Genomic DNA, 117,291 nt, shown 5'->3' with positions numbered 1-117,291 from the left:
AAACATGTAATGCGTTCATAATTGAGCTGTCACACTGTTTCGGGCATTTCACTTTTTGCATGCCCTTTATTATCATTTATATGCAGACAACAAAAGTAAATTAATCCTTTGTGATTCAGAGTACTACTAATCTAAATGAGGTTGTCTACAATATAAATCTGTAGGCTCAATGGGTGAAAAACAGAACATACCTGTAATCCTTGGGATCTAATCTGATGGCTTCACTGAACAGTTCTATTGCTTTGGTGTTGTTTCCTCCTTCCACATTATGAATACTGAGTTCTAAAAAGAGAAAAACACAATAAATGGAAATTAAAGAACAGTCAGTGCTTCAACTGATGTACTTAGACAGCAGAAATACCTCACCCTATTTGCAAGAAGTCAAAATATTAAATAAATAAAAACAGGTGACAAATCTCCTCTTCTTCATGCGGCTAATCTTCAGAATACTACTAATTCCTCTTGATAAACAGACTCAAATATTTCAAACATACAAGGAATGTTTTTTAAATTAAAACATGCGAAGAGAAGAAGAAAGGAAGGAACCTTGTTTTAATAGTTTGATATTTTTAATTTGCCACCCCCGCTTGACGAAAATTGACAGTGATATTTGTATGAAATCTCAAAAGACCCGTTTATCACCTTCACTTGTTGGTTTATCACTTCTCAATAACTATATGAATTATCTTTAAGACTCGATTAATAATGAATTAAAACACCTTCACATCCATGTCAATCAATTAATGGCTATAATGAATTAAAGTGATTAATTATTAAGTGCAAGTGCTTTTCTTATTAAAAAATTAATTGATTTAAATAAATGACTCTACAATTAATTATTTCACTCCAATTGTAATCCACTCTATCCTAATTTCTTAAATTCCAAAATTAATTCTGTGCTCCACAACAATCAAGACGCCATTACTTTAATGTAAAATAATCTTATTAATAATTGGTTAAACCTAAGATGAACTTGCCAAAGTGCTAGTGCTTCCAGGTGTTAGTATTAATCCAACTCCATTTCTTATCCCATGAAATTCATAAATTAATAAAGTGACCCATGCCAATAAGTTAATATAATTGATTTAAAATTGAGTTCATATATTTGACCACGAAATTAGAAATAAATAGCAGGTAGAGTTGCTCCCATAGAACCTAATTCAATTTTTTCCTAGTCCGTGGGAGCACCACAAAGCGGGAGAAAGGCAGAAACTGGAGGGCTGCGGTCTTAAATTTTAAATCTTTCCTATTTTAGCGGCTAAAATATACTATAAAACCGCAAACCCCCCAGTCATTGGAATGGAAAATAGAATTAGAGAAAGTAGAAGAAAAGGTTGTGCGCTAAAAAATTGCTTTAGCAATATCCGATCACTCTCCAAGGAGTCAGGTTTGCCCTGACACGTGTTTCGCCAATAGGATTGCTTTTTGAGAAAGCTATTGGCGACTAATCTCCCCGATCTGCCTTCCGCCAGCTAAAATATAAATCACCTGGGGGCAGGTACACGGATCGCTTCATTTTACAAGGTCGCCCAAAATTTCCTTGTGAGGCAATTACGGACGACGTCGGAAAAGGAAAGGTTCAGTGTGCCTGCCCCCAGGCTGGCCCCCTGGGAGGGCTGTCAAAGTTCTTGTTTTTAGTGTCCTAGCCTCCCGGAAGGTTAAGTTAACCCTCCAGTGCCTGTGTCCCCCTGAGATGAGAGCGTAATCCTGTGTTGCAGTCGCTCCAACTGACGTCACTGAACTGTTTCGCGCATGCACATTGGATTTTCGCTGCTAATTGTCTGAAATCAGGGGAATGCTTAAGAGTGACGAGGGATGGTGTCCAAAATCTAGTAACTACCAGTAAAATGGGGGACGGGGTGTTGACAGCTCTGTCTTTGATGATGCTGCACAATTGGGCAGAACTATAAAGAACTCCTCTCTATGAATGCTGTGGGGACATAGCAGATATAGTGGTTCATTATATTTTTACAAAACATGCCATAACCTAATGTTTAAGTGAGTTCTAAAATGATTTTACTGTAGGGTATAATAATATGATGTTTATATCTGTACTGCTGGGATACTAGTGACTGTACAGTCTACCTCTGTATTGCTATGACTACACTCAGGACTAGGCTCAGCTTTTCCACTGCTGGGACATTCTGAGCTCCGAATACGTACAATTTAAATATTGTGTATTTTATAGTTATATTTCTGGTATATAATATTATGATTTTTTTTACATAGTATACTGGTAGAATACATTTGTGATATTTGAAGCAAACGTTGGTCAGTACAGGATCCATTATCCAGAAAGCTCTGAATAACAGAAAGGCGGTCTGACAATTCCTATCCACAGCAGTAAATAAAGGGAGAATTTCACTGCATACAGTCAGGTTCCTTTTAAAAACGGCACACTTTTTTTTAAATTAAAAGTATATTGGAGATAGGTTTCTTTTTCATTAAAGAAAGTAAAAATGGGCTTTTATTTTTTTGCATGCCCTTTAATGACTTAGGGAGGGCATTCAGAGAAATGTATCGTGTTTGGAAATAACACAAAACTAAGCAACCCGGTTAATTCAATCCAGAATGCGACATCCTTGCAGCAGGGTAAACTGGCAATCTTAGCAGCTAAATTGCAGATTAGATAAATGTAAGGTAAGGCATCTGGTATGTAAAAAATATGCTTAATTGTGCTGCATTAGGCAAATCAATAATGGAGAAGGACCTGGGTGTACCTATCAGACTTGACTGTAGAAAGCAATGCGAGTCAGCAGCTGCTAGGGCAGACAAGGTTTTGAGCAGTATTAAAAGGTTATAAATTCATGGAGGAGAGAGTTGTTCTTCCACTTTAGTACTTGTAAAGCTTGAATATGCTGTGAAGTTTTGGTCTCAAATGGGATTTTATTGAATTAAACAGTCTGAAGAAGGCCAACTAAGCCAGTACGGATTATGGAAAGTCTACTTTAAAAAGAAAGACTAGCCAAGTTGGGGTTGTTATACTTGAGAAGAGAGATATGATGGACCATATGAGCGAAGAGGGGCCGTCTAAGAGGGAACAGCAACCTGTAGATTCTCAGCTGTGGCAGGAGCAGCTCCCAGTGTTTCTATTTCTCTGTCGTCTCAGGGGGACACAGGGACTCTTGGGGTTAAGCTCCACCGTCTAGGAGGCAAGACACTTATAACTGATTTGGAAGGGGGCGTGTCCGTGACTCCAGCTTAACCCCACAGTACCATAATCCCTCAGTTTTGAAGTGTCCTGCTTACTAAGGAGGGACACACCTTGTGCCCCTGAGACAAGAAGATTGAAGACAGAAGATGGGGTACTCCAGGGCTAGGAATACCTGTACCCTTCAGAGTAAGGACCCCCTTCGAGGGACAATTCCTGCCCCCCGACCATAGGGGTGGCAGATGGTCCCACTGCTGCCAGAAGCATCATAGGCGCACTTGGGTGGGAAGGCAGGAGCTCCCTGAAGCGACTTAAACCCTCTGTGCATTCAATGGAACGCATCCTCTGGCACAAATCTAGAGGTTGCGCTCATGTCACAGGCGCCAATTTCCTTCACCACGCCGCAGTGGAACTCAGCACGGGGGAATTTCAGGCAGCACAGCCCTCTCTCGCTTCATTTCTCTGAGCTAGTGAAGAGATAATAAAGCCTTTCAGCCACAACCTGCTCCACGAATACAGGCATTGAGGGAACAGGCAACCTCATCTGCATTATACATCCGGGCCCACATAATCCCTCATCAGGTTCCTAAGACACTGCAGCAGGGTAGTAGCATGGCAGAAGGTAAAAGTTAGGGGGACTTTTCCCCAGAGCAGGGGGGAAGGAGCACCCGCAGCAGCAGTGCAAGTAACTTATTTTTCTTGCAAAGTTTGCCATTCTAAAATTCCAGGGGGCTAGGGAGAGCCTATCTGCAGATCTTGTTCTAAGGGGCAGGGGCTTACACCCTCTCCAGGGGCTACCCCTCCCATGACGCTTCCTTCGAGGAACTCCCCTCAAGACAGCACCGATCAGGATGCAGTAGCGGGCACCTCCACAGAACCACCAGCTCCCCTATGGGCAATCCAGCTCTCACAAGCACTAGCTTCACTACAGAGCCTCCCTTCCATTGCAGACAATTTAGGCCGAGCCTTAGCCAAGTTAGGCCAAAGGTCCAGCGGGAAGCGCAAGAGACCAGCCAGCCCCAAGGGTGACACCGACGGTCATAACCCCTCTGATGTCTCTTCAGTGGGAGGGGAAGAATCTCACTATGAGGGTGAACTTCCCCCATCAGACTATTCTTCAGGAGCACAAGAGGAACATGAAAATGATTCTAAGGTCAGAGATGTCCAACATGACATCGACAATATTATCAAGGGAGTGACGGGGGTACTAAAGATCATGCAAACTGCGGAGCAACAGTCTTCATCTACAAGCCTGTTCAAATGACAACACAAGTCCTCCGTATGCTTTCCCTCACATGAACAATGGCTCAACATCATACAAGCGGTGTGGAGTTACCCTGAACGAAAGTTTCAGGCCACGCAAAGATTTTCAAAGTCCTATCCTTTCCTCAAAGACTTAGTGAACAAATGGTCGAGACCTCCTACAATCGATGCTCCAGTGTCCAGACTGTCTAAATCCACAGCCCTGCGGGTCACAGATGCCGCAGCCTTCAAGGACCCAAGTGACTGACAACTTGATGGTTTTCTGAGAGCAACATACTCAATCTACTGGATCAACCCTTCGTCCAGCATTAGCCTCGGCCTGGGTAGCCAGATGGTCTGAATGCCTGATCAAGCATATATAAGAAGGAGTACCCAGAGCAGATCTCATGTCATCTGTCCATTGCGGAAGCATCAGCATACTTGTGTGATGCCACTCTAGACACTGCGCAGATCACTGCCCGCACGTCAGTCCTTTTGGTGGCAGCCCACAGAACACTATAGCTAAAGAACTGGACAGACAATCTCAGTTCCAAAAAATCCCTAACCTTACTACCCTTCAAGGTGCAATGTCTGTTTGGCGAGGAGCTAGAAAAGATAATCTTGCAAGCTACAGGGGGAAAGAGCACATTTCTTCCTCAAAACAAAAGTAGATCCACGACTTCGACAAGACGAGGAAAGTTTTTCGTCCCCAAGGTGGACGCTTTACAAGACAATATAATTCTCCCCAGCGTTCCCACTTTCGTTCAAAGACAAGTGACAAGGGTTGCCCATTGTGGAAAAGCAACAAGTCCCCAGGTGACAAACCAGCCTCCAGCTGACGGGGTATCCCCTCCGTATACTAGATTGGGGAACAACATGGAACAATCCATGGTCCCCCACGGAGTCCAAGTTATCAATAAACATACTAGAGCTTCGGGCGGTAAGACTAGCTCTCAACCACTGGTCTCGCCATCTTCAAGCCAAGTCGGTCCGAGTACAGAGCGACAATTCCACCACAGTCGCTTACATAACAGACAAGGAGGAACCCGCAGTAGGGCAGCTCTAGTGGAAGTACAGCAGATTCTAGGTTGGACGGAGCTCAGTTCAGTGAGATTATCAGACATCCACATACCAAGAGTATCCAACACAAAAGCAGATTTCCTCAGCCGAAACCTGGATCCAGGGGAATGGTATCTTCACCCGAAGGCATTTGCAGAGTTGGTGAGCGTATCGGGCCAACCCCAAATCAATCTAATGGCATCCAGAACGAACCGCAAGGTGACCAACTTCTTTGCTCGTTATCAGGATCCGATGGCAATGGGAGTAGATGCCATGACCCAATGTTGGCTAGTCAACCTAGCCTATGTCTTCCCTCAACTTCTTATGTTACCTCAGGTATTAAAGAAAGTCAGATGGTCACAACTCACAGTAATCGTGATAGCACCATATTGGCCCCGGAGAACCTGGTTTTCGGATCTTTTAGAGATGGCCATTGCTCAGCCAATTCGCCTCACACCCAGAAGAGATCTTCTGCAGCAGGGTCCCATAGTTCACCACAACCCGGGACTCTTTGCTTTGACGGGATGGTTGTTGAAGCAGCCATTTGGAGACGACAGGGCATAGCTAAAGAGGTCATTACTACAATGCTTAAGCCTCGTAAACCTACATGATCCAGAGCTTACCACAGAGTCTGGCGGAGCTATTGTAACTTGTGCAAGGACGCAGGCACAACGTTTCTGGAATGCAACATACCAAGAATTTTGTCCTTCCTTCAGAAAGGATTGCAGTTGGGCCTTAAGTTGAGTTCCCTGAAAGTACAAGTGTGAGCTCTTTCAGTTGAATTTCAATCACACCTGGCAATGGACAACTCCATCCGCACCTTCTTACAGGGAGTAGCACGCATTGTTCCACCCTTCCGAACTCCAATTCCTGGGTGAGATCTCAACCTTGTCCAATAATCCCTATTAGACCCCCCCCTTTGAGCCTCTGGGGGTAGCCTCTGAAACATGGCTCACCTGGAAGGTGGTATTCCTCATGGCAATTTCATCGGGCATAAGAGTATCAGAGCTCAGTGCCCTATCATGTGACCCCTCTTCTGGTCTTCCACAAGGACAAGGCAGTACTACGCACAATACCATCCTTCCATCCAAAGGTCGTATCATCATTCCACATTAACCAGAAGATTGTGGTACCATCCCTTTGTCCGGACCCCAAAACGAGAAGGAATGGCGACTACACAAGCTGGATGTGGTTAGGGCACTTAGCTGGTACCTAGAAAATCATTTTGACGGTCTCAAGCTCTATTTATGGTGCCTACTGGACCACGATGAGGCATGGCAGCATCTAAGACGTCCATTGCACAGTGGATCAAAGAGACAATCTGTCAAGCCTACCTATCCAAGGGAAAGTTGCCACCAGAGAAGGTTAGAGCACATTCCACAAGGTCCGTGGGATCATCCTGGGCATGGTGTAAATCTGTTTCTTTGGATCAGATCTGCAGAGCAGCCACCTGGCGCATACATTTACAAAATTCTACTGCCTCTACGTGTTTTTCTCTGCTGAGGCCTCTTTTGGCCGTAAGGTACTGCACTCTGTGATGCAGTAACGTGTCTGAATTCCAATTCGCTCCCGCCCTGCTGTTCTGGGACTGCTTTGTTAAGTCCCCATGAGTCCCTGTGTCCCCCTGAGACGACAGAGAAAACGGGATTTTTTGACACTCACCGTTAAATCTGTTTCTCTGTAGTCGATAGGGGAACACAGGGCTTCCCGACCCTGAGCGAAGTTGACAATTTTTTGGTCCATAGGAAAGGTTTTCCTGAATTATCAGTTCTGTAAATTTTTAAAGTTACATTAATCCCTTTTTTCAGCAGTCTCTTTGGTACAAACTAAGTGTCCTGCCTCCTAGAGGGTGGAGCTTAACCCCGTTAGACCCTGTGTCCCCCTATCGACTACAGAGAACAGATTTAAGGGTGAGTATCAAAAAATCCTGTTATACCGTGGTTAAAGGACTCTCACACTGATTACAGCTGTCAGTGAGGCCATGCTTAGTGCAGCAGCTGTAGAACGACTGCATCCATTTTTATTTTGTGAGGCAACCAGACAGGCTCTGAAGTCATTTAAATATATATAATCTACAGTCTGGTCATTTCCCTATGGGACCAGACTGTAAATTATATCCTTATAAACGGCGCGTTCTGACGTCGGAACGCGCCGATTATAGCTTAATGCGTCAGCAGCTATCAGTGCTGCACTCTCCCTACAGCTTTCCTCCTGCTTTGTCTGCCTCACTTCCGCTTCACGCTGCGTGCTCTCTCGCGCCTCCTATTAAGGTCGTGCTGCCTTTCCTACCTCTCCGTTCTCCATTTGTCTCCCACCCTCTGATGCTTGCTCCCTCTGTCTCTCTTCCTCTTCTGTTCCCATTACATCTTACTTCGTCTGCCTCGGGCTTCCTCTTCCGCTCCTCCTCCCTCTGCCCCTCCCACACCCTGTCACCGTTTGCTCCTGTTTCTTCAGCGCTCCAATCCAGGTAACTTCAATATTGCTCCGTCTGCCTCTCTCTACTGCTCCCCCTCCTTCTTCGTCGCTCTCTGCCCCTCCCACACCCTGTTACTCTATGTCTCGATCTGTTTGCTGCTCCCACCCCCCAGCTTCAAACTTTAGTCTCGCTGCGTCTGTCCCTCCCACTCACGTACCTCTTGTGCCATCAATCTCCTCTTTATGTCACTCAGTTCATCTCTGGAGTTGCCCACCCCCCTGCATTTTACACCCTTCGTGCCTTTCCCCTTCTGCCACTTTTTAACTTAAAGCCAAAGGACTGCAACTGCAACCATGTGGTCAGAATGCCACAGAACTTAGTTTAAAGGAGAAGAATCACACAGGGAGACAATAAAAAAAGTAAAAACACTGTAGATTATAATGGATAATGTACCCCCTACAGAAAATTATAAAGATATTAATAGTCACCTCGGAGTTATGTGACCTGTATAAAAGCACTCGGCCTGCGGCCTCGTGCTTTTATATGGTCACATAACTCCTCGGTAACATAATATCTTTATAAATTACAGTAGGGGGTACATTATCCACTATATAATCTACAGATTAGTCATTTCCCTATGGTTCCGAACTGTACATTTTATCCTTATAAACGGTACATTTCTGCGTCAGTACAAGCTGTTTCCTCTCACTCTCCCTCCCATCCACTGGCTCAAGTCTCACTCTCCCTTCTTCCTTTTCCCTCATTCACTGCATGTCACGCAGGGCAGGCTAGTTCAAAAGTAGCTGAAAAAAGTAGAATAAATATGAATTCAGGCATCTAGCCCCCAAAAAGTGATTCAGGGAAATGTATTATAATGAATAATGTACCACTTACTAGTGATGTGCGGGTCGAGAATTTCTCAACCCTAACCCGCCAGGCAGCCATCAGGGGGGAAAGTTGTAGGGGGCCCGAGAGTAAGGGGGGCCCGGCCACACCACACTTACTTGATTAGCCGGGCCCCCATCTTTGTGAGAGCTGCTGACTTCGGGAAGGCATGGATGTTTAAGGGGCCCTGGCCACCAATTTTCTTATAATGTGTGTGGGGGGGGACTAGCCACCAATATTTTTAATGGGGGGACCCCTGGCCACAAATGTTTTTTATGGGGGGCTCTGACCACCAATATCTTTTTATTAACATGTGGGAACCCTAGCCACCAATATTTTTTTTGTTTTTTACTGTGTGGTGGGGGGCGGACCTGTGGGTGGGGCTTGCGGTGGGTGCAGCCCAGGGGGCCCAGGAAATTTTGTCGTATGGGGCCCTGTGATTTCTGATGGCGGACCTGCCTACCCGCATCCGACCCGGGCCCGCTGCTACCCTTTAGTTATAGTCCCACGCCCCCTGCCCGCAGTGACGTCACAAAAGGGGCGGGGCAGGTGGAAGTCTATAAATTCAGGCGCCGGAAGCCGGCAATACTAGGTCGCATGCCTCGGGTTGGCCCGCACATCACTACCACCTACTTAAATTTATCGGACTTATGTGACTTGTATAAAAGCCATGGGGGCAGCCATTCAAGCTGGAAAAAGGAGAAAAGACACAGGTTACATAGCAGATAACAGATAAAACACCATTGTATTGGGCAAGGTTCATCAGTTATGTGTATCTAACGTGTGCCTTTTCTCTAGCTTTGAATGACTGCCCCATGGCTACACAGCAGCTTGTTTATATAAACTATAGTAGTTTTTCTGTAGCAAACATACAAATTTTCCCAGTGCATGCTAACAGTATATTATATGTTAGTTGCTTTACAAGACTTTCATTGTTTCCTTTAAATAAACCCAATAGGATTGTTTTGCATCCAATAAGGGTTAATTATATCTTAGTCGGGATCAAATACACGGTACTGTTTATTTAAATTGGAATTATTTGATCAATGCAGAACTTTCTGGATAATGGGTTACCAGATAAATGATCCTATACCTGTATAAAATGATTTCTTGTAAGTTCACAGTCTACACTTTTTTATTTAATATGTATGACCGCTTCTCTTAACTGAAGAAATCTTTTCTACCATTTTTTTAATATAAAGACATACAAAAAAATATACAAAACATAAAGACGAATGCCCTGATGGAAAGCTTTTCGTTTACAGTCAAGAGATGCTGCTTCTGATTTTTTTGCACTGATTGTTGGAACTACATATTCCAGAAAATAACGTCTGAAGAACTGCTTAAATATCTATGCCTATATGCACATACACATCATCACTTGTGTATAAAAATAGATAGTCTCAATGCAGTACTGGATCTGTGCTAGAAAATAATAAAGACAAGCTGAAGGTGAATGCATGTAATGTAATTTGTATTTTGTAATGTATAAAAGTTAGTTACAGGTGACTGAGATTTACTGAAATTATAAACTTGAGAGCTACTGAATAAAAAGCTAAATAACAAAAAATAAAACCCAACTGCAAATTGTCTCAACATACCAATCTCAAAATTTAAAAGGTGAACAACCCCTTTAATTGTTTCAAGAAGCTTCGCCCTACTACCCTGCTTAATACATCTGCAACTGCAGAATTCATACTGTGAACTATACATCTGTAAATATGCCACAGCAATTAAGGAGTTTAATGCCAGTTTAGCTCGTCATCCAGTTTAGGAACTCACCTGGAAAAATAGTACAATCCAGTGATGGCAGTCACGGAACTAATCCCCAGGCCCGGACTGGCAATCTGTGGGTTCTGGCAAATGCCAGATGGGCTGCTGTATGGTTCCATAGAAAGTTACCATATAGTGGGCTGGTAGGAGGCTGTTTTGGGCTGGTTGGGGCTGTTTGGGCCTCTGTGTACTTGGAATGGCAGGGCCTATTTTGACTCCCAGTCCAGGCCTGCTAATCCCCTGCATAAAATAAAAATATAATTATATATCAGTTACATTTGTATGCTTTGTACACCTTGCTAAATCCATGGCTAAAAGCTTAGGTACAAGGTGCTAAACATCATATACAAAAGAAGAAAATACAATTCAAAAAGTATGATAAGCAATTTAACCTGTGTTTGCAACTTTTAGCTCCCCATTTATCACAGTTTAATCAATGGTACAAATACAGACAAGATACAAAGGGGGTTATGTAATAAAAGACACTAAGTTTGCCCAGGAGCAACATAACTTATTATGTAGGGGGTAGGAATTGCTGGCAAGTGTATCCGCTGCTTGTTGCTTCTCTCTGCCTTGATTTCACAAATTGTGTGGTATGTATCTTCACTTGATGATATTGCTGTATATATTTTTGACAGAATTCTTATTTTGTAATGTATTAACTTTAAATATATATAAAGATATTTTTATACTTCATACCAATTTGTTGGAGCGTGCAAACCCAATATTCCTTATTCTGTGCATTTTGGTTACTCTGTGGGGAGTATTTTTGGGTTACTTGAACCTCATATGGTATATTATTGTAATTTCAAATATTGGAGTGCCATTCGTTAATCTGTATTCGGGTAAGAAATGCAAGCAAGGAAAGGACACATCCAGATGCAGAAAAAATACATTTAAATAAATAAAAAATAAAAAAAACCTGGACATCTGCAGAATTAACTAACCAGATTATTATTTATCTTTTAGGTGTGTTGGTATCTAGTACATCACATTCCCAAAACCTACGGCAGTCTACAGCAGCGGTATCTATGCCATTCTCATTACTACTGCTGCATGTTTAGCATTGTAGATTGCCATGTGCCAAATTAATCAACGAGGATACCTTTAAAAATATTGGGCACAAACACACTAGAAGACCACTGGTAGACAGATGGTGCCTGCGTGTAAAACTGAAGTATACTTACAAGGATTCTGTGATCAAATCGAACAGTTGAAGCATATTCAAAAAAGTTTTGAAAAGCTGGAGAGAATGTTAGTAGGTCGCCTGGGATCCATCGATCTCCCATCTTGGGAAAAGACTTGTAGACAAGACCAGCATTGAGTCTAGCCACAAAGGCACCTATGGATAAAGAATGTGGAAATAAATGTCAGTGGCTAAGTTCCAGTTCTCCCATTTATTGAACAAGAGAAAATGTGTTCACGCAATTAATATGCACAGTAAGCCAAGGAAACCATTACAATTAATATCAATTTGCAATTATTTAAAATTACAAATTTTTTCCAGTTACATCAGCCTTCTCTCAACCTCCTCTTCTTCCAATTATCAGTGATAGGCTGCAGTAACAGCTTACTTGAATAAAGGTAAGAAAATTTATATCCAAATAACCACAGAAATGGCTAAGCCTACAGTGCATTAGAGGGTCAATTGCAAGATAAATCATGCTGAATCCCACCTACTCCACTCTCTCAACATAAACATATGATACATTAATAGCAAATCCTCAGATCAAGTGCATCTTGTCTCTGTACACTCAGGGGGTTATTTACTAAAACCCAAATTTTTCTCATATTTTTAATAAAATAACCCGAATTAATCGCATTGCAGAAAAACTCGATAAAATTGTGCGAAAACCTGAACCAATTTTCCTGAATTGCTTGATTTTTTTCGAGTTTATGCCCAGTCATGAGGAAAATTCCTCCAAACAATACTTGTGCCGCACCCGCCCACCCCTTCCCTGTGCACCTTGTACTCCATTGCTGAGGTGATTGGGAGGGGAGGTCAGAGGGGAGCAGTTATTGGTCCACTGGCCAAGTCTGACACTGTGTACTAGTGATGTGCGGGTTCAGATTTTTAGGACCCGCACTTGACCCTAACCAACCCTCATCCAACCCACACCCGGCTCCTCCATTTAAGGACTCATGCCCGCCCTGCAGTGACATCAAGACAAAGGTGGGTCAGGCACAAATCTATAAATGGAGGAGCAGGAAACTGGCATCTAGGTCGAAGGTGGGGAGAGAGGATGGAACCGCACAACCTGAACCTACTCCCGACCTGAAGATTTGATGAGGCAGCCTGCCCAAACCCTTCTGACCCATGGGTTTCGGGCTGGTCCCTACAGAACTATTGTGTACACTCTGTGTATATTAGAAATTTTTTTGTGGGGTTGCATTATTAAAAACAGATGACTAAACTAAGAGGATTTATTGTGCTTTGCTGGAAAACTCTGTATCAGAATGAACTCCAAGGTCTGGGGATAACTATGAATACAAGAAGAGTTGGCCTGATGTCATGAATAGACTAGATCAATAGCATGAGACTTCCCACCTTGGCAAATAGGGGTTACAGCATCTATATCGAAATAAACTCTTTAAAGAACCATTAACATCAATCTAACTAACGGGTTGACATATGTTTTATTTGCCTTGCACTGTAAAAAAAAAACTGGTGCCGTGTTTCTGGTAACTATACATGGTGTAACTAAATTACTGTTTGTAACTAAATAATGTTTGTGATTATGAAATAATAAATTCATTTATCTTATGTCTGGGAAGCAGAAGAGATAAGCCTTAGCCAGTCCAAAGACTTGCACAGTAGAGAACAACTGCAGAACCCAAATGTGCAGCCAAGTGGTACTGACTAACACGAGGAATATCGTAGGATTCGGGTTTCTCTTCTAATCCACTTTTAACCATGTACCAACCCAGGAGCCCCTAAGTGAAAAAACAGAGTAAAAAATGTTTTCTTGTTCAGAAATACACTTTGCTGATAACACCTATATATCATTATAAAGCAAGTCTGTATTTCACCTATTTAAGTGTTCACACAAAGGCCAAGGACACCCTCCACCCTGACCTGTCCATAGATAACTTGCAGGAAATCTTTGTGATCCAAAATGGAGCACAGAAACCTGTATTCTCAGCAGCAGTGAATTCATTAGTGCTCTTATGCTTCCTTAATGACCCCTTAAATGACATGGCACTAAATACATTTTGGGTCAGCGTGTGCTGTATCTATAAACAATTACTTTGCATAATAAGCCAGAAGATTAAATGAGTAGGTGATTTATCCTGACACATCTAACTGTGCTACCACTTTGCCCACTTGTGCTGCCGTGTGACTATCCAGAAAGTACAGCACCAACATGTCCCCTGCACAGATGTGACAACTTATGATGAGTCATATTTTTCTGCAGTGCATATGTGATGTTTTTTTCAAAACACAAACCAGATGCACAAGTAACAATATATTTTCATATTAAGGAAGGAGACTGTTTTTTCAACATAAATGAGTATTTTGAAGTATTCTGAAGTTCTTTAATTCAAACCTGTTGCAGTATAAGGCACACTTTGCTACTGTTCTGTTGTGGGCCCATGAAAATCAATCCTTATGAATGTATCAGCTGTAACACACACATATATATTTATTATAGTGTTCACAGACTTCCCACCTTTGCATCTCTCTCAGAATCTCGCTATCTGCCTTTGGTTTTCTTCCATATCTGCACCCACTTGACCCAAGTCCATTGCCATTTTTTCAGTATAGGAGTAAAGGAATGATTATCTCAAAAATAAACTTTAAATCCATGTTTCTGAAACAAAATAAGTGAAAAAGTGATTTACTGGAATACAGTGTCTGTACTGTACAATGTATTTAATATACATAGTAACTCAGAATCAGCAGGGCTCATTGATGCAGATCACTGCCAGCCCCCAGGCAGGGGGGAATTTCTAGGCATATGTGCCAGGGGTCCTTTAGATTCTTTAGAAGGGGCACAGAGGTGGGTCAGTGTACATCCTGCACCCAGGCCTGCTGATTGCCAGTAACACCATCGTGGGCACTTCAAGGGTTCAAGAATATAATAAGACATAATGCAGAGTAGTAGGTTTTGGTCATGTGCTCCTTGAGGGCTTGTGGGTCAACCACAGACACACATGTGGGGGGGGGCTGGCAAGAAACAGCAGTGACCAGCGATGCCCACACTGTTCCCGGGAGCCAGACCAACATCTTTGTCTAACGTACAGCAGGACACACACAATACAGGGAGCTGCAGAATATAAAATAACACTGTGTATGTTGGATACTTCAATGCAGTGGAGCTTCCCCCCTACATGTCTGCAATGGTTCAATCCCCTTTGTAACGTGTGTAACAGACCCTGTACTGTATGCAAGTCATATGTGTACAATAGAGAGCAACAGCCCCCCAGCCAATGCTATAAGTCAGTGGTACCTAGGAGAGCACAGACATGTAACTTCCCTACCTGCCTCCTTACAACTCCCATCAAGTCCTCTGATCACTTCTCACAGAAAACACTTCCTGCATTGCGCATGTGACCTGTGAGCCATGTGACCAGCAGCATGTGACACAGGGCAGAAAAGAGGAAGCGAGGAATATGTGGTGAAAAATGGCCGGCTCTGTACAAAGTGACCCCAAAGACCTGGGTCTCAGAAGAAATTCTATTTCTATGTTACTATATGATTTGTTACTTCTAGACACTGTGTTCCATGTGCATAAAACAGTATTCTCCCCATATATATGATGCAGAGACAAGTGTAATAATAAATCAGTATTTAATATGTATATTATATGTAATAATATAGCAGTATCCTGGTAAATAAGCTGCATAATATTGGTGGCAAAACAATAAATTTTTTTAATTTTTAAAAGACGTGCATGAACATGCCCATTACAAAATATAATTCCTTGGGCCTGCACCTGATTCTTATCTACAGGTGCACTGGGTCTTATGTTACATTAGTATATGATCTCAGAAGGAAAAGATGGGTAGCAGTTCTGTGTGAAAGAAGTCAAATTAATGATTTGCTCATATCAGGCCAGAACTAGGGGTTTGCAGAAGAGGTATATATATATATATATATATATATATATATATATATATATATATACACACACACAACACATGTAGCATCTCCCATGTAAACAAATTACTCCACATGCACATAGAAAGCAATATGAATGGACTTTCATAATCCAATTTGTGCCCAGGTATCTATCTGGAGATATGTACCTGGCTCTACACTGCAATGGTAGTTTGCAGCCTGTGCCCAGGTAGAGATATGTACCTGGCTCTGTGCTACAATGGTATCTTCCAGCCTGGGCCCAGGTGATGATGTCACCAGCCATGACATCATCACCTGCCATGAGACCTCAACTGTTGGAAAGAGACAGTTGGTGAGGAGACATCAGAGAGTGAGAGGAGAGAAGAGAGATCAACGCAACTTTAGAGAGAAAATGAAGAGGAATCATCTAGATTGTTGCAATTCAGACCCCGGTCCATCACAGAAGAAAAGGAGAAGACCAGGAAGTGAGAAGAAAGAAGATGGAAAGACCAAGAAGAAGAGAGTGAGGAGTCTGGAAGAGCAGCGTGTACCAGATGAGAGCTGCAGGGAGGAGAAAAGGAGAAGGGAGGAAAATGATGAAGGTAAAGAAAAAATTAGCTTTTGGGGAAAAAGGAGTGGCCCACGTGATTGACAGCTGCCCATAATTTATTGGGACAATCACTTTTTAGAGCTTAAATACTAACATAGGTGTTGGGACAATCACTGTTTAGAGCTTAACTACTAACATATGTGCTAAACTGCACAAGTACAGATACCAATGGCAACTAATCATCAAGTATCTTGAAGCAATCTATTTCAACTTGAAATGACTAGAAAGATTTGACTGGTTGCTAGGAGCAATTGCACTGGTGCAATTAACACATCCCCATATGTAATAAAAGGCACTAAGTTTGCCATGGACACTAACAGATAGTTGGCAGTTGACCAGTAAATTCATCCTTCCTGTTACATTTAGAGAACCTGCCTGTGCACTATTTATATTGACTACATATTTCAATAAATTGCAAAAAACAGCAGCCCACATAACTGTTGATTCAATAATTTACCAGTGCAATTGCTGTTTAGGATTTGGTTGCTAATATAGATTCCAAATTGCACAAGGGCAGTCGCCTATAGTAACCAATCAGAATGTACCTGGGAAAAGTATACATTAACTTAAACCCCCAAATATAATACGTTTGCCCAGGTGAGGTAACTCAAACTAACTAATCAGTACATGCTGATACAGTGACTGTATGAGCATGTAATGATACCCTCAGCATAGGGATAGCCCCTAGCACTAATGTATAATAGTACCCCCACATCATTATCACTTTACCATTTTAGGTTTTTTTTTTTTATTCTCCTTCCCTCATATCAGTGGGGTGTCTGCTATAAATGCATAAATGCAATGCCATGCATGGGCCATAGTTTACCATGCGTTTTGACCTTGTGGTGCTTTCAAAATCATATTTTGGCTCATTTGGCGTTTGATCTTCACAAGTCAGAAATCTATACATGTTGTATCATTAGCCACTAGGAACACTAGAATGGTGTCACAGTATATAATGCGGTCAAGCAGATATAGAAATCTCATTTTGTTTTAAACATGATATATCATTTTCCTAGGTAAAAAAATGGGCCTATATTGAAAAATATGAAAATGTGCATGGTTTTGGTAAATCAGTCTGTGCTCAAAGAGTTAAGTAAAACAGACTGTTCTGTATTGCCATGACAATGCCTTCCATAAAGCTAAGGTTCTCCTATTCTATTAAGGTGTTTTAAGAGTATATTTGAAGTAATTCTATATAATGCAACAAACTGTGTCTAAAGAATTCTCCTATTGATATATTAAATATATGTTATAACGTGTTGTAAATAATCTCTTTTCTTCACTAGGAGATGCCAAAACCGTGACACCAGCTCAGTCTTCAAGGCTTGACCCGCTCAGTGTCTCCAGCTACGACATCTTCTCTATGCTGGGAACAGGAGGATTTGGCAAAGTGAGTGGCTAGTTTCCATTTAGCGCAGCTCAATTTTGTAGTTTCTAAATCCTAAATGCAGTGGTAAACAAACGGAATGAGTGTTCTGTAGACTATTTACAATAATGGGCTAGATGTACAAAACTACAGCTGTATATATCAATGTGTTTTCCATCTTGCTCTAATTTCAGTATAAATTGACTCTTTTCTTGCCTCTCTCAGGTGATGCTGGCCAAGTTAAAAGACAGGAAGACATACGTGGCTCTGAAGTACATCAGAAAAAAAGAGACCGACTACAACAGCATTGTCACTGAGGCACAGGTCCTAAAAATCTCAAGGGACTGTCAATTCCTTTGCCAAGGCTATGCCACTTTTCAAACCCAGGTACAGCACAGACTCAGTATTTCATTCAGTCCCACACATGCATGGTTGGGCAGGTCTGCCTGGTATTTCCTGGTTGGTGCCAGCCAATGGGTCCAGCCAGGGTATCCATCAACAACCCACAACATTAATGAACTGATGCAATATACTTTTACTTAGAAAACTCAGAGGAGATCATTTATCAATACTGGGCAAATTTGCCCATGGGCAGTAACCCATGGCAACGAATCAAATTGCTGCATTCATTGTTCTACTTGCAGCTGGCTTTAAAAAGCTAATCACTGATTAGTTGCTATAGGTAACTGCCCATGGGCAAATTTGCCCAGTGTTGATAAATGAGCCCCAGAGACTTCTATCCTCCAATCCTATTTGGTTTTGTTTTTCTGTGTACCAACTTATTTGTGTCTTTTGTCTATGTAATCAGCGGCATGCCTTCTATGTCATGGAATACCTGAGCGGGGGAAGCCTTGAAGACGAATTGGACAACGGATGGCTGGAAAGGGAGAGAGTCCAGTAAGTGGCAAATGTGGTAAATTGTACTCGTATAATATCACCAAGAAATATGTTTATACCAATTAAACCTATGGGGGGGGGAAGGAAATAGAAAAAAAATTGGCTAATAACCAATAAACATACATCATTTGTTAGTCAAGTCTTAGGAAACACATATCTTATAGAGTAATCTTTCTGGAGTTAAAGGACAAGGAAAGTCTAAAATAGAATAAGGCTAGAAATGCTGTATTTTGCATACTAAAAATAAACATGAATTTCCTGCACCAGAAGCCTAATCAAACAAATGATTTATGCTTTCAAAGTTGGCCACAGGGGGCTCTCATCCTGTAACTTTGTTAAACATCTTTGCCTGGCCCTGACCCTGCACATGCTCAGTGTGGTCTGGGCTGCTTAGGGATCATCATAAACCAGGGGTGTCCAAACTTTTGGCTCGCAGGGCCACATTGGAAAAAGAAAAATTGTCTGGGGCCACACATGAAATACACAAACATGTTTGGTTTGTAAAAGTAAAGGAAATGCACACAAAAGAACTACAATGCCAGTTGGATAACCAGATGGAGCTATACACTGAAATATGGGACACCTGGATATTAAATAGACTTATTATTATATTATTATTACTAACTGGGCAATGGGCAGAGTCCCCCCTCTTCCTATATCTTTTGCGACATAACGTTTCCTCGGGAACCAAGCTGGGCCGCATTCATATGCATCCTGGGCCGCATGTGGCCCTCGGGCCGCAGTTTGGACACCCCTGTCATAAACAAAGGTGCTTGAGTTCTGCATGGCTGGGAAGTAAGACAGGGGCTCCCCCTGCTGTTCATAATTATGATAAGTTTCCCTGCTCAGCAGTTAGGGACCATATGACAACTCCTATCCACAGCAGTAAACAAAGGGAGAATTTCACTGCATACAGTCAGGTTTCTTATAAAAATGGTACACATATATAGTATATTGGAAATAGGTTTCTTTTTCATTAAAGAAAGTAAAAATGGGATTTTATATTTTTGCCTTTCCTTGTCGTTTAACCATTTTTTCTTTGTTTAAAAGGTTCTATTCGGCAGAGATGATATGCGGCCTGCAGTTCCTGCACAGCAAGGGGATCATCCATCGGTCAGTATAGATTTCTTCATCTCTGTAACATTCTACAGCAGAGGCCACACTCAGGTTGCTCTGCAAATCATCCGCCCTTGCCTTCTTCTTGTGTGTAGTGTAACTCCTTTAATCTCTTTATTACAGAGACATCAAACCCCTCAACATCTTGTTGGACCACAAAGGCCATGCTAGGATCTCAGACTTCGGCCTGGCTGTACAAAATGTATTTAAAGATGATACCATCACTGGCGAGCACGGAACTCTTGCATACATGGCCCCGGAGGTAAGACATGGAATTACAGTATATTTACAGTAGAAACCAAGTAAAAATAACTAGTAAAGGAGAATATGGGAAGGACAAAAGAACTGTATCTAGCTCACATCTATCAAAGACAAATATACCAACATGTTATACAACTAAGCACTTGAACTTTATTTAGATTGATTTGTTTATTTCGATTGATTTGTTTTTGTATCTGTGAATATGCCTGCATGTTTGCCCTTAAGTAATAACTTTTCTTTCTGTTCAAGATCCTACAAGGAGTGCCATATAATGCACCGGTCGACTGGTGGTCTCTTGGGATCACCATCTGCGACTTGGCCAGTGGAGAGGCCCTGTTTTACAGCGACGACAGAGCAAGACTCATTGAAATGATCACCTTGGATGAGCTTATAATACCTCAATGGCTGGATGATGATCTAATAGATCTTCTGGAAAAGGTGGGTAGCAACAGTGGGATAGAGGTACAGTATTGTAACACAAATGTGTGTAATAAAAGCCTGTCCCCGACTTAATGGCTGTTTTCAGTTCAATTCCAGCTAACCTATCAGCAATGTGAATAACTATCCTGCAAACCTATGGATCATTTGTGGTAGGGATGCACTGAATCCACTGTTTTGGATTCGGCCGAATCACCGAATGCATCTCGGAAGATTCGGCCGAATACCGAACCCTAATTTGCATATGCAAATTAGGGGCAGAAAAGAAAAAGTGGAAAAAAATTGGTTTACTTCCTTGTTTTGTAATAAAAAGTCACGTGAAATCCCGCCCTCCCCACAATTTACATATGCAAATTAGGATTCTGTTCGGCCAGGCAAAAGGATTTGGCCGAATCCTGCTGAAAAAGGCCGAATCCTGAACAGAATCCTGGATTCGGTGCATCCCTGATTTGTAGTGGTTTTATCGGTGTGTTTTTCTAGTGAGTTTAAAATCCGTGGTATGAAAATAATTGCCTTTTCAAACTTTAGCTCCTTACAAAGAATCCGAGGCGACGGCTCGGTGCACGAGGGGACATCAGGTGCCACCAATTCTATGAGTCCATCGATTGGGTGGTGCTGGAAGAACAAGGAGCAGAGCCCCCTCTCCAGCCAAGTGAAGTAAGTACATGATGTCTGAAGTTTTATTTAAGCTATGAAAATCTATACACACAAGGAAGATGCAAACGTATCTCTATTGCACTTCCGTTTCTAAAGACAGGATATTTTCATTGTAATCTTTGTTTAGTGATATGAAATACAAGGCAAACTGAAACACTAACTGCTCTTTTTACAACCAAAGACTGCTAACAACATTTAAACACAAATACAGTTACTATTCTCTTGCTCATAATAGATATTTTGGATCATCTTAACTAAATTGTGTTTTTCCCTCCGTTCAGCCAGCAGCAAAGCTCTTCAAGCCGTATGAGGGAAAGCTGTCGTTCCTCGGGTCCCAGGAAGATAAAGCCACAGCAGGGGACAATAATATCATCTCTGGCTTTTCATTCCTACGTTCCTCCTGGCTGAAGTAAAGTGAGTATGCCAGTGTGTGTGATCCAGCCAGTCATAATAACATGCTGTTCCATCTAGCATAGGTACATAAGATCAGAGGACAGTGGGGATATCTGTGGATTCCAGATCAGCTCCACCTACTGCACAAAGGCCGCATCATCATCTGCATTTCCTGCCTTGGCAATATCAAGTGCAGTCACTCATCTGGTGCATGGTGGGTAAGTATAAGGGTAAGGTCACACTGGGAGATTTATCACCCGGCAACGAATCGCCTCTTCTATGGGGTGACTAATCTCCCCGAACTGCTTCCCCCTGACTTCTGCCTGCTAGAATGAAAAAATGTCTGCGGCATGGCGGTGCTTCATTTTCCAAAGTCGCCCTAAGTTTCCTTGTGAGGCAACTTTGGGCGTTTTCGGAAAACCAAGCGCCACGAGTGCCATGCTGCAGGCGTTCTTTTTATTCTAGCAGGTCGGACGGCAGGGGGAAGCAGTTCGGGGAGATTAGTCGCCCCAAAGAAGAGGCGATTAATTGCTGGGCAACTAAATCTCCCCGAATCTTCCAGTGACCTTACCCAAAGGTGGGTATATATATGTGAGCGAATGGTGCGTGAATGTGAGATATGAAAGGATAAGGGTGTAACGAGAAGGCAAGCAGATGGTAAGATCACAGACTGCTTCGTCTTCCTGCACATCATGTCTATAGATCCTATACCCTGTTAGTTTTATATATAGTTCTGATAGTTCTGTAGAAATCCAGGTCAAGGGTTTTTTCCCTGTCTGAAGTAAGATGGGGGTTTTTTTTACCTTGTCCTGGTTTAAGTTTAGTTTTAGCCAAATGAGCAAAGGGTGGGACGTCATAGACACGTGCAGTTTAAACCTCGTTTGTTGTCTTTGTTTGTCACGTTTGTCATGTCTTGTGTGAGGCGTTACACCCGGCGTGCCAGTAACAGGGTTGAAGCCTTGGCGTGGCGTTACTGCTCACATGTATAAACATGTGCTAATTCAACCAGTGGTGAGACTGGGAGTGAAGAAATGCATTGACAGAATTTGTGTTATTTAGGTCCAATTTGTCTACAACATAAAAATCTTACAGAAGGTTCTGCCTTCCAAAATACGCAATGGGCAGCACTGCCCTGCACAGAATCTCGTAGATAACGCCTCTGCCCACTTTCCTACCCCCTGCTATTTATGTCACAGGCAGTAACAGCAATTTGTCAATAATTTGCATGTAAAGGGGAGACAGAGCTGTCAGTGTGTGTTCGGCTCAGTTGCATTGGGTAACACATGCCTCACAGGTAGCAAAGCAACATAAAGAGATCAGCTCAAATCTAACCTTTAGTTCACTTTGCTGAAATCACACGTATTATTTATCAGTTTTAGAGCATTTCATAGTTAACTGTGAAAAATGCCTATGCGCTTAAGCCTTCGTGAGATGGAGTTATGCTCTTTACTCAGTACAAGTTGTGGAATTGTCATAACCCATTAGCGTGTTCTTTGTTTTACCAATTTACACCCCTTGTTCAATATGGTACAAAATATCAAGCATGTGAGCAGGATGGGAGCACAGAAATATACTACTCATTTTTAATAGTCTGGTTACACTCACAGTTATTTCAGCCAGAATAGAATAAATTATTATGGCATGGCCAAAAACAACATTCTTCTCCTTAAACTTGGATATATACACGTACGATATTAGCAGCTAGTATAGGTATGGGACCTGTTATCCAGAATTCTCGGGACCTTGGATAACGGATTCTTCTGTAATTTGGATCTTCATACCTTAAGTCTACTAGAAAATCATGTAAACATTAAATAAGTGTGTGTTCGGCTCAGTTGCATTGGGTAACACATGCCTCACAGGTAGCAAAGCAACATAAAGAGATCAGCTCAAATCTAACCTTTAGTTCACTTTGCTGAAATCACACGTATTATTTATCAGTTTTAGAGCATTTCATAGTTAACTGCGAAAAATGCCTATGCGCTTAAGCCTTCGCGAGATGGCGTTATGCTCTTTACTCAGTACAAGTTGTGGAATTGTCATAACCCATTAGCGTGTTCTTTGTTTTACCAATTTACACCCCTTGTTCAATATGGTACAAAATATCAAGCATGTGAGCAGGATGGGAGCACAGAAATATACTACTCATTTTTAATAGTCTGGTTACACTCACAGTTATTTCAGCCAGAATAGAATAAATTATTATGGCATGGCAAAAAACAACATTCTTCTCCTTAAACTTGGATATATACACGTACGATATTAGCAGCTAGTAAAGGTATGGGACCTGTCATCCAGAATTCTCGGGACCTTGGCTAACGGATTCTTCTGTAATTTGGATCTTCATACCTTAAGTCTACTAGAAAATCATGTAAACCTTAAATAAACCCAATAGGCTGGTTTTGCTTCCAGTAAGGGTTAATGATATCTTTGCTAGGATCAAATACAAGGTACTGTTTTACTCCAATAAAATAGAGTCTATGGAAGGAGGCCTTTTCGTAATTCGGTGCTTTCTGGAGTTGGATAACGGATCCCATACCTGTATCTTCTGGCCTGCTGTTCTAAAGCTATTAAACCAACTGGTTGCTAAAGGCTAGACTTTAAGCAAACTTTATAGCTGAGATTACATTACCCTCTTATCACCATATCAATATTGTGGCAATGTAATTATCGACCGACATTTGCTGCAGGTCAAGTAACCAGCAACAACCACGTTTTTCCAATTAAGGATTAAATACTAACTGAGCTGCCAAAGATACTAAACCTGAAGAAAGGAACCGCAGCTGTTACCCCGAATATACTGTGGTAAGAGGGCTTCCAAGTGCAACAATGATTCCAAATATGCAAAATTAGGCCTCTAATACAGGTGTCCCCAAACTTTTTTTTACCTGTGTAAAAAGAGTTGGGGAGCAACACAAGCATGAAACTATTTACAGGAGAACTCAATTAAGGGCTGTGATTGGCCATTCGATAGTCCCTATGTGCACTGGCAGCCTATAGGAGGCTCTTTTTGGAGGTACACCTGTTTCTTATACAACCAAAACTTGTGTCCAAGCCTGGAATTCAAAAATAAGCACCTGCTTTGAGGCCACTGGGAGCAACATCCAAGGGGTTGGTGAGCAACATGTTGCTCATGAGCCACTGTTTGGGGGGGGGTCACTGCTCTAATAGACCCCCAGGCTACCCCTCTCTTGTATACTGCAGTAAAGAAGGGAGCAATCAATGGCACAATCAACATAATGTTAGTGTAGAATAGTCTTTCCCCTTTTTATCACAACATAAATAACCCACCTCTCCAAAGGTCAATGTTGTTCCTGGAGTAAATCACTGTACTTAAGTACACTCTATTACTGTTTATTTTATTGAGGGTTGAATACATGGTCATTACTTCAATTAGGTAATAGACAAAAGTGCCCATTCTACAAGAACTAGAGACTAGATAAATTGTAACTAGAAGTTCATCTAGGGATCATCAGACTTTTGTCAGCCAGCTAAACAACCAGAAAACTAGAGGGGCAGATCACCCAATGACTACATACAACTGAGTTAGTAAAACCACATGTTCCTTGAAGATTATGTTTTGTGTTGTTGGCCTGAATAAAACCTTAGCAAGAAGTTAAACGTAAAATAAAGAATTGCCTGCATTTGTCACAAAATACCAACAAGGCTATGAGCTCAGGTCTTCATAGAAAGTGTCCATTCTTGTGGATGGCCAGAATACACATTATCCTGCAGATACCTGGCTGTGCCATATTTGGCCACCTATAATCCCAGATCTGTGCGGTGACTTTTTTTTTAAATTGAAAAAAGGCATATAAAACCAATGCTCAAGATCAGCCAAATATATTCAACATTTGAACCACCAGATCTTTCTCTCTCCTTACAACTTAAAATGCACCTTGATAAAAGTTTTTTTGCCCGAGAAACAGGGATGCACGTAACCATAATAATTTGGATTAAGCAGAACACAGATCTACACTGACAATATCCGTACAAGGTTTTTGCAAGGGTGTTTTTATTTTCCCTTTGTTAACGAGTGTGCAGGGACAAAGTCATCCATTTAAATTTCTGCCCTATTTATCCTTCATAGAGAAAAAACTCAACTGCCATGTTTACGTACCGAATACAAAATTGCATCAATGTAGACATTTAGGTATCCCCTTGTCACACAGCTCTGATAATAAAGATACTGATATAGCTATTAGGACCGTTGTTTTTCTCTCTGTTTTCTTGGGAGAAGAAACTTAGTGACCTACTTGTGCTACCGTGAAAGCAGAATTGATAAAGATAGAGAAAGGGGTATCTTACTCTGCAGCCTCGCGAAGCTCTTCCTTTTCTGAAATAGCCTTTAGGGCAATCTGGATAGTTGGATGGAAACTTCAGTGTCAATGAATGCCTTAGGATAAAACTTTAACAGCTATAAGCAGTATGAATGGTTGCCAAAATATCTGTCAAAGGGGAAAAAAAATCACAAAGTCAACATTAATACATTAAAATGCTGTTTTTCTTGGTCATAGCAAAAGCTCTAATGTGCTGGGGGTAGGAGGATGATTGCCTTCATAACGAGATCACTATCCAAAACAGACAGTGGATTCATGCTAGTCAGTACAGCATATCTAGGAGATGCTTTGAAAGCATAACTGCTGCAGCTCAGCCTACAGAGGGAATATTAACCAATAAATATATGCAGATCATTTACCTGCACATGACAATGTCAATGGGAACTGTTTATGTTCTATTTATTATGCCTTAAAGGGGTGGTCTTCTAGTTATATTATTATATTATAGAATGGCTAATTCTAAACACCTTTTCAATTGGCCTTTATTTTTCTTCTTTATGGGTTTTGAATTATTTGCCTTATTCTGACTCTTTTTAGCTTTCAAAAGGGGGTCACTGACACTATCTAAAAACAAATGCTGTTTAAGGCTACACATTTATTGTTACTGGTACTTTTTATTATTAATTAGGGTCTCTCCTATTCATATTCCAGTCTCTTATTCAAATTAGTGCATGGTTGCTAGGGTAATTTGGACCCTAGCAACTATACTGCAAACTAGAAAGTTGCTTAATAGAAAGCTAAATAACTCAAAAACTACAAATAATAAAAAATGAAAACCAATAGCAAATTGAATATAACTCTTTATATCATACTAAAAGTTAGGGATGCACCGAATCCTCTATTTTGGATTGGGCCGAACCCCTGAATCCTTCGCGAAAGATTCGGCCAAATACCGAACCAAATGCATATGCAAATTAGGGGTGGGAAGGGGAAACCATTTTTTACTTTCTTGTTTTATGACAAAAAGTCATGCAATTTCCCTCCCTGCCCCTAATTTGCATATGCAAATTCGGCCAGGCAGAAGGATTCTAATACAGGTATGGGATCCATTATCTGGAAACCCATTATCCAGAAAGCTCCAAATTAAGGGAAAGCATCACCCATAGACTCCATATTAATCAAATAATTCACACTTTCAAAACCAATGTCCTTTTTCTCTGAACTAATAAGATAGTACCTTGTACATTATCTCAAATAATATATAATTAATCCTAATTGGAAGCAAAACAATCCCATTGGGTTTATTGAGTTTTTAAATGATTTTTAGTAGGCTTAAAGTGTGGAAATCAAAACTAAGGAAAGATCCTATATTTGGAAAACCCCACGTCCCGAACATTCTGGATAACAGGTTCCATACCTGTATAGTATCTCAGGAAATGAATATTGCTTGAACATCCGTTTTCTCTTGTTGTGTTATCCACTACTGCTGGTTTCCCAGGGTGTATCAGTCCAATAATCACTCCTTCTACAGGACAAACTAGTGATGGTATAAAAACAGGTCTTGGTGGTGGGCTCTGGACTTTAGACAATACTCTATATTTCAAACAATGCAAATATCAAAGGGGGCAGTTTCACTAACTGTTTAAAAAAAAAAAAAAAAGCTCTGCCTAAACAAGCAGTAGGACAGTTGCACCTCAAAAGTACTAAGTGCATATATTTCTCTTTAAAGGGGTGGTTCTCCTTTAAAGGAGAAGGAAATTGGTGGTGATTGTATTCCCTTACCTAAAACCCCGGACGGTGCTCCTATCAGCTGAAAACTGCACCGGCCCGGTGTTCTTCCAGCGTGCACCACAAAGCAATCTTCTTACGGCTTATTCTTTTTTCTCGCGGCTGCGCAAGCGCAGTAGAGCAAAAAGCCGAACTTCAACTAAAAAGTAGCCTATTTCGTTCTACTGCGCATGCGCTTGCCCTGGGAAATTTGAAGAAGCCGGAAAAGAATTGATCCGTTGTGCTCGCTGGAAGAACCCCGGGCCGGTGCAGTTTTCTGCTGATAGAAGCACTGGCCAGGTGTTTCAGGTAAGTACATACAATCACTTGGGGTGCCTAACATTTGGCACCCCCAAGTGGAAGAAGACTTTCCTTCTCCTTTAAGGTAACTTTTATTATGTTATAGAACAGACGGTTCTAAGCAACTTTTCAATTGGTTTTCATTATTTTTTTTTCTTCTAGTTTTATAGTTATTTGCCTTTTTCTTCTGACTCTTTGCAGCTTTCAAGTGGGTGTCGCTGTTACTCCCTCTGTAAGGCTACAAATGTATTGTTATTGCTACTTTTTATTACTGATCCTTATATTCAGGCCTCTTCTATTCATATTCCAGTCTCTTATTCAAATCAATGCATGGTTGCTAGGGTAATTTGGACCATAGTTACCAGATTTCTTAAGGTGCAAATTAAAGAACTGTTGAATAAAAAGCTAAATAACTTAAAAACCTTCAATAATAAAGAAAATTAAAACAAACTGTCTCAGAATATCACTCTCTACATAATACTAAAAGTTATCTTAAAGGTGAACAACCCATTTAAGGGGTTGCTCACGTTAAAACAAACTTTTAATATGATGCAGAGACTGATATTCTGAGACAATGTGCAATTGGTTTTCATGTTTTATTATTTGTGGGTTTTTGGGTTAGTTGGCTTTTTATTCAGCATCTCTCCAGTTTGCAATATTAGCAATATGTTTGCTAGGGTCCAAATTACCCTAGCAACTTTGCACTGATATCCATAAGACTGGAATATGAATAGGAGAGGCTTGAATAGAAAGATGAGAATCAGTGACCTCCATTTGAAAGTTGTAAACAGTGAGAAGAAGGCAAATCATTTCAAAACAATAAAACAGAAATAATAGAAGCCAATTGAAAAGTTACTTAGAATTAGTCATTCTATAACATACTAAAAGTAAAGCATCCATTTAAAACATCATGCTAAACATGTAATGCGTTAATAACTGAACTGTCACACTGTTTCTGGCATTTTACTTTTTGCATGCCCTTCATTGTCATTTATATGCAGACAACAAAAGTAAATTAATCCTTTGTGATTCAGAGTACTACTCATCTAAATGAGGTTGTCTATAATATAAATCTGTAGGCTCAATGGGTGAAAAACAGAACATACCTGTAATCCTTGGGACACTGAACAGTTCTATTGCTTTGGTGTCGTTTCCTTCTTCCACATTATGAATACCGAGTTCTAAAAAGAGAAAAACACAATAAAGGGAGATTAAAAAACAGTCAATGCTACAACTGATGTACTTAGGCAGCAGAAATACCTCACCCTATTTGCAAGAAGTCAAAATATTAAATAAATAAAAAACAAAAACTCCCCTAAGGGTCTGGCCCAGGTGACAAATCTCCTCTTCTTCATGCGGCTAATCTTCAGAATACTACTAATTCCTCTTGATAAATAGACTCAAATATTTCAAACATACAAGGATTGTTTATTAAATTAAAACATGCGAAGAGAAGAAGAAAGGAAGGAACCTTGTTTTAATAGTTTGATATTTTTAATTTGCCACCCCCGCTTGACGAAAATTGACAGTGATATTTGTATGAAATCTCAAAAGACCCGTTTATCACCTTCACTTGTTGGTTTATCACTTCTCAATAACTATATGAATTATCTTTAAGACTCGATTAATAATGAATTAAAACACCTTCACATCCATGTCAATCAATTAATGGCTATAATGAATTAAAGTGATTAATTATAAAGTGCAGGTGCCTTTCTTATTAAAAAATGTATTCAAATAAATTACTCCATAATTAATTATTTCACTCCAATCGTAATCCACTCTATGCCAATTTCTTAAATTCCATAATTAATTCTGTGCTCCACAACAATCAAGACACCATTACTTTAATGTAAAATAATCTTATTAATAATTGGTTAAACCTAAAATGAACTTGTCAAAGTGCTAGTGCTTCCAAGTGTTAGTATTAATCCAACTCCATTTCTTATCCCTTGAAATTCATAAATTAATAAAGTGACACATGCCAATAAGTTAATATAATTGATTTAAAATTGAGTTCATATATTTGACCAACGAAATTAGAAATAAATAGCAGGTGGAGTTGCTCCCATAGAACCTAACTCAATTTTTTCCTAGTCCCTGGGAGCACCACAAAGCGGGATCAAGGCAGAAACTGGAGGGCTGCGGTCTCAAATTTTAAATCTTTCCTATCTTAGATGGAAGCGGCTATAATATACTATAAAACCGCAAACCCCCCAGTCATTGGAATGGAAAATAGAATTAGAGAAAGTAGAAGAAAAAGTTGTGCGCTAAAAAATTGCTTTAGCAATATCCGATCACTCTCCAAGGAGTGTATTTAAAAAAAGAGATAGAGTCAAATTTGCCCTGACACGTGTTTCGCCAATAGGATTGCCTTTTGAGAAAGCTATTGGCGACTAATCTCCCCGATCTGCCTTCCGCCGGCTAAACTGTAAATCACCTGGGGGCAGGTACACGGAGCGCTTCATTTTACAAAGTCGCCCGAAGTTTCCTTGTGAGGCAATTACGGACGACTTCAGAAAACGAATCGCTCCATGTGCCTTTCCCCTGGGAGGGCTGTCAAAGTTCTTGTCTTTAGTGTCCTAGCCTCCCGAAAGGTTAACTTAACCCTCCAGTGCCTGTGTCCCGCTGAGATGAGAGCGTAATCCCGTGTTGCAGTCGCTCCAGCTGACGTCACTGAACTGTTTTGCGCACGCACACATTGGATTTTCGCTGCTAATTGTCTGAAATCAGGGGAATGCTTAAGAGTGACGAGGGATGGTGTCCAAAATCTATTAACTACCAATAAAATGGGGGAGGGGGTGTTGACAGCTCTGTCTTTGATGATGCTGCACAATTGGGCAGAACTATAAAGAACTCCTCTCTATGAATGCTGTGGGGACTTAGCAGATATAGCAGTTCATTATATTTTTACAAAACATGCCATAACCCAATGTTTAAGTGGGTTCTAAAATGATTTTACTGTAGGGTATAATAATACTGTATTAATACAATGTTTATATCTGTACTGCTGGGATACTAGTGACTGTACAGTTGAGCCACTGTGGGCTCTATCTCTGTATTGCTATAACTACACTTCAGGCTCAGCATTTCCACTGCTGGGACATTCTGAGCTCCGAATACGTACTATTTAAATATTGTGTATTTTATAGTTACATTTCTGGGATATAATTTTATGATTTTTTTACATACTATACTGGTAGAATACATTTGTGATATATGAAGCAAACTTTTGTCAGTACAGGATCCATTATCCAGAAAGCTCTGAATAACAGAACGGCTGTCTCTGTTACACTCAAATAATTCTCTGTAGTAACAAACTGGTACCTTATAGTCAATGCCATAAAAGATTTAATAAATCCCAATTGAATGCAACTATCCCATTGGATTTCATGGTTTAAATGATTTTTATTATTCATTTTTGCTTTGATTTGTTGGGGGGAATCCCATTACAATGTTCCTTTTATTATTACAATTATTTTGTTGCAATGAGATCTGGTCTAAAGATTTGACCCTAACAAAGTAGAAAACAGGGTCAGGGTGTTTTCCAACACGTTTAAATGTCAGTATTCGTAACTAATGTGCTCACTGTACAGTTTATTTTATACACGTTCATATATTTGCCCAGGGGATTCACCCCACAGAGAATAAAGGCCTCAGAACTGCAGCACAAGTCAGTAGAGGATGCTCTTTGCCGTAAAGCAAGTGATGTGATTACTGAAAAAAGCGATCCCTCCGCTGTAATTCGCGGCTGTGTAAGACATACCAGCGGGCCATCACCTTATCAGATGTGGAATCCAAGAACGACCCGGAAAACGAACCCTACAGATCCAAGTACCGAGCTCAGGATTTGCTGCGAAAGGTGCGGGTGCTGCTGTGCCCGCAGGAAGACGAGAGCGAGGCAGAGGGGAAAGAGGAGCGCAGCGATGGGCCGGGGTGGGTAGGGGAGAGCGGGCAAGGCCTGCTGGAAGCCCCCTGGGCGGTCAATAGAGTTCCGGCTCAGGCCCTGGAAAATCACAGGCGGAAGACCGAGGCAGTCGTCCGCTGGGGAGGAACATTGGTTATAAAGCAGGCGATCATTAGAGGCGACATCAACTGTCAGAGGGAGGGCGTGTCTGTGTATTACTGCAGAGCTCAGGTGTTGGCCATGTATTTTCACTGGATGTTCATTGGGGTTTTTCGTTCCGTGTCACGATCCCTGTATCTACCCTCTGCCTGGCCATATTTCTATGTGTATATATTGTGCGTCTGTTATACTTCACTCTCCACAAGCCGCCTCTACTTTCACCACAAAACATTTAGATTCCTTGCCTATTCCTAACATCAAGCTTCCAAGTGCACCCCCAGACAGAAACTGTAGTTGTGTGAGGCAAGATACAGGTTTTTTTTTACTTGCATGCGCTTGATATATTGTCCTGCGTCCAGTGCCGGCCCCGCCCCCTGCGCACACGGGGACGCACGCGTGTGCTCGTGCATGCGGAAACTAGCGTGGACGGCCCTGCGTCAAGGGGTAGGCTGCTTGTGAGGTACGTGCCTGGCGCCCCAAGCTTTGCGTCCTAGTCACGTGCCTCTTCTCCCTACCCCTAGTTCTGGCCCTGTCTGCCTTTCTTTGGACACCACTCTGCAAGTTCCCTTTATCTTTCCAAATATTTGTCACTATACATGTTTTTATATACAAGTTATATTAATATTTTGTGTGTGTCTAGAAACTGGTGCACTGGTAGCAAAACCCAGAAAGGGAACCCTGGACTTAACTGCTCCTTAAAGGGTATCCTTTAAGATGAATGTTAGTATGCTACAGATTGACTAATTCTAAGCAACTTTTCAACTGGTCTTAATTATTTATTTTTTTAGAATTTTGGAATTATTTGCCAATTTCTTCTGACTATCCAGCTCTCAAACGGGGGTCACTGACCCTGTCTAAAAAACATGCTCTGAAAGGCTACAAATGTATTGTTGCTACTTTTTATTATTCACACTTTCTGTTCAGACGCTCTCCTATTCATATTCCAGTCTCTTATTCAAATCAATGCATGATTACTAGGGTAATTTGGGCCATAACAACCAGATGGAAACCGAGGAGCTGCTGAAAAAAAGCTAAATAAATCAAAATAATAACAAAAACGAAAATCAATTGCAGATTGAATATTGGAAAGAGGCAGAGGAGGAGGGCAAAACAAACTATTAAAATAAATGACCATTTGAAAACTTGCCAGTAATAGGCTGTTCTGTGGCACATCAAAAGCTTATTTAAAGATAAACTAACCATTTAAAGCTGTTATTGCTGCAGTGAGAGGATTGTATACTTGCATATACAGCAGTTTCTTTTCCCAGCATAAATCAATATCGCAGAAAAAAAAAAAATCATTTTTGAATTTCGGTGCTTTGGAATAAAAAATCTCACTGTGATTAACATTTCAGTTAAGAATTTGTTGTTAACTGTTAAATGTTTCTGCCGCTTTTAGTACTTATTTAAGCAACATAGTCAACACAATATTTGCTTACTTAATTGGAATATCTGCTATCCATGTAATATGTGAAATCAGCTGCAGATAAGGCGACAAGCCCTGGTTTTAGCATTATATTGTTTTCCAGACCAATCTGTGGGCTAAAGAGGGGTGAAAATAAGAGTGGCACAGAGATACTTGGAGTCTGCTGAATCCTTATAATTATCATTATAGGAGGTAATTAGGATAAGTGAAACATGCTGGAACCCTCTTCTTTATCAAGTAATGCTTTTCTTGCCACCAGATGTGGGGGGGGCAGGCTCTTCAGGTGATATTCATGACTGGGGGTACTTGAAAGTTCTGTTATGGTTTAGATTATGGTTGAACAGTTTTTTTTTCCCCCAACTCATGCAGACTATTCTTCTGTTTGCCACTGAGGAAGGAGGTATGGTTTTATTATGATTATTCTGCTGCCTCTTGTGAGTTTCAGGTAAGGATCTGAATCACTATCCCTAAATGTTGGACATTCATTAATACTTAATCTTAATAGAATCTATAAGGATACACTGAATGTGGCAACGTTATGTTCTTAAGTGATCAGGCATCACACCCTTCGCTAACAACACAGTGTTAGAGGCAGGATTTATCTTCAGACAGTCTCTGTTGGAAGCTTTGCGTATCAGTCAAGGGCTTGCTTATGTTATCAGAGACAGATCTGCACTTCTGCTCTTTTCTTTAGGTTCAGAGGAAAATGGAGAAACTGTTCTGATACTTTTTGCTTCAGGAAAGAGAATGAGAAGCCTCAGATGACCATGTCTTTCCTGGCAGATTAACATCTGACACTTCTTCTGAGCGTTCTCTGTCTGACTGTACGTTACAAGATGAACAGTAGGTGGTGCTGTTGCTGATCAGTGGACATATTTTAATAAGAAGCAATGATGTACCATTGCACTATATTCCTCTAAGTAAAATGTGCAACTAGACCTTCGCTGTGGCTCAGTGAATTACACTTCGCCTTGCAGCATGAGGTCCTGAGTTAATCCCAGCCAAGGAGTTAATTCTACCAGGAGTTTGCGATGTTCTTTTCTTGCGTTTTTCATTGGGTTTCCGTGGGTCTCAGTGCCTCACCGTGTCCTCTCTCGCAGGCAGGTTAATTGACTTCTAACTAAATTGACCCAGTGTGTGTGTGAATTATAGGGACCTTAGATTTGGTAAGCTCCTTAGGGACGGGACTGATGAGATGCTGTATATATGTAAAGCATGTGGAAATGGAATATATATAATACAGGAAATAATAAAATAAATAAATCTCTCCTAACTTCTGCTATACCAGGATTTTGGGATTTGCACTGTAGAATGACAAACTAATCAAAGCAAATAGACCATGCCTGTCCGGGGACTACAGCCCATGTTTGTGTGAATACAGGGCTTGTTATTGTTATCCACCTCCTGCTATGCTTGGCAGGGACAGATAGAACATCCCCCGTTTAATTGCAACAGAACAGGGAACAGAGAGAAATCTCTAATAGAAGCCCAGTAAGGGACCATCTTTAAATGAAATCATAATTTTTTAACACCAGATTCAACGCCCGCCCATGAACATTATTACATTGCCTACAACATAAAGGTAGCATATGTCCCATTTTAAGGGATATATGTGTGAAATACAATGAATGTGTCAGTATATTACACTCTTTTAAATATAGAACGAAAATTCGTGCATCAAAAAAGTTGTTTTCAGGTGAGCTTTAATTGCCATTTCCTGCAAAAATCCAACTTATCTTGCCATCTTTCCCTTCCTGCTGGCCTCCTTTCCAGATCTGTGCAGAGGAGCAAATGGCACTCATCTCATAGGAACCAATTCAGCAGCTCAGACCCCACAAGTTCCCGATAATCCCATCAGTTTATGAAAGATGATCCTGCTACTAAAGTGAGGGACATGCAGTCCTTTTTGTGCCAGTTCTCGGTGAGTGATCAAGGAAGATTGAAGACAGAAGATGGGGTACTCCAGGGGCTAGGAATTACTGTACCTTCAGATAAGGACCCCCTCGAGGGACAATTCCTGCCCCCCGACCAAGGAGGTGGCAAGATGGTCCCACTGCTAGCCCAGAGAGCACATCTGCATAGGCGGCACTAGGGTGGGAAGCAGGAGCTCCCTGAAGCGACTTACAACGCCTCTGTGCATCATCTGGAACCGACAACTCACTCTGGCAACAAATCCTAGAGGTTTGCGCATCATGTATCAACAGGCGCCAATTTCCTTTCCCACGCCGGAGTGGAACTCAGACACGGGGGGAATTTCAGGCAGCAACAGCCCTCTCTCGCTTGCTTTCTTTCTCTGAGCTAAGTGAAAGAGATAATAAGCCCTTCAGCACAACCTGCCTCCACGAATACAGGCATTGAGGGGAACGCCAACCACATACTGCCATTAATACATCCGGGCCCCGAATAATCCCTCATCCGTTCCTAAGACACTGCAGCACGGGGTAGTAGCATGGCCAGAAGGTAAAAGTTAGGGGGCTTTCTCCCAAGAGCTAGGGGGGAAAGGAGCACGCCGGCAGCAGCAGGTGCCAAAGTAACTACGTTACTTTTTCTTGGCAGAAGTTGCCAATTCTAGAAATTCCAGGGGGCTAGGGAGAGCCTATCTGCAGGATCTTGTTCTAGAGGGCAGGGGCTTAACACCCCTCCAGGGGCTACCGTCCTCCCATGACGCACTTATCCTTCGACGGAACTCCCTCAGAACAGCACCGGATCGAGGATTGCCAGTAGCGGGCACCCTCCACTAGACCCAGTCCCCTAATGGGCATATTCTCAGCTCTCACAAGACTAGCTTCACTGACAGGGAGCCTCCCTTCCATTTGCAGACATTTAGTGCGAGCCCTAGCCAAGTTAGGCGCAAAGGTCCAGCGGGAAGGCGCAGAGACCAGCCAGCCCAGGTGACACGCCGGACGGTCATGAAACCCCTCTGATGTCATCTTCAGTGGGAGGGAGATAGAATCTCGACTATGCAGGGTGAACTTCCCCCAATCAGGAACTATTCTCAGGAGCACCGAAAGGAGGAACAATGAGAACGTGATTCTAAGGTCAGAGATGTCCAACCATGACATGCGACAATATTATGCAAGGGAGTGACGGGGTGTGTACTAAAGATCATGCAGAGACGCGGAGCAACAGTCTTCTATTCTACAAAGCCTGTTCAAATGACAACAGCAAGTCCTCCGTATGCTTTCCCTCACATGAACAATGCTCAACATGCATTACCAAGCGTGTGAGTTACCCTGAACGAATTTCGGCCACGCAAAAGATTTTCAAAAGTCCATTCCTTTCCTCAAAGACTGTAGTGAACAAATGGTGCGAGACCTATTCCTACAAGTCGATGCTACCATGTCCAGACTAGTCTAAAATCCACAGCCTGCGGGTTCACAGATGCGAGTGCAGCCTTCAAGGACGCGCAAGTGACTGAAACCTTGATGGTTTTCTTTTGAGAGCAACATACTCAATCATACTGGACTCATATCCCTCTCGTCCAGCATAGCTCGGTGCCTGGGTAGCGCAGAGGTCTTGAATGCCTGATCAAGCACTATTATATGAAGGAGTACGCCAGAGCAGATCTCATGTCATCTGTCCATTGCGGAAGTCATCAGCATACTGTGTGATTGCCACTTGGCTAAGAACACTTAGCGCAGATCACGCCCGCACGTCAGTCCTTTTGGTGAAGCCCACAGAACACGATAGCTAAAGAACTGGATCAGTTACAATCTCAGTTCCAAAATCCCTAACGCTTACTACCCTTATCAATGTGGCAATGGTCTGTTTGGGCGAGGAGCCTAGAAAAAGATAATCTTGCAAGCTACAGGGGGAAATGAGCACATTTCTTCCTCAAAACAAAAGTAGATCCACGACTGTCGACAAGACGAGGAAAGTTTTTCGTCCCAAGTGTGGGACGCTTGTACTAGACCAATATAAGTTCTCCCCAGCGTTCCTATTTCGTTCAAAAAGACAAGTGACAAGGGTTGCCCATTGTGGAAAAGCAACAAGTCCCAGGTGACAAACGCAGCTCGCAGCTGACGGGTGTTATCCCCATCCGTATTACTAGATTGGGGAAACAACATGGAACACACATCCATGGGTCCCCGCACAGTCCAAGTTAATCAAATAACATATAGAGCTTCGGGCGGTAAAGACCACTCATCACCCACTGTCTCACCATTCTTCAAGCCAAAAGTCCGGTCCCGGAAGGTACAGAGCGAAGGCAGATTCCACCAAGTCGCTAATATGACAATGAGGCGCGGGCGTGTGGGAATGAGGATGAGGCGTGCGATGATTGGGGGCAGCTTCTGCGGGAAGTAGTACGATGTGATTCTGAGGTTGGAAGCGGGAGCTCAGTTCAGTGAGATTATCAGACATCCACATACCAAGAGTATCTCAAGCACAAAGCAGATTTCCTCAGGCCGAACCTTGGATACCAGGGGATGGTACTTCACCAGAAGGCATTTGCAGAAGTTGGTCGGCGTATCGGGCCAACCCCAAATCAAGTCTAATGGCAATCAAAGGAAACGAAACGCGCAAAGGTGACAATTCTTTGTGCTCGTTATCAGGATCCGATGGCAATGGGAGTAGATTGCCATAGACCCAAGTTGGCTAGTCAACACTAGCCTATGTCTTCCCTCATCAACTTCTTATGTTACCTCAGTTTAAAGAAAGATCAGATGGTCACATGCACTTAGACTCACAGTAATCGTGATGCACAATAGTTGGCCTCCGGAGAACCTGGTTTTTTCCGGATCTTTTTAGAGATGGCCATTTGCTCAGATTCGCTCAATTCGCCATCACACCCAGAAAGAGATCTTCTGCAGAGGGTCGCCAATAAGTTCACCAGAAACCCGGGGAACTCTTTGCATTGACGAGGAATGGGGTTGTTTGAAGCAGGCCATTTGGAAGACCGAACAGGGCATAGCTTAAAAGAGGTCATGTACTACAATGCTAAGCCTCGTAAACCTACATGATCGCAGAGCTTTACCACAGAGTCTGGCGGAGCTATTGTAACTTGTGCAAGGACGCAGTGCACACAACGTTTGCTGGATGCAACATATCCAAGAATTTTTGATCCTTCCTTCGAGAAAGGATTGCGTTGTGCTTAAAGTGTGAGTTCCCTGAAAGTACAAGTGTGAGCTCTTTCAGTTGAATTTCAATCACACCTGGCAATGGACAACTCCATCCGCACCTTCTTACAGGGAGTAGCACGCATTGTTCCACCCTTCCGAACTCCAATTCCTGGGTGAGATCTCAACCTTGCCAATAATCCCCTATTAGACCCCCCCCTTTGAGCCTCTGGGGTAGCCTCTGAAACATGGCTCACCTGGAAGTGGTTGTATTCCTCATGGCAATTTCATCGGGCATAAGAGTATCAGAGCTCAGTGCCCTATCATGTGACCCCTCTTCTGGTCTTCCACAAGGACAAGGCAGTACTACGCACCAATACCATCCTTCCATCCAAAGGTCGTATCATCATTCCACATTAACCAGAAGATTGTGGTACCATCCCTTTGTCCGGACCCCAAAACGAGAAGGAATGGCGACTACACAAGCTGGATGTGGTTAGGGCAGGCACTTAGCTGGTACCTAGAAAATCATTTTGACGGTCTCAAGCTCTATTTATGGTGGCCTACTGGACCACGATGAGGCATGGCAGCATCTAAGACGTCCATTGCACAGTGGATCAAAGAGACAATCTGTCAAGCCTACCTATCCAAGGGAAAGTTGCCACCAGAGAAGGTTAGAGCACATTCCACAAGGTCCGTGGGATCATCCTGGGCATGGTGTAAATCTGTTTCTTTGGATCAGATCTGCAGAGCAGCCACCTGGCGCATACATTTACAAAATTCTACTGCCTCTACGTGTTTTTCTCTGCTGAGGCCTCTTTTGGCCTGTAAGGTACTGCACTCTGTGATGCAGTAACGTGTCTGAATTCCAATTCGCTCCCGCCCTGCTGTTCTGGGACTGCTTTGTTAAGTCCCCATGAGTCCCTGTGTCCCCCTGAGACGACAGAGAAAACGGGATTTTTTGACACACTCACCGTTAAATCTGTTTCTCTGTAGTCGATAGGGGAAACACAGGGCTTCCCGACCCTGAGCGAAGTTGACAATTTTTTGGTCCATAGGAAAGGTTTTCCTGAATTATCAGTTCTGTAAATTTTTAAAGTTACATTAATCCCTTTTTTCAGCAGTCTCTTTGGTACAAACTAAGTGTCCTGCCTCCTAGAGGGTGGAGCTTAACCCCGTTAGACCCTGTGTCCCCCTATCGACTACAGAGAACAGATTTAAGGGTGAGTCATCAAAAAATCCTGTTATACCGTGGTTAAAGGACTCTCACACTGATTACAGCTGTCAGTGAGGCCATGCTTAGTGCAGCAGCTGTAGAACGACTGCATCCATTTTTATTTGTGAGGCAACCAGACAGGCTCTGAAGTCATTTAAATATATATAATCTACAGTCTGGTCATTTCCCTATGGGACCAGACTGTAAATTATATCCTTATAAACGGCGCGTTTCTGACGTCGGAACGCGCCGATTATAGCTTAATGCGTCAGCAGCTATCAGTGCTGCACTCTCCCTACAGCTTTCCTCCTGCTTTGTCTGCCTCACTTCCGCTTCACGCTGCGTGCTCTCTCGCGCCTCCTATTAAGGTCGTGCTGCCTTTCCTACCTCTCCGTTCTCCATTTGTCTCCCACCCTCTGATGCTTGCTCCCTCTGTCTCTCTTCCTCTTCTGTTCCCATTACATCTTACTTCGTCTGCCTCGGGCTTCCTCTTCCGCTCCTCCTCCCTCTGCCCCTCCCACACCCTGTCACCGTTTGCTCCTGTTTCTTCAGCGCTCCAATCCAGGTAACTTCAATATTGCTCCGTCTGCCTCTCTCTACTGCTCCCCCTCCTTCTTCGTCGCCTCTCTGCCCCTCCCACACCCTGTTACTCTATGTCTCGATCTGTTTGCTGCTCCCACCCCCCAGCTTCAAACTTTAGTCTCGCTGCGTCTGTCCCTCCCACTCACGTACCTCTTGTGCCATCAATCTCCTCTTTATGTCACTCAGTTCATCTCTGGAGTTGCCCACCCCCCTGCATTTTACACCCTTCGTGCCTTTCCCCTTCTGCCACTTTTTAACTTAAAGCCAAAGGACTGCAACTGCAACCATGTGGTCAGAATGCCACAGAACTTAGTTTAAAGGAGAAGAATCACACAGGGAGACAATAAAAAAAGTAAAAACACTGTAGATTATAATGGATAATGTACCCCCTACAGAAAATTATAAAGATATTAATAGTCACCTCGGAGTTATGTGACCTGTATAAAAGCACTCGGCCTGCGGCCTCGTGCTTTTATATGGTCACATAACTCCTCGGTAACATAATATCTTTATAAATTACAGTAGGGGGTACATTATCCACTATATAATCTACAGATTAGTCATTTCCCTATGGTTCCGAACTGTACATTTTATCCTTATAAACGGTACATTTCTGCGTCAGTACAAGCTGTTTCCTCTCACTCTCCCTCCCATCCACTGGCTCAAGTCTCACTCTCCCTTCTTCCTTTTCCCTCATTCACTGCATGTCACGCAGGGCAGGCTAGTTCAAAAGTAGCTGAAAAAAGTAGAATAAATATGAATTCAGGCATCTAGCCCCCAAAAAGTGATTCAGGGAAATGTATTATAATGAATAATGTACCACTTACTAGTGATGTGCGGGTCGAGAATTTCTCAACCCTACCCGCCAGGCAAGCCATCAGGGGGGAAAGTTGTAGGGGGCCCGAGAGTAAGGGGGGCCCGGCCACACCACACTTACTTGATTAGCCCGGGCCCCCATCTTTGTGAGAGCTGCTGACTTCGGGAAGGCATGGATGTTTAAGGGGCCCTGGCCACCAATTTTCTTATAATGTGTGTGGGGGGGGACTAGCCACCAATATTTTTAATGGGGGGACCCCCTGGCCACAATGTTTTTTATGGGGGGCTCTGACCACCAATATCTTTTTATTAACATGTGGGAACCCTAGCCACCAATATTTTTTTTGTTTTTACTGTGTGGTGGGGGGCGGACCTGTGGCGTGGGGCTTGCGGTGGGTGCAGCCCAGGGGGCCCAGGAAATTTTGTCGTATGGGGCCCCCTGCTGATTTCTGATGGCGCGACCTGCCTACCCGCATCCGACCCGGGCCCGCTGCTACCCTTTAGTTATAGTCCCACGCCCCTGCCCGCAGTGACGTCACAAAAGGGGCGGGGCAGGTGGAAGTCTATAAATTCAGGCGCCGGAAGCCGGCAATACTAGGTCGCATGCCTCGGGTTGGCCCGCACATCACTACCACCTACTTAAATTATATCGGACTTATGTGACTTGTATAAAAGCCATGGGGGCAGCCATTCAAGCTGGAAAAAGGAGAAAAGACACAGGTTACATAGCAGATAACAGATAAAACACCATTGTATTGGGCAAGGTTCATCAGTTATGTGTATCTAACGTGTGCCTTTTCTCTAGCTTTGAATGACTGCCCCATGGCTACACAGCAGCTTGTTTATATAAACCTATAGTATAGTTTTTCTGTAGCAACATACAAAATTTTCCCATGCATGCTAACAGTATATTATATGTTAGTTGCTTTACAAGACTTTCATTGTTCCTTTAAATAAACCCAATAGGATTGTTTTGCATCCAATAAGGGGTTAATTATATCTTAGTCGGGATCAAATACACGGTACTGTTTATTAAATTGGAATTATTTGATCAATGCAGAACTTTCTGGATAATGGGTTACCAGATAAATGATCCTATACCTGTATAAAATGATTTCTTGTAAGTTCACAGTCTACACTTTTTATTTAATATGTATGACCGCTTCTCTTAACTGAAGAAATCTTTTCTACCATTTTTTTTAATATAAAGACATACAAAAAATAGGTACAAAACATAAAGACGGAATGCCCTGATGGAAAGCTTTTCGTTTACAGTCAAGAGATGCTGCTTCTGATTTTTTTGCACTGATTGTTGGAACTACATATTCCAGAAAATAACGTCTGAAGAACTGCTTAAATATCTATGCCTATATGCACATACACATCATCACTTGTGTATAAAAATGATAGTCTCAATGCAAGTACTGGATCTGTGCTAGAAAATAATAAAGACAAGCTGAAGGTGAATGCATGTAATGTAATTGTATTTTGTAATGTATAAAAGTTAGTTACAGGTGACTGAGAATTACTGAAATATAATAAACTTGAGAGCTACTGAATAAAAAGCTAAATAACAAAAAATAAAACCCAACTGCAAATTGTCTCAACATACCAATCTCAAAATTTTAAAAGGTGAACAACCCCTTTAATTGTTTTCAAGAAGCTTCGCCCTACTACCCTGCTTAATACATCTGCAACTGCAGAATTCATACTGTGAACTATATACATCTGTAAATATGCCACAGCAATTAAGGAGTTAATGCCAGTTTAGCTCGTCATCCAGTTAGGGAACTCACCTGGAAAAATAGTACAATCCAGTGATGGCAGTCACGGAACTAATCCCTGCCATAAAATAAAAATATAATTATATATCAGTTACATTTGTATGCTTTGTACACCTTGCTAAATCCATGCTAAAAGCTTAGGTACAAGGTGCTAAAACATTCACTATACAAAGAAGAAAATACAATTCAAAAAGTATGATAAGCAATTTAACCTGTGTTTGCAACTTTAGCTCCCCCATTTATCACAGTTTAATCAATGGTACAAATACAGACAAGATACAAAGGGGGTATGTAATAAAAGACACACTAAGTTTGCCCAGGAGCAACATAAACTTATTATGTAGGGGGTAGGAATTGCTGGCAAGTGTATCCCGCTGCTTGTTGCTTCTCTCTTGCCTTGATTTCACAAATTGTGTGTATGTATCTTCACTTGATGATATTGCTGTATATATTTTTGACAGAATTCTTATTTTGTAATGTATTAACTTTAAATATATATAAAGATATTTTTTATACTTCATACCAATTTTGTTGGAGCGTGCAACCCAATATTCCTTATTCTGTGCATTTTGGTTACTCTGTGGGGAGTATTTTTGGGTTACTTGAACCTCATATGGTATATTATTGTAATTTTCAAATATTGGAGTGCCATTCGTTAATCTGTATTCGGGTAAGAAATGCAAGCAAGGAAAGGACACATCCAGATGCAGAAAAATACATTTAAATAAATAAAAAAATAAAAAAACCTGGACATCTGCAAGAATTAACTAACCAGAATTATTATTTATCTTTTAGGTGTGTTGGTATCTAGTACATCACATTCCCAAAACCTACGGCAGTCTACAGCAGCGGTATCTATGCCATTCTCATTATACTGCTGCATGTTTAGCATTGTAGATTGCCATGTGCCAAATTAATCAACGAGGATACCTTTAAAAATATTGGGCACAAACACACTAGAAGACCACTGGTAGACAGATGGTGCCTGCGTGTAAAACTGAAGTATACTTACAAGGATTCTGTGATCAAATCGAACAGTTGAAGCATATCAAAAAAGTTTTGAAAAGCTGGAGAGAATGTAGTAGGTCGCCTGGGATCCATCGATCTCCCATCTTGGGAAAAGACTTGTAGACAAGACCAGCATTGAGTCTAGCCACAAAGGCACCTATGGATAAAGAATGTGGAAATAAATGTCAGTGGCTAAGTTCCAGTTCTCCCATTTATTGAACAAGAGAAAATGTGTTCACGCAATTAATATGCACAGTAAGCCAAGGAAACCATTACAATTAATATCAATTTGCAATTATTTAAAATTACAAATTTTTTCCAGTTACATCAGCCTTCTCTCAACCTCCTCTTCTTCCAATTATCAGTGATAGGCTGCAGTAACAGCTTACTTGAATAAAGGTAAGAAAATTTATATCCAAATAACCACAGAAATGGCTAAGCCTACAGTGCATTAGAGGGTCAATTGCAAGATAAATCATGCTGAATCCCACCTACTCCACTCTCTCAACATAAACATATGATACATTAATAGCAAATCCTCAGATCAAGTGCATCTTGTCTCTGTACACTCAGGGGGTTATTTACTAAAACCCAAATTTTTCTCATATTTTTAATAAAATAACCCGAATTAATCGCATTGCAGAAAAACTCGATAAAATTGTGCGAAAACCTGAACCAATTTTCCTGAATTGCTTGATTTTTTCGAGTTTATGCCCAGTCATGAGGAAAATTCCTCCAAACAATACTTGTGCCGCACCCGCCCACCCCTTCCCTGTGCACCTTGTACTCCATTGCTGAGGTGATTGGGAGGGGGAGGTCAGAGGGGAGCAGTTATTGGTCCACTGGCCAAGTCTGACACTGTGTACTAGTGATGTGCGGGTTTCAGATTTTTAGGACCCGCACTTGACCCTAACCAAACCCTCATCCAACCCACACCGGCTCCTCCATTTAAGGACTCATGCCCGCCCTGCAGTGACATCAAGACAAAGGTGGGTCAGGCACAAATCTATAAATGGAGGAGCAGGAAACTGGCATCTAGGTCGAAGGTGGGGAGAGAGGATGGAACCGCACAACCTGAACCTACTCCCGACCTGAAGATTTGATGAGGCAGCCTGCCCAAACCCTTCTGACCCATGGGTTTCGGGCTGGTCCCTACAGAACTATTGTGTACACTCTGTGTATATTAGAAATTTTTTTGTTGGGGTTGCATTATTAAAAACAGATGACTAAACTAAGAGGATTTATTGTGCTTTGCTGGAAAACTCTGTATCAGAATGAACTCCAAGGTCTGGGGATAACTATGAATACAAGAAGAGTTGGCCTGATGTCATGAATAGACTAGATCAATAGCATGAGACTTCCCACCTTGGCAAATAGGGGTTACAGCATCTATATCGAAATAAACTCTTTAAAGAACCATTAACATCAATCTAACTAACGGGTTGACATATGTTTTATTTGCCTTGCACTGTAAAAAAAAAACTGGTGCCGTGTTTCTGGTAACTATACATGGTGTAACTAAATTACTGTTTGTAACTAAATAATGTTTGTGATTATGAAATAATAAATTCATTTATCTTATGTCTGGGAAGCAGAAGAGATAAGCCTTAGCCAGTCCAAAAGACTTGCCACAGTAGAGAACAACTGCAGAACCCAAATGTGCAGCCAAGTGGTACTGACTAACACGAGGAATATCGTAGGAATTCGGGTTTCTCTTCTAATCCACTTTAACCATGTACCAACCCAGGAGCCCCTAAGTGAAAAACAGAGTAAAAAATGTTTTCTTGTTCAGAAATACACTTTGCCTGATAACACCTATATATCATTATAAAGCAAGTCTGTATTTCACCTATTTAAGTGTTCACACAAAGGCCAAGGACACCCTCCACCCTGACCTGTCCATAGATAACTTGCAGGAAATCTTTGTGATCCAAATGGAGCACAGAAACCTGTATTCTCAGCAGCAGTGAATTCATTAGTGCTCTTATGCTTCCTTAATGACCCCTTAAATGACATGGCACTAAATACATTTTGGGTCAGCGTGTGCTGTATCTATTAAACAATTACTTTGCATAATAAGACAGAAGATTAAATGAGTAGGTGATTTATCCTGACACATCTAACTGTGCTACCACTTTGCCCACTTGTGCTGCCGTGTGAATATCCAGAAAGTACAGCACCAACATGTCCCCTGCACAGATGTGACAACTTATGATGAGTCATATTTTTCTGCAGTGCATATGTGATGTTTTTTTCAAAACACAAACCAGATGCACAAGTAACAAATATATTTTCATATTAAGGAAGGAGACTGTTTTTTCAACATAAATGAGTATTTTGAAGTATTCTGAAGTTCTTTAATTCAAACCTGTTGCAGTATAAGGCACACTTTGCTACTGTTCTGTTGTGGGCCCATGAAAATCAATCCTTATGAATGTATCAGCTGTAACACACACATATATATTTATTATAGTGTTCACAGACTTCCCACCTTTGCATCTCTCTCAGAATCCGCTATCTGCCTTTGGTTTTCTTCCATATCTGCACCCACTTGACCCAAGTCCATTGCCATTTTTTCAGTATAGGAGTAAAGGAATGATTATCTCAAAAATAAACTTTAAATCCATGTTTCTGAAACAAAATAAGTGAAAAAGTGATTTACTGGAATACAGTGTCTGTACTGTACAATGTATTTAATATACATAGTAACTCAGAATCAGCAGGGCTCATTGATGCAGATCACTGCCAGCCCCCAGGCAGGGGGGAATTTCTAGGCATATGTGCCAGGGGTCCTTTAGATTCTTTAGAAGGGGCACAGAGGTGGGTCAGTGTACATCCTGCACCCAGGCCTGCTGATTGCCAGTAACACTATTGTGGGCACTTCAAGGGTTCAAGAATATAATAAGACATAATGCAGAGTAGTAGGTTTTGGTCATGTGCTCCTTGAGGGCTTGTGGGTCAACCACAGACACACATGTGGGGGGGGGCTGGCAAGAAACAGCAGTGACCAGCGATGCCCACACTGTTCCCGGGGAGCCAGACCAACATCTTTGTCTAACGTACAGCAGGACACACACAATACAGGGAGCTGCAGAATATAAAATAACACTGTGTATGTTGGATACTTCAATGCAGTGGAGCTTCCCCCCTACATGTCTGCAATGGTTCAATCCCCTTTGTAACGTGTGTAACAGACCCTGTACTGTATGCAAGTCATATGTGTACAATAGAGAGCAACAGCCCCCCAGCCAATGCTATAAGTCAGTGGTACCTAGGAGAGCACAGACATGTAACTTCCCTACCTGCCTCCTTACAACTCCCATCAAGTCCTCTGATCACTTCTCACAGAAAACACTTCCTGCATTGCGCATGTGACCTGTGAGCCATGTGACCAGCAGCATGTGACACAGGGCAGAAAAGAGGAAGCGAGGAATATGTGGTGAAAAATGGCCGGCTCTGTACAAAGTGACCCCAAAGACCTGGGTCTCAGAAGAAATTCTATTTCTATGTTACTATATGATTTGTTACTTCTAGACACTGTGTTCCATGTGCATAAAACAGTATTTTCCCCATATATATGATGCAGAGACAAGTGTAATAATAAATCAGTATTTAATATGTATATTATATGTAATAATATAGCAGTATCCTGGTAAATAAGCTGCATAATATTGGTGGCAAAACAATAAATTTTTTTTAATTTTTAAAAGACGTGCATGAACATGCCCATTACAAAATATAATTCCTTGGGCCTGCACCTGATTCTTATCTACAGGTGCACTGGGTCTTATGTTACATTAGTATATGATCTCAGAAGGAAAAGATGGGTAGCAGTTCTGTGTGAAAGAAGTCAAATTAATGATTTGCTCATATCAGGCCAGAACTAGGGGTTTGCAGAAGAGGTATATATATTATATATATATATATATATATATATATATATATATATATATATATATATATATATATATATAATATATATATATATATATATATATACACACACACAACACATGTAGCATCTCCCATGTAAACAAATTACTCCACATGCACATAGAAAGCAATATGAATGGACTTTCATAATCCAATTTGTGCCCAGGTATCTATCTGGAGATATGTACCTGGCTCTACACTGCAATGGTAGTTTGCAGCCTGTGCCCAGGTAGAGATATGTACCTGGCTCTGTGCTACAATGGTATCTTCCAGCCTGGGCCCAGGTGATGATGTCACCAGCCATGACATCATCACCTGCCATGAGACCTCAACTGTTGGAAAGAGACAGTTGGTGAGGAGACATCAGAGAGTGAGAGGAGAGAAGAGAGATCAACGCAACTTTAGAGAGAAAATGAAGAGGAATCATCTAGATTGTTGCAATTCAGACCCCGGTCCATCACAGAAGAAAAGGAGAAGACCAGGAAGTGAGAAGAAAGAAGATGGAAAGACCAAGAAGAAGAGAGTGAGGAGTCTGAAGAGCAGCGTGTACCAGATGAGAGCTGCAGGGAGGAGAAAAGGAGAAGGGAGGAAAATGATGAAGGTAAAGAAAAAATTAGCTTTTGGGGAAAAAGGAGTGGCCCACGTGATTGACAGCTGCCCATAATTTATTGGGACAATCACTTTTTAGAGCTTAAATACTAACATAGTGTTGGGACAATCACTGTTTAGAGCTTAACTACTAACATATGTGCTAAACTGCACAAGTACAGATATCAATGGCAACTAATCATCAAGTATCTGAAGCAATCTATTTCAACTTGAAATGACTAGAAAGATTTGACTGGTTGCTAGGAGCAATTGCACTGGTGCAATTAACACATCCCCATATGTAATAAAAGGCCACTAAGTTTGCCATGGACACTAACAGATAGTTGGCAGTTGACCAGTAAATTCATCCTTCCTGTTACATTTAGAGAACCTGCCTGTGCACTATTTATATTGACTACAATTTCAATAAATTGCAAAAAACAGCAGCCCACATAACTGTTGATTCAATAATTTACCAGTGCAATTGCTGTTTAGGATTTGGTTGCTAATATAGATTCCAAATTGCACAAGGGCAGTCGCCTATAGTAACCAATCAGAATGTACCTGGGAAAAGTATACATTAACTTAAACCCCCAAATATAATACGTTTGCCCAGGTGAGGTAACTCAAACTAACTAATCAGTACATGCTGATACAGTGACTGTATGAGCATGTAATGATACCCTCAGCATAGGGATAGCCCCTAGCACTAATGTATAATAGTACCCCCACATCATTATCACTTTACCATTTTAGGTTTTTTTTTTTTATTCTCCTTCCCTCATATCAGTGGGGTGTCTGCTATAAATGCATAAATGCAATGCCATGCATGGGCCATAGTTTACCATGCGTTTTGACCTTGTGGTGCTTTCAAAATCATATTTTGGCTCATTTGGCGTTTGATCTTCACAAGTCAGAAATCTATACATGTTGTATCATTAGCCACTAGGAACACTAGAATGGTGTCACAGTATATAATGCGGTCAAGCAGATATAGAAATCTCATTTTGTTTTAAACATGATATATCATTTTCCTAGGTAAAAAAATGGGCCTATATTGAAAAATATGAAAATGTGCATGGTTTTGGTAAATCAGTCTGTGCTCAAAGAGTTAAGTAAAACAGACTGTTCTGTATTGCCATGACAATGCCTTCCATAAAGCTAAGGTTCTCCTATTCTATTAAGGTGTTTTAAGAGTATATTTGAAGTAATTCTATATAATGCAACAAACTGTGTCTAAAGAATTCTCCTATTGATATATTAAATATATGTTATAACGTGTTGTAAATAATCTCTTTTCTTCACTAGGAGATGCCAAAACCGTGACACCAGCTCAGTCTTCAAGGCTTGACCCGCTCAGTGTCTCCAGCTACGACATCTTCTCTATGCTGGGAACAGGAGGATTTGGCAAAGTGAGTGGCTAGTTTCCATTTAGCGGCAGCTCAATTTTGTAGTTTCTAAATCCTAAATGCAGTGGTAAACAAACGGAATGAGTGTTCTGTAGACTATTTACAATAATGGGCTAGATGTACAAAACTACAGCTGTATATATCAATGTGTTTTCCATCTTGCTCTAATTTCAGTATAAATTGACTCTTTTCTTGCCTCTCTCAGGTGATGCTGGCCAAGTTAAAAGACAGGAAGACATACGTGGCTCTGAAGTACATCAGAAAAAAAGAGACCGACTACAACAGCATTGTCACTGAGGCACAGGTCCTAAAAATCTCAAGTGACTGTCAATTCCTTTGCCAAGGCTATGCCACTTTTCAAACCCAGGTACAGCACAGACTCAGTATTTCATTCAGTCCCACACATGCATGGTTGGGCAGGTCTGCCAAAGTATTTCCTGGTTGGTGCCAGCCAATGGGTCCAGCCAGGGTATCCATCAACAACCCACAACATTAATGAACTGATGCAATATACTTTTACTTAGAAAACTCAGAGGAGATCATTTATCAATACTGGGCAAATTTGCCCATGGGCAGTAACCCATGGCAACGAATCAAATTGCTGCATTCATTGTTCTACTTGCAGCTGGCTTTAAAAAGCTAATCACTGATTAGTTGCTATAGGTAACTGCCCATGGGCAAATTTGCCCAGTGTTGATAAATGAGCCCCAGAGACTTCTATCCTCCAATCCTATTTGGTTTTGTTTTCTGTGTACCAACTTATTTGTGTCTTTTGTCTATGTAATCAGCGGCATGCCTTCTATGTCATGGAATACCTGAGCGGGGGAAGCCTTGAAGACGAATTGGACAACGGATGGCTGGAAAGGGAGAGAGTCCAGTAAGTGGCAAATGTGGTAAATTGTACTCGTATAATATCACCAAGAAATATGTTTATACCAATTAAACCTATGGGGGGGGGGAAGGAAATAGAAAAAAATTGGCTAATAACCAATAAACATACATCATTTGTTAGTCAAGTCTTAGGAAACACATATCTTATAGAGTAATCTTTCTGGAGTTAAAGGACAAGGAAAGTCTAAAATAGAATAAGGCTAGAAATGCTGTATTTTGCATACTAAAAATAAACATGAATTTCCTGCACCAGAAGCCTAATCAAACAAATGATTTATGCTTTCAAAGTTGGCCACAGGGGGCTCTCATCCTGTAACTTTGTTAAACATCTTTGCCTGGCCCTGACCCTGCACATGCTCAGTGTGGTCTGGGCTGCTTAGGGATCATCATAAACCAGGGGTGTCCAAACTTTTGGCTCGCAGGGCCACATTGGAAAAAGAAAAATTGTCTGGGCCACACATGAAATACACAAACATGTTTGGTTGGTAAAAGTAAAGGAAATGCACACAAAAGAACTACAATGCCAGTTGGATAACCAGATGGAGCTATACACTGAAATATGGGACACCTGGATATTAAATAGACTTATTATTATATTATTATTACTAACTGGGCAATGGGCAGAGTCCCCCCTCTTCCTATATCTTTTGCGACATAACGTTTCCTCGGGAACCAAGCTGGGCCGCATTCATATGCATCCTGGGCCGCATGTGGCCCTCGGGCCGCAGTTTGGACACCCCTGTCATAAACAAAGGTGCTTGAGTTCTGCATGGCTGGGAAGTAAGACAGGGGCTCCCCCTGCTGTTCATAATTATGATAAGTTTCCCTGCTCAGCAGTTAGGGACCATATGACAACTCCTATCCACAGCAGTAAACAAAGGGAGAATTTCACTGCATACAGTCAGGTTTCTTATAAAAATGGTACACATATATAGTATATTGGAAATAGGTTTCTTTTTCATTAAAGAAAGTAAAAATGGGATTTTATATTTTTGCCTTTCCTTGTCGTTTAACCATTTTTTCTTTGTTTAAAAGGTTCTATTCGGCAGAGATGATATGCGGCCTGCAGTTCCTGCACAGCAAGGGGATCATCCATCGGTCAGTATAGATTTCTTCATCTCTGTAACATTCTACAGCAGAGGCCACACTCAGGTTGCTCTGCAAATCATCCGCCCTTGCCTTCTTCTTGTGTGTAGTGTAACTCCTTTAATCTCTTTATTACAGAGACATCCAAACCCCTCAACATCTTGTTGGACCACAAAGGCCATGCTAGGATCTCAGACTTCGGCCTGGCTGTACAAAATGTATTTAAAGATGATACCATCACTGGCGAGCACGGAACTCTTGCATACATGGCCCCGGAGGTAAGACATGGAATTACAGTATATTTACAGTAGAAACCAAGTAAAATAACTAGTAAAGGAGAATATGGGAAGGACAAAAGAACTGTATCTAGCTCACATCTATCAAAGACAAATATACCAACATGTTATACAACTAAGCACTTGAACTTTATTTAGATTGATTTGTTTATTTCGATTGATTTGTTTTTGTATCTGTGAATATGCCTGCATGTTTGCCCTTAAGTAATAACTTTTCTTTCTGTTCAAGATCCTACAAGGAGTGCCATATAATGCACCGGTCGACTGGTGGTCTCTTGGGATCACCATCTGCGACTTGGCCAGTGGAGAGGCCCTGTTTTACAGCGACGACAGAGCAAGACTCATTGAAATGATCACCTTGGATGAGCTTATAATACCTCAATGGCTGGATGATGATCTAATAGATCTTCTGGAAAAGGTGGGTAGCAACAGTGGGATAGAGGTACAGTATTGTAACACAAATGTGTGTAATAAAAGCCTGTCCCCGACTTAATGGCTGTTTTCAGTTCAATTCCAGCTAACCTATCAGCAATGTGAATAACTATCCTGCAAACCTATGGATCATTTGTGGTAGGGATGCACTGAATCCACTGTTTTGGATTCGGCCGAATCACCGAATGCATCTCGGAAGATTCGGCCGAATACCGAACCCTAATTTGCATATGCAAATTAGGGCAGAAAAGAAAAAGTGGAAAAAATTGGTTTACTTCCTTGTTTTGTAATAAAAAGTCACGTGAAATCCCGCCCTCCCCACAATTTACATATGCAAATTAGGATTCTGTTCGGCCAGGCAAAAGGATTTGGCCGAATCCTGCTGAAAAAGGCCGAATCCTGAACAGAATCCTGGATTCGGTGCATCCCTGATTTGTAGTGGTTTTATCGGTGTGTTTTCTAGTGAGTTTAAAATCCGTGGTATGAAAATAATTGCCTTTTCAAACTTAGCTCCTTACAAAGAATCCGAGGCGACGGCTCGGTGCACGAGGGGACATCAGGTGCCACCAATTCTATGAGTCCATCGATTGGGTGGTGCTGGAAGAACAAGGAGCAGAGCCCCCTCTCCAGCCAAGTGAAGTAAGTACATGATGTCTGAAGTTTATTTAAGCTATGAAAATCTATACACACAAGGAAGATGCAAACGTATCTCTATTGCACTTCCGTTTCTAAAGACAGGATATTTTCATTGTAATCTTTGTTTAGTGATATGAAATACAAGGCAAACTGAAACACTAACTGCTCTTTTTACAACCAAAGACTGCTAACAACATTTAAACACAAATACAGTTACTATTCTCTTGCTCATAATAGATATTTTGGATCATCTTAACTAAATTGTGTTTTTCCCTCCGTTCAGCCAGCAGCAAAGCTCTTCAAGCCGTATGAGGGAAAGCTGTCGTTCCTCGGGTCCCAGGAAGATAAAGCCACAGCAGGGGACAATAATATCATCTCTGGCTTTTCATTCCTACGTTCCTCCTGGCTGAAGTAAAGTGAGTATGCCAGTGTGTGTGATCCAGCCAGTCATAATAACATGCTGTTCCATCTAGCATAGGTACATAAGATCAGAGGACAGTGGGGATATCTGTGGATTCCAGATCAGCTCCACCTACTGCACAAAGGCCGCATCATCATCTGCATTTCCTGCCTTGGCAATATCAAGTGCAGTCACTCATCTGGTGCATGGTGGGTAAGTATAAGGGTAAGGTCACACTGGGAGATTTATCACCCGGCAACGAATCGCCTCTTCTATGGGGTGACTAATCTCCCCGAACTGCTTCCCCCTGACTTCTGCCTGCTAGAATGAAAAAATGTCTGCGGCATGGCGGTGCTTCATTTTCCAAAGTCGCCCTAAGTTTCCTTGTGAGGCAACTTTGGGCGTTTTCGGAAAACCAAGCGCCACGAGTGCCATGCTGCAGGCGTTCTTTTTATTCTAGCAGGTCGGACGGCAGGGGAAGCAGTTCGGGGAGATTAGTCGCCCCAAAGAAGAGGCGATTAATTGCTGGGCAACTAAATCTCCCCGAATCTTCCAGTGACCTTACCCAAAGGTGGGTATATATATGTGAGCGAATGGTGCGTGAATGTGAGATATGAAAGGATAAGGGTGTAACGAGAAGGCAAGCAGATGGTAAGATCACAGACTGCTTCGTCTTCCTGCACATCATGTCTATAGATCCTATACCCTGTTAGTTTTATATATAGTTCTGATAGTTCTGTAGAAATCCAGGTCAAGGGTTTTTTCCCTGTCTGAAGTAAGATGGGGGTTTTTTTTACCTTGTCCTGGTTTAAGTTTAGTTTTAGCCAAATGAGCAAAGGGTGGGACGTCATAGACACGTGCAGTTTAAACCTCGTTTGTTGTCTTTGTTTGTCACGTTTGTCATGTCTTGTGTGAGGCGTTACACCCGGCGTGCCAGTAACAGGGTTGAAGCCTTGGCGTGGCGTTACTGCTCACATGTATAAACATGTGCTAATTCAACCAGTGGTGAGACTGTGAGTGAAGAAATGCATTGACAGAATTTGTGTTATTTAGGTCCAATTTGTCTACAACATAAAAATCTTACAGAAGGTTCTGCCTTCCAAAATACGCAATGGGCAGCACTGCCCTGCACAGAATCTCGTAGATAACGCCTCTGCCCACTTTCCTACCCCCTGCTATTTATGTCACAGGCAGTAACAGCAATTTGTCAATAATTTGCATGTAAAGGGGAGACAGAGCTGTCAGTGTGTGTTCGGCTCAGTTGCATTGGGTAACACATGCCTCACAGGTAGCAAAGCAACATAAAGAGATCAGCTCAAATCTAACCTTTAGTTCACTTTGCTGAAATCACACGTATTATTTATCAGTTTTAGAGCATTTCATAGTTAACTGTGAAAAATGCCTATGCGCTTAAGCCTTCGTGAGATGGAGTTATGCTCTTTACTCAGTACAAGTTGTGGAATTGTCATAACCCATTAGCGTGTTCTTTGTTTTACCAATTTACACCCCTTGTTCAATATGGTACAAAATATCAAGCATGTGAGCAGGATGGGAGCACAGAAATATACTACTCATTTTTAATAGTCTGGTTACACTCACAGTTATTTCAGCCAGAATAGAATAAATTATTATGGCATGGCCAAAAACAACATTCTTCTCCTTAAACTTGGATATATACACGTACGATATTAGCAGCTAGTATAGGTATGGGACCTGTTATCCAGAATTCTCGGGACCTTGGATAACGGATTCTTCTGTAATTTGGATCTTCATACCTTAAGTCTACTAGAAAATCATGTAAACATTAAATAAGTGTGTGTTCGGCTCAGTTGCATTGGGTAACACATGCCTCACAGGTAGCAAAGCAACATAAAGAGATCAGCTCAAATCTAACCTTTAGTTCACTTTGCTGAAATCACACGTATTATTTATCAGTTTTAGAGCATTTCATAGTTAACTGCGAAAAATGCCTATGCGCTTAAGCCTTCGCGAGATGGCGTTATGCTCTTTACTCAGTACAAGTTGTGGAATTGTCATAACCCATTAGCGTGTTCTTTGTTTTACCAATTTACACCCCTTGTTCAATATGGTACAAAATATCAAGCATGTGAGCAGGATGGGAGCACAGAAATATACTACTCATTTTTAATAGTCTGGTTACACTCACAGTTATTTCAGCCAGAATAGAATAAATTATTATGGCATGGCAAAAAACAACATTCTTCTCCTTAAACTTGGATATATACACGTACGATATTAGCAGCTAGTAAAGGTATTGGACCTGTCATCCAGAATTCTCGGACCTTGGCTAACGGATTCTTCTGTAATTTGGATCTTCATACCTTAAGTCTACTAGAAAATCATGTAAACCTTAAATAAACCCAATAGGCTGGTTTTGCTTCCAGTAAGGGTTAATGATATCTTTGCTAGGATCAAATACAAGGTACTGTTTTACTCCAATAAAATAGAGTCTATGGAAGGAGGCCTTTTCGTAATTCGGTGCTTTCTGGAGTTGGATAACGGATCCCATACCTGTATCTTCTGGCCTGCTGTTCTAAAGCTATTAAACCAACTGGTTGCTAAAGGCTAGACTTTAAGCAAACTTTATAGCTGAGATTACATTACCCTCTTATCACCATATCAATATTGTGGCAATGTAATTATCGACCGACATTTGCTGCAGGTCAAGTAACCAGCAACAACCACGTTTTTCCAATTAAGGATTAAATACTAACTGAGCTGCCAAAGATACTAAACCTGAAGAAAGGAACCGCAGCTGTTACCCCGAATATACTGTGGTAAGAGGGCTTCCAAGTGCAACAATGATTCCAAATATGCAAAATTAGGCCTCTAATACAGGTGTCCCCAAACTTTTTTTTACCTGTGTAAAAAGAGTTGGGGAGCAACACAAGCATGAAACTATTTACAGGAGAACTCAATTAAGGGCTGTGATTGGCCATTCGATAGTCCCTATGTGCACTGGCAGCCTATAGGAGGCTCTTTTTGGAGGTACACCTGTTTCTTATACAACCAAAACTTGTGTCCAAGCCTGGAATTCAAAAATAAGCACCTGCTTTGAGGCCACTGGGAGCAACATCCAAGGGGTTGGTGAGCAACATGTTGCTCATGAGCCACTGTTTGGGGGGGGGTCACTGCTCTAATAGACCCCCAGGCTACCCCTCTCTTGTATACTGCAGTAAAGAAGGGAGCAATCAATGGCACAATCAACATAATGTTAGTGTAGAATAGTCTTTCCCCTTTTTATCACAACATAAATAACCCACCTCTCCAAAGGTCAATGTTGTTCCTGGAGTAAATCACTGTACTTAAGTACACTCTATTACTGTTTATTTTATTGAGGGTTGAATACATGGTCATTACTTCAATTAGGTAATAGACAAAAGTGCCCATTCTACAAGAACTAGAGACTAGATAAATTGTAACTAGAAGTTCATCTAGGGATCATCAGACTTTTGTCAGCCAGCTAAACAACCAGAAAACTAGAGGGGCAGATCACCCAATGACTACATACAACTGAGTTAGTAAAACCACATGTTCCTTGAAGATTATGTTTTGTGTTGTTGGCCTGAATAAAACCTTAGCAAGAAGTTAAACGTAAAATAAAGAATTGCCTGCATTTGTCACAAAATACCAACAAGGCTATGAGCTCAGGTCTTCATAGAAAGTGTCCATTCTTGTGGATGGCCAGAATACACATTATCCTGCAGATACCTGGCTGTGCCATATTTGGCCACCTATAATCCCAGATCTGTGCGGTGACTTTTTTTTAAATTGAAAAAAGGCATATAAAACCAATGCTCAAGATCAGCCAAATATATTCAACATTTGAACCACCAGATCTTTCTCTCTCCTTACAACTTAAAATGCACCTTGAGAAAAGTTTTTTTGCCCGAGAAACAGGGATGCACGTAACCATAATAATTTGGATTAAGCAGAACACAGATCTACACTGACAATATCCGTACAAGGTTTTTGCAAGGGTGTTTTTATTTTCCCTTTGTTAACGAGTGTGCAGGGACAAAGTCATCCATTTAAATTTCTGCCCTATTTATCCTTCATAGAGAAAAAACTCAACTGCCATGTTTACGTACCGAATACAAAATTGCATCAATGTAGACATTTAGGTATCCCCTTGTCACACAGCTCTGATAATAAAGATACTGATATAGCTATTAGGACCGTTGTTTTTCTCTCTGTTTTCTTGGGAGAAGAAACTTAGTGACCTACTTGTGCTACCGTGAAAGCAGAATTGATAAAGATAGAGAAAGGGGTATCTTACTCTGCAGCCTCGCGAAGCTCTTCCTTTTCTGAAATAGCCTTTAGGGCAATCTGGATAGTTGGATGGAAACTTCAGTGTCAATGAATGCCTTAGGATAAAACTTTAACAGCTCTAAGCAGTATGAATGGTTGCCAAAATATCTGTCAAAGGGGAAAAAAAATCACAAAGTCAACATTAATACATTAAAATGCTGTTTTTCTTGGTCATAGCAAAAGCTCTAATGTGCTGGGGGTAGGAGGATGATTGCCTTCATAACGAGATCACTATCCAAAACAGACAGTGGATTCATGCTAGTCAGTACAGCATATCTAGGAGATGCTTTGAAAGCATAACTGCTGCAGCTCAGCCTACAGAGGGAATATTAACCAATAAATATATGCAGATCATTTACCTGCACATGACAATGTCAATGGGAACTGTTTATGTTCTATTTATTATGCCTTAAAGGGGTGGTCTTCTAGTTATATTATTATATTATAGAATGGCTAATTCTAAACACCTTTTCAATTGGCCTTTATTTTTTCTTCTTTATGGGTTTTGAATTATTTGCCTTATTCTGACTCTTTTTAGCTTTCAAAAGGGGGTCACTGACACTATCTAAAAACAAATGCTGTTTAAGGCTACACATTTATTGTTACTGGTACTTTTTATTATTAATTAGGGTCTCTCCTATTCATATTCCAGTCTCTTATTCAAATTAGTGCATGGTTGCTAGGGTAATTTGGACCCTAGCAACTATACTGCAAACTAGAAAGTTGCTTAATAGAAAGCTAAATAACTCAAAAACTACAAATAATAAAAAATGAAAACCAATAGCAAATTGAATATAACTCTTTATATCATACTAAAAGTTAGGGATGCACCGAATCCTCTATTTTGGATTGGGCCGAACCCCTGAATCCTTCGCGAAAGATTCGGCCAAATACCGAACCAAATGCATATGCAAATTAGGGGTGGGAAGGGGAAACCATTTTTTACTTTCTTGTTTTATGACAAAAAGTCATGCAATTTCCCTCCCTGCCCCTAATTTGCATATGCAAATTCGGCCAGGCAGAAGGATTCTAATACAGGTATGGGATCCATTATCTGGAAACCCATTATCCAGAAAGCTCCAAATTAAGGGAAAGCATCACCCATAGACTCCATATTAATCAAATAATTCACACTTTCAAAACCAATGTCCTTTTTCTCTGAACTAATAAGATAGTACCTTGTACATTATCTCAAATAATATATAATTAATCCTAATTGGAAGCAAAACAATCCCATTGGGTTTATTGAGTTTTTAAATGATTTTTAGTAGGCTTAAAGTGTGGAAATCAAAACTAAGGAAAGATCCTATATTTGGAAAACCCCACGTCCCGAACATTCTGGATAACAGGTTCCATACCTGTATAGTATCTCAGGAAATGAATATTGCTTGAACATCCGTTTTCTCTTGTTGTGTTATCCACTACTGCTGGTTTCCCAGGGTGTATCAGTCCAATAATCACTCCTTCTACAGGACAAACTAGTGATGGTATAAAAACAGGTCTTGGTGGTGGGCTCTGGACTTTAGACAATACTCTATATTTCAAACAATGCAAATATCAAAGGGGGCAGTTTCACTAACTGTTTAAAAAAAAAAAAAAAAGCTCTGCCTAAACAAGCAGTAGGACAGTTGCACCTCAAAAGTACTAAGTGCATATATTTCTCTTTAAAGGGGTGGTTCTCCTTTAAAGGAGAAGGAAATTGGTGGTGATTGTATTCCCTTACCTAAAACCCCGGACGGTGCTCCTATCAGCTGAAAACTGCACCGGCCCGGTGTTCTTCCAGCGTGCACCACAAAGCAATCTTCTTACGGCTTATTCTTTTTTCTCGCGGCTGCGCAAGCGCAGTAGAGCAAAAAGCCGAACTTCAACTAAAAAGTAGCCTATTTCGTTCTACTGCGCATGCGCTTGCCCTGGGAAATTTGAAGAAGCCGGAAAAGAATTGATCCGTTGTGCTCGCTGGAAGAACCCCGGGCCGGTGCAGTTTTCTGCTGATAGAAGCACTGGCCAGGTGTTTCAGGTAAGTACATACAATCACTTGGGGTGCCTAACATTTGGCACCCCCAAGTGGAAGAAGACTTTCCTTCTCCTTTAAGGTAACTTTTATTATGTTATAGAACAGACGGTTCTAAGCAACTTTTCAATTGGTTTTCATTATTTTTTTTTTTTCTAGTTTTATAGTTATTTGCCTTTTTCTTCTGACTCTTTGCAGCTTTCAAGTGGGTGTCGCTGTTACTCCCTCTGTACAGCTACAAATGTATTGTTATTGCTACTTTTTATTACTGATCCTTATATTCAGCCTCTTCTATTCATATTCCAGTCTCTTATTCAAATCAATGCATGGTTGCTAGGGTAATTTGGACCATAGTTACCAGATTTCTTAAGGTGCAAATTAAAGAACTGTTGAATAAAAAGCTAAATAACTTAAAAACCTTCAATAATAAAGAAAATTAAAACAAACTGTCTCAGAATATCACTCTCTACATAATACTAAAAGTTATCTTAAAGGTGAACAACCCATTTAAGGGGTTGCTCACGTTAAAACAAACTTTTAATATGATGCAGAGACTGATATTCTGAGACAATGTGCAATTGGTTTTCATGTTTTATTATTTGTGGGTTTTTGGGTTAGTTGGCTTTTTATTCAGCATCTCTCCAGTTTGCAATATTAGCAATATGTTTGCTAGGGTCCAAATTACCCTAGCAACTTTGCACTGATATCCATAAGACTGGAATATGAATAGGAGAGGCTTGAATAGAAAGATGAGAATCAGTGACCTCCATTTGAAAGTTGTAAACAGTGAGAAGAAGGCAAATCATTTCAAAACAATAAAACAGAAATAATAGAAGCCAATTGAAAAGTTACTTAGAATTAGTCATTCTATAACATACTAAAAGTAAAGCATCCATTTAAAACATCATGCTAAACATGTAATGCGTTAATAACTGAACTGTCACACTGTTTCTGGCATTTTACTTTTTGCATGCCCTTCATTGTCATTTATATGCAGACAACAAAAGTAAATTAATCCTTTGTGATTCAGAGTACTACTCATCTAAATGAGGTTGTCTATAATATAAATCTGTAGGCTCAATGGGTGAAAAACAGAACATACCTGTAATCCTTGGGACACTGAACAGTTCTATTGCTTTGGTGTCGTTTCCTTCTTCCACATTATGAATACCGAGTTCTAAAAAGAGAAAAAACACAATAAAGGGAGATTAAAAACAGTCAATGCTACAACTGATGTACTTAGGCAGCAGAAATACCTCACCCTATTTGCAAGAAGTCAAAATATTAAATAAATAAAAAACAAAAACTCCCCTAAGGGTCTGGCCCAGGTGACAAATCTCCTCTTCTTCATGCGGCTAATCTTCAGAATACTACTAATTCCTCTTGATAAATAGACTCAAATATTTCAAACATACAAGGATTGTTTATTAAATTAAAACATGCGAAGAGAAGAAGAAAGGAAGGAACCTTGTTTTAATAGTTTGATATTTTTAATTTGCCACCCCCGCTTGACGAAAATTGACAGTGATATTTGTATGAAATCTCAAAAGACCCGTTTATCACCTTCACTTGTTGGTTTATCACTTCTCAATAACTATATGAATTATCTTTAAGACTCGATTAATAATGAATTAAAACACCTTCACATCCATGTCAATCAATTAATGGCTATAATGAATTAAAGTGATTAATTATAAAGTGCAGGTGCCTTTCTTATTAAAAAATGTATTCAAATAAATTACTCCATAATTAATTATTTCACTCCAATCGTAATCCACTCTATGCCAATTTCTTAAATTCCATAATTAATTCTGTGTTCCACAACAATCAAGACACCATTACTTTAATGTAAAATAATCTTATTAATAATTGGTTAAACCTAAAATGAACTTGTCAAAGTGCTAGCGCTTCCAAGTGTTAGTATTAATCCAACTCCATTTCTTATCCCTTGAAATTCATAAATTAATAAAGTGACACATGCCAATAAGTTAATATAATTGATTTAAAATTGAGTTCATATATTTGACCAACGAAATTAGAAATAAATAGCAGGTGGAGTTGCTCCCATAGAACCTAACTCAATTTTTTCCTAGTCCCTGGGAGCACCACAAAGCGGGATCAAGGCAGAAACTGGAGGGCTGCGGTCTCAAATTTTAAATCTTTCCTATCTTAGATGGAAGCGGCTATAATATACTATAAAACCGCAAACCCCCCAGTCATTGGAATGGAAAATAGAATTAGAGAAAGTAGAAGAAAAAGTTGTGCGCTAAAAAATTGCTTTAGCAATATCCGATCACTCTCCAAGGAGTGTATTTAAAAAAAGAGATAGAGTCAAATTTGCCCTGACACGTGTTTCGCCAATAGGATTGCCTTTTGAGAAAGCTATTGGCGACTAATCTCCCCGATCTGCCTTCCGCCGGCTAAACTGTAAATCACCTGGGGGCAGGTACACGGAGCGCTTCATTTTACAAAGTCGCCCGAAGTTTCCTTGTGAGGCAATTACGGACGACTTCAGAAAACGAATCGCTCCATGTGCCTTTCCCCTGGGAGGGCTGTCAAAGTTCTTGTCTTTAGTGTCCTAGCCTCCCGAAAGGTTAACTTAACCCTCCAGTGCCTGTGTCCCGCTGAGATGAGAGCGTAATCCCGTGTTGCAGTCGCTCCAGCTGACGTCACTGAACTGTTTTGCGCACGCACACATTGGATTTTCGCTGCTAATTGTCTGAAATCAGGGGAATGCTTAAGAGTGACGAGGGATGGTGTCCAAAATCTATTAACTACCAATAAAATGGGGGACGGGGTGTTGACAGCTCTGTCTTTGATGATGCTGCACAATTGGGCAGAACTATAAAGAACTCCTCTCTATGAATGCTGTGGGGACTTAGCAGATATAGCAGTTCATTATATTTTTACAAAACATGCCATAACCCAATGTTTAAGTGGGTTCTAAAATGATTTTACTGTAGGGTATAATAATACTGTATTAATACAATGTTTATATCTGTACTGCTGGGATACTAGTGACTGTACAGTTGAGCCACTGTGGGCTCTATCTCTGTATTGCTATAACTACACTTCAGGCTCAGCATTTCCACTGCTGGGACATTCTGAGCTCCGAATACGTACTATTTAAATATTGTGTATTTTATAGTTACATTTCTGGGATATAATTTTATGATTTTTTTACATACTATACTGGTAGAATACATTTGTGATATATGAAGCAAACTTTTGTCAGTACAGGATCCATTATCCAGAAAGCTCTGAATAACAGAACGGCTGTCTCTGTTACACTCAAATAATTCTCTGTAGTAACAAACTGGTACCTTATAGTCAATCCCATCAAAGATTTAATAAATCCCAATTGAATGCAACTATCCCATTGGATTTCATGGTTTAAATGATTTTTATTATTCATTTTTGCTTTGATTTGTTGGGGGGAATCCCATTACAATGTTCCTTTTATTATTACAATTATTTTGTTGCAATGAGATCTGGTCTAAAGATTTGACTCTAACAAAGTAGAAAACAGGGCCAGGGTATTTTCCAACACGTTTAAATGTCAGTATTCGTAACTAATGTGCTCACTGTACAGTTTATTTTATACACGTTCATATATTTGCCCAGGGGATTCACCCCACAGAGAATAAAGGCCTCAGAACTGCAGCACAAGTCAGTAGAGGATGCTCTTTGCCGTAAAGCGAGTGATGCGATTACTGCAAAAAGCGATCCCTCCGCTGTAATTCGCGGCTGTGTGAGACATACCAGCGGGCCATCACCCTATCCGATGTGGAATCCAAGAACGACCCGGAAAACGAACCCTACAGATCCAAGTACCGAGCTCAGGATTTGCTGCGAAAGGTGCGGGTGTTGCTGTGCCCGCAGGAAGACGAGAGCGAGGCAGAGGGGAAAGAGGAGCGCAGCGATGGGCCGGGGTGGGATAGGGGAGAGCGGCAGCGCCTGCTGGAAGCCCACCTGGCGGTCATAGAGTTCCGTCTCGGCCTGAATCACACGGAGACCGAGGAGTCGTCCGCTGGGGAGGAACATCTGGTTAAAAGCGGGCGGATCATAGAGCGACACCAACTGTCAGAGGAGGGCGTGTCTGTGTATACTCAGGCTCAGGTGTGTGGCCATGTATTTCACTGGATGTCATGGGGTTTTCTTCGGTGTCACATCCCTGTATCTACCCTCTGCCTGGCCATATTCCTATGTGTATATATTGTGCGTCTGTTATACTTCACTCTCCCACAGCCGCCTCTACTTTCACCACAAAACATTTAGATTCCTTGCCTATTCCTAACATCAAGCTTCCAAGTGCACCCCCAGACAGAAACTGTAGTTGTGTGAGGCAAGATACAGGTTTTTTTTTTACTTGCATGCGCTTGATATATTGTCCTGCGTCCAGTGCCGGCCCCGCCCCCTGCGCACACGGGGACGCACGCGTGTGCTCGTGCATGCGGAAACTAGCGTGGACGGCCCTGCGTCAAGGGGTAGGCTGCTTGTGAGGTACGTGCCTGGCGCCCCCAAGCTTTGCGTCCTAGTCACGTGCCTCTTCTCCCTACCCCTAGTTCTGGCCCTGTCTGCCTTTCTTTGGACACCACTCTGCAAGTTCCCTTTATCTTTCCAAATATTTGTCACTATACATGTTTTATATACAAGTTATATTAATATTTTGTGTGTGTCTAGAAACTGGTGCACTGGTAGCAAAACCCAGAAAGGGAACCCTGGACTTAACTGCTCCTTAAAGGGTATCCTTTAAGATGAATGTTAGTATGCTACAGATTGACTAATTCTAAGCAACTTTTCAACTGGTCTTAATTATTTATTTTTTTAGAATTTTGGAATTATTTGCCAATTTCTTCTGACTATCCAGCTCTCAAACGGGGGTCACTGACCCTGTCTAAAAAACATGCTCTGAAAGGCTACAAATGTATTGTTGCTACTTTTTATTATTCACCTTTCTGTTCAGACGCTCTCCTATTCATATTCCAGTCTCTTATTCAAATCAATGCATGATTACTAGGGTAATTTGGGCCATAACAACCAGATGGAAACCGAGGAGCTGCTGAAAAAAAGCTAAATAAATCAAAATAATAACAAAAACGAAAATCAATTGCAGATTGAATATTGGAAAGAGGCAGAGGAGGAGGGCAAACAAACTATTAAAATAAATGACCATTTGAAAACTTGCCAGTAATAGGCTGTTCTGTGGCACATCAAAAGCTTATTTAAAGATAAACTAACCATTTAAAGCTGTTATTGCTGCAGTGAGAGGATTGTATACTTGCATATACAGCAGTTTCTTTTCCCCAGCATAAATCAATATCGCAGAAAAAAAAAAAATCATTTTGAATTTCGGTGCTTTGGAATAAAAATCTCACTGTGATTAACATTTCAGTTAAGAATTTGTTGTTAAGTTAAATGTTTCTGCGCTTTTAGTACTTATTTAACAACATAGTGCAAACAATATTTGCTTACTATTGGAATATCTTGTATCCATGTATATGTGAAATCAGCTGCAGATAAGGCGACAAAAGCCCTGGTTTTAGCATTATATTTTGTTTTCCAGAACAATCTGTGGGCTAACAGGGGTGAAATAAGAGTGGCACAGAGATACTTGGAGTCTGCTGAATCCTTATACTATCAATATATGAAGGAGGTAATTAGGATAAGTGTAAAACATGGCTGGAACCTCTTCTTTATCACAGTAATGCTTTTCTTGCCACCAGATGTGGGGGGGGGGCAGAGCTCTTCAGGTGATATTCATAGACTGGGGGTAGCTTGAAAGTTCTTTATGGTTAATTATGGGTTTGGAACAGTTTTTTTTCCCCAACTCATGCAGACATTTTCTGTTTGCCACTGAGGAAGGAGGGTATGGTTTTATTTTTATTCTGCTGCGTCTTGTGAGTTTCAGGTAAGATCTGAATCACTATCCTTAAACTGGCTGGAAATTCATTAATACTTAATCCTTAATGAATCTATAAGGATAACTGAAATGTGGACAACGTTATGTTCTTAAGTGGAAGGCATTTACCCCTTTCGCTAACAAACACATTGGTTAGAGGTAGGGATTTCTCTTCAGACAGTCTCTGTTGGAAGCTTTGCGTATCAGTCAGGGCTGGCTTATGTTCATAGAGACAGATCTGCACTCTGCTCTTTTCTTTAGGTTCATAAGGAAAATGGAGAACTGTTCTGATGTTACTTTGCTCAGGAAAGAGATGAGAAGCCTCAGATGACCATGTCTTTCCTGAGCAGATTAACATCTGAAACCTTTTCTTTCTGAGCGTCTCTGTCTGACTGTACATATTTTATAAGAAACAAAAATGTACCATTGCACTATATTCCTGTAGGGACCCCTACTGGGTAATCTGCCCTGCAGCTTTAAGGCCCCCACCTTTTTCTTAGAGTGATCTGCCAGAGAGAATGACACTCCCCTGCTACACTGCTATATAGTGAGTGTAGGGAGTGGCCACTTCCTCTTTGGCCTGTGGATGCTGATCCAGCTGGGTGAGCTCAGGGGAGCCTGGGCACAGCTAGGCCCAGAAAGGCCCATGTGCTTTGGAGAAGAAGTCGGGGACCAGGTAACCCCGTGAATGAGGAATAGTTACACTAGGGCAGACTTGTCATAGTCTCTCTAGGAGAGAAAGGCAGAGAGGTGAGAGAGAAAGAGCAGCTGAAGCTCCAACAAGGATTTGCAGTAAGGGAGTAGCTTCCCAGAGGCTTTATGTGTTGCCTCCAGTCAGGGACCTCAGTGAAGAGGGACTGTAGGGTACAAGCTGCTTGTCTGACAACTTCCAGGAGGGAATGTGTGTGAATACTGCAAATGCCTAATGGAGATCTTTCCTCTGTGAGAAATACCTAATGCCTGCAGCTCTGTGTGAGAAATGTGCTATTGCCTCAGCTCCTGTGTGACTACTAAACCTGTGGTCACTTGCCTTGTGCATAGTTAAATAAACCGTTTCTGTTTTACTGCAAGAACCTCCTGGCGCCCATCTTTTGTTGTATGCACCGTAGCCTGGGGGATGTAGTTGCACTACACCATAGAGGGAACACTTCCACATGGCGAAGGCCCTGATCCTGTTGTGTGAGTCGCAGTGTAACCCATGCTTCTACTGCTAGTTGGACAGTTTAACTATTTGTGTGCTATGCAGCCCAAATAGGTGTTACATTCCTCTAAATATAAATGTGCAACTAGACCTTCGCTGTGGCTCAGTGAATTACACATTATAGTGTGTGTGTGAATGTGATAGGGACCTTAGATTGTAAGCTCCTTAGGGACAGGGACTGATGAGAATGCTGTATCGATGTAAAGCAATGTGGAAATGGCACTATATAAATAACAGAAAATAAATAAATCTCTCCTACTTCCTGCTACCGGATTTTGGGACTTTGCACTGTAGAATGACAACTAATCAGCAAAAAGACATGCCTGTCAGGGAACTACAGCCTATGTTTGTTTGTGTGAAAACAGGGCTGTTATTGGTTACCCACCTCCTGCTATGCTTCTGGCAGGGACAGATAGAACACTCCCACCACTCGTTTAATGCACAGAACAGGGAACAGAGAGAATCTATAGGAAGCTCCAGTAAAGGGACCATTTTTAAAACGAATCATCATTTTTAACCCAGATTCAAGCCCGTCCCATAAATTATTTATCATTGCCTACAACATAAAGGTACGCCATATGTCCCCTTTTAAGGGGATATATTGTGTGAAAAACAAGAATGTGTCAAAAAAGTTGTTTCAGGTTGAGTTATTGCCATTTCCTGCAAAAATCCAACTTATCTTGCCCATCTGTTCCACTTCCTGCTGGCTCCTTTCCCAGACTGTGCAGAGGAGCCCATGACACTCATCTCATAGGAACCAATCAGCAGCTCAGCTGACCTGAACGGGACCTGAAACTGCAGGGCTGCAATTGGCTATCCCCTTCTACTGTTCTTCTGGCAGGGACCTTTAGAAGTGCCAACTCCTCATTTGAAACACAGACAGAGACCATAACAGATCTATAGGGAGCTTCAATAAAGGGGCCATTTGTAAACATAACATTAATAATTTAGACCAAAATGAAACCAGCATCATATATTAGTCATTATTGCCTACAAGATCAGAGGTTTTTTTATAGTTATTCTATCTGTCGTCTAATGGAGGAGAAATGGGTGCCCAAAATTGTATACCATAATCAATAAGTAGTATAACCAATGATTTATACATAGACAGAAATTCACTTGCGTCACTTAAATGAATTGCCTTTTTATGCATGCTGTTAGTGCTTGCCTCTAGCATTAGGCATTAGTATATCCTAAACATGGTTACAGGTTACACTATATATGATATGTTTATTGAAACCTCATTGCTTAGTCCACAGATGGTTAACAAATTGCTCCTTTGTGTTTGTTGTAGATTGGTAAACCGGCAATTGATCCTGATGAACATTTCTTCTCTGAAGAACAGACACTTACTGAGCAGGAAAGAACCAAACGGTAGGTAATAAACATTTGAGGTAATCATATTGATAAATATATATCTCCAGCTGTATGAGAATGTTATCTGGCAGTTGATGATATTTTTTTTACAGAAGAGTAATGCTTCACTTATATCCAACTCTGCCTTCTGGCTCAGGGATGCTGTTTCTTTGGCCAAGTCCCTGAATCTTTCTGATAAAAATGTTTTAAAGATCTTAAGCTCTACTTAACAGCCTTATACAGCGCTCTTAACAATAACAAGTGCAGTAAAAAGTATTATATAATGTAATATTGATATTACTGCAGTGTTCAGACCTTAAATGCAATCTAAAACTAGATCTCGATAATACAGGAGGAGATCATTCAAATACACTCAGACAACCTTCAAGATAAGAGACAATAATATACATTGGTTGGAACTTCATATAATATAGCTGTGCCGACTAAAGCTGGACATTGTGGCCGTCCTGCCAGTTATATCGTTGGCTTAATGATTATTTTAATGAACGATTTACCCATTCATGGTAAACGATATGTGAGGAGACTTTGCAGAGGCTACAAGATCTAACATATATTGCCTGATGGCTATTTGTTCCTTTTACTTTCACAAACAGCCTGCGCAGTGAATGATCAGTTAACAATGATTTTCTCATTGTCCCATCCGCTAACCGATTTTCATCATCAATTCGCAAACAAAAAATTTTCAACCTGTCTGACTGTTGGGACGATTTGTTGGAACTATATGATTTTTTGCAACCCATTAGTGTAAGGATAAGAAGACAGTTTTATCGGATTGTGCTTAAATTAGTTGTTTCACATGACGAACTTGGCCTGTGTATGGTTAGTGTAGGTTAAATGAACAATTCAAAACATGAAAAAAGGAGCTGTACAACACACCTTCTCAAAAATAAAACCTCTGTTTATTGAATCATTAAAACCCAAATGCCTGCTGTGGAGAAAAGCCTGATGTGTTTCGGGAACACTCCTTAATCAATCAACAGGATCATAGGATCAATTATTAATTGCGTAATTAAATGCGTCAGGCTTTTCTCCACAGCAGCCACTTGGGTTTTAATGATTCAAAAAAACACTGGTTTTATTTTTGAGAAGGTGTGTTGTACGTGTGTTCTACGTTTCCTTTTTTTTTCATTCTTTGACTGGTGTTGCAGTTTGGGAAAGGAATTCCAACGGCACACGACTGTAGGAAATCTTCAAAATTTATTTCAAAGCGGAGTGCAATGCAACGTTTCGGGGAGTAAAACCCCTTTGTCAAGCATGCTTGTTACAAAGGTAATCTGCAATCTATTTTATATAATCTATCTATTGCTATAGTAGGTTGTTTAATGAGGAAACATGCAGTTAAAGCACAAGGAAATCCAAATCTCCAACAGGGGAGCTTCTCTGCCAGCTTAAATATGCCAGTGGAGAGAATTTCCTGCCATCAGCCATGTTTGATAACATGATTTAATAGGCGTTAAAGGGAGATAACTGGAATTTAAGTGTATTAGGCATGTACAAATTCTCTTTAGCTTTTCATTTGAGCCAAATTATATGTCTTAAATGGATGAAAGAAAGAAAACAAAACCGCATTGTTTCCAGACCATAAATAGTTCTTGTATTCCCTATCAGCAATGTTACATGGAGTCCAGACACTGCCTTGCTGCTGCTAATGTTATATTTAGCAAAGCTGAACAGATACCCTCTGCCGAGGCTGCACAAGAGAGTGAGTATGTAGTTTGTTATTCAGTTGTATTTTCTCCAAACATATGAAACAATATAAACTGGAGAAAATGCCATAAATCTAATCAATTTATAATCCTAAATATGGTAACACTTTTCATGACTGTGTTAATGAATAATATAGTATATTTAATATCTAATTTCCCTAATTATTCAGAGATACATTTACTCATGTATACTGGGAGACAGCCAAGTTATAAACCAGCGATGGACAATCTGTGTCCCTCCAGATAATGACATAAATCCCATCCCTCTGACAAACTTTATCTGGGAAGTAAAGTTTAACATATCTGGAGCACTTTGTTCAACAACTGCTGACTTGTATACTGGCTTTGGTCTTGTTTGCACTTAAAAATGTAGACATTTTATTTATACTGTCACAGATGAGGCTGAACAAGAACGGCTTGATTTTCTCCGCCAAAAAAAAGCAGAGATTGCACGATGTTGGGTAAAATACTGTCTAAATTTATTACAGGATGCACGGAAAAAGCTGGAGGTAAGTAGCAAATTGCAGCTGCTCAACATTCAGTAAATAACTTTTTGTTACACAAAGGCTTATTTCCTGTGTGCACTGTTATTTTTAAATATATTTGGTTATATTTTATGAATAAAATATAGGATGAGAAAAACTTGCTTCAGGAAATTAACCAGTGTAGGTGCCATCACAATAAAACTGTCAGATGTTTCCTCTCCTTGATACTTGCCACTCACTGCTTAGATGCAGAATAGGTAAAGCAATTGCAGGCTGCAGGTTTGCAAACTTCAGCGGTCCACAAATGGATAACTCCTCCACGTTTGGCCCATGAGAAGTTTCATTGGGTCGGCTGGTATTCATGTCTGTATGGGTGGCGAGTCTAATTTGTCTACAAAAGCTCCATATGTAACCAAGGTTTTTTTTTTGTCTTTTGACATAGGATAATATCGGAGAACTTGACGTAGACATTCAAGAAGAGCTGAAAGCACAGAGAAAAAAGGAAGAAGATGAAAAAGAAAAGGGCAGAAAGAAGGCTATTCTGTTTGGATGAAGTGATATATATGATTCAGTTCAAGCAGCAGAGGAAAAAGTTGAGTCTTCATCTCCATTAGATTTTAAAGAAGCGAGGGAAGTGTTCCTTGTTGGCCAGAATTACATAAATGAAGCAAAAGATTACTTCCAGCTAGATGGGCATATCAGTGACCATATAGAGATAATGCAGGACCATCGTTCTTTGTTTAAGCTTCTCGCCTTTTTTGAGGAGGATTATGAAAGGCGATGCAAGATGCACAAGCGTAGAATAGACATGCTAGAACCTTTGTGCAAAGAGTTAAACCCACAATACTATCTTCTGATCTGCAGACAGCTTCAGTTTGAGCTGGCAGACGCTTCTTATGAGATGATGGATTTAAAGGTAGCAATAGGTAATAAACTAGATGAAATGGAAACTCACACTATCAAAAAAATCAATAGTCTAGCGCAGACCGCAATCAAATACTATGAAAAGTTTTTGGACTCATTAAGGAGCCCAGACCAGAAATTTCCTGAGAAACGCGAAGAAGATGTTCTCCGTCCTGCCATGGTGGCTATGTTCCACATCGCATGTCTCTATGGAAAGATAATTTCCACTGATGGAAAACAACAGATGGAAAACATACAGAAATCCTTAAATAACTACAAATATATTGTAGATTATTGTAAAACGAATGAAGAAGCCATAAAATGTGTTGAGACAGAGCTAAAACTTAGTAAGGAGATGGCAGCTCTTCTTCCTGCCCGTATGGAAAGACTAAGGATTCAGCTAGCATCATTTTCCTGAATGGTGAGCTGTTTGTTGTAAACATCGGGTGAAGACTAAAATTTATAGTCTGTATTTATTGTCAATTGCTCTATCTAATGCTGTCACTATTAGCTACTTGCTAATATCTTATGCTGGCAAAGGTGACTAATTGGAGTGTACAGTGTAATAAGCCAGAAAGAGAGATGTTCAGAGTGTGGCTGTAAGCTCATTAACAAACATTGACAGTTTAAATATAATTGTATTTACACTTGGTCCCTGGCATAGATGAAAGTTTAAGGCTATGGCCACACAGGCTGATGGCTCTGGCTGTTTTCTGCTCAGTGCCCCCTGCTCCATTGATTTCAATCCGATCAGCCTGTGTGTGCGCACACAAGGTGGATCGGAAGTTGAGGTCAACCCAGAGGCTTCAGCTCCACTGTGTGTGAGCACACACAGGCTGATCGGATTCAAAACAATGGAGCAGGGGCACTAAGGAGTTCTGCTTCTCTCTGCCTGCAAAAATACGCAGCCTGACAACAGCCATAGCCAACAGCCTTTGTGCCCATAGGATTAATTTATTTTGATACATTTGAGCTACTTGTTAGCTCTTGCACTATACAGATTTGGGGAGAATATCTCAGGGAAGCTGCAGATACATATTAAGAAAATGAAAGGCAATGTAAACCCTCAAAACAAATTAATGTTATTGAAATGACTACATTAAAGGGATACTGTCATGGGAAAATTTACTTTTCATAATTAATAGTACTGCTTCAGCAGACTTCTGCACTGAAATCCATTTCTCAAAAGAGCAAATAGATTTTTTTATATTTCATTTTGAAATCTGACATGGGGCTAGACATATTGTCAGTTTCCCAGCTGCCCCCAGTCATGTGGCATGTGCTGTGCTAAACTTCAGTCACTCTTTACTGCTGTACAGCAAGTTGGAGTGATATCACTTCCCTCCCCCCCAGCAGCCAAACAAAAGAACAATGGGAAGGTAACCAGATAACAGCTGCCTGGTAGATCTAAGACAGGAGTGCCCATACTTTAATAAGGTGTGGTCTACTTTTAGTGATGTTGTCCCATTATGATCTACATTCATAAATTTATTGTTAGCATTCTGTTCCATGGAAAATATTACTTAAATATTGATTTATGGAAAGATGTATATTGCTATATTTAATAAACAACTATTTCTTATGTAAATTTAACATAGTAAATATCTGAATTAAAGTCATAAAACAAGAGGGTGATTTAGACAAGTTGTTTGTTGACAGTGTGAGATCTACTGATCACCAGCTAAAGGTGTACTGCAGGTCCGGACTGAGAATTAAAATAGGCCCTGGCATTTCAGGTACACACATTGCCCAATCAGCCCACAAAGAGGCCCAAACAGCTCCAACCAGCCCACAAAATACTGACTTTCTATGGGACCTTATAGCAGCCCCTCTGGCATTTGCCAGAACCCACACATTGCCAGTCCGGGCCTGGTGTACTGGTAGATTCCGATCTACCTTTTGGGCACCCCTGATTTAAGAACTGCACTCAATAGAAAAATCCAGGTCCCACTGCGACACATTCAGTTACATTGAGCAGGAGACGTAGAAAGATCACCAGCACACAGGAGTTTGTTCAGCAGGGCAAGCCCTTGCAATTTTAATAATGCAGTGCAACGTTTGCTTGACAAAGGGGCGTGCCCCGAAACGTTGCACTGCATTATTAAAATTGCAAGGGCTTGCCCTGCTGAACAAACTCCTGTGTGCCGGTGATCTTTCTACGTACCTTGGCTGGGTGGTTGCCTATTCCCCTACCACCGAGCACCAGGAAGCTCTGCTAAGATTTGTGAGGTGCGCGGTTTCTCCAAATTGGCTTGACATTGAGCAGGAGAAACAAAAGCCTGCCAGAAAGTAGTTCCATCCTAAAGTGCTGGCTCTTTGTGAAAGCACATGTCCAGGCAAAATGACCTGAGATGGCGCCTACATACCAATATTACAACTAAAAAAATACACCTGCTGGTCCAGGAATGAAATTTTATATTGTAGAGTGAATTATTTTGCAGTGTAAACAGTGTAATTTAGAAATAAAAACTACATCAAATAAAAATCATGACAGAATCCCTTTACCTACAGCCTGTTGATTGAAATATCCAGCAGGTGGTGCTATTCCAAATTCCTTATAATGTATTCACCATTTAAAAACTTCATGTCTTTAACTAGTATCAAATTATGTAAATCGCACAAGTGCCTAGAAGAGCACTTTGAGCTATTTTATATTGATTTGTTTTGAGGATTTACATGTTCCTTTAATTAATAACTTTGTGTAGTTATTTAGATGAAGTAATTCATTTATGCCACCCCTACATCATTTGTTACAGAGAAAGTGCATACAAAACCCACCAAATACATATTACTTCATTTATGTAACATATATATAACATTTCTTTATTGCAAAAGCTGAATTTTCACTTACCAGTACAGGGCTTGAGTCAACTGTGATTGCATGTGAGCCTATCTGTTGGCTGTGATCTCTTTAGGTTTGAAAACTTTACCATGTGAATTGTTTCCTTTAATATATTCAGATAGTGTCATGGCTAATGTAACCCCTCATCTTGTCTTATTAAAACAAATAAAATTAAATAAATATCTGAGTTTTTATTGTGTTGCAGTAATAGGGCAAACTCCACCAGTGTATATATAAATGCAGTTATATATTCTCTATCTAAGTTGTTGGGCTGTGCCTTATGACTACCGCACAGAATTTATTTGTTTATGGACACATTTAAAGCGAACCTGTCACCTACACATAAAAAGCGACATAATGAGAGTCCTTTGCAAATTAAACATAGAACACATACTTTTTTTTATTTAAGTATCCATACCTGTTATAAAGGTGTTTAAATATATAAGCTGTCAATCAAATAATATCTGCCCTGCCTCTATGGCTATATATCCCCCTTTTTTTATTATGCGCAAAATAGAATTTATTTTTAGACTACATCCTGATTATGCTTTTAATTAAATGCATATTTCCTAGTTATTTTATGATAAAGCAATGACTGTCTCAGCCCTCCTGCTCTGCTTGTTTAGCTAAAGAGCAATATGAAGCAGGATTATTAACACCACATTATCATTTGCTTAGCCAACCTTTAATGTCCTAATATAAACACTTTTTGATATGGCCTTTTTTTGTAATGTCCATCCCCATGCACTGGCTACACAATGAAATGGTTGAGAAAACTGGGGGAATGTGGGGAGAGCAGTGACATCTAGGAAGTGCTGAATGGAAAGTGAAAGTAATTGCTTGCCCCACCTCTATGCCTAAGGCATAGAGGAGGGGCAGACAATATTTGATTGACAGCTGAGATTTTTAAACGAGTTTACAACAGCTATAAACACTTTAATAAAAAAAAGAATTTGGATTTCATGTTTAATTTGAAAAGCTCTTTAATTATACAGCTTTTTATGTCTGGGTGACAGGTCCACTTTAAGCTCTAACCTGAATCAAAATAATCTGCAGAATTGGATGTATGACTTGAATTTAACAAGGGATGTTTATCCCCGCCAACATAACATTTTCTCATAATGAAAGAGAAAAGCATTTTTATCAGAGCTGAAGCTTTATAAATAGGCAGAGCTGGAACAATTGTGATATTGAGAGCGTGTCAAAAACAGCAGATTAGATGTGATGATAAAATAAGCAACAATAGAAAAGGGGAACTGGAAGCTGAAGGAAAGAATGATGTGGTCAGTGTCACTGAAACATGGTGAGGGGTGCAACTGATAGAAGTTATTTAGACTTTGCTGAAACTGTACACTTTTTTGGGAGCTGACACATGAAGAATGAGTTTGCATTGGTTACTTTTCCCCTTGGAATGCCTTGCAAACTACACAGTATGCTACCTAATATTAACCATACTACACCATAAAATAATTAATTCCCTTACGTTTATATAGGGCAAAAAAAGAAGCATAACATTATCTCGGTGAATATATATTATAGATCTAAAAAGATGCTCTGGAAAGCTCATGACCGGACTGTAAAGTCCTATCCTGCATCTCAAGGAGTATCTAAGCAAGCAGGACCAAACCCAGTTGCCATCAACAAACAAAGGTGCTCTTTTGCAAATTGGTGTCTGTTTATCATCCCATGGAAACCATTGGTAAGTTCACTGAAAACTGTCAGGAGTTTGGAGTACAAAAGAAAAAGAGATGGATAGAACAAATGATTAAGACTGCATTAGGGCAGTGGTTGGCCCAGGGCAAAGATCACAATGGTAGGGCCCAGCCCAACGTGTAACATATTTATGGTAGTACAGGTACAGGATCTATTTTCCAGAATGCTTGGGACTTTGGAAATTCCAGATAAGGGACATTTCTATAATTTATATATCTGTACCTTAAGTCTGCTAAAACCTTTAAATAAACCCAATAGGACTGTTTTGCCACCAATATGGATTCATGCAGCTTAGTTATATTACTAAAGAAAAAAAGAAAACCACCTTAAAAACAAAAGTGATTCTGAATAATGCATCCAGATAAGGGATCCCATACCTGTACCTTTTTTTTTAAATTGTGATACAGCAGAAGCTAGATTTTAAGCTTGAAATAAAATCTATGGAGCTTTCTGGGAAACGGGTTTCTATATCCTATACATGTACTGCCCTCAGTGCCGGATTTACAAAGTGGGCGCCCCTAGGCCCACTGCCGTTTGTCACCCCTGTCCCCTCCCCTTTATTCGTGCAAATTTTCATAATCTGGACCGGAGCAATGGGGATTGGTGCATGGGAAATTTAAAAAAAATTATTGTTTTTGAACCAATGTGGGTGTGGTTGAGCAGCTTGCCGCCCCCCTAAAATCCTGCCACCCTAGGCCCGGGCCTAGGTGGCCTTTCCACAAATCCGGGCCTGACTGTCCTAACCTGATTTACCGGTAATGCGGAGACAATTATTGATGTTTTATAAAGAAAATAAATCCAACATAAAACAAGTTAATGTTGTATAGCTTCTTAGATTAAAATAAGGGGGTCTGCCAAGTCACGATTTTATCGTAAGATCGTACGATTTTCCTTCGAAACCCAAAAACTTAGAAATATGCTCTGGCAGGTCCCCATAGGCTAACATAGCACTTCGGCAGGTTTAAGTTGGCAAAGTATTGAAGTTTTTTTAAAGAGACAGTACTTTGATTATCGAATGGTTGAATAGTCAAACTATTTTTACTTTGAATGGAAGTCGTAATATCCTATTCAATGGTCGAAGTATCCAAAAAATTACTTTGAATTCCGAATTTTTTTACTTAGAAAATTCCTTCTAATTCACTTTGACCCTTGATAAATCTGCCCCTAACTGTTATTAGATAAAACGATACTCCCGCGTGCTAGGTGCTGATCCAGGACACCATGTGAGGATACAAGCGTTTGTGTGGAAATATCGGCTTTATTGGAACAAACACAAAGGGGGAATTTTGCAGTGGGTATGCTGGGCTGATTTACGCATTTTTTTGCCGGATCTCCCGGCACTTCCTTACTGTTATTATAATGTAGAGAGTGATATTTGGAGGCAAACTTGGAGGGTCCAAATTACCCTAGCAACCATGCATTGATTTGAAAAGGAGACTGGAATATGAATAGGGCAGGGCCTGAATAGAAACAGTAATAAAAAGTAGCAATACATATGTAGCCTTACAGAGCATTTGTTTTTTAAATGGGACCAGGGGCCCCCATTTGAAAGCTGAAAATAGTCAGAAGAAGGCAAATCATTTTTTGAAAAACTTAAAAAAATAAATAAATAATGAAGACCAATTGAAAAGTTGCTTAGAAATGGACATTCTACAACCGAAAGGTGAACCAAGCCTTAACATCTGTTCAAAATAAAAGAGAAATGCATGCGCAACTCACAAAAACGCTCCCTAGCTTCCATCTAAACAGAATATAGGAGTTTTAATGCATTGACTATACATATTCAAACATCCTTGTATACGACGTGCACTTTATGGCAACCTGGATACAGCAAACAAACCGGTGACAAGGTGGGGTTTTAATGGGACAATTATAAGCAACTACTATACTACTGCTGTTCAGAATGAAGAAGCAGCCCAGGAAGCAGGTGAAGTAGCAAGAGAAGGAGAAATGTCGTTATAGGTCAGACTGGATGCATGCACACAAATATATTCGATACATATTGTTTAGGGAACCTTGTTTATTGTACACTTTCTTCTATATAAGTGTATTTATTACAGTAATACTAATTACATGAAGTGAATGGGATTGTCATTTGATATGAAACCCGGCATTTTGGGGAACTCTCACCGCTGCTCACTTCTCTTCTTGTCCCCAGCAGCATATGCATATACTTATGCACAGGCATTAATATACACACACAACAAGGGCTGTCCTAGACTGAGACCATCACAAGTCATGGGCATTTGCATGGAATTAAATAGCTAGTGACATATAACGAAGGCTTGATGCTATGGATGCAAGTCTGGGATTTAGGGGAACATTTTCCATGAAGCTGTTATGTACTTTGTCATCCAACCTAATGTTTAGGGGAGATTTTGCAGATTTAACTGATCAACCCCATAAATCCAGCATTCTAGAGACATTTAACATAAGCTAAACAAGCTCAGTGTTCCAGATTTCCAAACAGAATGCAAGAACGTATTATAGGAATGATTTATTCGGATACTGAGAATCACAGTTGCAGTAGGTCTAGTGAAGATGTAAGAGCTGTCATGGTGAGATATATCAGTAAGTGCAGATATGAGAATGAATCAGTTGCATGTACTGTTATATTGTTCTATAGCATTCGTGCAGCAATCTATAAATAGGGAATCTTGAATTAATTTCTCCATATTACGTTTTAGTAGGACACGTAGAACATGTGCTATTTGTGCTATGAATCGTCTTACCTACAGCTTCAGCTTCCCTCTTAAAGGGGTAGTTTGACTTTAAATTAACATTTAGTATGTTATGGAATATCCTTTTCTAAGCAAGTTTTCGATTGGTCTTATTTTTTCTATAGTTTATAAACGAATTGCCTCCTTCGTCGGCCATTTTTAAAGATTTCAAATAGGGGTCACTTAACCCAGCAGCCACAAACCTGTAGCTCTTTAAAGGGGCTCTTTAAAAGGGTTTTCTTCAGACTCTTTCCAGCTTTCAAATGGGGGTCACTGGCATATAAAGGTACATAAATAATCTCTACAAATACACCTTAGGGTTATTAAAGGGGACCTGTCACACTAAGAAATAATTTCAAATTCTTTTCTATCATGTTAGTTGAGCAAAATAAACTTTACACTGTATTTATTATTTAAATTTTGTTTCCTTCTGCCTTGGAATTATACAATCACGGCAAGCAGGCGGCTGCCATTTTGTGTACACGGTTACTAAGGGAAATTGTGTATCACCCAAAAATCTTGTGTATGCACCAGAATGGGAGACCTTATGTCCATGTGCAGTGCCCTACACAATTAGACCCTGAGGAGGGAAGGGGGGAATGTGAGAAGAGCAGTGACATGTAGGAAGTGCTGAATGGAAAGTGAAAGTAATTGACTGCCCCTCCTCTATGCCACGGGCATTGAGGCGGGGCAGGTAATATATGATTGACAGTTTAGATATTTAAACACCTTTATAATATGTATGGATGTTTTAATGAAAATAAATTTTGGGGTTCCATATCTAATTTGCAAAGGACTTTCATTATGCAGCTTTTTATGTATAGGTGACAGGTCCACTTTAATAGAGAAATGCTATGAGGCCACCCCTTGTAGCTAATGGAAAATTTCTTGTGATTGTCATGTAAAAAAATTAAGTCTGATAACTATCTTAAATAGGTCAGGAATATTATATAGAAATCTAGTGACAATCAGTGCAAACAGCAGACAAATTGCTGACAGCATATTATGTAGAGTCACATTTTCCTGCCCAAACTATTGTGGTGCACTTGTCACATGAACTGACAGAACTGGCATTGAAGATAATGAATAATTCTCATTTATATAATATAATATATATATATTTTAAATGAAATACCTGAGCCTCCTCTCCCAGCAAAATAAATAAAGGTGTATATAGTTTTTTTGTTTCTGCTGGGGGGGTAGAATATGAATATATTAATGGAAATGTACGTGTATATTGGGGCACTGATACATGCGAATAGCAGAGGATGTGGTAAACAAAGGAAATGTAGATTGTGTGTATGTTGTAAAATGCATTTAGAAACGACTGAAACACCTTGGTAAATAAAAGATATATCCTAATATACTAAATATTTCCTGGGTGGGTGATAAGTAAGAGTAATACATTTTATCTCTATATACCTTAGTGAAAGGGCGAAAGCTATTTATCTGACCTGTTCATTCAACGGACAAGTTATATTTAGAAGTGATCTTATTTTAACAGATCTGAACAAAACAACACCAATTTACAGAAAACAACAGCAGTGCAGAAGGATGTTTTTCAGTGTAATATACATAAATGGAAAATGCATTATATTTATTAGTACGGTGTGGGTTGTAAGCTTGTAGTCTGCCTGAAAATCAGCTATGACTGGGTAAACGTAACTTTTCAACTGGCCTTCATTTTTTCTTTTTTATTGTTTTATAATTATTTGCCTTCTTCTTTCCAGCTTTAAAATGGAAACAAATACTCTGTAAGGCTACAAATGTACTGTTATTGCTACTTTTTATTACTCATCTTTTTATCCAGGCCTCTCCTAATTATATTCCTGTTTCTTATTCAAATCAGTGCATAGTTGCTGGGGTGATTTGGGCCCTTCAACCAGATAAAACTGCAAACTGGAGAGTTGCTAATAATGCAAATAATAAAAAAATGAAAGCCAATTGCAAATTGTCTCAGAATATTTATCTCTACATCATACTAAAAGTTAATCAGGACAACCTCTGGATTTTTTGAGGGCCCTAAAATTAATTTGCTGTGGGGCCCTGTAACATCTAGTTTTTGCCACTGATGTTGTCTGTATTTTTTCTGTGCAATGGCATGATGTAATGAAGATTGAAAGCAGTTCATATGGATTATGTAATTGATTATTACATAAATGTGAAGCTCTAGGTTTAGATCCTAGCAGGGAATGGCAGTCTAAATCTAAGGGGGTTATTTAATAAAATTAAATTTATCTCATAATTTAACTAAAAAAAGCTTGACCGAACTCCCATCTCCGATTTTGCCTTATTTATCAATAAAATAACTCAAATAAATCGTAACGGGAAAAAACCCAATAAAATCAGGCAAAAAACTGAATTGTGCGTTTTTTTCCCGATTTTTTATCGAAATCGCTAGATTTTTCCAGGTTTTTGCCTGAAAACCCCAAACTTATTGGATTATCGGGCTAAACCCAGTGCAGACCACAGTATCTTCCAACTGGTATATGGACATCTCCCATTGACTTATACATGATCTCGACAGGTCTGAGATTTTCTGATTTTTTTTTTTGGAGTTTTTGCCCCAAAAAGCCCAACCAGATACATTTGAGGTTTAGTAAATAACCCCCTAAGTCTTGTCTTAGTAATGGCATGGATCTTCTTACTTTGGGGGGAATTCAGGAAGACGTTGTGGTTAATAACTAGCCCCTGCATAGTATTTATTAGATCATGCTATGCAGAAGTGTGTTCCACAAATGTGTGTAATGATTTGCTGATCATACTGTTTACTGTATTTCTATGGGTGACTTCAATTATCCAGACATTGACTTGGGTAATGGGGTTGCTAAGACAGAAAAAGCTAGTAGGTTTATAAATATGCTGATTGACAGCTTTTTATTCCAGCTCGTTTAATAACCTACTAAGAATTACTCTCTTTTGGACCCTGTAATAACTAATAATACTGAACTCATCTCTAAAATTTGTGTGGGTGAGCATTTAGGGAATAGTGATCATAACATGGTCTCCTTTGAGATTCTGTTGCAGAGGCAATTCTATAAGGGAGTAACTAAAGCACTAAATTTCAGACGTGCAAACTTTGACAGTATAAGGGCATCTCTGCAACATATTAAATGGGAAATGCTTTTCACAGGTTTAAACACAGAACAAAAATGGGAAGTCTTTAAAATGCTGCTTAATAAATATAAATGTCAGTATATTCCCCTTGTAAGCAAGGAATGCCGTTTCAAAGCAAAACCTTTTTGGTTCAATAGAAGTGATGGTATTGAGGTGGGTAAGAAAAGACATGCATTTAAGGCTTTCAGGTTAGCTGGGACAGCCGAATCATTTATAAGCTACAAGTAGGCCAATAAATCATACAAAAAAGCTATCAGGCAAGCTAAAATCAATATGGAAAGGATATTGCAGCAAGCAGTAAAAATAATTCAAAATTATTTTTTAAATATGTTAATAGTAAAAAAATTAAGCAGGAAGGGGTGGGACCCTTAACATCAGAGGGGGTCAGCTGGTTCATGAGAACAAAAAAAAAGCTGTGATTCTGAACTATTTTTTGTCTGTCTACACAAATGAGGAACCAGTCAATGAAGGTTTCCTTCTTAATAGTTCCAATTCTAGTAATACAACTAATGATGCATGGTTCACACATGAGGAAATTCAAAAGAGACTAGAACATGTTAAGATAAACAAAGGTCTGGGGTCAGATGGTATGCATCCCAGGGTACTTAGAGAGCTTAGCTCTGTGCCAAATCTCTTTAATTCATTTTCAGGATTCATTGAGGTCTGGCATGGTGCCAAGAGACGAATGGCGAATTGCTAATGTGGTAACGCTATTCAAAAATGGATCCCAATCTCAGCCTCAAAACTAGGCCAGTTAGTCTGACGTCAGTGGTAGGAAAGCTTTTCGAAGGTTTAATAAAGGTTAAGTCTTCATAGCAAATCATAATACTATGGGTTTGTGCCAGCATGGTTTTATGCGTAATAGATCTTTCCAGACTAACTTAATTTATTTTTATGAGAAGGTGAGCAGGGACCTCGATTCTGGGATGGCAGTGGATGTGATTTACTAAGACTTTGCTAAAGCATTTGATACAGTGCCACACAGAAGGTTACTGTTTAAATTAAGGAATGTTGGCCTGGAACATAGTATTTGTACCTTGATAGAGAACTGGCTAAAAGATAGACTACACAGACTGGTGGTAAATTGAACATTTTCTAATTGGACCAGTGTTGTTAGTGGAATAACAAAGGGCTCTGTACAAGGTCCCTTGCTTTTCAACTTGTTTATTAATGACCTGGGGGTGGGCATTGAAAGTACTGTTTCTATTTTTGCAGATGATACTAAATTGTGCAGAACTTTAGGTTCCATGCAGGATGCTGCCATGTTCAATATTGATAAATGCAAGGTTATGCACTTTTGCAAAAATATTATTAAAACAAGTTATACACTAAATGGCAGTGTGTTGGGAGTTTTCTTAAATGAGAAGGATCTAGGGTTTTTTGTAGATAACAAGTTGTCTAATTCTGGGCAGTGTCATTCTACTAAAGCAAATAAAGTTGTGTCTTGCTTAAAAAAGGGCATTAACTCAAGGGATGAAAACATAATTGTACCTCTTTATAGGTCGCTGGTAAGGCCTCATCTGGAGTATGCAGTGCAGTTTTGGACTCCAGTCCTTAAGAGGCATATGCTGTAAGTAAGAGTGCAGAGACTAAGTGCAACTAAATTGGTTAAAGGGATGGAAGACTTAAATTATGAGGGGAGACTGTCAAGGTTGGAGTTGTTTTCTCTGGAAAAAAAGGCACTTGTGAGGGGACATGATTACACTTTACAAGTACATTAGAGGACATTATAGACAAATAGCAGGGGACCTTTTTATCCATAAAGAGAATCACCGTACCAAAGGCCTCCCCTTCAGACTAGAAGAAAAGAACTTTCATTTGAAGCAACGTAGGGGGTTCTTCACAGTCAGGACAATGAGGTTGTGGAATGCACTGCCGGGTGATGTTGTGATGCTGATTCAGTTAATGCCTTTAAGAGTGGCTTGGATGATTTCTTGGACAGACATAATATCAAAGGTTATTGTGATATTAAACTCTATAGTTAATATATATAATTTATGTGAAAGTAGGTAGGGGTGTGTGTCTGGATGCTGGGTTTCACTTGGAGGGGTTGAACTTGATGGAATTTGTCTTTTTGTAACCCAATTTAACTATGTAACTGTGTATTTGTTGATGGATTTCTTGACTGAACTCATGTCCTCGACCTCTCCAGTTTTGACATGGTTCTTTATCAAAACTGCATGTCTGTGTTACAATCCTGAGAACTGGATAAAATCCTGCAAGTAATGTGAGAATCCCCACCTGATCTGTCATCACCCGTATCCTTATAGCACAGCCCTACCCCTAAATGTCATCACTGTCCTACCCTTTACTGCCACTGTCTGTTCCCACAGCAAGCAAAAGGTGGCCACTTCCTGGCATGGGGTTTAATGCTGGGTCTGATTCATAATAATATGATCAGATTTCAAAGTACATATACTAGATTGAAACTTATTGTTATGATACTGTATGATATGCTAATAGATGCTCATTATAATGATTATGTTCCCCCTCCCTACTCTCTCCCTTGTTACTTTCTTTACCCCTCCACAATTTTAAAATCATAATAAAAAATATAGAAACATGATCACTTGCCATTTCTACTAAACTTTATGGATGATTTTTCCATTGAGAAAACTTGTTTAGTTCCATGATGGTGCTGTTGAACATACTAGGGGACATTTCCTCTAGAAACGAAGTGCCGCTTGTGCCATGCTGTAGGCGATTTTTCATTATAGCCGGCGGAAGACAGGGGGAAGCCGTTCGGGCAGATTAGTCGCCCCAAAGAATCTCCCTGAATCGCCAGGTGTGCCCTTACCCTTATAATGTGCCAGGGTTGCTATCTTGCACTGTATGGTATGTTAATGTGCAATTTTTAATTTACATCTAACTTTATCAGATGTCTGTTAACCATCTAATCAAAATGACATCTGTTCAATGATGTGTTATCGTTTTCACAAGATTTTATTAGATAATAGAATTTCAGTTGCTTGTAAGTGTTTCATCAACCTGTATCTGCACCCATACAGCACTGTCCAAAGTGTAATGTAATGTAATATATTAGATAAGCTATTCTGTACTCCTTACAAGAGCAAATACTTCTGCTTTTGGGGTCAGAAGCAAAACAAGGCAACAAGGGGACCAGTGCAAGAATACTTTGGGGATCATTATTCATAGGAATTTGAATGTCCTCCCTGTGTTTGTGTGGAGTTACTCTGCAGGCACTCTTTTTTATATAAAAAAATGTGTAGGTTTAAATTACTTTGCATGCAATTAACCTGGCTCAGGGAAAAAAGTTAGCAACACATTTGCACCTTAAGGTGGCCATAGACTCAAAGATCCACTCGTTTGGCAACATCGCCAAACGAGCAGATCTTTCCCAGATATGCCATTAACGAGCATGGCTATATCGGGGGTAATCGGATTGTTCGGGCGTATGGCCGAACGATCCGATTACGATGCGCAATGGGCTCCGGCAGGATCGGTCAGGTCAAAATCAACCCTGACCGATCGACCAAACGACCGATCTCCGCTGGACGAAAGATGTCGGCACACGCCACACACTATCCAAAAATCGTACGAATCCTCGATTCATACAACAGGATCTGTGTGTCTATGGCCACCTTTACAGTGTCTTAGTCTTTCCTTTCTAATGCTTCATGGTTTCTTGTTTTAGCAGTTACTGTATATAGAAAATTACCCAGACACACAGTACATTCAAAAGCCATTGGAGGAACATATGTTAATTAAAGAAACAGTAAAATCAAATAATATTACATTTAAAGTAATACAAATATAATGCAGTGTTGCCCTGCACTGGTAAAACTGCAGTGTTTGCTTCAGAAACACTACTATTGTTTTTATATATAATATCCATTTCCACCATTCTACACAGCAGCTTGTGTATAGGAACTATAGCAGTGTTTCTGAAGCAAACAGATCAGTTTTACTTTAAAACACTTTAATTTTTTGGTGTTACTGTTCCTTTAAAATTAAAACATTTTATTTATCAATGCTTTATACACCTATGTTGAGTGTGAGTCTCATAAATAAAGCATGTACCTAATGGGGTATACACTAATTTATGTTACAGAATATACTATTTGGTTCAGTTGGTGGTGCTGTGCTGCCATACTACTCACCTTTCTTCGGCATCAAAAGGAAAGATACAGGGGTCATTTATCAACACTGGGCAAATTTGCCCATGGGCAGTAACCCATGGCAACCAATCAAATTGCTGCATTCATTGTTCTACTTGCAGCTGGCTTTAAAAAGCTAATCACTGATTGGTTGCTATAGGTAACTGCCCATGGGCAAATTTGCCCAGTGTTGATAAATTAGCCCCTGTGACAGACTCATACCTATATGAGATGTATGCGCAGTAGCTAGTGACGTAACCAGGTCCGGATCTGTGGCAAGGCCTGGGCTTAGGGTGGCAAGATTTTAGGAGTGGCATTCCGCATTCCAATTTTGTTGGAAGCACTGGGGACGAGCTGCTGTTTAAACTGCCTGCACACCTAATCCCCAGTACTCCAGAGAGAGCTTGCGCATGAACGTGTGAAAGGTGGGGGAGGGTGCGCTCGCAACAGAAGGGGGCCGTGTGGGTGACCCTCTGGCCTAGGGGCGACCCAAACAAAATTCGGACCTGGGCGTAACAGCATGCCACTGGGCCACCTAGTAAAGAAATTTTAAAGAGGGGCCTGGTGTGCATAGCCACTCCTGACCTGACCCTGCTCTCAATTAGGAAAGCAGCTGCAGAAGGGAAATACACGTAACGTTAGAGGAAGCAGACCTCGTAGTATGGGCCTATCTGTTCCCTGGACCCCCTGCCACCACAGGGTCTGCTTCCTCTATAGTTACTCCACTGGCAGTAGAGTAAAAGCATCTCCAGCTGTATCTAATGCATCTGCCAGTGCAACAGCCTTTGGGAGAGAGTTCCATAGGGTAACTATCGCGAAAGTTAAAATTTAATATAAGCTTCAGCAAAATATAATTTAATATAAACTTTCTAAATACAAACAATTAAATATTCTGCATAATTTCTGAAATAATCAAGTTTATCTTCACTATCCCTCTCTCAGCATCTGTTTCTCTTCATTCTGTCTTCTTGCAGCAGTTGGGAGTCAGATAGTCATTGGCAGTTAGATCCAATATATCTTATAGGGGGGCTCCTTTTTCCTAGAAGATGTATTTGAGCTCATTCAAATAACTGATTACAGTACAAACAAATTCTAACAAAATAACTGCTTTTTGCACAAATTCTGCATGTAGAGAGACAGGATTTCTGGTGATTATAATAGAGTGAGCTCTATTTTATACATCTTCTAGGCAAAAGGAGCCCCCCTAAAAGTTATGTTGGATCTAACTGTCAATGATTATCTTAAAACCCAACTGCTGCATAAAGAGAGAATGAAGAGAAACAGATACTGAGAGAGGGATAGTGAAGATGAACTTGATTATTTTAGAAACAGTACAGAATTTTTAATTAATTGTATTTATAAAAGTTTCTTATTTCTGTATGCTGAAGTTTATATTAAAGTTTCATTTTCGCGATAGTTCCCCGTTAATATTTCTCACTGTATACAACCCTTTCCTCGTCTTAACATGAAACCCCTTTCTTTGTCCTTTAAGTATTTAAAACGTGGGAATGTAAATTAAATAACATTTTCCATTTAATTGAATCAGAAAGCATTTAATCACATGCACTTATTATCGCTTCAGTCCTTGCACAGGCCTTAAATGGTCAAGATTAGACTGAAACAAATTCTGTGCTCTCATCTGTAAATTCTCGATTTCTCTCTGTGTGACAGTTTGACTTATCTGCTGCTGATAAAAGTTGCAGTTGCTTGTGGTTTACTTGGTGTTAGATTTCTACAGTACATGTTACCATCAATATGTGCATGTACTACAAAGTATGAGGAACTCCAACACACAGCCTAAAGAGATATATGTGTGACACATCAAGTGAAATGGAGGAGACACCCCCTAGGCACCAGCCAATAACCGCAAGTCTCAATGGGGATCGCAGCCAACTATTATTCTCCCCAATACTTGATTCCCTTTGAGTGGCTTCATTTAAACAACTGATAAGGCAATAAATGACAGTAAAATATTTAAGGGATAGCGTTATCCCTGCTTAAAGGAGGCATGTTGTAAAAGAATAATGTAAATTTCTTTTTTTCCAGTCAAAAACAAGCCTTTCTACATATTTCTATATTAAAAAATGTAGCACTGTAGCACCAAATCTTCTCCCTGCTGTTTTTACATGTACAGTTCTGCCACCTGTGCTCTGAGTTCCTATGATACTCTCCTGATGTCCAGAACATGCAAGTTGGGGCGACCCAGTAGGTCGGTGTAAGTAGTAAAGTAAGAATAGTTAAAATGTTAAAAAACCACAGGGGTCATTAATGATCCCAGAAGTGCCAGAGCAAGCGCACTATGGGGCGCAAGAGCGCACATGAATACATTACTGTATAAAAACATGGGCAACCACACCATATTGTGAAATTATGTAACTCCAGAAATGGGATATAATTACAAACAAATAGCACTATTTTTGTAAAATGGGTAAATTCAAGCTTATATATATATGCTATAAAAACAAACTTTTGTATCTTTCAGGAGTATGCAGTAAAGCATATACTGAGACCTAATTAAAGTCTTGATGCATTTATAGTAAATAAAACAGTTTGACACTCAAAACCCTACAGGCCCCAGAGACCACAGAGGCCCCTGTGCTGCCTAATTTTAAGCACTACTTTCTAGCCAGTCTGTTTATGCACATTGGTGGCTTGCTTCGCAAGCAGATAACCAACCTGTGATCCTAGAGGCCTCTCTCGTGGGATCATTTGCAGCCCTGACCTGAGGCCCCTTGGTCTATTGCAATACTAACACTCCAATGCTCACTGTGATACATTTATTTCTAGAAGCTTTGGGGTTCGTGCAGGCCTGGCAGGTGGCTTGCTCTGTGTGGACCCCACTATAGGGAAATAACAAACTACTGTATATCCAGAATTATTGAATGTGCCATGGCTGGGGTAAAAACACTGCAAGACATAGTAACACACTGTAACTGTAAACAATTTGCTGATCTACAGTGAGACTTTGAGCTCCCCTCTAGGATGGAACAGGGGAACAGTTGAACTTATTTAAACAACACTGGAGAGATATGTCCTTATATCTGACTTATGCAAGCCACTATCCTGGTGCTACACAATACTGCTTCAAGCTAACCCCACTCCTTTAGACAGGACTAAGTTTCTCTCACACACAGACATTCCTGACTTGCAGGCCCGGATTTGTGGAGAGGCCACCAAGGCCTAGGGCGGCAGGATTTTGGGGGGCGGCATACTGCCCAACCACACCCGTATTGATTTAAAAACACTGGGGGTGTGCAGGAGATATGATAGTTTTTTAAATTTCCTGTGCGCCAATCCCCATGATGAAAATTTGAGCGAATAAAAGGGAGGAGACGGTGCGACGAACAACAGAGGGCCTCGGGGCACCAGATATGTGAATCCAGCCCTGCTGACCTGACAGATGACATGTTGAAAGACGCACTGAGCTTTGTCCTTGAATTTACCAGTTGACTCAGAGATAGGTATATACAAAAGAAATTCTTAAACTGAGCCAACCTCATCACATATCACTTATCCAAGTTAATCCCTGACTGTTTGGATCAGTGTCAGAAATGTGATACCTTTTTCATGTGTTCGGGTACTTTTCCATCATACCGAGGTTTTGTTTTATTACACCAAAAAGGCGACTCTTTAGCACTGGAAACAGATCATTGTTCCCTTTTTAGTTATTGATGACTCACTACCGTATAAAAACTAACATGTTTGCTAAAGGCAAACCGTCATGCCATCTTGGATACTTGGTTATCGTTAAGAACATGACTGATTTTTTTCATAGCTATTTACAACCTTTTTCTAATGCCACAGGGAAATTTTCAGGTACGAAATGTATGTGCTGAAAGAACTCACCAACTTATCTAATGGCATAACTAAGTTACTGGACAAGAAACACTTTTTTGGCCCTTTTGAAACTCTATGACTATTCTGCACAAATGAATTGACTCTATATCTGTCAAGAACCACCCCATTAACCTTCAATACATTGTGGTCCCCCCACAGCTGCTTGCTCTTTTGTCTCTATTGTTATGTCTCTGATTACTTGTTCATTTAATTGTAGTCATATTTAAAGCCAAAGTAAGTGCAGGAGTTTTAATTAGAGCCTTAGGTTAGACATCCCTTAAACAACCCTAGTGGTATGGCAGGGGCACAAGTTATTGCCCTCTCTGTTCTGGCCTAAAACTAATTTTCATCATTCTCAGTTGTGGTTTTACTTTACTGTCCCATGGTCATAAGTAAGTATACTGCTCATGGGTTTCTCATACAGACAAAAAAAAACAATATAGGAAAGAAAGAGCATTTTTTGTTATTTCTCTAAACTTGTTTCCTCCACGTTGCACCTTAGGTGTGTACATAGCTCAGTTTCACACATTCATGCAGGAAATTATGACAAACTGTGGGCTGGTGCTTGCTGTTAGAAAATAAATTTGGCAGGAACTTGCTTGTGACATTACTGTTTCTCATCTAGAAGACAGCAACGACAGCTCCAGCATCATGAGAGGTGCCTCTATCAAGTACATATTCCTGGGAGCCGTAATTGTCATCATTATTGGAGCTCTCGCTGAAGGTGAGATCAGCTTATTATTCTCTCTCTAAGCCAAATATATATATATATATATATATATATAATCTTCAGAATGGACCCGCACTCCAAGTAGTTCAATCAAAGTGAATTTTATTGAATTTCCAATAAAATTCACTTTGATTGAACTACTTGGAGTGCGGGTCCATTCTGAATATTGTATGTTATAACTTGACCCTAGCACCCACAACGAATCACATGGGATTGAGTGCAGGTACTTTCTGAATATATATATATATATATATATATATATATATATATATATATATATATATATATATATAGATATAGATATAGATATACATCTTTTTTTAGGAAATGCATGCTTGCTATGATATTGCTTCAAGTTAAAGCAGGTTTCTGTGGGGGAGAACAACGGAAAGCTGACTCAACTGATGACGCATATGAAAGAATATTGCTTGAGTTTTTCTCATGTTGTATGATCCTTTTGACACTGTGTACTCTTTATTTCTATATCTTGAAACAAATCTTCCTTTCTTATTAGGTCAGTAACATCAACCTATTTTATATAATCCTTTTATGTTTTAAGTGTCTCTCTCTATTAGCTGCAAACAAAACAGTTAAAATATGTACAGCTATGGGACTTGTTATCCAGAATGATCAGGTCCTGTGATTTTCCCGGATAATGGATCTTTCCATAATTTGGACCTTAAGTCTACAAGATAGTCATTTAAACATTAGTTAAACGCAAAAGGCTGGTTTTGCTTCCAAAAAGGATGAATTCTATCTTAGTTGTGATCAAATACATGGTACTGTTTTATTATTACAGAGATAAAGGAAATCATTTTTAAAAATTTGGATTATTTGGATAAAATGAATGAAATGTGAAACAGCCGTTCCTCAATTTGCGGCTTTTTGGATCACAGGTTTCCGGATAAGGTATCCCATACCTATATATGGATCTAGGGAGTCATGACCGTTTGCCACTATTTACATTTTAAAGCCACTGTATTATATCTGCCGCCCTACAGCCCTGCCTGGTGACCTACGCTGCTACATAGGAACCCATTATAAGGCCAAATGCAATTCTTTGAAAGCAGGGTTAATGTACATTACATTGGATTATTTAAAGAATAGTAAATGCCTACAAATTTTCTACTTCTAACATCAGCACGAACCATTATTTACTGTTACTGGATTAAAAGACACCCTGTACTCCACATTCCTATAATTATTTTTAATATTTTTAATATTTAATAATCAGGGATTACATTGATGAATTTCATGAAAGTTATGTTATTGTTTGATGCAAATAAGAGACTGATCATTATTCAATACAATATGTGCAGGTGCATAAAAGGCAAATCTATTATAATTCCAAGTAGTGTTCATCTACTAATGTATCCGTTTTCTGTGTTCAGAGAACATACCTTGTGTGCATATTCATATGTATACATGTAATACTGCAGAAGTGGCACCACCTCTATATTCATAAATATGATGCTTTTACTATTGTCCACTATGCTTCGAATCACTTACAAAGCATTGGCCACCTTTATGGGATAGCCAATATGTTTACATACATTAGAGGCAATATGATAAATGCGGTTAAAGTGATATTGACAATAAAAAAACGAACAGAAAAGATAGGTGCCAGTCCAGGGTGCATATCCATAAGAAAACCAATAAATGTGAGTCCCTCCAAAAAAAATCAGTCAAGGGTAATTAAAAATACAAAAATATTTATTAGGACATAATAAATGGAGGCCTCCATTTAATATGTCCTAATAAATATTTTTGTATTTTTAATTACCCTTGATTGATTTTTTTTTTTTTTTTGGAAGGACTCACATTTATTGGTTTTCCAATAAAAAAACTAGTCTTAGGACAGAGACACATGCTCGGATTCAGGGAGTTCAGTCGCCCAGCAAAAATCTCCTCTTCTTCAGAGGCGACTATTCTCCCCAAACTGCCTCCTGCTGGCTAGAATGTAAATCGTTGATGGTTTTTATATAAAAATGAAAAGCAGAGAGCACACAATGGTTGAAAAAAAATCTCTCACTCCATGCTGCACACATTTACGCGCCCCCGGTAGGCGCAACCAAAACCAGCAGCAATATTATTTTAGTGAAGCACAGGAAGCTTGCAGTATACAAAAAGTACACTTTTATTCACCTATTAAAATATATGGATAGGCGTGGAGTATAGCAGAACCCAAACTTTATGCGTTTTGTGGCCTCACCACTTCCTCAGTTCATGCCTCCCAACTGTCCCTTTTTCGGAGGGACAGTCCCTCTTTTGACAGCTCAACCCGCAGTCCCTCATTTGTACTGGAAAGTCCCTCTTTTCTCTGCACTGAACAGCCAGAAAAAGAAACAAAATTTCTCACTTAATTGGCTTTTAGCAGAGAGCCCAGAACAGCTAACAGGTGCAAATAAGATACTTTGTAACAATTCTGAGACACAAAAACACAGTATAGATAAGGAGAAATATTTTCAAACTTTCATAACCTGCCAAATTTTGTAAAACAAACATGGTAATTAGGGGGTGTGGCCACATAAAGGGGTGTGGTCAAAAAATTGCTGCGCTACGTGCGGAAAAAAAAATTTTTCCCCTCTTTTTACTTCCAAAATGTTGGGAGGTATGTCAGCTGCAAGCCATTTGTCCATAACTCACAACACAGCACATTTATACCCAAAACCCCTCCCCATTACAATGATTAACTGTATAATTGTTATACCAGTGAGCACCGTCTTCCTCCTTCTTTCCGCGGCTGGTCATGTGCAGTAGAATGAAAACTCAAACTTTAACTAAAAAGTTGGCTAATTCGTTCAACTGCGCAGCCGTCTGCCCCGGGAGATTTGAAGAGAGAAGAAGCCAGAAGAGGATCTCTCTGTGGTGCTCTCTGGAGTAACCCCAGGCCGGTGTAATTTTCTGCTGATAGGAGCACTGGCCCAGGGTTTCAGGGGTGCCTAACATTTGTCACCTCCAAGTGCAAGATGACTTTCCTTCTTTACCTCCATTTGAACAAGTTGCTGTGTTTAGGGAGGGATGGGGGAGGGAATAGTAATTTTACAATGCATAAATTAATTGTCATATTGATTAATTCTGGATATAGATGTATGCTGCCCCTAAAATTTTCATATGGGCACGATATTATACTGTATCTAGGACCCAAATGAACTTGAATGAACCCCAGTTTAATTGATGCAAAGGAGGGTTATTTTTCAATTCTGGCCCATGAACAGCAGCATAGCTGTTACTTATCTGTGCATGGTTCTGAAATCTTGGGCCTCCCGAGTGGGGCTTGGTCTGGTGTCTCTACTGCAACATCCCTACCCTTAAATTAAAGTTATTGGGTATATCCCAGAATCCCATGCTCTTCCAGATTTGGACCAGGGAGATTTGGCATCCAAGCCAAGAGTGGTAATCTGCCTACCCACAGAAAGGAGTTGTCAGAATTCAGATTGGGTTCAGGAATAACTCAGATGCGTTTTAGAACTCAGTGCTGCTACTGAACTGTACTGAACACTAACTAACAAAATGGACATTTGGACAAACTGACATATTTGGCAGCTTTGATAAAAATATATCAGGTCAGGAAAGTGTTGACAAATGGGAAATAAGAATGAACGGCTAGGAATCCATTCAAGTGAAGAGTACACACTTAATCCTACTGAAACTTATACTGTGCTTTTATAAAGGCAAAAAAATCATCTTGACAATGCAGTTTGTTGGAAACATGCATAGGGACGATAATAGATTAGATTAGATTGGGATCTGTGGCAGTTGCATGATATGACACTATGGAAATGTTATTTCACTCTACCACGACTTAGCCAACCTCAGCTCACTGCAACACCCATTATTCCAGTCATGAGCTGGATGAAAATGCTGATAATTGTAATTTTGGAGAGTCACAGACATTAGTTCACCTTATGTGAGCATTATAAAGCATTTATGTGTGCATATATATTTTTCTAGGTGTATCTGTGAAGAAAGAGAGAAAGATTAAAGGAAAATGCCAACCAGGAGACAAAAGCTGTGTGGAAAATAAAGTGCCACTTAGTAACACAAAGCTGAAGACATCCAAATCAAAGTAAGTAAAATAAACGTAGTTCCCCATGCTTATTTCTCAGCACCTGGAGAGGAAGAAACCGATAGACCTTCTTAAAGGACCAGTAACATCAAAAAAAAAAAATCGTTTTAAAGTAATGAAAATATCATGTACTGTTGCCCTGCACTGGTAAAAGTGATCTGTTTGCTTCAGAAACACTACTATAGTTCATATAAACAAGCTGCCGAGTAGCAATGGCGGAAATTGAAAAAAGGCTTTATACTACAGTATAATAATGGATAACTGGTAACACCATTATGTTCTACAGAGTTTATCTCTTATCTGCTGTTTAACTTGAGCTTGAATAGCTGCCCCAATGGCTAAACAGCAGCTTATTTATGTAAACAATAGTAATGTTTCTGAAGCAAACACTGCAATTTTACTAGTGCAAGGCAACACAGTATTATATTTTTATTAGTTGAAAACAATTTAATTTTTTGATGTTACTGGTCCTTTAAGAAGGTCTATATGTTGCATCCCTCCCTGTTGTAAGAGAACTAGGCAGCCATTCAGACTCTGCAGGCTGAAAACTTGCTTATTATTAGCTATTCTATAACATGCTAAATGTTAACTTAAAGGTGAACTACCTTTTTTTTTTTTTTATTAATTGTTTTTATTGAAAGTTTGTTTGCAAGCATGTCGTACAACATTGGACCAGATAAGTCCATGTAGTAGTGATCAATGTTAAAGAAAATGCAAGCCATATAAGATATGATACATTCGAAGAAAAAAGAAAACAGAAACATAAAACAAAGCTAGCATAACATTACTTTCCATGGATTTTCAGAATGTATATATCAATATTCTGAGGTTGAACACAGATTTCCGGATTTAATGGGAAATACTTTTCCTGTAAAAGTGTTGCAATGCAGTCCATTTATGCTTTGGTACAGACACCACATGGCACAAACTATAAAACTAAAAGATAGTATTTATTCTAAAAGGAACTTTCAATGTTTTTCTATATTCAGGTAATCCCTTATATATAAATGGTGTCTTATTTTAGCATTAACATTTAAAATGTGTATGGTATTAGGTTGGGAAGAGCAACACTGCCACAGATTTGTTGTGGAGCTCACAAATGAGATCTTAGTCCCTGACCCATCAATGACTTGTAGCGGCCTGTAAGGATACAGTATATTAGGAATGTGTGCTTATTTTGCATTTCTAAAGATCTGCATACTTTTTGAAAGCAGGATATAATTAATGACATGCCTTTTTTGGACTCACATCAGGGATTTCAGATAATCTGATATTGGTGGGCTTTTAAAAAATTAAAAGATATAATTTTGCATTGATGTATTGATTGCAAGATGGCTGCATTTACAGAAGTACAAGTTGAGAAATGATATAGCTAGGTGTAAGGCATTCTCAGGAGAGCTCAGGAGAATAGAAGTTCCATGGCAATGTACCCCTCTGCCTCCTAATTTGTCCCTCGTAGACCCATGTCTTGTTTGTATTTGATCAGCCCTCTCCCTGGCATAAGCACCACTAGATATATTCTCATTGTTCTTCAGACTTTTGAAGATGCTGTCACATATTTCCAATTAGAAAATACATGGAAACAAAATAGCATCCTTTCATCCAGAAAGCTCGGGATAAGTCTTTTAGTATAGAGATCCAAATTACAGGAAATTTGTGGATTTAAACATTAAATAAACCCAATAGGGTGGTTTTGCCTCCAATGAGGATTAATTATATCTTAGTTTGGATCAAGTACAAGGTAATGTTTTATTATTACAGAGAAAAAGGAAATTGTTTTTAAAATTGGGATCTTTCTGGATAACGTGTTTCTGGATAACAGATCCCATATGATGTATTCATTTTAACACATTCATACTATCCATCCAGCTTGAATGCCACACATATCACCCTTCAGCAATGATACACCACTTATGGACTGATAAGTAGATTAGTATTTGTGTTTGGAAACTGGTAGGGACTGATCCACATGTGGGTGTTTTCATTTGAGAGAGTGACCTCCCCTCCTATTCATCTAAATCAATATTTCACATATTTATAATTCGCAAAAATGAGTGTTGGTAATAACGTACCTTTTGTTGAATAAACTGTTTTAGTTAGTAATAAAGAGTTTTTTGAATGAGTGCATACTGTCCTGCAGACTGCCCCCTGTGAACAAGCCCAACCAGTGGCATAACTAGTGTATGCCGCCCCCCCCCCCCACCTGAAAAAGAATCTTTGAAGGGGCCCGACACACAGTGGCATGTGCCCAGCCTTCTCTTGCCGGCTCCCTGCCTCCCACCCACTCACTCCCTGCCTCCTACCTGTGTCTTCAAGCCTCATACAACCTCCCTTTGAGCTCACAAGTAGAACAGCAGTTGGGAAATAATTTCCAGTTATAGAGGAACAGACCCTACGGTCTGGGCACCCCCATGACCACAGGAAGGGTTGGTATCCTGGGCCGGCGGGATACCAGGAAAAAACACAGTGGCCCCCACTCTCATGAGTCGCTCGCCCAGACCCGCTCCCTACCCTTGCTGCCTCCGACCACCCTCTCTGACCCCAGTCATGCAAAAGAAGGTACACATATGTCCGATCAGGCTAAAGGGGGGTTGTGGCTGTAGAAGGGGGCTTTATGTCAGGGGGGCCCTGAGACAGCAGCCCGAGGCCCCACAGTTGGTCCCTGACCACAGGGTCTGCTTCCTCTCTAGTTACACACAACTTTCTCTTGTTTGTTATCCTCTCTAGTTACAACACTGGACCCAACTGAGAAATGATCTCTAACACCACTGAAATGGCGTCCATCGTACATATTCAGTTATCACAATTTATTTGCACATTTAACACATTTATTCTTCAGTATTACAAGCACCTATTTTTCTTTTAAAACAAAATTAAAGTAGAATAGTTTCCCTTTACATTATCTGAACTGGCATTTAGTATTGACTATGCACTCTATCCATGTCTCTGTAGCATGATGACATCTTTCCTATACGACCTTCCTTTTGACAATGAACCACTTGCTACTGATGAGTCTGGCTCAGGCTATGAAACCGACGTCGGATCTGGTGGAGAAAGTGATGTGGATTCTATGATTGAAGAGCCAAAGGAGTCCAGTGAGAAGGCATATGAAAAGAAACGGATGAACATGATGAGATTTAACAAGAAAGGAGTTAAGGAAAATTTTGAGATTTAAGGCCACTGTTTTCAGGATAAACAGATAACTATTACAAGTGATTGCTTCCTAAACACATCCATCTATATTTTATATCATCTGCCAGAAATCTTGCCACACTCCACAAAATGCAAACTACAATGTGTTAGCTAAGGTTATATATATATATATATATTGTACATGTGGAAGGGTTTCAGGCTCATTTCCCTGGCTTTCTGCACACATGCATTTCATGCTGCTCTATTACAGTTTCTCTTTTGTTCACTCTTAAAGTAGGAAACCACAGGAAAGTTTGTTTCCATGTCTTTGCATGAAAACAATATTCAAGAGAACATATTTATCTAGTTTATTTGGAAGAGAGATCAGCACAAATAGTTTAACCCTTTCCCCGCAGCACAGAACTTCAGCCCCGGGGACAGTACATTGCCCAGCAATGCCTCTTGACTTTAGTAATACCTGGAATATAGGTTTTATGTTACTGGTGAGCTATAACAATGTACAATCCACTATATTGGCTGGGAAAGGGTTAAATAGCCTTATACTTGAAAACAATTAGATGCTTTATATTCTACAAGAATATCAATTACAATGTTATTGTTCTTTTTAAAAAGAATTTATTCAGTACTGTTTTGTTCTGCTGCCTTTGGTTTATTGGAATTTTATCACTGTAACAGAGAATATAATTATATACAGAATATTAATATGAAGTGCTTTTAAAATGGCCAGACCCTCTGTCTATAACAAGAAATGGGTCAATAGAATGATTCATGGGCCATGAAATATTGTTACACAGCAGCGGGTAGGAAAGGTATATATACCTTGTATGTGTCCAACCCTGTCCAGCCCTGTGGCTGAACTCCAACTCCCAGCATCCTATAACTATATGAACTCCATTTGTGATTTCTGTAAATTATCAGCATTATCTGCTCGCTGTTGGCTTGTGTAATGTTTATCTTTCCCTTTCTTGCAGCATCTTTATTAAATGTAAGGTGATAGTAAAGAGGCTTTTGTGTGTTCCTTTTTATTAGCAATGATGTTAAAGTACTTTTTTTCCCCTTCGATTTGACTACATGTTGTTCAATGCTTGGGCTTAGTAACCATGGTCTTTGTCTCAGTCAACACGAGGGCTGTAGCCTCTCCTGAATATACAGAATATAGGGGGAAAAAAGGCTTTGTTACTGAACTAAAATTTATATCACAGTAGCTATCCCCCCAACACTAAAAATGTCCCCATTAATGACCCATGTTAGCCATTAGTCAAGTGCTAAATACAATGAACGTTCATAATATATTAATAAACATTTAATACAATCAAAATTTCTAATTACCAGCTATGATACAGTGCCAGACGACCTGCCTGGTGATGCCATATCATTTATATTTTTGGGTTCCTGTTTAAGAGGTTAAAGTGAAATTTATATCAACCACATGAATGGGTGCAACTACAGGTTGATCCTTCTGGTTATGGTTATCTTTAGACAGGCTGATTCGGGGGAGATTAGTTGCCCAGCGAAAAATCTCCTTTTCTTCGGGCGACTAATCTAATCTAAATTTGGTTTCTTATTCTCAATTATGAACAGAACATAAACTGGGCATGACAGGTATAATTTTATAATACTGGTATAATTTTATAATACTGTGTCCTGATTTTTCTGTTCTAGTTCTCTGTATAAGGGCATTACCTCATCTATAGATTTGGTGAACAAACACTTTTCCCTAAAGCAATACTTTGCGTGGTTGGAAATTGTAGCTATTTTTGTCTAGAAGGACTTTATATACTGCTTGGCCTTTACAACACCCTCTGTGTTTTTAATGGAAACAGTTTAATCACTAAAAGCATCTACTCTTTTCTGTACATTCTGATGGGACCTGTTATCCAGAATGCTTGGGACCTGGGGTTTTCTGGATAATGGATCTTTCCGTAATTTGGAGCTTCATACCTTAAGTCTACGAGAAAATGATGTAAACATTAAATAAACCCAATGACCTGGTTTTGCTTCTGTTTTAATTGTGGTTCTATGAGTCTCTCGGAAGTAATTCAAACACACCAGCTAGTATAAGCAAAGGTTTATTACATACATAGAGTGAAGAAGATATACATTACCGAATGAGTAAAAGAGCGAAGCATACAATCTACAACCAAGACTGGGAGATCCCGGAACAGTCAGCTGATTGAATCCCTCAAACGGAGCACGGAAGGTCCTGTGGCGGCACGCGTCAACCCCACAAGATCTCAACTGACCGAATGTAGACCCCCAGTTTATATAGGCTAAGCAAACAATGAGCTCATATAGTAGTTTAATCAATAGCTCTTATTATTCATATAATGGTTTGGTTAATAACAGATCTTGCTTCCCATGCGCTCATCAGGATCTGGCCAGACTCCCAACAAGCACATCCGAAGCAGAGATCTTATCTTAGCTAACTGGTAGCTGAATAGCATATTGTGCCCCTATCTATAATAAAGAAGAGTCTGATAAGGGCTTCAGAAATCATAAGACATAATACATATGAGAATAATGAACAAGTATTAGGTCATCGAGTTGATTCCCATGATTTCTCTTGCACAACGCTTCATTATACAGGATTATGGATTATAAAGCCGCCTTGTATATGATACAAAGCTTTGTTATACACAATTATAAGTCATAAAGCTGTCTTTTTACACTATATTGGGCACAACATACGACATTGGGTTCAACAGTAGAACAGTTCTTTGTGTAATATTTTATACAGTTCTTTATCAAAGTATTGCGATGAGCTATTAGGTTTAATCAGAGTATTACCATGAGCCATTATTGAAAAAAACTCCTATTAATACAGCTTCCAATAAAGATTAATTAAATCTTAGTTTGAATCAAGTACAAGGTACTGTTTTTTTACATATTATTACAGCGAAAAAGGAAATCATTTTTTAAATTTGGATTTTTTGATTATAATGGTGTGTATAGGAGACGACCTTTCTGTAATTCTGAACTTTCTGGATAATGGGTTTCTGGATAATGTATCCCATACCTGTAGTAATAAATCAGTTACTATACTAATTAACTCTTAAAGAGCTACTGACACTGTTGTATTTCAAAATCTTTGATCCTAAGGGGGGGGGGGACCTTTCCCCACCAAAATCCTTGTTTTAGGGGTACAGCTTCTTAACATTTTAATCTATGCACACTGTGCTATGCCACAAAGCAGCTACACCCTGAAGCAAATTTTTGGTGTAGCACCTAAATCACTGACTATCCATCCCCCTTTACAGCAGCATTTATAGATAAAAAAGGTCTAAAAACCCCTTACATTTCCCAAGGACACACTCGGATTTGTGGCGAGGCCACATAGGCGGCAAAAATGTAGCCGCAACCCTGCCCCCACAGTGTCCCTGTGATTGAAATTGCGATTGATGCCGATTCACGCAGCCGGCGCTAGGACCATGTAGTGCCGGCAGCGGCAGGGGGGCGTGCGCAACAGAAGAAGTCGGGGCTTGGACAATGTGGCCTTGGGGCGCCGCGATTTGAAATCCGGCCCTGGACACACTAAACCACAAATGTGTTAGACTTGTCAGTTATTCATGTTATTCATGTTAAGCTGGCCATAGACACACAGATCCTATCGTACGAATCGAGGATTCGTACGATTTTTGGATTGTGTGTGGTCGTTTGGTCGATCGTGTGCGGTCGTTTGGTCGATCGGACAGGTTTGATTTTGACCCAACCGATCCCGCCGGAGCCCATTGCGCATCGTAATCGGATCATTCGGCCATACAGCCGAACGTTCAGATTACCCCCGATATAGCCATACTCGTTAATGGCATATCGGGGAAAGATCCACTCATTTGGCGATGTCGCCAAATGAGCGGATCTTTGCGTCTATGGCCACCTTAATACAAAGGCTTGATCGTGCTATCACTGCAAAGTTTTTTTTCCTTTGTGCCTATAGTACAAATTATCAAAATGTGTTGTCAGTTCCATTAAAACAAATGTGACAACAGTCTTCTCAGTGTTATAAAATACCCTGCAAAATGCTACATGAACTAACAGAAAGCAAGAGATCCTCACGTGGTCTTAAAGCCTGGGATTTGTCATTGTACAACAGGAACAATAGAAGGTACTCTCAGGAAAGGCTACAGAAAATTGGGTGAAATAAACTGAGGACATGAACATGGTGCAGAGATATGGGGAAAGTACTTGGATGATTGCTCTGCATTGATTTTACCTATAGATGTACCACAACAGATTCATCTTATATATAATAGGTTCAATGCAGAGTATGCAAAGTTCTCACTTCACCTTGATTCTGGGATCATTATTGTGTTAAAAGTAAAAAAAAGCCCTGCATTCTTACAATTTATCTTAAAATTATATGTGTATTCCTAATGGTGCATTAGTACTTAGGAAGTGTGCAAAGTTTTCAGATGTACAGTAAATTGGCATATATATATATATATATATATATATATATATATATATATATATATATATATATATATATATATATATATATATATATATATATATATATATATATATTTCATAGAATTCTGGCATCATTGGGACCAATTGCAAAGGTTGCATCCACCACAATTACGAGCAACGTGCAAACGTGAACGCTATTCCATGTGCATTTTTGTGAATTGGGAGCAAGTTGCTTTAGCGTCTGATCAGTGGGTGCAAATCTGTAGTGCTTATTCATGCAATTCACCGTGGATAACTTCTATTACCGGCATGTCCAAAATGGGTAGTTCCTCCATGGTTCCCCACAGCACCCAGTTCATCAGAAGAGGTGGGATGGTCATATTGGCACTCATTACAACTAAATACAATGAGCATGTTTGACTGCAATAAATGGTGTCAATATGTGCAGATCTCGTGTTATAGTGTGACGCACTTAAAATTGTAGTTGTAAAGGAGGCTTCTATGTTTTTTTTATTATCTTGTTATTGTCTTGCCACTCCAAGTGCAATATAAAATTTGCACTTGGAGGCACAGAACAAGACATTTATTATTATTACTATTATTATATATTTTTGTTATCCTTGAGAAAGAGCACAGTTGGTATTTTTTCAAAATAATTTCAATTTTTCACAAGTACTCCAGTTGAGTGCAGGGCTATGTCATTCTATTTACCATATTTACCAGCACCCGGGCAAGTTGCTATATATATTTAGGGAATGCTCCTACAAGGTTCTTCTTTTACATAAAATAATACATATAATAATAATAATAATACATTCAATACATATAATAATAATACATATAAAAATACTTATATATTTACAACTTTATTTAGGATCCATAAAGCATTTATGCTGGATGCAGTTTGCAAAGCAGTGCAATCCACATTCACAACCAATCCCATAGCAGTCAATCAGTGACAGGCTTTTTTCAGCCAGCTGTAGGTTGAGCAATGAAAGCAAACCTTTAACTGGTTGCTGTATGTTACTGCCCAGGTGCAAGTTTGCCCAGTATTTATAAATGAGCCCCACTGTGACTGTCTATGAAATCTTACAGCAGCCACCACTGATTGGTATTCCAGGCCTGGTCCAGTTTTGTAAGGATACCCTACCTGCCTTATCTAAATGTTCTCAAATAGTGTCAGAGAGTTTTCTTATGCTCTGCAGGACTTTTTTTTACAATTTTACAATCACAGAGGAGTTATTAACAGGAGCGAATAGATTTACACATATTAGGGCAATGATTATCTGAGCATGCTCATATTATATATTTACTTGTACAGCGGCAATGTCTCCCAAATCACTGTAAGGAGATAAATAGCAGGTATAATGACACATAAAGATTCACAAGAATCAACATAAATATGATTTCTGCACACAAGAGCTTACAGTCTAAAAGCAAAGCTTACATATCATATGTAAAAATAACAATTACTCGCCAAGGCTGCCCACTGTCACTGCTCCTATTTGCCTTGGCAATAGAACCACTGGCCACCAAAATCCGCCTGTCTCCACATCTCTCAGGCTTAAAATATGGCCCTGTGGAGGAAAGGATATCTCTTTACGCGGATGATGTCCTCCTTTATTTGGCGGACCCAGGCCCCTCCTTGGCAGAGGTGTTAAATATTATTTCCAACTTTACGAGGTATGCTGGCCTTCACATAAATTGGTCTGTCGGTAATTTTTCCCTTAGAACCCACCCTTGAACAGAACCAGACAGCGGACCCCCGCTTAAAGTGGGTTACAACCTTTAGGTATCTTGGGATTAATATTCACCTTGACCCCGAACAGTTTGTACCCTTAAACGTAATCCCAATTAATCAGCAACTGTCTAAATCTATACAGGCGTGGGGGCCCCGCCCGCTAAAGCTGTGGGGTAGAATAAATATAATAAAAATGATATTCCTACCAAAATATTTGTACCTGTTCCATAACTCTCCGACCCCATTATCCAAGCAAATCTGTACCACCGTTCAAGCAATGATAACACCTTTCCTGTGGAACAACAAAGGAGCTAGATTCCTCCGCTAGATTGATGGCCCCGTATGCCAGGGGGGGCCTGAGTCTCCCCAATTTTTACCTTTACTATATTGCGGCACAGCTTAGCTATGTTCATTGGTGGCTAACTCAGGACTTGGATAACCCCAATGTTATATTGCAGGCCAGGCTCTTGGGCTCACTAGAGGCCCTAAGGAACTATGTGTATAGAAAGCCTAGGGATTATCCAACATTACCTCCTTGTATGAAAGACCCTTATACGGCCTGGGTACATATGGTCAGATTAACTAAAACCAAACAGCCAATACTTTCTCCAATGTTGCCCCTATGGAGGAACTCTCAGTTACAGCAGTTTTATAATGTGGAGGCCATGGGCTACTGGACCTCGAAAAACATCAAATATTTGGGAGACATTATAGTGAACTCGAGGTTTATGGACATGGTAGCGTTGAGGGATAAGATTGGTACTCCTAATTTACCCATGTATCGGTACCTTCAGCTACGGCACATATTTTCGGCACAATTTGGCTCAGGAGACCTAGAAATGGTGGTACCAAAAGTCCTAGCACAGTTAAGTAAGGAAGAAGTGGCTAAAATGGTCTCGTGTTTATATTCACTTCTCCTGATATCCACTGCTTCGCCTTTTCAGTCAGCCTATAAGCAATGGCAGGTAGACATGCCCGGTCTGAGTGAAGACCAGTGGGAAGAGACAACGGGCAGACTCTACCAATTCTTGATTAGCTCAAGAGACAGGTTAATACAATACAAATTTCTAATGCGGATTTATCTCACTCCTAACAGGCTCCACAAAATGGGAAGACTACCCATTCCCACGTGTAAAAGATGTGGGGTGGCAGATGGAACCTTTTGGCACATGGTATGGTCGTGCCCGGTTATTTCCAGATATTGGTCCGATATCACACTGTATATTGTTGAGGTTCTGTCCCTGCCCCCACTACAAACCCCTGAAATATGCCTACTGGGTGTAGTTGACGACATGGTGCCACTCAGTAGTACCAGGGTATTACTCAGATCCCTACTTTTTTATGCCAAGAAATTAATGATCATTCACTGGATGGCCCCCCACCCTCCCCAAAGACCGGGCTGGATTGGGTACGTGAACAAGATGCTCCCGTTAATTAAGTTGACATATGAAGCTAGGGGTCACCCTAACAAATTTGAGAGAATATGGGGTGTCTGGTTGGAAGCACATTTATTGACATTACCATGATGATATTGTATGTTTTGAGAAATGCAATGTCGTATGTTTTGCTCATACATACTGTATGTTGTTTTCGCTGCTGATGTACCTTTCTTCCCCCCCCTTCCCTCTTTCTTTCTGTACCCTATCCCAGTTACATTTAAAACAATAAAAAGAACACCTTTTAAAAAAAAAAAAATAACAATTAAAATGCATTCCAATAAAAAAAAAACTTTTCTTTGCAAATGGAACACTGGAAGTTAAATTCTATGCTCTTTGAAACATTCTCTAATGTGAAATGACCTCAATTTATATTAAAAACACGCTACAGTAACCACTGTTTTCTGAAAAGAAACCGCATGAAAGAGGAACTCATTTTTATGGTAAAATGGAGGAAGCCTGCTTGCAAATTACAGATGATAGTGATAGGACTCAGTTGAGCAAGATGCGCTTCTTTCTAAATTGTGCCCAACGGAGAGAAACTTCCCCCTTGCCATTTTCTCCAGACATTCCACACAAAGATGGAGTGCTCTACCTCATGCGACGAATCCTTTCGGATCAGGTGCTTTTAGCAGTATTCGATCCAACCTGCCACGGGTCAGAAAATCAATTGCAAAAATCCAATATACTGCAGCACACTGCAAATTGTATAATAATCAAAAGTGTACTTTATTGTCTCAAATGTAAGCAGACATGTGGCAACGTTTCGGGCCTCGCAGGACCCTTTCTCAAGCCTGGCTTGAGAAAGGGTCCTGCAAGGCCCGAAACGTTTCACATTTTATTTTTCACACAATTTTGTGTTCCTTCTGCTCCAACATTTTCATGTCTTTCCCATCTTGCAGGTAAAACAGCAGGCATCTCAGGGTTTATGGGTTCCTACAACTTTCTGCAGAATGATAAACTGCCCAATGATTAGGTACCAATCATCTTCCTTTTGTCAAGTGGTGTAACTAGAAATTACTAGGCCCACAGCAAATTCATTATAGGGGCCCTTATAACTTGAGAACCTGAAACTGATCATCTGGTTTGGCATCATCTCCACACCTTTCCCCCAGCTATTGTGGTCTGCTTCTGTCTTTTGTTTTTCTAGGACCTTTTTTACTTAGGTGAGACCTTTGCTGCTGATTGTGTAGTGAGTGTTTGGTGCAATGATCTTCTGGAGTAGAAAGCTTTTCCATGTCACTAAGGCCCACGGCTGATAAACTGGAGGCAATGTTTGGTCCAAGCCAAATCAATTAACTCTCCACATCAAAATGGTCCAAGTTGGGTCAGACATACACAAAGGCAGGTCCTGTCATCAAGCAAAGCAACCTTTAGAAAAGAGTTGTTTAAGCAAATACAGTGTATAAGAAGAATGGAACATCTCTTGGAATGATAAGTATGTACTACATGGAAGCAAATGGTCAGAATGCCACCTATAGTACATATAGCATATTCATGGATTTGTCTAATGTCTTTACCATAACAATCTAATAAGGCATATAAAGGAGCTTCTTTTCCAATTCCAACCGCATACCATGAATTCTAGGGGAGGGCCACAAACAGTGAATCAAATGAATACGACTCTCCTTACATACAGGGCAAAATTACTACAAATTTGTAGAATACTTTTGAATACTGAAATTTGTATAATCGCTGAAAAGAATATGGAATATGTTGGTGCTTTATAATTGTAGGATAATAATTATAATTATAGTGCAGACCATGAACAAGGGTTATTTTAATGAGGGAATGGCAAGGAATACAATGCAGCCAGCAGGTGGTGTCACATATTTATACAGGAATAAATCAGGACTACAGTTCTGCTGTCAGTAAGAGTACTTTTTAAAATCTGTAAGTTTTTAAAAAATGGCTATATTTCTTTACTGTAAATACTTTTACATGTTCGATGCAATAAGCAATATTTTATTTTCTCAGCAGTGAAGCTAATTTATTTAATGGGCCTTAGTGGGCAAAGACTCTGCTTGACTAAGGAGGGAGCACAAGGGTCCACAGGGAGTCCTGTAATATTTGGCTGTATAAAGCAACACTATAGGGTTACGGCAGCCTATTGTATTGTAGGGTGTATTAAATGGTAGCAGCAACGCATGCTGGGAATTACAGTATTCAATGTGTATAAGAACTGACTTTGAGTCATAAACTGGTGAGAAATATGACATTTTAGTGAGGCCAGATCAGCTGTTTCTGATTAAGTATGATGACCATGTATGTCACTCTTCTATTAAATAACTATGCCTTCATAATAATAATAGTATTTAAAAGAACAATTGGACTAAGGCCATTAAAATTATCAGGGCAAGCATCAGCCCTAGTTTAAGGCATAAAAATGCTATGGGCAAAGGTCCCATTGGTGGGCCCGGGGCAAGTGCTGCTTTTGAAGGAGACAGCAGACGTAGTGGTTGATGGGGGCCTTAAGAATATGATTTTCACTATTGATTTTCAGCCATTTTGAGTTCAAGCCTCATCTTATAGTTCAATATTGTATACGATTTCCTCTTATGTCATTACAAATGAAAATATCACCCCTTATACTAATTAATAAAAGGGGTCATCACAAATCTAAAAGACAATTTGAAACTAAATAAATCTGGTACTCAATAAAGTGAACACATAAAACAAATTCTGCCAATGAAACAAGACATCACTCACAGTCTCACCACTGGTTGAATTAGCACATGTTTATACATGTGAGCAGTAACGCCACGCCAAGGCTTCAACCCTGTTACTGGCACGCCGGGTGTAACGCCTCACACAAGACAAGACAAACGTGACAAACAAAGACAACAAACGAGGTTTAAACTGCACGTGTCTATGATGTCCCACCCTTTGCTCGTTTGGTTAAAACTAAACTTAAACCAGGACAAGGTAAAAAAAAACCCATCTTACTTCAGATAGGGAAAAAACCCTTGCCCTGGATTTCTACAGAACTTTCAGAACTATATACAAAACTAACAGGGTATAGGATCTATAGACATGATGTGCAGGAAGACGAAGCAGTCTGAGATCTTACAATCTGCTTGCCTTCTCGTTACACCCTTATCCTTTCATATCTCACATTCACTCACCATTCACTCACATATAATAATACTTACCCCATACTTACCTGTTATCAGATGAGTTACTGCCCCTCTAGACCTGATGTTACTCAGCAGTCCCATATGATGGTATACAAGGTGAAGGAGGAACAGATGGTTTTAACAGGAGAGATGATTGGACTTTATGCAGCAGGTGGAGATGTTGAAATCCACAGGTACACCCACTGTCCACTGATGTTATATACCTGTGCTAGATTGAATAGCATGCTTTTATTGTTGGCTGGATTACATATACTCACGGCAGCCAGGTTGAACTTTGAAATGAGAAGCCGGCAATGATGTTAGTGTCCCCTGATGTAGCTTTATCTTCCTGGGACCCAAGGAAAGACAGCTTCCCATTATAAGGCTTGAATAGCTCGGCCGATGGCTGCATTAAAAGGGAAAAAATCATTTTAATCTACGTGATAAAAAAATCTATTATGAACAAGAGAATGGTCATTGTATTTGCTTTTAGACGTTCATATGCAGCTCTTAAATGTTATAAAAACAGCAGTTTGTGTTTCAGTTTGCCATGTATTTTGCCTTATTATACAATAAAGATTACAATGTATATATAAAACCTTTGTAGATGGAAGTGCTATATTCTTTGCCTTTGCAGAGACATCTTCCATACATACCAATGCTGCAATACCCCTAGTGTTCATAAATATTCAGAGCTTTTCCTTGTGTTGTGTTGCATTTTTGTTTTGTGGCATTATTGGGCTGATTTATTACAGATTAAATGGAGGAGTCCACAAGGGTCAAGGATTTGAATCATCTCATAACCTGTACCCATAGAGAATCCCTTCTGCCTTATATGTATAGGTTATCTATTGGCTTTCATGGTGTGAGTATGAGTATGGGGACTTTTAATGCTTAAATACAAGTTCCACAAACTAAACACGCTGCTTTCTGATTCGCCTATTTCACTAGTCAATGCTATTCACATTTGTGATCTGTATTCCCCAACCATGTACTTACTGTTCTAGGCTGGTAAGGGGGCTGTAATTTTTCCTCTTCCAGCGCCACCCAATCAATGGGTTTGTAAAACGAGTGGCTCCTGATGTCTCCTCGAACACCAAGCCGTTGCTTCCGATCCTTTTCTAGTAGCTAAAGAATCAATGGACAATTGTTTGAATACCAGCAATTGAGCAGAAATAGAACATAAATATATTTGTGAATCTGGCAATACTTCTTTGCCACTGTTGCTAGCCCACCTTGCCCAGAAGATGTTTCAGATCATCGTCCAACCAGTCAGGTATCTCCGGTTCATGGAACTTGATGGAATCCTTGAGCTGCTTGATGTCACTGTTGTAAAAGGGTGACATGCCAGTGGCCATTTCGCAGATGGTGACGCCAAATGCCCACCAGTCTACTGCTGCATTGTATGCTTTTTCCTGCAGAATCTTTAAAAGAAAAAACAATCATCTAAGTATCTCTATTGGGATAATATTGGCAATAGAGTTAAATGGATTCAGTTGGTCATTGAGTTTATGGAGTGTAGTGAGTAATGTATGTGACCAGTTGTTTTCTCTAGCTTGGATCAGAACAATCACATTTACCAGAACCAAATAAGTGGAACCAAACTGTGTCTGCAAATATGGATGATGCCTGGCACAATGTGAGTGGCACTGAAGCTCTGTTTCCCCAGAAGGATGCACCTATTTCTAAAGAGTTCTGGAAACTTTTCTTAGTACTTCCCGACCCTCCCTTGCCCACGCAATGTAAATTCACAAGTCTAGGAGTCTGAAGAAGCCACAAGGAAGCCTAGGGAATTATGGGCAACATGGCAGCCTGCTGTGTAAAAGAATGATCCCTGCAATTTTTTTCCAAACAGGAGCACTGGTCCAGGGAAAAAAGCTAGCAATTTATTACATTAGGGGGTGCCTACCCCTCATGTCCTTATTTGCCTAATAGAGGAACCTGTATGTCTTTGAAAGGAATCAACTGGAATTGTTATACTATTCTGTAGTTCTGTTGTCCTTCTATACTTCTTGATTTTATTGCAAAAAAATGTTATTGCAGACTCACCTCCGGCGCCATGTATCCCAGAGTTCCGGCCAAGCCAGTAGTTAGATCGTCTTCAAAGATACTCTGCTTTGCCAGGCCGAAATCTGAGATTTTTACATGTCCTCGATGGTCCAACAGAACATTCACTGGTTTTATGTCTCTGTAAAATAAAGATAAAAGGAGTTAAAAAAGAAAAGACTGCTGATTTGCTGAGGAACCCGTGTGTGGTCTCTGCTGTAAAATGTTATAGAAATGAATAAATCTATACTGACCGATGGATAATCCCGACGCCGTGCAGGTATTGCAGGCCGCATATCATCTCCGCTGAATGGAATCTATTAAACAGGGAAATAAAGGTTAACTCCATGAAGATTATCCTGCCATACGTTTGCTTTTGTTTAAGAAAATGAGAAGTCAATCCAATGCTTAATTTGAATATGATGTTCCTTAGTGTCAAAATGTACATATTATATTATACCATCCTTTTTATAAGTGCAATAGGTATACAGCTATTTATGAGAATAATGAGAAGGATCTAGGGGTTTTTGTAGATAACAAGTTGTCTAATTCTGGGCAGTGTCATTCTGTGGCTACTAAAGCAAATAAAGTTTCTTGCATAAAAAAGGGCATTAACTCAAGGGATGAAAACATAATTATGCCTCTTTATAGGTCCCTGGTGAGGCCTCATCTGGAGTATGCAGTGCAGTTTTGGACTCCAGTCCTTAAGAGGGATATAAATGAGCTGGAGAGAGTGCAGAGACTAAGTGCAACTAAATTGGTTAGAGGGATGGAAGACTGTCTTAAATTATGAGGGTAGACTGTCAAGGTTGGGGTTGTTTTCTCTGAAAAAAAAAGCGCTTGCAAGGGGAAATGATTACACTTTACAAGTACATTAGAGGACATTATAGACAAATAGCAGGGGACCTTTTTACCCATAAAGTGGATCCCCGTACCAGAGGCCACCTCTTTAGACTAGAAGAAAAGAACTTTCATTTGAAGCAACGTAGGTGGTTCTTCACAGTCAGGACAGTGAGGTTGTGGAATGCACTGCCGGGTGATGTTGTGATGGCTGATTCAGTTAATGCATTTAAGAATGGCTTGGATGATTTTTTGGGCAGACATAATATCAAAGGCTATTGTGATACTAAGCTCTATAGTTAGTATAGTGGGATGTGGGTATATATAATTTATGTGAAAGTATGGAGGGGTGTGTGTATGGATGCTGGGTTTTCATTTGGAGGGGTTGAACTTGATGGACTTTGTCTTTTTTCAACCCAATTTAACTATGTAACTATGTAACTATTAGTGATATTGTACTAGTACCATGTAATACTTACCGAACTCTCTCCATATCCAAGGTCCCGTGTCGCAGAAGCTCATTCTCAAGGCTGCCCCCACTCAGGTACTCCATCACGCAGAAGGCATGCCGCTGGTTACACAGACAAATGGAAAGAGTGACATAGAGGAAAAAATGTCAGTAGTGCTGTACAGGTAAAGGACTTGTTATCCAGAATGCTTGGGACCTGGGGTTTTCTTGATCAGGGATATTTCTGTATTTGGAGCCAAATACCTTAAGTCTATTAAAAAATGACTTAGACATTTATTAAACCCAATAGAATGGCTTTGCATTCCAAAAGGATTCCTTATATTTTAGTTTGGATCAAATACAAAGTACTGTTTCATTAATACATAAGAAAAATCATTTTAAAAGACGTGCAAATTATTTGATTAAAAGGGAGTCTATGGGCCATGGCCTAACTGTGAAAAAGTATCCCATTCCTGTACTTATTCTAATTACATTTTTGTAATAGAATGGGACAATAAATCCTCTTTTTTTATCAGTAATAAATATACATTCCTGTACATGCTGCAAAAAAAGAATAAAATACAAAATATGAATATATAGCATCAGCTTATCATTACTGTGGGTAGCTGATGGGTATCCTGCATGTTGTTATTAATCTCTGCAGGTAGAATGACTGTAATATATATATCATTTCATATGTGGGATCAGAGGTATGACTAAAGCTATCATCCAGGGGACTCAGGGGAACAGTATTACGAAAAAAATGGCAATATGGAGCCAATTTTATACCTGGGTTTGAAAAGCGGCATAGCCCTGGCAAAGAAATGGGCTGTATCTGGCGATGTTCAGCACCTGAGACTCAGTGAGAAGGCTGTTGTCATCTGTCTCCTCTGTTTTTTTGATGGCTTTAACAGCCACATATGATTTACTGTCTCTTAACGCAGCCAACATAACCTGAGAAAGGCAAGAAAAGAGTTAACAGTGTCGGACTGGGACACCAGGGGCCCACCAAAAGAAACCTTAGACCAGGGGCCCACCATAAGAAACCTTAGACCAGGGGCCCACCATAAGAAACCTTAGACCAGTGTGGCCCGCCTAGGGAACTAGTTTGATGGCTCTAATCTTTCCCTGTAACCAGTGTCTGACTGGGACACCAGTGGCCCACCAAAATAAAACCTTAGACCAGGGGCCCACCAAAAGAAACATTAGACCAGGGGCCCAGCCTAGGGAACTAGTTTGATGGCTCTAATCATTCTCTGTAACCAGTGTCGGACTGGGACACCAGGGGCCCACTCTCAATACTATTATTCTTTCTCTCCTAAATCAACCTAGTCTCCTAGTGTTTTTTCTTTATATAATATAAACTGTTATACTATAATCTCTTATTCCATCTATTTAGCCTCTTTGTTGTCATAGAAATAGGGAATGGCCATGAAATAGGCCAAATGTTTAGAAGCAAGACGACCACTGACACCTGGGCCCACCGGGAGTTTTCCTGGTGTCCCGGTGGGCCAGTCCGACACTAAAAGTTAATATTACTGTGTATTTAAAGCACTGACATGGAAATAATATACAGATTTGGATTTTGGTTTTCTGTACACATCATTTGAACTAGTCCAAAAAGCATTTATTCATTTTACTTATACAATGTTTAGAGCTGCACCTAATGGTAACCAGTCACTCACTTTGCCGAATGTTCCTGCCCCCAACTCAGAGAAGAAGGTGTAACTGGTCACACTGAGTGGGTTTAGCCTTGAAGATTGAGCCTCTGGGATTTCAGGTCCTGCTTCTCCTAGAGGGGAAAATAGATTTTTATTTACATTTAATTATTTTTAATCACAGAATAATAACAGTTAATATAGCGCTCCCATAGTTAATTTTGTTGCTCTCATATGCTGCATTTAACACCCCATAAAAATGTGACTTTCTTTTCCCTAACAGCACAGGAGAACCTTGCTAAATGACTAAAAAACACATTGTGACCTGGGGGCGCCACTACTATGGCAAAAAAAGCTGCTCCTGGTAATGTTATGAGCCGAAATTCTGTTTTCTCTTTCATCACAATTTTGGCTTTTCTAGCCCCCTCATTCATTTAGGCCATAGGTACAGACAAACTCATAACAGATAAAGCTATTTTTTCAGGAAAACAGGTGTGCAATGGATTTAGGGATAATGCTGGTGGGTCAATGTACCCCACTATACTGATATATATTGGGCATCTCAATTATTTACTGGGGGCTAATGTAAAATGATATGCCAGGCCAACTGCACAGATTTGTGTTGAGAGGGTCTGCACCCTGCAACCGTTAGATAGCACGGTTGGGCCTACCAACTGTCTCACACAAGCTCAAAGTGGCTTCCAATTTGAAAATGTTATTGGATTTAGCACCTATGTGAATCTCTGGGCCCTAAACAGTGATTACCCCTGTAAATAAGGGAGAGCTGGCAAACATGTGGGGGATTTCTATTTGCAGTTTAACCATTTTTGAGGGATTTCTTTTTACCTTCATCAGTCTCTATCCTTCTTTGCTTCTTCTCCCTGCAGCACTCATCTGGCAGCTGTTCGTCTGAAATTCTCTCCCTCTTCCTCTTCAACGCTTGATCTTCATCTTCTTGATGTTCTCTTTTTCTTTTCTTCTCTTTTGAGGTCTGGGGGTCTGAATCTTTGGAATCAGTATGTATCCTCACCCCACTGCAGTCCTTGTCTTGCAGCTGCTCATCCAAACTCTTCTCTCTCTCCTCCTGCAACTTTTCTTCATCTTTATCTCTATCTTCTCTCTTCTTCTTCTTCTTCATTTCCTCCACTTCACTATTTGTTATTCTTCGCTTCTCCTCAGAGGGTTTGGGGTTCAAAGTTCCAGAATCAGAATGCACCCTCTTCATTTTCCTGCGTGGTACAGTCTCCTGCGTCTTCTCTCTCCAAAGTCTTCTCAGCAACTGTTATTTTCTAACGGTCAAGGGCTCATAGCCTGTGGCAGGTGCCACCTGATGACATCATCACCTGGGCGCAGACTGTTAGATACCATTGCAGTGCACAGCTGAGTACATACCTCTCAAGTCTTTTACATAATCAATGTTCCTTATTAGCTTATTAGGGGTTTCATGTACATTGGGAGATATATATAGAGAATGGGCTTCATGAAGTTCAGGGACAGGGGTCTAACTATAGTGGAAGCAAACCCTGCAGCTGCAGGGGGGCAGGAGGTATAGGGGACCCATGAGGCCCAACTAAAGAGCAATTTCAACATACAGTATATTGGTAAAACAGGACAACCTTTGCATATGCTGAGGGCCCTTAAATGAATTTGTTGTGGATATAAATGTCCTGTTAAACCAGCAGGTATTGTGTTTAATTACAAAGCATCCATCGAGAAGCAGTTAGGGACACCTATACATTCCCTAAGTTGTTTGTTTAGCAACTTTCTTATACTTTATGTAAATAATCTGTATGTTGCAATTTATTCATCCAGTCTGTTATCCAAATCATTCTGATCTTTAAAGTCACTCACACTGACCTCTTTCCATTTATGAATGAGGGATCCAATATTTCTAAACCCCATTCATTGCCCTTCATAATAATTGTGCTTCTGTTTGTATATTGTGTATACAGATATGGCATTTGGATCTCTTTGCTCACAATACCCCGACATGTCCCCGACATGCTGTGCCAAGTTGTACAGTGTGGTGCTCTGGTGCCCAGTCTGTGCTGTGATATAGGCACTATATTTATCTGTAAGTGACAGGAACCAGTTTTATGTTCAAAGTTTATTTCAAGCGGCTTTTTTGTCCTTCGTTATCTTCAGCTGGGATAATCACATAAATGCTTGTGATTTATACTCTCTACTTAAACTGATGTGAGCAACTTTATGGGCTTTGCCAGTAAATTGATTTCCTACAAACTTGGGACCTTTTCATTGTATACAGACTTAGGGGCCGATTCATCAAGGGTCGAATATCGAGGGTTAATTAACCCTCGATATTCGACTAGGAACTAAAATCCTTCGACTTCGAATATCGAAGTCGAAGGATTTAGCGCAAATGCTACGATCGAACGATTATTCCTTCGATCGAACGATTAAATCCTTCGAAGCGAACGATTCGAAGGATTTAAATCCAACGATCGAAGGAATATCCTTCGATCAAAAAAACTTAGGCAAGCCTATGGGGACCTTCCCCATAGGCTAACATTGACTTCGGTAGCTTTTAGCTGCCGAAGTAGGGGGTCGAAGTTTTTTTTAAAGAGGCAGTACTTCGACTATCGAATGGTCGAATAGTCGAACGATTTTTAGTTTGAATCCTTCGATTCGAAGTCGTAGTCGAAGGTCGAAGTAGCCCATTCGATGGTCGAAGTAGCCCAAAGAACACTTCGAAATTCGAAGTTTTTTTACTTCGAATCATTCACTCGAGCTTGATGAATCGGCCCCTTAGTCTAGAACAGGGGACCCCAACCTTTTTTTACCTGTGAGCCACATTTAAATACAAACAGAGTTGGGGAGCAACACAAGCATGGAATGTGTTCCTGGGGGTATGAAATACAGCTGTGATAGGATATTTTATGTCAGCCTACAGGAGGCTTTGTTTGGCAGTACATATGGTTTTTATGCAACCAAAACTTTCCTCCAAGACAGGAATTCAAAAATATCTACTTTGAGGTCACTGGAAGCAACATCCAAGAGTACTTCTTTTGTTTCCACTGGCAGTGGTGTCTCTCCCCTCAATTTTTCTAACCTGTATGGTCTGTTTCTGTACCTCGTCCTAGGTACTGACATTCAATTGAAGATATAGTTGGTGAAACAGGCCAAGGTAGACGCAGAACTTTGCTGCAAAAAATCCTTTTATTCACACTATTCACACAACATGTTTCGAGCAAATATGCCCTTTGTCAAGTGTACAATTTACCAATTAACACACCATCTTTATAGGATGTAGGTGGGAGGGGAAAAGAAGGTGGGCGTAAAAATTCGGCTTTGCTTAGGAAATTAACCCATTATTTACCCACAGGGTCTAGTGCAACTATAAAAATACATTATTGCATCAAAATCGTGTCTTATACAATGGTTATTAAAAACAATTAATACCAATTAATAACAATTACTAAAACTCCTCCAAAGTGTACAAAGTGCTTTTGTCTTCTTATTATCCTTTAATCACCAAAGAAGTGCTGGTTAGAAAACCACTGTTGTAGGCATCAGAACAACCTGGTAAATAAAAACATATATACAATGAAAAGCCTAGTACTGCAATAAGCAACATCCAAGAGGGTGGTGAGCAGCACGGTTGAGGATCACTGATCTAGAAAAACAACTTGTTTTAGATTGATGCCGTTAACCTTCTTGAACATTTGTGAAAACTCATGGGGTCAGTCAAAAAAGTGGCTACTTGCTGCTTATTACCAGCCAGTAACCTTACATAATAGACTATATTAGTACCTCCCTTATAGAGGCCATTTACCTTTTCCATCACACGTACCTTTCTGGGGCCTGGGTTTCAGGCCCACCTAAGTGTATGTATATATATGACCATGTTTTAAATATGTTTAAATAAAAGTGAGTTTTAATTTTTTTTAAAAAATCCCGGTGTGCATCCACTTTTCACATTTTTGTATGAAAGCACGTTTGGATAGCACCTGGGTCGGAACAAGTATTTTCTTAAATGGTATGCTGAGATCAATTTTGAGATTTTATATATATATATATATATATATATATATATATATATATATATATATATATATAT

General features: G+C 40.1%; 2 protein-coding genes, 1 long non-coding RNA gene and 1 pseudogene across 7 annotated transcripts; 3 read left to right on the top strand and 1 right to left on the bottom strand.

The window, feature by feature from the left end:
* Positions 1-10,706: 10,706 nt before the first annotated feature.
* LOC121395377 lies at positions 10,707-32,301 on the bottom strand. Of its 5 annotated transcripts, XR_005962439.1 has the most exons (7): positions 31,443-31,604; positions 28,783-28,857; positions 27,027-27,146; positions 25,638-25,777; positions 14,198-14,338; positions 11,714-11,868; positions 10,707-10,766 (listed from the first exon to the last, which is right to left on the bottom strand). It is a non-coding gene; the product is annotated as an uncharacterized LOC121395377 (long non-coding RNA). The 5 variants fall into 5 exon arrangements; XR_005962440.1 differs by lacking the exons at positions 14,198-14,338; positions 31,443-31,604 and adding an exon at positions 32,069-32,301; XR_005962438.1 differs by lacking the exon at positions 14,198-14,338.
* Positions 32,302-47,823: 15,522 nt separating this feature from the next.
* LOC121395459 (protein kinase C delta type-like) lies at positions 47,824-53,317 on the top strand. The gene is made up of 10 exons (XM_041569023.1): positions 47,824-48,165; positions 49,191-49,239; positions 49,461-49,564; positions 49,767-49,928; positions 50,350-50,438; positions 51,488-51,554; positions 51,649-51,816; positions 52,064-52,252; positions 52,777-52,905; positions 53,186-53,317. Exons 1-10 carry the CDS (start codon positions 47,824-47,826, stop codon positions 53,315-53,317), a joined length of 1,431 nt encoding a protein of 476 aa, XP_041424957.1.
* A 10,033-nt stretch (positions 53,318-63,350) lies between these two features.
* On the top strand, positions 63,351-72,467 carry LOC108696210 (annotated as a pseudogene).
* A 3,143-nt stretch (positions 72,468-75,610) lies between these two features.
* Positions 75,611-98,519, top strand: LOC108696209. Its single transcript, XM_041569022.1, has 4 exons — positions 75,611-75,760; positions 90,158-90,290; positions 94,251-94,365; positions 97,318-98,519. The coding sequence occupies exons 1-4, from the start codon at positions 75,611-75,613 to the stop codon at positions 97,538-97,540; spliced, it is 621 nt and encodes a 206-aa protein (XP_041424956.1). The 3' UTR covers positions 97,541-98,519.
* The last annotated feature ends 18,772 nt before the right edge of the window (positions 98,520-117,291 follow it).

This window comes from Xenopus laevis, chromosome 7L (genome assembly GCF_017654675.1).
Source record: "Xenopus laevis strain J_2021 chromosome 7L, Xenopus_laevis_v10.1, whole genome shotgun sequence".
NCBI lineage: Eukaryota > Metazoa > Chordata > Amphibia > Anura > Pipidae > Xenopus > Xenopus laevis.
Note: the sequence above shows the minus strand (reverse complement) of the source record. Positions and strands in the feature narration are given on the sequence as shown.

Bases quoted from the DNA above. Each gene is read 5' to 3' on its own strand.
- LOC121395459 (XM_041569023.1), top strand. From the start codon at position 47,824: ATGGTATCTTCCAGCCTGGGCCCAGGTGATGATGTCACCAGCCATGAC. The intron at 51,555-51,648 runs GTATAGATTTCT...TCTTGTGTGTAG, and splicing joins AGGGGATCATCCATCGGTCA to TGTAACTCCTTTAATCTCTT. The intron at 52,253-52,776 runs GTGGGTAGCAAC...TTTCAAACTTAG, and splicing joins TAATAGATCTTCTGGAAAAG to CTCCTTACAAAGAATCCGAG.
- LOC108696209 (XM_041569022.1), top strand. From the start codon at position 75,611: ATGCTCTGGAAAGCTCATGACCGGACTGTAAAGTCCTATCCTGCATCT. The intron at 90,291-94,250 runs GTGAGATCAGCT...ATATTTTTCTAG, and splicing joins TATTGGAGCTCTCGCTGAAG to GTGTATCTGTGAAGAAAGAG. The intron at 94,366-97,317 runs GTAAGTAAAATA...ATGTCTCTGTAG, and splicing joins CTGAAGACATCCAAATCAAA to CATGATGACATCTTTCCTAT.